The 107,750-nt window shown below is 43.4% G+C and overlaps 1 protein-coding gene across 3 annotated transcripts; it reads right to left on the reverse strand.

Moving 5' to 3' along the window:
* Nucleotides 1–33,797: 33,797 nt before the first annotated feature.
* On the reverse strand, nucleotides 33,798–100,111 carry QPCT (glutaminyl-peptide cyclotransferase). 3 transcript variants are annotated; one of them, XM_053461261.1, is made up of 7 exons: nucleotides 99,916–100,111; nucleotides 91,122–91,268; nucleotides 52,198–52,476; nucleotides 40,550–40,717; nucleotides 39,245–39,344; nucleotides 34,959–35,075; nucleotides 33,798–34,183 (listed from the first exon to the last, which is right to left on the reverse strand). In XM_053461261.1, the coding sequence occupies exons 1-7, from the start codon at nucleotides 100,045–100,047 to the stop codon at nucleotides 34,038–34,040; spliced, it is 1,089 nt and encodes a 362-aa protein (XP_053317236.1). In that variant the 5' UTR covers nucleotides 100,048–100,111; the 3' UTR covers nucleotides 33,798–34,037. The 3 variants fall into 3 exon arrangements, with proteins under 3 accessions (XP_053317236.1, XP_053317238.1, XP_053317237.1); XM_053461263.1 differs by having other exon boundaries at nucleotides 99,912–100,110; XM_053461262.1 differs by having other exon boundaries at nucleotides 40,550–40,714; nucleotides 99,916–100,109.
* Nucleotides 100,112–107,750: the final 7,639 nt, after the last annotated feature.

Genomic DNA, 107,750 nt, shown 5'->3' on the forward strand with positions numbered 1-107,750 from the left:
CCAGTCTCAGAGGGCGAACTTTTGTTCTTGTACGTTTCTGTTAATGAACAGGTCACTGAAGAGCTCTTTATGTTGGCCCTGCATATATTTAAATAACTTTAATCCCCTCTAAGACGCCATTTTTCCAATGTATATAATTTTAACTTTTTTTTAGTCTCTCTTTATAACTAGTATCTTCCTATCCCCTTTTGTAGCCCCCCCCTTGCAGTTTTTCTAGTTCCATAATGTCCTTTTTAAGGACCGGTGCCCAGAATTGTACCGCATATTCAAGGTGAGGTTTTAACATTGACCTGTAAAGAGGCAAGATGATATCCTCCTCCCATGGATCAATACCTCGTTTTATGCATGCCAAGACCTTATTGGCCCTTGCGGCTGCTTGCTGGCATTGTGCACTGTTGTCAAGTATGTTGTCTACCATTATTCCTAAATCCTTCTCATTGGTAGTTTTCCCCAAGGGTATACCATTCATAGTATAGGTTGCATTTTTATTATTTTTACTGTAATGCATAACTTTGCATTTATATATGTTAAACCTCATCTGCCACTTGCATGCCCAGTCCCCAACTCTGTCTAAATCCTCCTGCAAAGAAGAAACATCAAGATCAGTCTCAATCAGTCTATTGTAAGATATCCATACTGTTGTAAATAGTGATCTATAGTATTTGTTTAGGTGGTCATCATCTGCCTTCCTCTTGAGCATGATATATCTGGTATAGACCAAATGTTCTTTAGAAAAGGTCAATTTATATGAACAACTTTTTAATATTAAGATTTTATCATGCCTGACATTGTCTTCATGCTATTCCCACAGCTATCATAGATTTATGCCAGGGCTTAGCTTTCAAAAATGCTGGGAGATAGAGGTGGGATCATCACTGGTTAGGTGCAACATGTTAAAAGGTTGATTAACACAAAGCAAATTACCAGAGACTGGTAGTAACCTGACCTAGACCTAGAAAATGCAAAACGCATGTTGAAAGAAGGGAGTTCTAGTTAATGGCAAGTGGCTAATAGCTTGACTTAATTGGCATCACAGAAATGAGGATTGTAACTGAACAATAACTTTGTGGCAAAATACATGTTTTAGGAGGGACAAAACAAATTGGAAAGGGGCGTGTATTATGACATAGTTAGATTACATAGATAGACTGAAAAAAGCCTACCCATGCGACCATCAATTTCAGTCTTTCCCATTATTATGTTTTAAGGAAAATAAATTCCAAGGTAGGGAATTTGCCACTTACCTAATACTAGGCCTGCACTAGGTAAGGAATTCTCTTTCCTTCTTGGTAGCACAGGTGACAGCATCAAGGAGGGTTGGAAAGAACTCTGTGCCCAAACACGGACAAGGAACAATTGACAATGACAACAATGACAATCAGTTGACAATGATTAATGACTGGAAAAAGTCTGAAAGATATAACAATACCAAACCAATACAGATGGCACAAGGCCGAACTATTGCTGACTTGGATTGAGTTTTCAGCCTAAGAGCATATATAGGCTTTTCTTATGGCTAAAATGGTACAGCAAATATCGTGTTACGGAGAAGGAGATTAACAGACTAGGAATTCGATCTTGCCAAATAAAGTTGAGGCATTCTCCCCGACGACTACTATTATCATTTGTTCACAGTTACAGGGTTCCTAATTGTATTGGTCTAAAACGAACATTTGCAACAAGTATCATTAGGCCATGCACTTAAGTATTGAAAACTATGACACTTGTCTGATCAAGTTTTGCAATAAATGTTTCCCACGTTTTAAAGAAATGTTTGGTCTGTATATTTTTTGCAAAGTTGGTTCTAAAATATGATGTCATGCAGAGCCTATGTTGGGCTAACACAGAGGTTTGGCATTGGAAGGGTTAACCTCGCCAGATGTCTTCTACAACCAACAGCTCACCCTCTTAACCCACACAGACTGACCAACACCTTGTACGTATCAGAGCTCTGCCTCTGTGAATTTAGGGGTCACCCCAAATTCCATATCATAGGGGAGTTACCACATATGGTCACTGAGGCCGAACGTGAGTGAATTTATGGCAGAGCTCTGGAATGTACACTGTGTTGGCCTGTCTGTGTGGCTTAAGAGGGCAAGCTGTTGGCTGTCTTCTATGCTGGGTTTGGGTCATCTTGGGATCTGCCAATCTTAACAGATGTATGTTAAGATGTAGTTTGATATGTGTGTGATACTAAGGGCTAGGCCTGTGACTTTTCTCTGTGATACTGGAGGGGCGGAACATCTCACCAGGGGATAAAATTAACTGGTTTTTTTTGGGGGGGGATCAGAGAACCTCTCTTTTATAAAGCAAGGTTGTATTAAACTACTGGCATTATATCTGAAGCAGATAGGACTACAACAGTGGTGACGAGGATGGGATTTACAAAGGCCCTACTCAGCCTGAACTAGAAAATAACAAGGGGTATTGTAATCATTACACACTGTCATCCACAGATCATGGCACTGATAGGCACATTATGTGAGTTTGATGGAGAGCAAACCTGGAGTTCCTGGACTGAAAGATTAGAACATTACTTCAATGCAAACACCATACCACCTGAAAGGCAGGTAGCTGTATTCCTGACAGTGGTGGGAGTTAAAAACATATGACACTGTAAGAGACCTGTTTCCTGAGAAACCAGCAAGCAAAACACTAGTGGATTTACTAAAATTACTAGAGGATCATCTCCAGCCAAAACCTCTGGAAATTGCAGAAATATTTCGCTTTTATCAGCGGCAGCAGCAATCCAGGGAAGATATTAAGGCCTATGTGGTAGCCATTCGCAAACTGGCCTCCATCTGTTCATTTGGGGAGTACCTACCCATAGCTCTTAGGGACAAGTTTGTCTTGAGACTGAATAGTGAAACCATTCAAAAGAAACTTCTGACTGAACAAGGACTCACCCTTCCAATCATGGAAATGGCTATCAGGGATACTGAGGCATGAAACCACCATGTTCACAAAGAAGGAGTGAAAGAGGAGGTTTTCAGAGCAGCAGTTACTTCTGCTACAACCAACTGGAAATACAGATATCCACCCCAAACCAAATCAGCTTGCTACCGGTGTGGCAATACAGACCACGACTCCAAAACCTGTCGATTTAAAGGACCAACCTTGTTACCACTGCAGAAAAATGGGCCACCTCAGACGGGTCTGCCATAGTAAGAACGTAAGGGAAAAACAACCGCGGTACACCAAGAACACGTACGGAGTTGAGAAACCTACCTCTTCATCTGAATCAGACAACGATTACACAGATTAAATATACATCGCCTACACTCGTCAAACCCTGCAATGACTGTAGAAGTAACCATTGAAGGAAAGACATTGCAAATGGATGTTGATAGAGGAGCTGCGGTTTCAGTCATCACACAAAGACACTGGAGACAACTACATATTCAGGCAACTATCCACCCAACCCCAATCAAGCTGCAGACATAATACATGCAAGTACCCACTTGGTTGTGCAAAGGTACAGGTATCTTACAAGGGTCAGACAAAGAGACTGCCATGGACATGGAGGACCACCTCTCTTCGGTAGAGACTGAATTGCTCATCTGGGAATGCCAGACATCATCAAGAACCCTTGCAACACCATTACAGTCCCATCAACACAGAATGATGGATTGGTGAATCCTTGAAAAAGCGTTTCCTGAGGATTTTGAAGACCAATTGGGAAAAATAAAAAATGACTGTGTGAAGCTCAAGCTGAAACCAGATACCCATCCTAGATTCTTCAAGGCCCGGACAGTACCAGTTGCCCTTCTGTAACATTTCACCCTCCGCAGCCTGGTATACACACAACCTGATGCTGCTCATTTCCGTCAGCATCCACTAGTGGCCGCCCTTGTCACTCTGAAGCACTCAGAGTGATTATCAAGTTCAGCTGCACTCAGACCTGATTGCCATGTCCAGGTGCACCTTGTTTCCTAGTTAACACAGCCTTTATAAACCTGCCCAGCCCTTCAGTGTAGGCATTGACATTGACGTTTTAGGACTGCCTGTTTGGTTCCTGATCTGCTCCTGTTTGGTTCCTGATCTGCTCCTGTTTGGTTCCTGATCTGCTCCTGTTTGGTTCCTGATCTGCTCCTGTTTGGTTCCTGATCTGCTCCTGTTTGGTTCCTGATCTGCTCCTGTTTGGTTCCTGATCTGTTCCTGAGTTACGGCCAGCGACCCACAGGTGGGCTCCACAGCTGAGTGCCCTGCAAGTGGGATATCTGCCGTGTGCCCCATCCAGAGGGCTTCTAGTCGTGTGTGCCCCATCCAGAGGGCTTCTATTCATGTGTGCCCCATCCAGAGGGCTTCTATTCGTGTGTGCCCCATCCACAGGCCTTCTAGCCGTGTGTGCCCCATACAGAGGGCTTCTAGTCGCGTGTGCCCCATACAGAGGGCTTCTAGTCGCGTGTGCCCCATCCAGAGGGCTTCTAGTCGCGTGTGCCCCATCCAGAGGGCTTCTAGTCGCGTGTGCCCCATCCAGAGGGCTTCTAGTCGCGTGTGCCCCATCCAGAGGGCTTCTAGTCGCGTGTGCCCCATCCAGAGGGCTTCTAGTCGCGTGTGCCCCATCCAGAGGGCTTCTAGTCGCGTGTGCCCCATCCAGAGGGCTTCTAGTCGCGTGTGCCCCATCCAGAGGGCTTCTAGCCGCGTGTGCCCCATCCAGAGGGCTTCTAGCCGCGTGTGCCCCATCCAGAGGGCTTCTAGCCGCGTGTGCCCCATCCAGAGGGCTTCTAGCCGCGTGTGCCCCATCCAGAGGGCTTCTAGCCGCGTGTGCCCCATCCAGAGGGCTTCTAGCCGCGTGTGCCCCATCCAGAGGGCTTCTAGCCGCGTGTGCCCCATCCAGAGGGCTTCTAGCCGCGTGTGCCCCATCCAGAGGGCTTCTAGCCCCATCCTGTGCCTGTCTGTACCAACCCCAAGCCATCATGCATCGTGGGATACAGACAGAGCCCCTCGTATCCCCTGCACCTGGGCTCCTATCAGACCGGATAACCCGGTCTGTGACACCTTCGAGCAGGAGTGGAAGCTGAACTCATCCGGGTAGAAGAACAGGGCATCATTTCCAAAGTAGAGCACAGTGAATGGGCATCACCTATTGTGCCAGTAAAGAAATCAAATGGGGACTTGCGCATCCGTGGGGATTTTCGCATGGTACTGAATGGTCAACTGGATGTAGACCAGTATCCTCTACCCAGAGTAGATGGCATCTTCGCCTCACTTGCTGGGGGACAGAAGTTCACTAAGATTGATCTCTGACAAGCCTACCTACAGTTTGAGGTCCACCCCTCTTCCCGGAAATACCTCACCATTAACATGCACAAGGGCTTGTACAAATACAACTGTATGGTGTTTGGCATAGCATCTGCACCAGCCATCTGGCATAGGAAGATGGATACAATCTTAGCAGATATTCCTTTCACACAGTGTCTCTTAGATGACATGCTTATCACTGGTCATACCAGGACCAAGAACACAAGCAGAACATAGAGCGTGTTTTACAAAGACTTCAGGACCATAGTCTTAAGGTGAACTTAACAAAATGCAAATTTATGGTACCACAATTGGAGTTTTGTGGCCACCTAGTAGATGCTGAGGGTATACACACCACTGAAGCCAAGGTTGACGCTCTAGTCAAAGCGCCAGCCCCAGCAAATGTCCAACAACTAAGATCATACTGTGGCCTACTCAACTACTATAATAAGTTTCTTCCAGACCTGGCATACACCTTGTTCCCACTGCATAAACTTCTAATGGGATTGGTCAGCAGAATGTCAACAGGCTTTTGAGTTCTCTAAACATAAACTATTGGCCTCACGTATGTTTGCACACTATGACATCCACAAGCCTCTCACTTTGGCTTGCGACGCCTCACCTTATGGTCTGGGTGTGGTACTTTCCCACCTCCTACCAGATGGTTCTGAGAAACCAGTGGCATTCGCCTCGAGATCTTTGACAAAGACAGAAAGCAACTATGCCCAAATTGATAAAGAAGCACTTGCGTTGATATGGGCAATTTGAAAGTTTCACCTTTACCTCTATGGAAGATAGTTCACTATATTAAGGGATCATAAACCTCTACTTCAGAGAGATCTTTAGCCCAGACAAAAGAAATCTTCAACTGCAGCCCGTCTGCAACGCTATGCCCTGTTCTTGGGTGCATATAGCTACCGTATACAGTATCGAAGCTATGATGTAAATGCCAAAGTGGATGCAATGTCCCGGCTGATAGAAATGCTTCCAAACTCTTCTCCCTCTGTCAAGGTTTGTGGGTACACCACCACACACCTCCTGACTTCTGGAGAGAAAGCAGCCCATTCGATGAAGGATACTGTTCTGAAAACAGTGTTTTCCTTTACACAAACAGGCTGGCCAGTGACTATAACAGAGGATTATGAACCTTACTACCAGAAGCAGAAGGAATTGACTGTGAATGACACTTGTGTCTTATGGGAAGAACGAGTGATCATTCCAAAAACCCTACAGAGACATATCTTGGACTTGCTACATGATGGTCATCCTGGTACCACACGGATGAAACAGAACGCACGAGGCAATGTGTGGTGGCCTTGCATAGATGCCGATATCACAGCCTATGTCAATGCTTGTATAGGATGTGCACAAACTGCCAGAGACCCACCACGAGGATGTATTCAGCCCTGGACTTGGCCCACGGTTCCTTGGTTTTGCCTTCATCTGGATTTTGCAGGTCCAATAAAAGGGCAAACCTTCCTGGTTATAATTGATGCCCACTCGAAATGGCCCGAGGTGTTTCCAATAACCCAGCCAACTGCATATGCTACAATTGTCATATTATTGCATCTCTTTGCCATGTTTGGATACCCTAGAGAGATTGTCACAGATAATGGGGCCCAATTCACAAGCCATGAATTTAAGAGTTTTGTTAATGTTCATAACATCAAGCACAAGTTAACCGCGCCTTACCACCCAGCGACCAATTGCCAAGCGGAACAGTTTGTACAGACTTACTTTCAAGAACTACTTTAAGGCCACAGTGGCTTCAACTAGCCAAGGGTCCCTATCTCCTCAGAAGTTAGACTCTTTTCTTTTCGCTTACAGAACAACACCGCATGCTACTACTGGTACAACACCAGCCAGTTGCTTTTAGGCAGACGGCCATGGACTTCTTTTGACATGCTTTATCCTATGACCATGTATTGCACTCCCAGGAGAAAATGGTCATGTCCAAAGAGTCTCCCATTTTTGAAGTCCACCAAGCGGTCTGGACACGATCTTATGGATCTTCCAACACTTAGTGGCTTCCCCCCACCATTGTGGAATCTTTAGGACCCAAGATGTGCACAGTCCGTCTGGAAGATAGTTCTGTTACCAGACGACATGTAGACTGATTAAGGTCCCGTTCCCGGTTACCCGAACCCTTGAATCCCAAACTTCCCGATTTCAAATCCAGTGAGAATGGCATTTGGGTTGGCTCTGAAAACTTGAATTCACCTTCTGGGGTGGCCTGTGATTCTGGTTCTGAGATTCCTCATGGTTCTGAGGTTCCCACCTTGGGCCGTCCCCAGCACCACCGCCACGCTCCTGACCGCTTACAACTAACACTTCCATCTCGGTTTTTAATGTACCTACACTAATCTTATCTTACCCTTATCTTATTGAAATTGGCCTTTTTAAAATTATGTTTTAGTATTTCCCATGTGCAATTTATTTTTTGAGTTTATTTCAAAAGACACCATATTGTAATCACTATTACCCAAGTGCTCCCCCACTTGAATGTTTGACAGTAGATCAACATTGTTTGTTATAACAAGATCCAGACAAGTATCATTTCTAGTTGGTGCTTGTACCACTTGTGACATGAAGGTGTCATTTAACAAGTTCAAAGACCTGAATCCCCTTGCAGAACTACTAGTCCCTCTATCTCCAATAATTAATGTGTTATCCAGATGTGCAGCTTTCTCAATTTGCTCTAACAGCTGTTCTTCCTCATCAGTATTAACATAAGGTGGTTTATAACATATCCCAACCAGTAGTTGATTTCCTTTTTTTGCCCCAAGCTGATATCTACCCATAAAGCTTCCACATTTTCCTTGTCACATTCAAGTTGCTTAATATTAGACTTTAGCTCATTGTAAACATACATGCATACACCATCACCCTTCTTTCTTTTTCTATCCTTCCTAAATAACGTGTAACCATTTAAGTTGACTGCCCAGTCATGCATCTCATCCCACCATGTTTCCGTTGTATGTCATATTGCTTAATGTATGCTATTGCCCCTAGTTCCCCCGCTTTGTTATTTAGGCTCCTTGCATATATTTAATATGATTATGAGTCTCTTGTACTTTATGTGAATGTTTATTATACATACCTCCTCTGTTCTGATCTTGCCCCTCTCATTTTCTGTGCTATCTACCTTTTCAAGAATTCTGCCCCCCCACCACAACTGGTTTAAAATCCCCTCCAACCTTCTAGCACAGCAGACCCTCTTCCATTTAGGTGGAATCCTAAAGCGCAAAATCACCACCCAGCCTTGTCTACCTTAACAATATTTAATTGCTAGACACTTTTTCTTGCGTCAGCCCATCCCATGTTGTACCATATGCTGTAATGGTTCCTTAAAATTAGCCAGAAGGGGCTCTCTGTCCTTACTAACCCGTTTCAGATAATAAAGGACCAATGTGTTTTACCTTTAACTTTACATACATTTACATACTTAAAAAAAATTGTGGGATTAGTTTTACTCTCCTTGGCAATTTGTTTCTCATTCTCCAGTTTAGCCATTTTAATCGCCTTTTTGCAGGCTTTGTTGGCATCTTTGTATGGCATAAATTATACTGCCGATCCCTTGCTTTTATAATGCTTAAATGCCATTTGTTTATTTCTTATTTCTTGTTTTACCTTCCTGGTAAGCCACATTGGTTTTGATTTTCTTCATTTGTTTCCCATAGGTATATATTGGGATGTGTCATTTTGCAATGTGTGCTTAAAGGTATTCCATTTGTCCTCTATGTTTAGTCCAGAGAATAATCCATCCCAGTCTATACATTCCGTAGTTGACCTTAGCCAGTCAAAGCTTACCCTTCTGAAATTGAGTGTTTTGGTAGAGTAATTGCCCATTTGCTTTTTGGAATTAATCTTAAAAAATAATGAACAACTTTGCCCAAGATTCTGCACTCTCTGTATACCATAGGAATTATATTTCATACTCCAATTGGTACAGCATGGTAAAGAATCCAAATGGTCACTATTCCCCAAGTGTTCTCTTACTTTGATGTTTGAGATAAGTTCATCATTGTTAATTATTAACAGATGCAGACAGGCCTCTACTAACTGTGACATAAATTGATCATTAAGGAGGTTCAGAAACATGCTGTCCTTAATGGAACTAGTACACTATTCCAATCTATATCTGGGTAATTAAAATCTCCTATGATTAAAACTTAATTCCTATTTGTAACTTTTTTAATTTGAAATAGCAGTTGATCCTCCCCTTCATTGCTAATGTTTGGTGGCTTGAAGCATACACCTACAAGTAGTGTGTGACTCTTTTTACTATCTAGGCTAATCTCCACCAACAGTGTCTCCACATTACTACTGTCATCATTTCTTAATACTGGGCTTTAGTTTAGGATTTGCATATAAACAAATCCCTCCCCCCTTTTTATTTACTCTGTCCCTTCTAAAAGTGACTAACCTTGTAAATTAACTGAGCAGTCGTGCGTATCATCCCACCACGTTTCACTGATACCGATCAAAATCATTCTGTTCATTACTTATCAATATTTTCAGCTCACCCATTTTGTTTGCAAAGCTTCTCGCATTTGCTAAAAGACATTTATGGTTACTACCCATTTTCGGTTCACCGGTTGACAAATAGTTCATGACTGCAGGTTTTGTACTATGTAGCTTCGTATTGTCTATGCTAACCCCATCACTGCTCTCACCCCCTTTTTCCATAGCTATACCCCTTCCCAGTTTACTCTAGCTAACACTTAATTTCTATCTTTATCCTCCACCCTAGAACCTAGTTTAAAAGATCTTTGATTCCTCTAGCCATCCTCTCCCCTAGCACTGCAGCCCCCTCTTCATTGAGGTGCAGTCCATCCCTGCTGCAAAACCCAAATCCCTCTTTCTTACACCACACTCTTAGCCATGCATTGATCTCCCTAAGACGTAGCATGTGGTACCAGTAATATTCCAGAGAATATTACCTTGGAGGTCCTTTCCCTATGTTTCTGACCTAGTGCCCTAAAATCATTTTTAACTTTGTCGTTAGTTGTGTACTAGTTGTGTGCGTAGTGTGTACTAGGTTCGCTGGATCATCTCCAGCCCTCCCCCAAATCTGTCTACCCGCTCCACAAAATGTCGAACTCGAGCCCCCAGGAGACAGCATACTGTTCGACATTCAGGGTCCTGGCGACAGATTACCCTATCAACTTTCCTTATAATTGACTCCCTTACCACCAGCACCTGTCTAGCCTTCCTTGCCTTATGGCTCCCCACTATGCCTGGCTGCTGGGAGAGTCAGCCTGCCCTAGAAATCCTTCCTCTGAGCTGGTCTCCCCACAAACGGGCAAGCATGTTGGGGTGATCTAGCCCAGAAAAAGGCTCCCTAGCTCTCTGACCACTGCTGCCCCTTACACAACTAACTCAGCTATCTGCCCTCGAGACCTCTTCTACCCCATCTCCACCCACTTATACTGGCCCCAACCAATGCTTGCTCCGTAAACAGTAAGCTCCTCTCCATGTTGTCTATGTCCCTCAGTTTTGCCAGTTGCCTCTTTAGATCTAGTATAGTACATTCCAAAGTTGCTACCTGCTCACACTTGCCCCCCTGGGGACCTTGCTCAAAGAGCACATACATGTTGCAGGACATGCACTAAGTGGCATTATCCAACATGCTCACAACACGCTCACACCCAATATGTAAAAATATATTCATATGTAATTACAAGGATTTATACTGTAGCCTCCTTCTTTGCTTGTAACTCGTCACTTAGGAGATGTCAGTAAGATTTGCCCCATCTCAAGATTCGCCAGTTTGTCCAACCAAACACCACACAAACACAGTGCTCCCCCTTGCAATACAGATAAAAAAACTCTCCTTCTTTGCCTGTAACTCCTCACTTAGAGATTGCTTGTACATATTATACACTTAACACAATAATAAAAAAACACAGTTTAAATTGGATAACAAATGACTATAGCTTTATTAAATGGTATAAGAGGCATAACAAACATTAACCATTTAAATTAACACACAATTAAATATAACCCTTCCTTTAGCCAGCTAATGATGTTTTTGGCCCCTTCCAAACAACAGTAACAGTAACCATTGTAAGCCGTTAATATAAATATCATTACCAATATCCGATGAACCAATATGAGATGAACGCCAGCTCTAAAATACTCACCAGTGCATCCACATGCCTAAAGCTAAAAACCCCTAGCTTAGGAAGGAATTTTTCCATCGCTCTATTAACCTTCCTTCTCACCCTTTTAAGGTTTAAGACCTTTTTCTTTGCACCAAAGCCAGCGTGGAACACTTTCTAAAAATATTAACAAAGTATCAGGGAACTTGTTTTTGATCTGAATAATTTTTTTTTTAAAACAAAACATTAACTGTAACGATTTAAGAGAACCAATGTCATTACCCCCAACATGTAAGACAATAACATCTAGAAAAGGAAAAACCAAACAACTATCATTTAAAACTTTTTTTAAAATTTGCAATTTTTAAGCCATGATTCCTTTCCAATATAATTCAACATCTTCCTCGCAAGCTCCTAGGTTTGTACCGTAAGGGCGCACGCTCTTTTGAATGCCCAGAACACATAAGAATGACCCAGGATCCAAATGCAAACTGCCTTATCTATAAAAGAAAGATATAATTAGATAACATATAACTCATAGTAACTCCGGCCTAACATAGCATTTAAAGCAGTTGGACTTCCATCTACCCACTCTTTTAATTAATTCAGACGCGAAGCCTAACTCAGCTGCTACCATTGCTGCAACTGTTAGGAAAGAATGAGATATAAATGTATCTTTCTCCAGGCCCAAACATTTCAGACATTTCTTAAGTATAGCATTGAATTGATACTTAACATGAGAATGCATGTTCCCTAAGGCTCTGTTATCCAGATATAGGTGTAAATTTAACACTGGACAAAACATAATTGATCGGGTTAATGTGAATCCACACGCTTTTACCTTCTTTATCAGTTTTAGAACTGATTACAAATTAATAATTTTCCATCACTGAAATCTATCGTATTTTCCGGCGTATAAGACGACTTTTTAACCCATGAAAATCAAAAGTCGGGGGTCGTCTTATACGCCGGGTACTGAAACTTACCGAGCCGGAGAATCACGATTCCCCACGAAGCCACGTATCTCTAGGGGAGGGGCGAGCGGAGAAGCCCCCTCCCCTGGGACGGTCTTCAGGGCCACGCCAAGGTAGGTGTAAGATCGTGATCTCCCCAACTAGCCCTGATCAGTGGGCGCCCGATGAGCAGGGCCGGTTGGGGAGATCACGACCTCCCTCTAACTAGCCCAACATTAGGAAGCTCGAGGTCTGGAAAGGGGTGTAAGTGCAGTGTATGTGTATATATGTGTGTGTAAGGTCAGTGTATGTGTAAGAGCAGTGTAGGTATTTGTGTGTTTGTAATCTGGTGTGTGTGTGTATATATATATACCGTATTGGCTCGAATATAGGCCGCACTTTTTTCCCCCACTTTAAGTTTTTAAAGTGGGGGTGCGGCCTATATTCGGGCTCTAGCGCCCGACGCCGGGCAGGCCAGCGGGGTTAAGATACAGATCCCCCGCAGCGGTGCAGGGGATCTGCATCCTACTGTCTGATACTCAGACAGCCTCCCCTGCCAGCACTTCCCACGGGGGGGGGGGGTGCCGGCACGGGAGGTTATCTAAGCGTTTTACCTCTGCCCACCCCCGACTTACCGGAGCAGACTCCCGGCTGTCTTGCGGGGCCGGCGGGAGACATTTACGCAATACGCCCATGCAACTTCCGGTACCGGAAGTTGCATACGCGTATTGCGTAGATGTCCCTCGCCGGCCCCGCAAGACACCCGGGAGTCTGCTCCGGTAAGTCGAGGAGGGGGGGGCAGAGGAGGACAGCGGCAGCGTATCGCGGGGAGGGAGGACAGCGGCAGCGTATCGCGGGGAGGGAGGACAGCGGCAGCGTATCGCGGGGAGGGAGGACAGCGGCAGCGTATCGCGGGGAGGGAGGACAGCGGCAGCGTATCGCGGGGAGGGAGGACAGCGGCAGCGTATCTCGGGGAGGGAGGACAGTGGCAGCATATCTCGGGGGGGGGGACAGAGTGGCAGCATGTTTTTTTTGGTGCTTTTTTAAAGAAAAAAAACTTTTGTCTTTAAAAAAGCACCAAACTTTTAGGGTGCGGCCTATATACGGGGGCGGCCTATATCCGAGCCAATACGGTATATATATATATATATGTGTGTGTGTGTGTGTGTAAAGGCAGGGGTGTGTAGTGAGGGCAGTGTATAAATTTGTATGTATGGACAGGCGTATGTTAGTATGTGTAGTGTGACAGGGAACAGGGCATGGTGGTTGATCACATATATATTTCTCACAAAATACTGCAGTGCAATGTATTTGATAACCCCAGGGAGAATGTTTTGTTACCGACAAAATAATGGTAATTCTGTAGTTACGTTTGGGTCCCTGGGGTGGAGCATTTGGAGAGAAGGGAGGGCCAGTGCTCCACTCCACAGTTTACTTGCAGCAGGTGATTAAGGCAGTCCAGGAGTTCTGGTTATCCCAGATAGTTACTCACCTGTTACCAATGAGCAGCAGGGGGCTGCTACAAAAAGGAGCCCTGTGAGTTATTCAGGAGAGAAAGCCACAAGCAGTGAGTGAGACTGCATTTCTCTCCAAAAAGAATCTACTGAACGCTTCCTAAAGCAAAAAGGTCTGTGCTAAATGTTTTTGTTGGTAGCGGGTAAACCGTCCAACGATAGTTAGTTGCTGTTTGTCAGTAAGTGCTAAGAGAGCAAGGTTTTTCTATTTGTTTGTTTTATTTATGTTTGTTTACAGACCTTGTACGTATGTATATGTCTGTGAATGGGCAGTGTATGTGTATGGACAGGTGTGTATGTGTATATGTGTGTTTGTAAGCTGGTGTATATGTGTGTAAAGGAAGGGTTTTTTTTTTGTATTTAAGTTTATTATACAAAACTGATTATGATAAAACAGACATCAACCTGTTTTAGCAGGAAAACAAAGATCGGTAATATTGGTACAGATAGACGATAAGCAGTACTGCTACGCAGCGCAGGGCAATACACGTTACAGTACGACTTCAGTTTACGGAAAGCTCAGTAGAAGCAGTGTACAATTACATTCCCAGACGTGGCACATATGGTTAGCACTTAAGTGGAACATAACCTGGGGAAATGGAGGGGGGCGAGGAGAGTGGGGCTAGTCTTCAGCCTCTAGACTGTCCTTGAGAGAGTAGTCTCTCAGCAGGCTGTGGATAAGCCTGTGGCTGTGTGTGACCTGCTCCCTCCTCAGCACCAGGCGGTTCCTGGCAAACCATAAAGCGTCCTTAACGCAGCACATGAGGCGCCAAGCATCCTCAATGGCGCTCTCCGTGTGTGTTCCTGGGAAAAGTCCGTAAAGTACCGAATGGTAGGACAGGTACTTTCTCTCGATAGAGTCCTTGAGATCCAGCTCCAGGGCTCTGAACAAGGCCTGTGCATACGGGCACTGCCAGAACAAGTGGAGGGAAGTCTCCTCCTCCACAATGCACTGTGGGCAGTGTCTATATCTGCACAGCCCCCTGGCATGCATAAATGTCCTTAGGGGGAGGCCTCCCTGAATGGCCATCCATGCAATGTCTTTATGCCTGTTGGTTAGCCTGCTCGACGACACGTTAGCCCAGACAGTCTTGGCTGTGGCGTCGGGGAGCCCTGGGATGTTCTAGATAGTGTCTTTGGCTCTGATGAGCTTGTGGATCACACGGGGTAACCACAAGTCTGGTTTAACTCCCTCCAGTTGGTGCTCCCTTACAAATTTGCCCACGTCCGAGTAGAACCAGGGCATGGTCCAGTTGTAAGGGACGGAGCTGTCCCACTTTTCCCACTTGAGCTGCCTCCACAGGGGCAGCAGGAAGAAGCGAGACACGGAGTTTTCAGCAGAGCCTTTCACTACGTCTCTGAGAGTTCTGCGCACGCAGTTGCACACAAAGAAGGTCCTCAGCATGGTGGGGATGTCAGGCACTCCTTTGCCTCCCTTGCCGGGTTCCTTGTACATCACTGCGCGCTTTACTCTGTCCATTTTGGAGCCCCAGATGAAGTGGAAAACTGCTCGGTTGATGGCTCGGTGAATGGTGACCAGCAGGGGCCACGCCTGAGCCACGTACTGCAGCACGGGAAGAATCTCGTTGCGCAGAACCAGCACTTTCCCTTCGATGGTTAGGTCTCTGAGGCTCCACAGCCCAAATTTCTGCTTTAACTTGTTGAGTCTCTCCTCCCAGCTTTTCAGGGCCGCGCTGTCTCTGCAGAACCAGACTCGAAGGATCTTTAGGAAGTCGGTTTTGACAGGAAACGGGATCGGCTCAGAAGTCAGGTCCCACTGCCCGAACAGCATGGTCTCCGACATCCCACAGTTGACCTTTGCGCCTGAAGCTCGGCTGAAGTCCTCGCACGTCTGGACGAGCGCTCTCACTGACCGGCGATCCGCGCAGAAGATGGTCACGTCGTCCATGTAGAGCGAGCACTTTATCTCTTGTCTCTGCCCGGCGCGGTGATCCCTCTGATCTCTGGATTCCGTCTGATGCACTCGGCGAAGAGCTCTATACAACAGACAAAAAGAAGAGGTGAGAGAGGGCAGCCTTGTCTGACCCCAGAGAGGACCGGGAAGGGGTCAGTCTTCCAGCCGTTCACCAGCACCGAGCTGCGGATATCAAGGTACATCAGGTTAGCGTAAGAGCAGAACATCTCCCCCAGCCCAAACCTCCGCATTACCTGACCCATAAAACCATGAGACAGTCGATCAAATGCCTTCTCTTGGTCTAGGGTGACCAGAGCGGCACGGACGTTGCGGTCCTTGATGTAGTAGATCGTGTCCCTGATGAGGGCCAGGCTGTCCGCGATCTGGCGCCCTGGGATGCCGCAGGTCTGGTCGGGGTGGACGATCTGCCCGATGACTTTCTTCAACCTCGTGGCTAGCACCTTGGCGAGGATCTTGTAGTCCACGTTCACGAGAGAGATGGGACGCCAATTTTTCAGGTCGCATCTCTCCCCCTTCCGCTTATACAGGATCGTGATCATTCCCTCTCTCAGCGTGGGGGGCATCCTGCCCTCCACCACCATCTCCTCGTACAGGTCGAGGAGGTCCGGGCCGATGAGGTCCCACAGCGTTGTGTACAACTCGGCTGGGAGACCGTCACTGCCCGGTGTCCTGCCCTTCCTGAAGGATTTGGCGGCAGAGTGCAGCTCCTCCAGCGTCAAGGGGGCGTCCATGGCTGCACGACCTCCGGGTCTGTGTCTTTGGGGGTGTAGAGATCTCGGTAGTAGTCGACGACCACTTTCTGGACCTCCTCCTTCCCCTGTCGTACCACACCTTCGCTGTCTCTCATTTCCGTCAGGGGCGTGTGGGCGGAGTGGAGCTTCCTGAAAAAGAAAGAGTTACATTTCTCACCCTTCTCCAGGTTCTCCACCTTAGAACGGAAGACGATTTGCTTGGATTCCTCCTCAAAGTGCCTTTTCAGGCCCTCCTTGGTCTCCTCCAGCTCCTCGTCCACGTCCCATCCGCACTGTTGGAGGTCCAACAGGAACTGCAGCTTGCGTTGCAGCCGTCTGAATTTCCTCTTCCTCTCACACGCCTGGAGTCTTCCTTTAGCCTGAAAGAAAGAGCGCAGCTTTACTTTAGTAAACTCCCACCACTGGGCTACAGTGGGGAACAGATACTTGGTACTGACACAATCAGAATATACATTACGCAGCTCATCCACGATTTCCTGCCTCTCTAACAGGGCACAGTTCAGCTTGGGAGGAAACCCTTTGCCCAGGGCACACTGGAGCCGAACAGCCCTGTGGTCTGAGAAGTAGTAGGGCACCATGGAGCACTGCTGATGCTCTATCGCTCGAGAGGTGAACACAAAGTCTATCCGGGAACGCACAGAGCCATCTGGCCGGCTCCAAGAATAGTTCACGGAGCCGGTCCCGATGGAGCCTCCTTTAAGGATGCCTCTGTGACAATCTCTCTGAGCAGTTTCGAAGTCACGTCCAGGTTTGTTGCGTGGGTGGAAGTGCGCCCTCCTTCCTCGATCGGGCAGTTGAAGCCCCGCCCATCACTATGGCCCTGGTGGTGGTCAGCTGGGTCCGCAGGTTCTGGAGTAGCTCCAGGCGTTGCTTCTTCTCCGGGGAGGCGTACACGGTGATGAGCCTGACAGGCTCCCCCGCCCAGGATCCGACAACGACCAGAAGTCTGCCGCAGACCATCTCCTGGACAGCGTCCACCGTGAAGTTGCCTCCTCGAATCAGGATAGCAACCCCCGCCGACTTGCAGCCGTTCCCGCCGGACCAAAAGGACGGGCCGTGAGACCATTCCCTGCATAGATGGCGATAAGAACGAGAGAAGGGTAAAGCACATTCCTGCAACATATATACATCACACTGCTGGGAAGAAAGGAAGGTTAGTAAACCGCGCCTCCGGAACTGGTCCTTCATGCTCCTCACATTAATGGAGAAAATAGAAATTGACGCCATTAGTTGGGAGTAAAATGAAGGTCAGCTCAAACAGAGGCACTAGTTACCGCCTCCTCCCCCTGGTGGGGGAGGATCTTCCCCGCCGTGGTCGATGGGGTTCACGGGGGTCCAGACAGCCTCGTCTAGCAGCTGTTCCAGGAGGGAGACCTGGTTGTCGATGTCCAGCTGGTTGAGCATCAGACCCTCGGTCTCGGTGGCTGGCTCATCTGACGGGGTCAGGTCCTGGACCATCTTTTCGAGCGTGTCGTCGTTGTCATTAGCGGGCTCGGGAGGAGAGGGAGAGGGAACGGTGGGGGCTGGTGGTGGCGCCCTCTTCTGGACAGAGATCCTGGTGGGGCTCGTCTCAGTCTCGCTGTCCTCGTCCTCCTCCTCCTTCTTGCCGCTATGTTTGCGTTTTCTGGCTCTGGCTCCTTTTGGCGGCATCTCCAGGGGGTTGTCTGCAGCGGAAACAAGAGGGGGGGAAAGGGTCGGGGTCTGCAGCAGCTAGGGACGGGGTTAGAGCTGCTGCAGAGAGGGGGAGGAGTGGGGGGAGGGAGAAGGGGGTGAAGCAGGGAGGGTCGGAGGCAGCACAAGGGAGGGATGGCGCTGCCTCGGGGGGGGAGCCTTGACAGCGGGCAGGGCCACGACAGTCTTGGCAGGGAGGGGAGCTGCTTTCTTACCTTTCCTGGGTGCCGCTTTCGGGGTTGCCGGAGAGGGTGTCTGCGGTGCCGACGCCTTGGCTTGAGCCTTGGTCAGGGCCGACGAGGGGACCTTGGCCGGGGCCTTGGCTGCTGCTACCGCTGCGTATGACCTTGATCTTTTGGGGCAATCCTTGTAGATGTGGTCGGGATCGCCGCACAGGTTACGGGTCTTCTTTCGTGGACAGTCTTTGGTCTCGTGCCCCACCACTCTGCAGTGCCTGCAGGATTTCTGTTGGCATTCCTCTGCCTTGTGACCCAGTTGGCTGCATCGTCTGCAGGTTGTGGGCTGACTAGGGTAGAAAAGCATGCCTGTAGAATTTCCCAGGGCGAAGCTCTGCGGGAGGTGTTGGAGCCCGTCCGGCGAGGTGGAGTCTGCCTTCAGACGGATCACGAGGGACCATCTTCCTGTCCAGAAGCCGTACTGGTTGAGGATCTTGGTCGGTTCTTTAACGATGTGGCAGTATCTTCCCAGAAAAGTTGCCACGTCTTTTCCTGGGGTGTGGGGGTTCCGCATCGAGACCGTCACGGGTCTCTCCTCCCTGTGGATGGGGCTGTTTCCGGGAGAGGACCTGATCCGGTTTCGCCGACCTGAAGGCTTCCCAGAACCTTTTGCAGACCACCGCTGAAATGAACGTTATGTAGAACATTCCCTTCAAAAACGACTGGACGTTCAGGGTCTCTGCTGGGCTGAAGCCTGCTCCCTCGTGCACTACCTTCTTGCTGAAGGTGTCCACATCCATGTCAGGGGTGCGGCCCTCCACTTCCTTTAACTTTAGGACCACCGTCTGCCTCATCCAGGTCTCCAAGGGAGGTGGGCTCCCTGGGGTCGCTGCAGGCTGGACTCGGCTTCCGGTGGCCTGGCTGGGTCGTTGGGCTTCAGAGGTCTTGGTTGCCATGTTCACTCCTCGTCGGGTCTGGCTGGGAAAGCGTAGAGAACTGGAAAAGAGAAGAGGGAGAGATTAAAAGCACAGGGGGGAAGGCAGGGGAAGGCACTAAAAAGGCCAAAAAGAGGGGCAGGGGAGGCACTAAAAAAGGCCAAAAAGAGGGGCAGGGGAAAGGCACTAAAAAAGGCCAAAAAGAGGGGCAGGGGAAAGGCACTAAAAAAGGCCAAAAAGAGGGGCAGGGGAAGGCACTAAAAAAGGCCAAAAAGCCAAAAAGAGGGGCAGGGGAGGCACTAAAAAGGCCAAAAAGCGGGGCAGGGGAAGGCACTAAAAAAGGCCAAAAAGAGGGGCAGGGGAGGGCACTAAAAAAGGCCAAAAAGAGGGGCAGGGGAGGGCACAAAAAAAGGCCAAATAGAGGGGCAGGGGAAGACACTAAAAAAGGCCAAAAAGAGGGTCAGGGGAGGGCACTAAAAAAGGCCAAAAAGAGGGGCAGGGGCGGGCACTAAAAAAGGCCAAAAAGAGGGGCAGGGGAAGGCACTAAAAAGGCCAAAAAAGAAGGGCAGGGGAGGCACTAAAAAAGGCCAAAAAGAGGGGCAGGGGAAGGCACTAAAAAAGGCCAAAAAGAGGGAAAAGGCACTAAAAAAGGCCAAAAGTAGGGGAGAAGGCCGTCTCAGGTAGAGGGGGAGTCTTTCCCAGCACCCAAAGGTAGACCGTGCGCTCAAGCCTCACGAGTGTTAGGATTTCTCCAGCATGCATCCACTCGGTGCTGGGGAGTCCACAACGGGTTTCCTAGGGTCTGCAGGCCCGGAGGCCGAGGAGCGAACGCAACCGTGACCGAATCTCGTTTCGTTCAGAAAGGCATCAGTTAGAACCCCAATAGCAGCATGTCTACATAAGTAGAAAGGCCGAGGTCCAACAACAACCAATCGTCACGAACCTCAGGCAAGACACTTGATCTTAGCCAAAAGGCCGAGAAGCGAGTGTAAAGGAAGGGTTGTGTGAGGGCAGTGTATGTCTATACATGTTAGGGAGAGCTGACCCACCCAATCCAAGCAGGCTTTGTATACAACAACCAGCCAATCACCGGTAAGGTACATCGCTTGCCGTGATTGGCTGGTTGTTGTATGCTGGGTAGAGGGGTAGTCTTATACAGCGAGTATAGCCCAAACTCTATATTTTAACTGGAAAAGTTGGGGGTCATCTTATACGCCCAGTCGTCTTATACGCCGGAAAATCCGGTACATCCTCAATTTCAAGCTCTGATGGCCTGTGAATGTGCTACCAACTCACCCAATCTTGGCGTGGCAAAAAATGCTAACAGGAATGCTGTTTTGAATAACAGGAAATCATAGAAATCATAATGCCTTTATTAACTGCCGAAAAGATACTGGTTTTCAAATATCTCTGACCTTTGTACACCTAGCATAACCTTTCAATAATTGTTTTTTAATAAAATTGTTCAGCGCCGGCTTAATACAAAAATGTAGTTAATTTCCTCATTTCTTGAAGCATAAAACATGTAGCTGCTTTAAAATTCATACATACTCTATAGTTACCAAAGTGGCCTTAGTCCACTCATGCCAACAGCAATTCATTTAACAATGTACAATTCCCACACGTAAGATGGCACTTGAACTGGCTCTTTCTCTGCATTTGGTGCCACCTTGACCACTGCAAGCGAGAAATAGCATCAGCTATGCAGTTAATTTTTCCTTCAATATGAATTGCCTTGAGCCAAATATTATTGCATAAACATCCAGTGAAGGAAAAAATAATTAGATTTTATGGTAGGTTGATTTGAACAGTGAGAGACAGAATAACAACTAAAAAATCCAGAATAACGCATTTCAAATAAATTATAAATTGATTTGCATTTTACTCAGTGAAATTAGTATTTGACCCCTTTGCAAAACATGACTTAGTACTTGGTGGCAAAACCCTTGTTGGCAATCACAGAGGTCAGACGATTCTGGTAGTTGGCCACCAGGTTTGCACACATCTCAGGAGTGATTTTGTCTCCTCTTTTGCTCCTCCTCTCCAAGTCATTAAGGTTTCGAGGCTGACGTTTGGCAACTCGAACCTTCAGCTCCTTCCACAGATTTTCTATGGAATTAAGGTCTGGAGACTGGCTTGGCCACTCCAGGCCTTGTCCGTGTGTTTTGGGTCATTGTCATGCTGGAATACCCATCCATGACCCATTTTCAATGCCCTGGCTGAGGGCCCTGACCCAAGATCTGACGTACATGGCCCCATCCATCGTCCCTTTGATGCCGTGAAGTTGTCCTGTCCCCTTAGCAGAAAAACACCCCCAAAGCATAATGTTTCTACCTCCATGTTTGACAGTGGTGATGGCGTTCTTAGGGTCATAGGCAACATTCCACCTCCTCCAAACACATCGAGTTGAGTTGATGCCAAATAGCTTGTGTAACGGAACCCTCCATCACTGGGACCACTGGAGAGGCCTGACTGCTAGCCTCCTCCCTATTGGCTATGGGCCCTGGGTTTGTAAAGGCTTCTGTGGCTACCCCCAGCAATATCATACCCATCACTGGCTGGGGGGTTTATCTCCGGCAGACAGCCAGGATCTGCAACCAGGGAGTGACTGCCATTGTCTTAATTTAATATCAGACCCCCACCCCCACCCCATGGTGCATAATTATGTTGTGTAAATCAGTCCCCCCCCCATTGTATTGTTAATCCCGTTACTGGCCCTGTTGTCTCTGGGAGGCAGATTAAGGGGGCGGTTTGTGTCCCAATATCTTGTTTTATGTAAATATGTGTTTTGCTGAATATATCCAGTCCTGTGTGTGAGAAATAAATCAGTCTTCGTTTGGTTTTACCCTACACTGAGTCTCGGCGAGTGACTGGGGAACCGGGGAAAGTGTGTTGTCCCAGGCTAAGGGAGCACAAGACAGCGGAGGTAGCTGGTCGGACTAGCCAGCTCTGTGACAGCTTGATTTTGGTCTCATTTTACAACAACACTTTCACCCAGTTCTCCTCTGAATCATTCAGATGTTCATTGGCAAACTTCAGACGGGTCTGTATATGTGCTTTCTTGAGCAGGGGGACCTTGTGGGCGCTGCAGGATTTCAGGACGGTGTTGTGTCTTACCAATTGTTTTCTTAGTGACTATGGTCCTAGCTGCCTTGAGATCGTTGACAAGATCCTCCCGTGTAGTTCTGGGCCGATTCCTCACCGTTATCATGATCATTGAAACTCCACAAGGTGAGATCTTGCATGTAGCCCCAGACCGAGGGATATTGACAATTATTTTGTATTTCTTCCATTTGTGAATAATCGTACCAACTGTTGTCACCTTCTCCCCAAGCTGCTTGGCGATGGTCTTGTAGCCCATTCTAGCCTTGGGTAGGTCCCTTACATCCTTGGACAGCTCTTTGGTCATGGCCATGGTGGAGAGTTTGGAATCTGAATGATTGATTGCTTCTGTGGACAGACATCTTTTATACAGGTAATAAACTGAGATTAGGAGCACTCCCTTTAAGAGATTGATCCTAATCTCAGCTCGTTACCTGTATAAAAGACACCTGGGAGCCAAACATCTTGCTGATTGATAGTGGATTAAATACTTATTTCACCGAGTAAAATGCAAATCAATTTATAATTTATTTGAAATGCGTTATTCTGGATTTTTGTTGTAACTTTCTGGGCACCCTTCACCTTCAGCAGCATGCCCTTAAATTTTGCTATCTTGTCATAAGGGAACCTACATTCCTACATTATAGAACCAATACCCGTTTTAACCCCTTCATGAATATTGACAAACCGTGGGCACATCACGTGAAAATCTAATTAGTAAATTAATGTAAAAAAATAATTAAAAAAATGGTAACATTTCAAAATAATTTTCCGTCAAGGGAACCTTCCAGTTCCAAAAAATGTTTTTAAATAAGGTCAAAAAAATAAAATATATATATTTATAATTTTATTTATTGAAAATATAATGCAATTTACAGAAAATGTGTAATATGTGGCAATCCTATAAATCCTATAAACCAAGAGGAGAGCCGAAGTATATGTAAACAAATCATAAATAACATTTGGTTTACAACGTTTGGTTTACCTGGTTGTTGCTACCTGTACAATGTCCGTCCTAAGAGAATTTCGAGTGTTTAGAGTCCATCGTATATGTCAGGCCTGGGGCTGCATAAAAAATATTTTTAGGAGCAAGTTAAAATACTGGCATGTTAAATGCCCATGGGGTGTCTACTTTTTAAAAAAAAAAAAAAAAAGAATGTTTTGATGGGGTTAATTGAATTGGCCAGGTTCAACAATGTCCCAATTAATACACGGAGAAGGATGACCACGTCTAGTTTCCAATTCGAAAAATGCACACATCCCAAATGTGGCTTTTGAGCCAACACGACAAACCCATGCATGTACTCAGGAGATGTTACTGAAAACATATTGGGGTGTTGTGTGACAGTGGCATATGCCAGGAGTTATAGATTTATACCTACAGTACAATATGTGTGTGAAAATACACACAAAAAAATACTACTACTAACTATGACAAAGGCTGGTGGTGGAATTAGTGCATGGAAAGAGTTAAAATACCAGCATTTGAAATACCCTCGGGTGTCTAGTTTTCAAAAACATATGGTTTTATTGGGCACACTGAATTGGCTGGGCTCACAGATGTACCAAATAGGGCAGGGGCGTCCAACATGTGGCCTGCGGGCCAAATGCGACCCGCGAGACCTCGAGGTGCGGCCCGCGTAAGATCGGCAGCCAGGGCAACCGATCTTACGCGAGCCGCACCTCAAGCCCTGCTACTTACTTGTGGGAGGGTCTTCTGGACTGCATAGAGGAAGCGGAGTTCACGTGACATCCTACTTCCTCTGTGCTTTAGCAGAGAAGGCAGAGGGAGGCCGCGCCCCCTGCTGAAGTCTGTAAGCGGCATCGAGGAGCTGCAGTGCAGGTAAGGGGGTGGGGAGGGTGTTTGAATGAGTGTGTGTGTGATTGAGGGAATGAATCTGTGAATGAATGATTATATGAATAAATGAGTGTGTGTGTGTGTGATAGCATGGATGTGTAAGTGCTGGAACCTAGGCATGATGGGACTGTGATTGCTGTTAGCAATCACACTCCTATCATGCCAATTTAGCCAGTACATGCTGAAACCTGGCCAGGTGCCCCCCTTGTGTATTGATGCTGCCAGCTGTATGGGGTCTGCACTTACAGCCACCCTGTACCAGCATGTACTGGCTGACTTGGCATGATAGGAGTGTGATTGCTAACAGCAATCACAGTCCCATAATGCCTAGGTTCCAGTATTTACTGGATGGATGTGTAAGTGCTGGAACCTAGGCATGATGGGACTGTGATTGCTGTTAGCAATCACACTCCTATCATGCCAAGTCAGCCAGTACATGCTGAAACCTGGCTAGCTGCCCCCCTTGTGTATTGATGCTGCCAGCAGTATGGGGTCTGCACATCACTTACAGCCACCCTGTACCAGCGTGTATTGGCTGACTTGGCATGATAGGAGTGTGATTGCTAACAGCAATCACAGTCCCATCATGCCTAGGTTCCAGCATTTACTGGATGGATGTGTAAGTGCTGGAACCTAGGCATGATGGGACTGTGACTACTGTTAGCAATCACACTCCTATCATGCCAAGTCAGCCAGTACATGCTGAAACCTAGCTAGCTGCCCCCCTTGTGTAGTGATGCTGCCAGCAGTATGGGGTCTGCACACCACTTACAGCCACCCTGTACCAGCATGTACTGGCTGACTTGGCATGATAGGAGTGTGATTGCTAACAGCAATCACAGCGAGCACAGTCCCATCATGCCTAGGTACCAGCATTTACTGGTTGCCTGGGTTGCCAGCATTTACTGGTTGTCAAGTCATATTGCTAATTTTGTCCAGTTGTGTGTTACCTACTTTTATTAAAAATGTGAGTTTTTATTATTATTTTTAAAGGTGGGGGTCATTTTCGGGTTTTGGCTAAGTGAACCCTGAATGTTTTGCTCCAGAATTTTCATTTTAGTTCATCCCTAGAATAAATCTAGGGAATCCTGAATTTGTAGTCGCAAAACTTTCTAGGCCCAGAAATCAGTGAGAGGAAGAGTAAAGGTTTTGTGTCATTTTACTTTATTTTAATCTGCATATTTTATTTAAGGCCATATTTTTTGTCACAGTGAAAAATGAGTGCGGCCCGCGCACGTATACGATTCTGATCAAGTGGCCCACTGCAGAAAAAACTTGGACACCCCTGAAATAGGGCATGGGCTCACCAAATAAAGTTCATCATTGAAAAATGCACATGTCCCAAATGAGGCCCTTTTGCCCCCAAACAACCAGGCAAACCCATGCATGGGTAGTATCACTGCACTCAGGAGATGTTACTGAACACATGTTGTGGTGTTGTGTGACAGTGGCATATACCAGGAGCTATAAATTCATACATGAAGGAAAATGTGTGGGGGAAAAAACACAAAAAAATTACTACCACAAAGTTTGACACAGACTGGCAGTAGAATTAGTGTATGTAAAGAGTTAAAATACTAACATTTTAAATACCCTGGGGTGTCTAGTCTTCAAAAATATATGGTTTGATGGGGTAAATTGCATTGGCCGGCTTCGAAGATACCCGAAATAGCACATGGGGAGGTACTTTTTTCACCATATTTTATACTTTATTGTAAATGATATGATACAATCAAAATAATGACATCTAAAAAAGCCCCTCTTGTCCTGAAAAAAACAATACATAACTTGTGTGGGTTCAGTAAACAGGATAGAAGAAAATTACCGATAAACACAAGCACCACAGGAATGTTAAAACGTTTTTTGTCACGAAGGGTACAAAAAATAAAATCATTGTCACGAAGTGGTTAAACTTTAAAATCCATTCAAGAAAACAAGCAAACATTTCAAAATAAAAGCACGATTGTGAACAACCCATAGGGAAACATTTGTCAAAATAAAATTTACCATTTAATTGAAAACCTAGGGTATTAAGGTTGTCAGAGATCAGAGTTCCCCTCACCGGGGAATTCTCTCTGACAGCCGGGGAAGGTCTGCGCGATGGACGCAGATAACCCCCGCTGCTAACCGCACCTCCTTCCGGCTGCAGCGGAAGTTGCCTACGCGAATCGCATAGACGCTGCCCGGACAACACACCGGGAGTCAGAAGCACCGGTAAGTTTTTTTTTTTTTGTTTGTTTTTTTTGGGGGGGGTTAATGGGGGGCATAAGGCATTTCTGGAGGCAGAGTGTTCTATGAAATGCCTTTTAACCCCCTTAATGCCACGCACACACAAAAGGCATATCATGGGGCACAGTGGCATATAGGGTTAAAAGGCATATCATGGGGCACAGTGGCATATAGGGGGTATAGGGCATTTCTGGGGCAGATGTGCATAACTGGGGGGGCAGGTTGGAAAATAGCTTTTATTAAAAAAATAGTTTACATGAATTATCATTTACTGGTAAAACTTTTTTCCTATAGGGTCGTCTTATATTCAGGCTTTTTCTTTTTTTTTCATAAATTAATATTCAGATTTGGGGGGTCGTCTTATAATCAGGGTCGTCTTATAATCGAGCAAATACGGTATATATATATATATATATATATATATATATATATATAATTGCTAACAGTCACAATCCTGGAACCTGGGCATAATAGGACATAACCTGAGATTACAGCCTCCCTATGCCATGCTATACACCCCACACAATTATACATCCATGCTATCACACACATTCACAAACATTTGTTTATTCATTCATATACTCATATTCATGTAATGTCTGGCATAGTATACCTTTTCTCTGACACTGTCAGTTTTCATCTTTGTTCTTCCTCTTGGCTCCTCTTCTTCTTCTGTGTCCTTCCGGGGCAGTGAGCACGGGAGGTGGTGGTCACGGCTTCAGTGTTGTGCGCCGGGATATGACATCAAACAGACCTCCCGCTCCCTTGATCATCTTTAAGCCGGTTTGAGGGAGATATTTGATCTCCCCAACTGAGCCTGCTCCTTTAGCGGAGGACATTACTGTCCGTCTCCGGAGGGATGTCGGCATGGTGGCACCCCCATGATGAGCAGCACCCAGGGTGGACTGCCCCCCCCCCAGGTACGCTACTGGCTGGAACACTTGCAGGGGCATTTGGGGCAGCGATTTTTGCCGCTCCCCTTAAATGTCCTCTCATATGTTTTGACCATGTGCCTTGTCACCCACTGGTGGTTATGATTGCCAGCATTGCCAACTTTGGTGCTAGGATCTGATATCCAGCAGGTTTCAGCCAGAAGTCAGGGAACTGTCGTTTTTACCATCCTCCCCACAGTCTACAACAGTGACCCCCTACCGGGCTGTGGTGGGCTGAGTGCAAATACTGAGCCGTGTGCAAAAGAGGACCTGATGGAGAACTGTGTGTGGTTTGTTGTGTCTATTGTATGTAATTTACCCCCTTGTACTGTTTAAATATTAGTGTGCTTCCAAATAAATTGAGTCCTATTTTTACCTCAACATGAGTGCTGTCTGATGCTTGAGGTGGGCTGCTATGATACTTTATTGTCCTTTTCAGGACAATAGCCACACTGTGTAGCTAAGCTTCAACTAGCCACAGTGCCAGTTCAGCTCCGATCCAGCAGTGTCCCCCCTTCTCTCTACAACGCTGGTTCTATGTGTCGCTGAAGGGGTTAATTGCTGGTGTCCCGGCAGGAGGAAGCAACATTTGGTGGGACTACCCAGCGGCAGCTACAGAGCGTCCCATCACAGGTGGGGTGACCTGCCTTGGGTGCAACTCATCAGGCAGGCTGTTTCGCAGCAGAGGTGGCACAGGCAGGCTGCTTCAGGGGCAGAGGTGGTACAGGCAGGGGTTTTCAGGGGTAGAAATGGGACAGGCAGGCTGTTTCAGGGGCAGTGATGACACAGGCAGGTTGTTTTAGGGGCAGAGGCCTACCACCATCAATGTCTGGCTTAGCGTATAGTGATAGAGGTAATGCTGCACTACTGTCAATGTCTTGCTCAGTGTATAGTGATGGGAGTTACGCTGTACCACCATCAATGTCTGGCTCAAAATACTGTCATAGGAGTTTTTCTGTAGCAAATCTTTTTAGTAAATGTTATTTATTTTAACGTATTTAATTTATTCATGTTAATTTTGAATTTTTTTTTTTACTCTTTACAAAATTTGTGAAACAAATATTCTTGCCAACATTATTTTTTTTTTTTTGTGGGGAGGGGGGTGCCACATACAGAATCTGCTTGGATGACAATTACTCTAGGTACATCCCTGGGTGACATGGTAACTGTTTGGAAGATCTTCACTTATTATTACTGGCTTTGTTACATTTTGTCTCATAGGCAACATTTTTGTATAATACAATAATGCTCTCTGATGACCTGTTCATTAATACGACTGTGCAAGACAAGGTGTAATTTATTCATACAGGAATTTTCACTTAAATGAGTGAAAAGGGGTTATACGAGTAAGAAAAATAAAGATGTGGAATTCACTACCTGGAGACATTAGATGATGGGCCTTTCCTGAGCCTACTAAATAGGTAGGTAGTGTAAATTTATATGTGTGTATATAACTGGTGTGTGTGTGTAAGTGACTGTTTAGAAGAATGTGTAAATGCATGTGAATGCAGTGGTGTAGGGTCAAAACTGCAACAGGGCCTGTCTGGGTGACCCCTACGAACACTTGTTCCTGTCTCCTCTCGTCGGTTCAATTGTTCTGCAATGGACCTTCTGACCTGGACCTCTCAGTCTGAGTCAGAAGGGCCCTTTCTAAACAATTTTGAACTGACAAGGGGAGAGAGGAACATAGTGGGTCATGTGGTGAAACTGAGGCTGTGAGGTCTGTTGTTGCAGTGTGTGTGGGCGGTATGCATGTCTGTGTACAAGTGTAGGTGAGCATGAATGTCCATGTGTAAGTGTATGTGAGATATATTATAATATTGTTTTTTAATTAACAAAAAACATGTAAGCAGTAAACAAAAGACATGTTACATCCATTCAAATGCTTTATTCTTGCAGTGTGACAAGAACATGCTAACAAGGAAATTCAGTAACCAGAATACTGCAATATCTAGAGAACATCACCATATTGGTTTTAACTGCCAAGGTACCAAGGATCAGAAAAGAGACAGGAATACTAGTTAACACACCTTTATTGGGAAATAATAAGCCAAATCAGAATCCAAAAGCATAAACCTAAGACGAGCCAAGGTCAGGAACCAGAACAGGTAGTCATACAAGACAAGATCAGGAATGGAATGGTACTTGTAGTCAGGAACAGGCGGGAGTCAGTATACAGGAATCAGAAACATCAGCCAGGCAAGAATCAATACAATAACCAGAAAGTCTGCTGATCAGGTGTGATACCACGAAAGGGCAATGAGCAACTGACTCAGCTTAGCAATTATAGCGGCAGCCTAAACAAAGAGGAGGGGTTAGCTGGGTTCAGAGGCTATAAAGGGAAGTGGGTGTTGCCTAACAAACAGAAACCATGAGGCAAGCATTGCAGCTAGGCCACAACCCTGACAATACCCTCATCTTAAATGTTGGCTTTCACTCTAATTACAAGCAACCCCCAAGTCCATTGAGACAGTCGTACAACCATTTTATGGTTTCAGAAACCACATCGAATACATAATATCTGAAATAAAATGTGTTTGTCATTAAACAACATGGCATTTCCGTGAGTGTTTAAAGTGCCCTATTGTGTGATGTTATGACTGAAACCGAGTAGACAAGATAGGTAAACATTGATGGATTGCACCTAAATGCAAGAGGATGCAATGTGCTTGGGGAGAGAATGGCTAGACAGTTGGAGGAGATTTTAAACTAGGAATGGGGGGGGGATAAATACTGGGCTAGACAGTATAGAAAGGGAAGGCGATTTACTTAGTAACCAGGTGGGTGGATCTGGGGGCTTGGTCTACACAGATAATAGGGAGAAGCATATATTTTGTGTCCCCCCCCCCAAACAAGGACAGAAAGCGACTGCAGCATCAGTGAGGAGGATATAGAGTCGGTTTGGGTTACAGTACAATTTGGCAAAAGTAAAGTAACTCGCGTAGGTGTGATTTATAGACCCCCAGGACAAGTACAAGAACTAGATAATCTACTAGTGGAGGAAATAGCTAAAATGACAGTGAAGGGGGATGTTATAATTATGGGTGACTTTAATCTCCCTGATGTGAACTGGAAAACGAAAGCAGCAGGTTTTACCCGGAGTGTGGATATTCTACACTCCATCCTGGGATTATCTTTAAAACAAGTAGTTGAGCAACCAACTCGTAAGGAGGCCATATTGGATTTAGTGTTCACAAATGGAGATTTGTTAGATATTTCTGTAGGTGAAAGTTTGGGATCTAGTGACCATCTATCTGTGTGGTTTAATATACGAACAGTGACTGAGTCATACCACACAAAAACAAAAGTTTTAGATTTTAAAAAAGCTGAGTTTTCCTAAATGAGAACATGTGTAGAGGAGTCATTATCAGACTGGGGCAATTTAAATGGAGTCCAGGAGAAATGGGATTATTTAAAAGTTGTATTATTGAAGATAACAGAAAATTGTATTAGGCTGGTCAGTAAGAGTAAAAAATTAAAGAAAACACTGTGGTACTCTGCAGAAGGGGCCAAAATCGTAAAAGACAAGAAGTCAGCCTTTAGTAGATACAAAAATACCCAAAGTGAGGAAGATAGACGGATCTATAAAATTAGGCAGGATGAAGCAAAGAAAGTTATAAGAGCTGCAAAATCACATGCAGAAGTCAGTAAAAAATGGAGATAAAACATTTTTTAGATATATAAATGAAAAAAGTATTAGTTCCATTAAAATCAAAAGGAATGTATGTAGAAGAGGATAACGGTCTAGCTGACTGCCTTAATGAATATTTCTGTTCAGTTTTTACAAAGAAAATAAGGGGAATGGGACCTCAATTAGGAAAAAATACTCATTTGAAATATGTGAGTTTATCGAGGCGGAGGTTCTACTTCAGTTGTCTAAGGTAAAGACAAATAAGTCGATGGGGCCTGACAGGATACACCCCAAGTTATTAAAAGAGCTTGGGGGTGTACTAGCAAAACCGTTAACTGATTTATTTAACGAATCATTGGTAACGGGAGTTGTCCCAGGGGATTGGAAAGTAGCGAATGTTGTGCCCATTCACAAAAAAGGCAGTATGGAGGAGTCGGGCAACTACAGGCCAGTTAGTCTTACATCTGTAGTGGGGAAATTAATGGAAACAATATTAAAGGAAAGGATTGTTGAACATCTGAAGTGACATGGGTTTCAAGATCAAAAACAACATGGGTTTACCTCAGGAAGATCATGCCAAACGAATCTTATTCATTTTTTTGATTGGGTGACTAAAGTAATTGATCAAGGTGGTGCTGTAGACATTGCGTATCTGGATTTCAGTAAGGCCTTTGACACTGTGTCACATAGAAGACTTATAAATAAACTGCAATCTCTGAATTTAGATCCCAATGTTGTTGAATGGATTAAGGAGTGGCTGAGTGACAGACAACAGAGGGTTGTAGTCAATGGCGTATATTCAGAACAAGGTCTTGTAACCTGTGGGATACCTCAGGGATCTGTACTTGGACCCATTCTCTTTAATATTTTTATTAGTCATATTGCAGATGGTCTTGATTGTGCTGATATGACAAAAATTTACAACAGGTTGATGTTCCTGGAGGAAGAAACCAAATGGCAAATGATTTAGGTAAACTAGAAAAACGGTCAGAGTGGTGGCAACTAGCATTTAATGTGGATAAATGCAAAGTAATGCATCTAGGGCATAAAAACCCAAGGGCAGAGTATAGAATATTTGATACTGTCCTAACCTCAATGTGTGAGGAAAGGGATTTAGGGGTAATTATTTCTCAGGATTTAAAGGTAGGTAGACAATGCAGTAGAGCAGCAGGTAATGCTAGCAGAATGCTTGGTTGTATAGGGGGAGAGGTATTAGCAGTAGAAAAAGGGAAATGCTCATGCCGTACAGATCACTGGTGAGACCTCACTTGGAGTATTGTGTACAGTACAGGAGACCGTATCTCCAGAAAGATATAGATATGTTGGAGAAAGTTCAGAGAAGGGCTACTAAAAATGGTTTATGGATTACAGAATAAACCTTACCAGGACAGGTTAAAGGATCTTAACCTATATAGCCTGGAAGAAAGACCTGACGGGGGGGGGGGGTAGGGGGGTAAGATACAAACATTTAAATACTTAAAGGGAATCAACAAGATAAAAGAAGAGAGTTTATTTAAAAGGAGAAATACTACCCCAACAAGAGGACATAGTCATAAGCTAGAGGGGCAAAGGTTTAATGGTAACATCAGAAAATATTACGGAGAAGGTAGTGGACACATGGAATAGCCTTCCATCAGAAGTGGTAGATGTTAATACAGTAAAGGCATTTAAGCAAGCATGGGATAGGCATAAGGCCAAGCTAGATATAGGATAAGGGCAGGTACTAAAGGAAAGTACTCAGAGGTTGGGTAGACTGGATGGGTGTCACTTTCTATGTTTCTATATTTAACTATTGTCTGACTGTGGGTCACGGTGGTGACAGGAACCACTGCATCAACCCCTAGGTGAGTTGGGCGTCTACTAGATTTGTGCATTCTAAATCATCGGAATTGCAAATTTACAGAATTTTGGTAAATTCTGTGATTTGTAGGAAGCCCCCAATACAAGGATAGACTCCCCCACACGAATCAGACGAAAACTAAGCAAAAAGATGTGATTTTTTGTCTAAAATTCGTGGACCCACATTCACTCACACTCTCTCTCTCATGCTTTCTAAATGTTTACCTACCATCTCTGTGGACCACTTCTGCATCTTCTTCTTAACCCCTTAAGGACAATGGGCGGTCCCTAAACCCATTGAAAACAATGCATTTTGAGCCTGTACATGTACGGGCTTTGTCATTAAAGGGTTAATCTTCTATCTTCTCCCTTCGCTTTAATCTACTATCTTTTATCTGCGTCCATATCTCTGCAGACATAACCTGGAGGAAACTTCCACCAAATTGGAGACATCCTCTCCCCTATCCATCGTTGAGGACGTCAATGACAGCACGGTCGTGCCCTAATTTAAACTCGGGGCAATATGGTGGAAGATCAGGGCAATACCAGGGTATCGGGGAAAGGACCGCAAGTGCTGCCATATTGCCATAGTTCAAGTTAGGGCAAAATTTCCCCCAGTACGCAGAGGTACAGACAATGATAGAAGATTGCAGATTAAAGATAAAAGGAAGGTGAAGATGATGCAGAGGTGGTTGCTGGAAGTGGTTAGCACAGAGGGTAGGGAAACATTTAGAGAGTGTAAGAGAGAGAGAGAGAGAAGGAGAATGAGAGTGTGAGTTTCTATGATGAAACCTCTTTCACCTGGCAGGAAGGAAAGCCAAGCAACTGCTTGTACATGGGAAGTGTGTTTAACAGGCCAAATGCCTGATACTGCTAATTTAAATTACTATTCAACTGATAAACGCTTAATAAAATAAACAATGAAATTGAAAATGTACCCTTTATTTTTTTCTGTAGCTTGAGATAGCTATGTTAGTCCAGTAGAATAGTGTAAAAGAAATTGGTATAGGATTATGAAATGTCCAATAAAAACATATTTCACGATGCAATACTATTTTTTTGTATATACTCAGGAAATTACAATTGCTTTGTGGGCCAATATAAACAACCAAATGTTACAAGTGGGAAATGTTCTATAATTAAACCAATGGTGAGTACAAACTATATTTTGAGATATTCTACTACAAACACTTGAATCATTTTGCTGATGTTTTCAATAGTATCAGGATGAAGATTTTTTTCATTGTCTTCCATTGTGTGCCAAACATTTGGAAACGGAGAAGGAATAAGGTGGAGAACTGGAACACCTATATAAAACAAAAAAAATTTATATGGTGAAAAATCTATGATCTATATACTTTAGCCCCCAAAAACTATTTAACATTAAATCAGTGCAAATGTGGTACAGTAATCACTCCCTTTACAACTGTCTAGAAGCAAGACTGCATGATCTGTTTAAATGGTACAAGAGGTACTTTAGTCATTTGATTAATAAATAATAAATAATGGCCACATAAAGATGAAAGTTTTGTCCCCTTTCGCATTAACTCCAGTTATGTCTTTTTTTTATATAGCATGACTCTTTCTACCTCATTGTGGAAATATATATTTGCACTTTTATATTCCAACTAAAATTTTGAAGTCTGCAGGAAGGCTGAACTGCTTCATTAAACAACTACATATCATCCAAAAATAGTCACTTACTGAGATTTACACATCTCTCAATAAACACAACTAGCTGCCTTCACCACTTACATAATTAGTTGAATAGAATCATCTGTAAAATTGAAGTGTCAAAATTATGTTATAAACCATATGTTTCTGAAATGCAAATCAGACATGATGATCAATGAATTCAGAGAAAGGAGAATCAACCATATATTTATACCATATAAAGGCAACAAGGTCTAGAAATGGTTAAGTAGAAAGTACAAAATATAATTATATTATACTCTTATCTAGAAAAGAGGTGGTATCCCATCACCTCCCATCACAGCTGGCTTCCCTCCTTATAATCTACTTAATTTGATACATGCTGGACGCTAATGTCAGAGAGTAAATGTTAATATATGTATGTCTTACCTCTTTGTAAGAACGGTACATGATCATCATCAACTGGCCGTGCACGCAAACTACTTTGAAAATACTTGACATCAGGAGAATGATTTTTTAGTAAATTTAAACTGTGAAGTCTTTTTTCTAAAAACAAAGCAAACAAACAGATTGCTATTACAATAAATTCAAACAGAGAGCTTTTTAAAATAACTCCTATTATGAGACAGCAAATTCTGATACAATATAGATGCATAATAGCATTTTGTGAACACAGTCATCTATTTAACCTTGGAGAAATAGCAGGTAAATAACACATGCTGATCTTTAACCCCTTAAGGACCGGGCTCATTTTTCGGTTTGTACCCTGTGGGACCGAAGCTGTTTTGACACTTTTGTGGTGCTTATGTTCAGCTGTAATTTTCTCCTCACCCATTTAGTGTACCCACATAAGTTATATATTGTTTTTTTTCAGGACAAGATGGGCTTTCTTCAGATATCATCTTATTTACTATAAAAAAAAATAAAAAAAACATGGTGAAAAATTAAAAAAAAACACATTTTATGACTTTTATTTGAAAAATCTTTTACTCACCTAAAAAAGCAAGTAAAAAAACTAGCTCAATAGATTCTACTACTTGTCCTGAGTTTAGAAATACCCAATGTTTTTATGTTTTTTTGCTGTTTTTTGTAAGTTATAGGGCAATAAGTACAAGCAGCGTTTTATGATTTCCAAATCTTTTTTAACAAATCTGGTCAGTCTGCCTCCATCTCCTCTTTGGAATATCCTGGTATATGTCACTGTCAAACAACACCCCAATATGTGTTCAGGAACATCTCCTGAGTACAGCGATACCCCACATGCATGGGTTTGTCAGATTGTTTGGCTGGTAAAAGGCTACTTTTGGGGCATGCGTAATCCAGGTGGTTATTTGGTCATTCTGCCTCCATCTCCTCTTTGGAATATCTTTGAAGCGGGTTAACTCAATTTAACCAATTCAAACCATATATTTTTGAAAACTAGACACCCCAGGGTATTCCAAATGCTGTTATTTTAACCCTTTCCATGCACCAATTATAGAACTACACTTTGTCAAACTTTGTAATAGTAATTTTTTTTATTTTTTTTTTGTACTTTAGTTATAGATATACAGGTTCTGGTATATGTCACTGTCAAACAACACCCCAATATGTGTTCAGGAACATCTCCTGAGTGCAGTGATACCCGACATGCATGGATTTGTAATGCATGGATTTAAAATGCCACATTTGGGAAGTGCGCTTTTTTTCTCCATTTTGGTCAGTCTGTACCTATGCCCTATCTTTGAGCTCGGCCACTCCAATTTACCCCATCAGCCATTTTTTTATATATATTAGACTCCCCTTGCGTATTTGAAGTGCTTTTATTTTAACTCTTTGTTGAGATTTTTGAGAAATTTTAGCACTTGCTCAAAATAATTTTTTAATACTTTTTTTTATTTATTTTTTATATTTTTTTACACATTTTGCTGGTACTGGATGGTTCATCTAGTGACATCACTACATAATTATTTTTAAATGTTAGCACTTTTTTTTCCATTTTTTTTTTTTTTTTTTTATATTTTACTAATCACATTGTGATTAGAAAGCTGGGCTCCATTGACTTGCATGGTTGAATGTAGTACCTGTATTCAACCTGCAAGTGGAGCCAGAGTTCTCTAGAGGGTCTGGAGACCATCTAGCAAACTCTTTCATCTTTATTGTTTTTTTTTCCCGGGCGCCGCCATCTTGCTGATGGTGAAGATCACCGGTAGCGGCGGCTGTGACCGCTCTCCGGAGCGGTCACAGCCCACCCAGAGGTAAGTGTTTGGTGTCGCTGGATGCCTCTTGATCGAGGCATTCCAGCGACACCATTTAAGTTTAGGAAGCGATCGTTGATCGCCTCCTAAACGCTTTTAAAACGGGCGTCCGCCGCCATACAATGTATGGCGGCTGTTGACGCCCCGGGGAGGGGCCAGACATGGCCCCCGATGCCGATCTCGGCCTTGCTGAATGCCTCGACATCGAGGCATTACAGTAACGCTGTTTAAGCGAAGAAAGTGATCGTTGATCACTTTCTAAGCTTATTTAACTTTTTGACGGTTCAGGACCGTCAAAGGTCATTTAGTGACCTGTATGTCATGACGGTCCTGAACCGGCAAAGGTCGCGAAGGGGTTAACATCAGTTCCCTCACTTCTAAATATATTTTTTAAAAGGTAGAATTTAAACACATAAACTAATTCAATACAACAATAAGCATCCCAAATTAAACAAATAATTCCTGAACTATATGGTTTGGGTGGGATTGCAAGTTGTGGGAACTAATGCAAACAGTAGGGAGTAAAATAAAATACAGCTTTTTATTTGCCATTCTGACTAGATGTTACATAGTAACAGTCTATTCAATCTATCCAACGTATCCTTAACCCTGTAAGTGCTGGAGGCAATTTCCACGGGATGCTAGGATACTTTCACATCCCTTTGCTTAGTCACAAATCCTGGGAAAAGTTTAAATTTTATCCATGGAAAGCGTGTTTTTTTCCATCAGAGGTTCATCTTTTTATTGTTAGATGACTTAACGTGAATTTTGCATTGTAGTACATGATATGAAGTCTTACATACCAAAAAACAAAATGACCCCCACAAACGATGTACTCCCTAAAAGTGCACCCCCTGTGGATTTTAAAGAACTCCTTTCTAGACAGCCTACAGCAATAACAAATCTTCCAAGAACTTTTTTTCTTAGCTTTTTTACATTTCAGGATGAATCCTTGGCTAACCCAAACAAGAAAGAAAGAAACTAAATATCAGATTGGTACTTTTAATATAGTGTGCACTTTCATTCTTGTTTGTGTGCATACATTGGTCATGTCAACAGCACATAAAAATCACAGTTCATATGCTTTTAAGGGTGTGTTGCCCTTTCTGTATCTTTTGTGTAGATTTGTAGGTCCTGACCAAACCTTAGGGGTTAAACAGAGAGGGTTTTAAATAGCACGTGAAGTCTCACTAATTCAGAGAGCCCCACGGCAAATAGAGAAAGTGGCAGATGCAGATTGCTACTGCAAAAATGCTTAGATGAAAAAGTTAAATTTTATTCATTGGAACAAAACAGTGATCACAATATTCTTCACAATATTCTTGTAAGAAACTTTTTGTTCTAGCACTGCATCATCCAATGAATACCTCATCCGAGATACATTATTAATTATTTTTTTTTTTTTAAATTGCACACAGTTCATGGTGCAAAGTGGTCTGCCAGTATGTTTATGTAAAAGGTCCTCTTTTAAAGGGGAAGGACTGTGAAACCAACAGGAATTGTGTGATTGATGGGGTTAACGCTGCACGGTCGCTCTCATGGGGACCCAATCAACAAACAACCCTCCATCCCTGAAGCTGCCTGTGGCAGCTGAAAATGCGATCGTTGGTTTACCTGCAATTGCATTTTTGAGCCTACATGTGGCTTGGGGTGGCTGTGCTAGTCTGCCCAGACACCTGGGCAGACAACAGCAGTGCCCTCGCAATCACCAATATTGTGGTGACGTGGGGGCATTTTTTTTGGATGAATTACTGGGTACGTCACAGAACCGTTGAGCCCACTTGAGCATGGCATACCTGGTATGTCACCAGATGCTAAGGGGTTAAACACCTGCCCAAAATTTTGTACAATAGTTTGAGGAAGGCACATTCCTTATCCACATGACTGTGTCCCGGAGTACAAAGCAAGATACATAAATACATGGTTTGATGAGTTTTGTGTAGAGGAATTCCAAGTGGCCTGCACAGAGCCCTGACCTTATCCTCACAGAACACATCTGGGATACATTGTAATCTAATTATACACAAGGTTGACAGAGAGGAGGATCCAGGTCCCCTGCATCGCTGTGGGGGATCTGGATCTTAGTCTTGTAGTCAGACCTCTATAAGACGAGGGGTGTTTTTCAGAGCATTTGCTCTGAAAAAACCTTGTCTTATATTAGAGCAAATACAGTACTAATGGAAAAAGGATATACTGTATTTGCTCGATCATAAGACGTGTTTTTTTCAGAGCAAATGCCCCTCATCTTATATTCAAGGTGGTCTTATAATCAGACCTCAAATAGTCTGACTACAAGACTAAGATCCCCCGCAGCTGTCTGGCAGCCAGTGGAAATCAACCTCTGCTGCTGTTAACACTTCTGCCGGGGCTTCTATGACAACCTCGAATATTTGCTCTGAAAAAAACCTGGTCTTACAATCGAGCAAATACGGTACTAATCACTCCCTATTAAACATATAAAAACAAAGTATATCTTACCAATACTTTGAAGTTTCTTGTGCCATCTGTGGGTATTTTTAAAATAACTTGGAAAAATTGGGTTTGCTGCTCCAATCAAATCAAGTAGAACAAACAAATCCTAGAGAAGGAAATACATTTACAATTGATTTAAAACAATATCTGCATTCCTTTCATACACACTTAGATAAAAAAAAAAAAAAAAAGCTAAACCATTCTTTCAAACTTTTCAGATTTACATTGTTTAAATGAAAGCAGACAAGACAAAACAAAATTAGATACATTTCCCTGTATTAATTATGCAGCCTTCAGTCACATCAAACTTATGAACAGACACCCAAAACTAAACTGTTTTCTACATTGTACCACCATGTAAAATATGATGGAGGTTTATAAATATATTCATTATATAACTTATGCTTTATTAATAAACAAGCATTGCTATTATTGCTCGGTTAATCCACACTTATAATTTATAGTAGCTGCTGGTTAACATAGTAAACACAACCTCTAGAACCTTGTAGCTCTTCTGGACTGCCGCACGTCTGCTACCATGTTTTCAGATCTCATTTGCACTCTGCTTCTTTACCAATTCATTTTGGCTGGCCATCCATATAGCCTCATCAAGTGTCATTTTTTTTCAGCTCCAAACTCACAAAACTCTGCTAATTTGTAAAGCCTGTGATTCCACAGATTCACCTATACACTGGGTGCGCTTGTAAACAGGCTCTCTCATGAATCACATTCCGCCTGGGCACAAAATGGGCACTGAGCTTATTCATGACTATATCAAAGTCCTGTTCTTCATCATCCCGAATGTAAAGATATTATACACTGGCTCCACATCTTTCCTCATAGAATATAAAAGAGAATTAAGTTGTACTTCACCAATCTCCTTGCCCAGTTTGGATACAATCCTGAAGCATGCAAACCGCTGTTGCCAGGTAGGCCATGCTGCAGGCTAGGTGAAGTCAAATGGCTCAGGTGGAGTGAGGTGCACAGGTGAGTACTTCTGACACCATGTCATGAAACAGATACAACACTGGGCTGCTTTCAACACTTGTTTGATGCAGAGGTTAACTGGAGGGCAGACATAAACTGCGTCCTGCTTGAGTCCTGTCTTTGAGGACTGCCCTCCCCGGGCTGCCCCCTACTTTGATATCACTCAGGCACTCATCACTCTACCTAACAAAATGAGATCCCTGTGCTAGAGACTGTTGCCTCCTGCCTGGCTCATTAAACCTAATTACAAGGTCCCAAATGTTGTACTCTTATAAATTTGTATGTATCTTAAATGAAATGTATAAGGTAAGCCAATATACTTACAATTCCATCAAGCTGATTTGTGTCTTTGGCACCGGGTGGGTGAGGAGTATTTTCCATTTTTTGTGCTAAATGCTGTGATCCATAGAGGGAATCATATGGTGACCATCGATAAAACGCTTCCTCGCCATCAAAGAAAATCAGCTTTAGTGAAAGATCTGTGTTTTTCTGCTGAAAAAAACAAAAAATAATCTTTATGTTAAGAAATTGCCTGAATTTACTTTTAGGTACAAAAAATATTTATCATTGAACCTTGTTTGTAATTGAATTCTGGAAATCGATGTTAAGGATTTAATTAATAGATTATATCTTTAAGATATTTCATCACTGGGAATTTCAATTTTTAAGGAAACCGCTAATTCATTGCGTCTCCCAAGTAAGTCATTTAGATGATAAGTCCTCACAAATCCCTTTATTATTTTTCCCATCCTAATATCCTTTTTTCCTAAAAGCTCATAATGCTTAATGGTTATGGGCATATGAAGGCGCTCTACAGACCAGAAAGTAGCAATGATAAGTATATAAACATGGGTTAATGAAGCAACCAACATTAATTGTTTTTACTGGTTACAAGGGTAAACCCTTGAATCGTTTTGCCAGGCTTCTTGCTGCACCTATAACTAAAGGACTTTGGTTATGTAATTGTAGAAGGTGTGTGTCTTGGGAATTGCTTATTATTTTTTTGCTAAGAGATGCTGTCAGACTCCATGTTTTATGTGCTGCCATAGTATGCATACGGTTCTTTGTATGTATTTATCTTAGTTTATATTAGTTTCTGGTATTTAACCTGCTGTACCCTGTGCCACGCTGTGTAGCAAAGCTTTGGATAGCCACCGTGCCAACGCTGCTCCGGTGCAGCGACGTCCCCCCTTCTATCTACAATGCTGGTTCTGCCTGGCTCTGAAGGGGTTAATTGTTGGTGTCCCTGTAGGAGGAAGCAACGTTTGGCGGGAGTACCCAGTCGGGGTACAGGTCGGTCCCGTCACAAGGGCACGCATATACAATAAAACCCTTATTTCTTCAGAATGAGAAATCAGATATTAAAGTACATTTTGTCACATTCGCTAGCACCAAGGGCACTCACTGCAGTAGTTCTTCTGCCTAGAGAACCGCCAGGTAACTCAGGACTTAGACGATCCCACAGTGAGGAGGCCGCCCTGCTGGCAGAAAAAGGTAGGTACTGAGCTGAAGCAGCGAGGCGCAGCAAGAAGCAGGTAAGTAGAACAGGATAGCCGAGTCCTTGCACAACGCGGATAGTCAGAGCAGCCAGGGTTCTGCTACACTATGCAGGTAGTCGGACGAGCCAAGGGTCAGGTACACGATGCAGGAAGTCAGACAAGCCAAGGGTCAGGTACACGATGCAGGAAGTCAGACGAGCCAAGGGTCAGGTACACCATGCAGGTAGTCAGACGAGCCAGGGGTCAGGTATACTAAACGGGTAGTCAGACGAGCCAAGGGTCAGGTACACCATGCAGGTGTCAGGTATACTAAGCGGGTAGTCAGACGAGCCAGGGGTCAGGTATACTAAGTGGGTAGTCAGACGAGCCGGGTCGGTAAACAGGAGTCACAGGCAGAGGTACAGAATCAGCAGGCAAGGGGTAGTCAGGCAAACGAAGGGTCAAAAAGTAGTGCAGCAACAACTAACTCAGACAACGTAAATGGACCACAACAGAGTGACTGTGAAGAGTACTACCGGATTTTAAAATCCGTTGCCACTCAAAAGCCACACCCTCAACTTGCATCAGGGGCGTGCCCTTAAACGTCCCTCTGACCCACGGCTCCAGCTGTGGGAAATAGCTGCACCCCAGTGGATCTTCTGGAGACTGGCAAACCGGTAAGTAACCTCCTCTGGGGATTCCTGAGTCCGAGATATAATGACACATTTCTTCTTCATGTAGAAAAAGAAAAATACAAAAAAGGATACCAATATGGTATTGTATTTTTTATATATAATTGCTATCATGAATTACCATATTTGCTTGTAATCGAGGTCGTCTTCTAATCAGACCTCAAATGAGGTCTGACTATGAGACTAAGATCCAGATCCCCCGCAGCGCTGCAAGGGACCTGGATCCTCCTGTCTGGTAACCTCAGCTGCTGCCGGCACTTACACCGAGCTTCTATCACCGAGCGCCGGCGAAAGTGCTGGCAGCAGCCGAGGTTGCATACGCGCATAACTTCCTACTGCCGGGATAGCCCAAAGCAGAGCCCGAGGCATTTCTGGGGGCAGAGTGGCAAGTCTGGGGGCAGATGTGCATAACTGGGGTCAGGTTGGTAAATAAAAGGAAATAAAAACAAAAAAAATACCGTATTTGCTCGATTATAAGACGACCCTGATTATAAGACGACCCCCCAAAATCTGAATATTAACTTAGGAAAAAAAGAAAAAGCCTGAATATAAGACGACCCTAAAGGAAAAAAGTTTTACCAGTAAATGTTAATTCATGTAAACTATTTTTTTTAATAAAAGCTATGATTGAGAAAAATATTTTTTTTTTTTGTTTTTATTTCTTGTATTTTCCAACCTGTCCCCCAGTTACGCACATCTGCCCCCAGGCTTGCCACACCAATATGGCACTGTGGCCCATGATATGCCTTTTAACCCTCTATATGCCACTGTGCCCCTTGGTATGCCTTTTGACCCCCTATGTGCCACTCTGCCTCCAGAAATGCCTTATACCCCTATATCCCATTCTGGCATTTAGGGGGTTAAAATGCATATTATGGGGCAGAGTGGCATATAGGGAGGTATAAGGCATTCCAGGAGGCAGAGTGGCATTAAGGGAGTTAAAAGGCATTATATAGAGCACTCTGCCTCCAGAAATGCCTTATACCCCTATATGCCACTCTGGCATTTAGGGGGTTAAAAGGCATATTATGGGGCAGAGTGGCATATAGGGAGGTATAAGGCATATCAGGAGGCAGAGTGCACTATTAAATGCCCCCTTAACGCCACTCTGCCTCCTGAAATGCCTTATACCTCCCTATATGCCACTCTGCCCCATAATATGCCTTTTAACCCCCTAAGTGCCAGAGTGGCATATAGGGGTGTAAGGCATTCCAGAAATGCCCTACACACACACACACACACACACACACACACACACACACACACACACACACACACACACACACACACACACACACCTTACTTACCGGTGCTTCCAATTTCCTGCTGTATTGCCGGGGCAGCGGGTTGACGTCTCATTCCGCGGCAGCCGGAAGGAGGTGGAGTTGGCAGCGGGGGTTTGTATGCGTCCGTCGCCAATACCTTCCCCGGCTGTCAGAGATCAGGAACTCTGGAACTCTGATAGTCGGGGAAGGTATTTGCGACGGACGCATACAAACCCCCGCTGCCAACTTCACCTCCGGAAGCACCGGTAAGTGTGGGGGGGGGGCGACGACAGGAGGATCCAGGTCCCCTGCAGCGGTGCGGGGGATCTGGATCTTAGTCTCCTAATCAGACCTCTATTTGAGGTCTGATTAGAAGACGACCCCGATTGTAAGACGAGGGGTATTTTTCAGAGCATTTGCTCTGAAAAAAACCTCGTCTTATAATCGAGCAAATACGGTAGTTTACACGAATTAATATTTACTAGTCAGTGAGCAGGGGAGGAGAGGAGATACTGCGATGTGTCTGCTCGACACTGGATCGCGGGAGCGGGTAAGAAGTAGGTTTATGACAGGTTTCTGTATCTCCTTCCGTGACGTGGATCTGCTGTGTTTTCATAATCTTTGCCTCGTTCAACGGTGGTCTCTGCAACGCTCAATAACAAGGTTCAGTAGGATTGATTAGTGGGCTTTTCACTGTGTCTCCACTTCACGGATTACGGATATTCCCGCTGAGGGTAGTGCCTAAAAAGAAGGTGAGCAAGTTCTGTTTAATCGATCCCGACCTATGTGCTGTGCCCTATACCTTGTTTAATACGGCAGCTCATTGGGTCCTTAGTTTCTTGGGTATCTTGGGTAGTTTTTTTAGTGTCCTGTTTTCTGAGGTTGTCTAAGGTGTCTCTGCGGCAGGTCCAGTCTTTGGTCAGCAAACTCAATTTTGCATGCAGGGTCCTTCCTATGGAGCACGTTTTTTCTCGAAGGTTGTCCTTGGCTATGGCGAGGGTTAAGGCACTGCACTGTTTTCTCCATTTGACCAGGTGTTTGAAGGAGGACCTGCGGGTGTGGGCCTTTTTCCTGAAGGATTATAATGTGAAGTCCTTATTGTTGGGGTTCCCTGTCGCGAATAAGGACACTGAGTTGTGGACTGATGCTTTGGGCTGCATGGGTTTTGGGCCTATTTTCAAGGATATTAGTGCATCGGGAGTTGGCCACCCTGGGCTTAACTGCTCTAGTGGCGGTTGAGATTTGGAGGGAGGGCTTGGTTCTTTTTTGGTGCGATAATTTGGCTGGTGGTTCAGGCAATGAACAACCTTACTTCTTGTTATGTGCCTGTACTTTGGTTGCTGTGCTGCCTTGTGCTCTGGTGTTTGCAGCTTAATCCGAGTTTCAGATAACAGCATTGCTAATTCTCTCTCTCGTTTTCAATGGGAACGGTTTTTCCAGTTGGCTCCGATGAGGTTGGCATCCAGTTTCCCATGTGGATGTGGCAGCTGGGAGAGCTCCATGGACCTGCTCCATAGACTTACATGGGCGTTACAGTGTGCGTCATCGGCGAGTAGGAGGAGCAATCGGATATCCCAGCAGGGTCCTGTCCTACGAAGATCTTCCGGTGAGATCAGCAATGATGTGACCCGGAAGGGAATGCCGGATAGCACGGATCTCCCACTTGTGCCGGCAGTCGTTACAAGCGATCGGGCAACAGAAAGCCTGGCTTCTGCTGACGAGGGAGAGCCCAGACTGTCAAACAACAGCCTTATCTCCTATGTGGCGGCAGGGATGTGTCCCTTTACAAACACGTGTTCTGACATGTTTGTACCACGTGCTTATCACGTGTTAATGTTATTTTAAAAAAAATGATTATTGTTTGTGTCACGGTGCAGAAGGCGAAGCGGACTGCGCGGTGGCCAAAATTATCCAAAGTTGACTTTAATTCAATATTCCAAGTATTATCTTGTTCATGTTACATAGTTACATAGTACATAAGGTTGAAAAATGACCTAAATCCATGAAGTTCAACCCTTCTGTCACAGGAGCCTCCGTGCCATGGGCTCCTGGAGGGGACTGAGTTCCAGCTTCCTTCCTACAGACTATGGGCCCTAGTAAGGAATGCCAGGTTATCCAAATCGTAAGAGACTCTAAAGACTGTGGAGCTCAGAACAGATTTGGGGTTCCTGCATTTTGGGACTGACGGTTCCCAGAGTCACCCTACCCCTCAGTTAATGTCATCCAGTGACACAAAGCCCTTTTGTGTGTTATTAATAAAAATGTATTTTATTATTGCCTTATTTCCTAACTGTTTACACACAGCACACTAAGGTATGGGAGATAATCTAATCAAGACAATGTGTATTCCTTATTTTAGTGGTGTCTGTGTCCTTTTGTATTGTTAATCCCTTTACTGTCCCTGTTGTCTCTGGGATGCAGATTAAGGGGGGCCGGTTTGTATCCCAGTATCTTGTTTTATGTTAATGTGTGTTTTGCTCGATATATCCAGCCGTCTGTGTCTAAAATAAATCAGTTCTCCTCTTGTTGTACCTAAAGACTAGTCTCACCTGGTTATTTGGGTACTGGATAGCGATATCCCTTTACTTTGCTTGGGGATATCGCCTACGGATTGCGGTGGTTTGTCGTCCTAGCGGGAGAAGTTGTCTCTTGGCGCAGAGGGACAACCTGAGGTCCCTGGTCGGTCCGTCAAACTGTCTACCTAACCTTCCTACTCTTAATCCAAAAGAAGGTAAAAAAACACTAATTAAGCTACTTGGAATTCTGCCATCGGGGGGGGGGGGAATTCCTTCTCGACTCCAAAAGACAATCTGATTTCTCCTTGGATCAAAAAGCACTAAAATATTAATTCTATTTATAGCCCTGTATGCCATGCCTTTCTAAAAAAAAATATATCCAGATCCCTTTTGAAGGCAACTAATATATTTGATAACACAACCTCCCTTGGCAGTGAATTCCATACCTTTATTGTCCTTACTTTAAAGTATCCCTCCCTTTGCAGTCTATGAAATCTCCGCTCTTCCAGTCTCAGAGGGTCACCTCTTGTTCTTTGTACATTTCTGTTAATGAACAGGTCACTGAAGAGCTCTTTATATTAGCCCTTCATATATTTATATAATGTTATCATATCCCCTCTAAGACCCCGTTTATTCTAGTGTATATAATTTTAATTTTTTTAGTCTCTCTTCATAACTGGTATCTCCCAATCCCCTTATTAGTTTTGTTGCCCTACTTTGCACTTTTTCTAATTCCATAATGTCCTTTTTAATAGTTGTCTATTGTGACAGAACCCTCCATCTCTGGAGCCACTGGAGAGGCCTGACAGCCAGCCTCCTCCCTACCGACTATATGCTCTGACTTTGTAAAGATTTCTGTATCTACCCCCAGCAGTATCTCATCCCATCATTTGCTTGTCTCTGGAAGGTAGATTAAGGGGACGGTTTGTATCTCAATATCTTGTTTTATGTTAATGTGTGTTTTGCTGGCTATAACCAGCCCAGTTTGTCTAAAATAAAGTAGTCTTTGTTTTGGTTATACCCTACACTGAGTCTCGGTTAGTGACTGGGAAACCAGGGAAAGAGTGTGTTGTCCCAGACTAAGGGAGCAGCTCCGTGACATCTATGAAGCCCCAAATTCTTGCAGGTGGTATAGCTGCCCATTCATCATGCCAACTTGCCTCCAGGTCATGCAGAGTCTTTGGTTGTCTTGTATGAACCACATGTTTGAGATCTTCCCAGAGTGGCTCAATTATATTAAGGTCATGGAGACTGTGATGGCCACTCCAGAACCTTTACCTTTTTCTGCTGTAACCACTGGAGGGTGAACTTGGCCTTGTGTTTAGGGTCATTGTCGTGCTGGAAAGTCCAAGAGTCTCTCATGAGCAGCCCTCTCCAAACATAGCACTTATGGTTGTGAATATGAAGCTCTATTTTGGTCTTGCCACTCCAAATTACAGTGTGCCAGAAGCTATGAGGCATGTCAAGGTGTTGTCGGGCATATTGTAACCAGGCTTTTTATGGCATTGAAATTTAGATGGGGCGCAGGTACATATAAAAGGGAAAAAATAATAATACAATATAGTGTAGATGATTTGTTCAATGTGAAGCTTAAGTGATATAATGCACTCACAAATTGAAGAAGTGAATCCAACCCATCAATAGGACTGTAAATAATCTTTGATATTCTTCTTGAGAAAATCTAAAAAACAAACTTCAATGGTGCAGTATTCCAAAATCAAATATAGAAAAATGGAAAAAAATGCACTCACAATTGTATATGCACTACAAGTGCATATATAGGCGTTGAAAGTCCACCAAAATGTGGGGTATATCGAACTCCAATTGAAAATCGACGCGTTTCACCCGTAGGCTTCTTCAGGAAAATCAATTGAAGCATATGTCCATAAAAATTCAATGTAAAATCAGCAGTCCGTAAGTATTTTCGTCTTCTTCATCTGTTCCTTTATATCCACTTCCGCATATCGCCGTTTGTTGACCTTTCCCCTTTGGTGTCATCACGTTTTTTCGATGTTGTCATGACGTTTGTCTGTCTTCTTGTTCATTAATAAAGTTTATACAGAGCAAAAAACCTTTTCGCCTGTATCCGGGAAGATCTTTGAACTCCATTTATAGGTCGCGGGTGGACTCGGTCTCGGGGAAATAATGAATACATTAAAAGCGGACTAAAAGGATATAACGGAAGAAACGAAGGCCGAAATGGAAGAAAAACCGGAGAAAGAACGAAGAGAGAACGGAGAGAGAACAAGCGTGCCCGCCCTATATGTTAATTATGTATGTATTATGCCGTACGATTGAGGTATATGCAAATCAAAACTGAAAATAATGTGACTGATAATATCTTTTACCGGGAAAAGTGTATTATTTTAATTAAATCAAAAACAATATATTGTTTCTGCTTCATATTAAATAAGAATATATATATTTATTGCGTAAGTGATTCTCATATGTGTGTGTTGTATTATATTCCTTAACATACACGTCACACAAAGGAATATAATACAACACACACATATGAGAATCACTTACGCAATAAATATATATATTCTTATTTAATATGAAGCAGAAACAATATATTGTTTTTGATTTAATTAAAATAATACACTTTTCCCGGTAAAAGATATTATCAGTCACATTATTTTCAGTTTTGATTTGCATATACCTCAATCGTACGGCATAATACATACATAATTAACATATAGGGCGGGCACGCTTGTTCTCTCTCCGTTCTCTCTTCGTTCTTTCTCCGGTTTTTCTTCCATTTCGGCCTTCGTTTCTTCCGTTATATCCTTTTAGTCCGCTTTTAATGTATTCATTATTTCCCCGAGACCGAGTCCACCCGCGACCTATAAATGGAGTTCAAAGATCTTCCCGGATACAGGCGAAAAGGTTTTTTGCTCTGTATAAACTTTATTAATGAACAAGAAGACAGACAAACGTCATGACAACATCGAAAAAACGTGATGACACCAAAGGGGAAAGGTCAACAAACGGCGATATGCGGAAGTGGATATAAAGGAACAGATGAAGAAGACGAAAATACTTACGGACTGCTGATTTTACATTGAATTTTTATGGACATATGCTTCAATTGATTTTCCTGAAGAAGCCTACGGGTGAAACGCGTCGATTTTCAATTGGAGTTCGATATACCCCACATTTTGGTGGACTTTCAACGCCTATATATGCACTTGTAGTGCATATACAATTGTGAGTGCATTTTTTTCCATTTTTCTATATTTGATTTTGGAATACTGCACCATTGAAGTTTGTTTTTTAGATTTTCTCAAGAAGAATATCAAAGATTATTTACAGTCCTATTGATGGGTTGGATTCACTTCTTCAATTTGTGAGTGCATTATATCACTTAAGCTTCACATTGAACAAATCATCTACACTATATTGTATTATTATTTTTTCCCTTTTATATGTACCTGCGCCCCATCTAAATTTCGTTGGTTTTATATTTTAACACTTGGAGGAGAGTGTTGTTTGGGTGCTGCGGTCCAAATCAGGGAAGTATTACTTTTATTTTACTGTTCACTATAAGAGCACGTAATTTTGGTTTTATTGTTCACGGTGTTATTTTTTTATGGCATTGGCACAGTAAAGGCTCCTTTCTGTCAACTCGAGCAAGTATCATACTGTGCTCCTTGAAACAACCACTTTTTCCAGAGCAGCATGTATTTCTCCTGGGGTTACCTGTGGGTTGTTCTTTGGTATCCAAAGATACCCATATTTTCCGCTTCTTAATACGTGATTGACAGTAGTGACTGACATTTTCAAGGCTTTGAATACCTTTTTATATCCTTTCCATCTTTATAAAGTTCCACTACCTTGTTACACAGATCTTTTGACAATTCTGTTCTGCTTCCCGTGACTTAGTATCTAGCCTGCTCAGTGCATCCACGTGAGAGCTACCAAACTCATTTACTATTTATACACAGAAACTAATTTCACTATAAAAAAGCCACAGGTGTGGGAAATTAACCCCTAATTGCCATTTTAACCCGTGTGTGTCACCTTGTGTGTCTGTAACAAGGCCAAACATTTAAAGTATGTAAACTCTTGGTCAGGGACAGAGTGATCAATAAGCAGGGCTCCTTTGCTCTGTATTGCTGATCTTAGTACCTGTGATCAGCCAGCAGGATGGGCTCATCAGCGGTCACATGAGGGTCTGGGTAGACTCTCTTGGGACTTTTTTATTGTCAATATTGTTGCCGGTTGGGTGTTCTCAATTACTCAGGTGCACATACCAAAGCATGTACTAGTATGTCCTCGGTCATCTAGGGCCTGTTTTATAAGACCTAAAGGGTCACCTAAGGGTCAATATAGCCCCAGCAGTTTCCATAGCACTGTTACACTAGGGAACACTGACAATACTTAACAGACAATTTAATATAACATCAACAGACAATATAACAGTGACACAGAAGTAGAAGATGGCTCTTCTCTTGCAGGTTTACAATTATTAGGTGGTTGCTGGGGTGGGGGTGAGAGAGTAGGACTGCTTGGAAGGGGTGAGTTGATTGTAGTGACTATGGTAAGAGTCTGCTGTAATGGTCTGTTCATGGTTTCATGAGATGGATATAGGTCTGCTGTCCATACCTGCCTCAAAGTGTGTCTCCAGAGAACAATTAAAATTGTAGTTCTGTATCTTTTTCCCTCTACTGTTCTTTTTCCTAAGTTAAAGTATAAAATTGTATTGGTTGTGTTCCTCAACTTCGCAGTGAATTTATATCGTAAAATATGAAAGCCTGTAACATAACAGTGTGCACGGCACCCAAGTGGCAGGGAGCGGAGGAGATAGGGGCGCCGAGCAGTTGCTCATGGAAAGGTTTTCAGCAACCGCTCAGCGTCCCTCTGTATCCTCTGATCCCTGCCGCCGCCCTCCTCGACGCTGCACTGACTGCGTTAGTGGGAGCGCAAAGCCTCCATCTCGGTTAGAGTGCCGTCACCTTCATGCTGGACGGCAAAATATGACGTCATCTCCCGAGGTTTACTTTGGCACAGTGCAATATTGAAATAAAGAGGAGCACGCAGGGGAGAGATAATAAGAGGAGAAAGAAAGCCACCTTTCTTTCTCCTCTTATTATCTCTCCCCTGTGTGCAACCTGATGTGATATTGGGAGTTATGTTGTACCATAGTCAGTGTCTGGCTCGGTATATAGTGATAGGAGTTAGGGTGTATCACCGTCAATGCCTGGCACAGTATATAGCAATGGGAGATATGCCATACCACCGTCTATGTCTAGCTTGCTATAATGATTAGAGATACCCCCTCAGTGTATGGATCACTATATAATGACAGGAGTTATACTGTTGTGGTTGTGGTAATGGAAGTTGTGGTATACCACTCTCAGGCCATATATATATGGCCGTTATACTGTACCACTGTAAGGCTCAGTACAAATTGATGAGTTATGCTGTACCACCCTCAGGAAGAAATGCTACAACTTCAACATGCCCCTCCTCCCGCAGTCTGGGCACAAGCCGCAGCACAACAGAGGCACTGAACATGTGCATCATTCTTTGCCCTTGCCTGCCACATTGCTGAAACACCAGGGAAGTAACAATTTTGCATACAGCTGGCCTTGCATGCCCCCATTACGATACCCCCACTGCAAGGACACCCCAACTCTGGTAAGCAGCTGCAGGAATGTTATGCCTATAGTAGAAAAAGCTATGCTTTGCTCAATCCCAAGCTTTTGAAGCAGTCTATATGGTCTGTCATCAGATACCGTCCCATATTCTGTACAGATGTAAATATAAAAGTACAATGAAAATGTATCAATCTTCAACCCAATATGACTTTTACGTATCTCCAAAAGCAACACTAAAAAGTATGCAAAAGTAAAAGTAGGTTAAAAAAATGTATAGCTAATTTTTTAATTGCTTGTGTATAAGAAGCCATTAATGTGGAGCTCCCATGTTGAAAGTCAACCGTGATTTGAATCTTTTTTTTTTTTTTTAAAGAATATCCGTTAGAAAAAAATTAATTAAAAAGGAAATGAAACAAACCTTTAATTGTTGTAAACGATGGTCTAGGACTCGTGCTACTTCTAAAATCATCGCACACGGAACAGCAGAGTCAGTTGCACCTATAAACACTTTGCGATCCCATTGCGGACTGAAGTATTTTGAATCATAATGGCAAGCAAGAACCAAATGACGCTCTGCAGTAGGATTAAGAGTACTGATAATGTTGGAGAATGTCACATATCCATAAGGAGTTAGACTTTCAAAAGAATCTTCCTCTATCAACCATCCCGTCAGTCTTTGTAAACGTTGCTTTATGTGCTGTTGAGGAAAATAAATAAATAAATAAAAATATATATTGGTATTATTGCTCAAACAAATGTGCACAAATAAATCCATGATAAATGTGAGGCTCTAACACAACAAAAATCCATTGTCTGAACACCATGAAAGCACCTCCATATAAATACAAGTTTTTTTGAGCGCCCATACCAGTGCCAGGCGCATACCCCACTTCCCAGGGCAGTCGCTTCTGGCTGATATAGGCTACTAGGTGCTCGTGGCCATAGTCCCCAACCTGGCTCAGAGCTGCTCTCAACCCAAACATGGAGGCATCTCTGGGTTGAGAGTCAGTCCTGTAGATCTGAGCCAGTCCAACACCACTGTGTTCCTTCCAGGTATCACTGTAGATCATAATGTCATCCAGCTATGCGCGGGCACTGTCCTGGAGCCCATCGAGGAGCTGATCCACCATCAGCTGGAAGGTTGCCGGGCATTCTTCATCCCAAAGGGCATAATCTTAGACTGGTATAAGCCTTATGGGGTGATGAATGCCAACTCCAGCGGAATCTGCCAGTAACCCTTGCAGAGATCTATGGTTGCAAGAAAGTTACCCCAGACAATGCCATCTAATAGTTCATGTACTCGGGGCATAGGGTAAGAGTTAGTCCTGGCCCAATTATTAGCTTTGTAGTAGTCCACACAGAAACCGATCTTACCGTCCCACTTTGGTACAAGTACTACTGGGTAAGCCAAGACAAGTAGTCTAACTAAAAAGCCACAGTCGATCGCTTTCTAAGCTCGTTCATCCCCATGATGTGCAAGGCACGTTGTCCGTTGTCATGAACTTTGTGATTTTCTGTGGTTTCAAAACAGCTTAAAAAAGCTCCATGGTGGCAGGCCTGCAGGTCTCATCAAGCTGTGGTAGACTGATGTCTTCACTTGAACGGACACTATAAGTGTCACATATAGGGTCAATGTCTGAGGCACATAGCATGTCATCGGACACTGACAGAAAAAGTGTATGCCAACTCGGTGTATACAGTTTAGCCATTTATTGTTTTTACCAGTTGATATAAAAGGTTCCATAAGCAGAATATATCTCAGATGGTACAATAATCATCTTCCATACAGTGCAAAAAGAGTCATCTTAGAGGCGATTATTCCCCTTTCCTGCGAATAGTGTGTGGAGGTAGCATGCAGACTATGTCAGACACCCTAGGGAGCAGTATAACATAATTATATGAAAAATATAAATTACAGTCATTATAGGTGTAGAAGGACTTAAAGTGATCTGACCTAACCAAACAATATTTGGCCAGTTCAATTCACATGCACACAAAAAGGAAAGAGACTTATTGAAGTGCAAATGTAGCCCCCGAAGCCCACATCAAAGGACAACTGTAAGTCATGAATTACATTGTCTGTATAGTCTGTTTGTAAATAGTGTGTGATAGTGTTAGCATTGTCTTTTAATTTGTTCATCCATAGGATTGTACATTGTATAGTGTTAGTATTGTCTTTTGATGTTGTATCCCTAGGATTGTATCTATATGATTGTAAATTGTATGTATTGTCTTTTGAGATTAGTTTATCTATAGCAGGCATGTCCAAACTTTTTTCGAAGAGTGCCAGATTTGATGAAGTGAACATGTGCGAGGGCCGACCATTTTGCCTGACATTTTCTGAACCATTAAAATGAAATGCAAATTAACTATTTTATGCAAAGTTTATTGAAAACGGCATACCACATCTATCCCTTTCTCACTCTCCTTTTTCAGCAACCGCTCGGCACCCCTTGGGCCCCACTGACTGGCAGAACTCCAGGGCCCGGTCGCTGTCGCGACCCCGGTAGTTCCGCCACTGCCTATAATTTCTTCATCAGATGCCCTTGTGGCTGTGTGTGCCGGCGCAGGGAGAAGGAAAGCCCAAATCTAGCGACGTCCGAGATCGCAAGATTTGGGCTTTCCTTCTCCCTGCGCCGGCACACACAGCCACAAGGGCATCTGATGAAGAAATTGTGTAGGGGAGGGCAGGGGCGTACCTAGAGTATTTGGCACCCGGGGCGGATCCTGTATGTGGCACCCCCCACACACACACACACTTTAAAACTACCTGGCCAAAACTGAATATGACCCCCCACACACACCATAAAAAAAATCTAACACTTTTATTTAAAGTGAGTAACACACTAAAATAGGACAAAACAATTAAATAACAATATATATATATATATATATATATATATATATATATATAATTGTTAACAGCAATCACATTCCTATCATGCCCAGGCATACCCAGATTCCAGGAGGCACTCGCAGACTTGGCATGATAGGAGTATGATTGCCTTATCTACCCCTTCTCGCTCCCTTCTGCCCTATCTACCCCTTCTCACTCCCTTCTCCCTATCTACCCCTCCTAACTATCTACCCTCTCCCTCTTTGAAGTTCACTTACCTTTCAGGAGTCCTGCAGTGGGGGTGCAAGGCCTCTGTCTCCCAGCTCTGCCACTGTATGGAACAGTATAGAGTGATGGGAGTTATGATGTACTTTTAGAGCATAATTATATAATGAAAAATACATTGGAAATGGTACAGCATAACACCCATCACTCTCACACACTTACCAATCCACACGCATACCATTCCACACGCATACCAATCCACACGCATACCAATCCACACGCATACACCAATCCACACACACATACCAATCCACACACACATACCAATCCACACACATACACCAATCCACACACATACACCAATCCACACACATACACCAATCCACACACATACACCAATCCACACACATACACCAATCCACACACACACACCAATCCACACGCATACCAATCCACACGCATACCAATCCACACGCATACCAATCCACACGCATACCAATCCACACACACCAATCCACACATACACCAATCCACGCATACACCAATCCACACACATACACCAATCCACACACATACACCAATCCACACACACATACCAATCCACACACATACACCAATCCACACACATACACCAATCCACACACATACCAATCCACACACATACCAATCCACACACATACACCAATCCACACACATACACCAATCCACACACATACACCAATCCACACACACACACCAATCCACACGCATACCAATCCACACGCATACCAATCCACACGCATACCAATCCACACGCATACCAATCCACACACACCAATCCACACATACACCAATCCACACACATACACCAATCCACACACATACACCAATCCACACACACATACCAATCCACACACATACACCAATCCACACACATACACCAATCCACACACATACCAATCCACACACATACCAATCCACACACATACACCAATCCACACACATACACCAATCCACACACATACACCAATCCACACACATACACCAATCCACTCTCACTGTATGCTTTCCTACCTTTCCTCTTTTCTCCTTACAGCTCCTTTTCCTGCTCTTCGCTCCTCTTCTTCTTCAGTTCTTCTGTCTTCTTCCGAGGGCACGGGGTTCAGAGGGCACGGACAGCGGTGGGCGCGGCTTCAGTGTTGTGCGGATCGCAAGGGAGCAGTATCGGAGGTCTTTCCCGGACATCCGGCTCCCTTGAGTGATTTTAAGCCGGATGTCCGGTAAATACCTCCGATACTGCTCCCTTGCGATCCGCGCGGCAACAGCTGTTGTGCGCCGGGGTTTGTTGTCAGAGCCCGGCGCACAACACTGAAGCCGCGCCCACCGCTGTGTGGCTGTGTGTGCCGGCGCAGGGAGAAGGAAAGCCCAGATCTCGCGCTTTCCTTCTCCCTGCGCCGGCTGATGACGCCAAGTCCCGTGGCTCACTTGGGGGCCGCATCAGTCCGGAACGCGGGCCGCAATTGGCCCGCGGGCCGGACTTTGGACATGCCTGATCTATAGGATTGTAAATTGTATGTTGTGTAATAGTGTAAGCATTGTCTTTTGATATTAGTTAACCAATAGTAATGTACCTTTGATCCCACCCTATAAGAACTCCTTGTATGTCATTAGTTGTTACAATCTTTCCATCCTTGCTGCAGTTAGTTACAATCTTTCCATTATATTGTTGCAGTCACAAGTACAACTTCATTCCCAATGTAACCCTGTGTGTGTTAGCCTTTCATAGGCTTCATTACAGCATTAAACCCTCCATTTTCCTATCAAAGAAGCATTTTCTTCTAATTATTCGAGCTACGTGGAGTTATTAACCCCTAGACGAAGGTGTGTCGGCACCTGGAATCCCATTTTCCCAAATATATCCCATTTCCGACATAGTGTACCTATGTAAACTATATATTGTTTTTAGATATATAGATAGAGGGCTTTCTTTTGATACTATATAGTTAGATAATTAGCTGAAAATTTAGGATGAGAAATATGAGAAACAAATTTTAGTAAAACTAGCGAAAATTAGGGGGAAAAAAACTTTTTTTTTTTTAATATATTTTCCCCTCTGAATCCTCACAAAATTAGGTAAAGTGACGGAAAATCCCCTCCTAATTTATCAATTCAGGTGTCCTGATTTCAGAAACCTCATTTATATAGAATTTCCATACTTTCCCAGCACTTATAGGAACATACTATAAAGGTGTGCATTATTTTTTTACAAAGCCGTAGAATTTTATACATTAGATATGATGGGATTGAAACTCTAATTTTAAACAAATAAACCAAAAATACCCATAAAAGTATATATTTCTGTAAAGCAACCCAAACTATCTTATCAGGAATATTTGGGCACTCTTTATGCAGCTATATGGCCACAGAAATTATTTCCTGCACCAACACTTCTGTGTTGATTAAATTTCATTGCACAGGGTATATGTTACAGCAGAAAAACCCAGCCAAAATTGTTTAGCTGCATCTCCTCATTATGGAAATACCCCACACTCATAGTTTTTTTTCTAGAGGGCCATATCCATCCCTTACATATAGAACCCTATAGGGTAGTATTTCTCATACTTATGGCTTAACGGGTTTGGGGGTTGTTAACAGGGGCAGGGAGTTATACCTTTTAGATGTTGTGCTAGGGCAATGGGATGTAAGGGTTTTTTCTTTTTTTATATTATCTTTTTTATAATTTTCTTTGTATTTTTTATTTGTTGTATTTTTTTATTAATTTCTTCACTTTTATCACTGCAGTACTGTTAGAGGTCCACTTAGCTCACTTTATTGTTTTTTTTTTATTTATTGTATTTTTGTGTTTTATTTTAAAAAAAAATCACTAACACAACCGTTTCTTTTTGTTTATTTTTTCAGCTTGTGAAAAGAGAAACATGTCAAACTTTGTGGTAGTACTGTCATACAACATACCAATATGTGTTGAGCAACATCTCCTGAGTATAGTGATAGCACCTATGCATAAGGTTTGTCAGGTTGTTTGCATGCGCAATTCAGTTTCTCAACTTGGAAGTTTGACATGTTGAAAATTCTGCATCATGTCCTATTTGGGACATCATTGAAGCCGGCCAATCCAATTCACCCCATCAAACCATATACGTTTTAAAACTAGGCACCCTGGGATATTTCAAACACCCTTTCCAGGCACTGAGCCTACGACCAACCATAGTCAAATATTTTTTTGTGTTTTTCCCCCCACACACATTGTACTTTTAGTATGAATTCACCGCCCCTGGAATATATCAAACAACACACCAATAAGTGTTCAGCAACATCACCCGAGTACAGTGATAGTCTCCATGCATGGGTTTGTTGGGTTGTTTGGTTACTAAAAGGCCACATTTGGGACGTGTGCATTTTTCAAGTTGGAAATCTGACATCTCATGCAATTTCACCCAGCTCAGGGAGATTAGCAAACGGTGTATGTAAAAAGCATAGCCAAAGATCCATCTGATGATAATTCCCATTCATTGTCATTAAAGAAAGACGTAGGGAGCAACAAGTTGATTGCGTGTTTCATCAAAGCCGCCATGCTTTAAAACAATGGGATTGGCAGGTTTAGCCCCATCTGCATGTGACACTGTTAGAGACGCACCAGGCTAATTCTTGCTTATCTAACCACTCCTTCTGGGCATTAGCCGTGTGACAAATAATGTGGCCCCTAACAACTGCTTTTGCCATTTCCCAGAATAACGAATGGTCATCAACATGTTCTGTTTTGTCATCTATGAAATTGTCTCAAAAACCATCTGACTTGGTGACATAGGGAACAGCCAGTGTCTAGTGTACTGAATGTTCCAGTGCAACACTAAAGTCACAGGAGCGTGGTCAGAAATTTGTGTTGGGATATAAGGAAATAGTCTTTGTGGGAAAAGGAACCATGAACTCCAGAGACAAAATCTGATGTTTATTTACCCAGGGGTTCATCACCCTCCATGGATCTACTAAACTAAAATTAGCCTTCATCATTGCCACCTCTTCCTGAAACTGTACAGCGGGGCTGTGACGGGAATGTCCTGTACCCCCACTGGGTACACCTGCCAGATTATGCTTTTTTCTGCCCATAGCCACCAGGAATACAGAACTTCGGCATCAAGGGCCATGTCTGGCCCCTCCCCGGGGCGTCAACATCCGCCAAAGTTTAGGAGGCGATCGTTGAACTTCAATGGTGTCGCTGAAATGTCTCGATAACGAGGCATTCAGCAACACCAAATACGCACCCCAGGACAAGTTATTTTGCCACTCGCAAGATGGTGGCGCGTCCACAGTCTCTTGTTGGAAATATGTTATCCAACCCAGGGGTCCACAATATATAAATGGAAATGCAGCCTCCAGGCGCCTCTCAAGTGAGGCTCCCGTGACACTTCTACCCCCCAAAATATAGACTAACCAAGCACCAGATCTCCAGCTGATTGGTTCCTGCGTTAGTCAAGCAGATGTTCCCACAGGTCCAGGGCTTGTACGGCTGCTGGGGAGCAATGTCATTCCCTCCAACTGTCGCTGGGGAGGGAGGACAGGTTCCTCCGATGCCGGAATTGGGGTCTGCCGGTGGGGAGATGGACCAGCTATCCCCATTTCCGGTCACGTAATCGCGGGAGCTTGCTTTCGCATCTGTGACGTCACTGAAGCCAGGAGGCTGCCCATACTTGCCGGTTTTGATAGTTTCCGGACACCTGAATCTCAGACGGTTTACCTTGTTTTCTGCCTGCTGATTTTGTCCTGCTGTACCCGATATTTGCTGGTCTACTCAGCCAGCTTTTTCTCCTGTGTCCAGCTGTGCCAGTTTCTGCCCCTGGGATCCTCTCATCTCACCGTAACAGGCGACGGGCCATCTGCAACATTTTCCGGTTGCTCCCACTGCCGCTGGTGAGGAAGGGGGGCTGCCCCTGCTGGGGAGTTTTTCTTTTTTCCCTAAATTGATAATCACATTTTGAGGGATTGTCTTATAATTGAGCAAATACGGTACATCTCTCTTCTCTGGAGAAGACTATACACGTTACCCTATACCAAAGAGAAATTTCCTCTGTGTTGAATGACCTTGATGCTGAAAAGGCCTTTGGACATTGTCAATGGGACCTTGTGTCATGCCAAGGCATTAATTGGTCTGTCCGGGTCTCTGGCAAGAAAAGTGTTAAGCCCAATATGTACCGATTATAAGACGACCCCCCCAAAATTTGAATATTAATTTAGGAAAAAAATAAAAAGCCTGAATATAAGACTACCCTATAAGAAAAAAGCTTTACAAGTAAATATTAATTCACATGTAAACTATTTTTCATATTTAATAAAAACTGTGATTGAGAAAAATGCATTTTTTGTTTTTATTTCCTTTTATTTGCCAACCTGCCCCCAGTTGTGCACATCTGCCCCCAGATATGCCTTATACCTCCTTATATGCCACTCTACCCCCCAAAAAATTGCCTCATACCCCCCTATATACCACTCTGCTGCCAAATATGCCTTATACCCCCTATATGCAACTCTGCTTCCCAGACATGCCTCTAGACCCCCTATATGCCACTCTGCCTCCAAGATATTCCTTTTAGCCCCCTATATGCCACTCTGCCTCATGTCTGATGAATGTAAACTTTTCACTAGTGATCCAGACAGGTATGAGGAGTGTGCCACAAGCTGTCCAGACCAAGCTCTGGTTCTCCAAGGTAACACTCTGGGGGTCTGGCCTCTTTGAAACAACTGTTGGTTATCTTTATTACATGGATCTTGGGAAATACCAAAGATAACTTCTAATATACAAGAACTTTAACATCCGAAGTTCCTGCAAATATACATAGACTAGTAATTGTATGTTGGGATTTCTTGTGTTTCTCCCATTTTATTTTATGGACTGTTTTGCCAATTTGTAACCTTTATTTCTGTATGCCATTTTTTCCTAGATTTTTGGTACACAGCACTAGGAAAACTTTGTTTGGGTTAAGTGTTCAATTAGCTTTGGTATTTGTTTTGTAATATAAACTCACTACTTTGAAGAAAGCTATAAAGGTAGAACACCTTCAAAAAGGGGTTTATTATATATTTCTCATTATCATCAACATGGCTTGACATGGCTTGGGACTATAAAAAAAGCGAAACATCTTGGATTGTATAAAATAAAAAAACTTGAAATGTAATGATACTGACCAATTTCTTTGCTTTTGGGTCAATCCAGTATACTTTAAATGTAACCAATATAATTGTTTGGATCTGGTGATAACAAACAATGTTGATCTTGTATACAAGAAACAAAAACTGTCTGCGCTTCTTACCATAATAAAGTTGGCAACAAATATATAAACATAATATAAATGAGAGGTTTTGGTTATATGAATTGGCCAAAGCATAATTAAGCTCACCCGCCACGTCAAGGCACACTCTCAATAGGGTGAGAACCTACTCTCACCTCCTACATAGTGGGCACACGAAGCAGTTTATACTGCTACCAAAACCTTATTAATGTGTTGGGGGAGGTGCAATTAAACCTCCTCCCTATTAACCCCTGGACAGCAAGCTGCAACCAGACTGATGAGGAGCCAACAACCTCAAATATGTGCAAACAGGGAAAAGAAAAAATGTCGGTGCGCTAAGCTAGTCACAGGCTCAAATAATACAAATGTATAATACAAGGCCTAATGTTGATCTTGTGTCTAACATTCAAGTGGGGGAGCACTTGGGTAATAGTGATCACAATATGGTCTCTTTTGAAATAAACTCAAAAGTGTGGATTGGTAAATGTAAAAAGGAAGGCATGATTGACAACCAACTGTATGCCAATGAAGTGTAATGGTGTTATGATGCAGAGATCCAATGGGCAAAGCCTCTCTATACAAGACCTTCAAATGGTCTGAAACATTAATGGAGATTCTTCTCTGCAGAGCACATGGCAAATCAGTTAGGACATATGGTCACCTTCCACTCCCTCCCCCAGTGCAATGTCCTTTCCCTTTTCTATCACCTTGGTCTCTAAGGGTCACTGGAGAAGATAGGTTACCAGGGGAGTGTCCAGCAGAAGGAGGACTTATTGTGTTTATAAAGTCCTGCCAACTCTCTCTCTCTCTCTCTCTCTCTCTCTCTCTCTCTGAGTCTGCGTGGAGATGATCACATGGGAGTGGTAATTGTATCACGTGTTTACAGGCTTATCCTGCTGTTTCTTTGTTATTTCCATTCAATCAATGAATAGTTAGTTTGGTAACAGCATATACTAACTTATAGTAATTTGTATATGTATTGTTAATTTGTTTAGCCTCTCTTAATAAATATTGTTAATTGCAGAAAACAAGGAGTGTGGACTCTGACTTTACACTCGATAGTGGTTATTGATAGCATAACAGTGTATATATATATATATATTCATACAGTAAATGTTATTCAATAATTACAGTAAGATTCATAAAATACAAACACGTTTTTATATTTATAACATTTGGCGAGCCAGGTAATTATTTTTTACCACATTTTGCTCACTTGCAAGGGGGGACAATCCAGTTTTCTCCAGATACAAGTGAGCTAAAAGGGACAAAATAACCGAACCGATTTTGTTTTATTTGCTGAAAGCGTTTTCTGCAATACGTCTCGGGCCAAGACGTGAGAGATCCTAAGAGGCAACCAGAGTGAGACGCAATTAGTAAGCCGGACATCATTTCTGGAGGATCGCGTTTTATCCAGACCGAGGATTCAAAGTGGGGTGCACACCATTTGATTGCCTGCAGTCTGAAGACACAAGTCGTGTGAGTAAATTATAATTTGTTTTTTGATATATCAGAATGGAAATTGTAGCACAGTATGCAGAAGCTAGCACTTTTGACCCATTAATGATGGAAAATGAAAATGAATTTAAACAAATGCATAGCTTGTGGTTGCAATGTGAGAAAGAGAATTGCAGAGTAGACAATAAGAAGTGGTGCCTGAATAAAGATAGACTGAAAATCCAGAACTGTATGAAGTTGCTGAAGTTATTGAGGAATCAGTTGAACCGTATACTTGTGGGGCACACTCCTGTGGCCTCCATAATAAACAACACAAGTAAATATAGTGATTGTCCAACCTGTGGATTAAATGGAGATTATGTAAACACATTAGAGGACAATTACGAAGCGAGAGGAGAGTTGATATCATCCCTTAGGACATGTTTAGCCACGCAAACCCCAGTTGCTGTATGCAGCCAGGGGGAAACATGTGCAGAAGAAGAAGAGGCACAAAGTATTGTAGAGAGTGAGAACCCAGGAACAAACATAGGAAACCGTATACTGGATGAGCTAGATAATGGTGGTATCCCTGTATTAACCCCTCGTGTAACAAAGCCAGCAATACCGCATTTTATGGACCCTTTATCTGTTTCACCTAGTGTTAAAAGCAGGACATCTGCCACCCTGCAAACTGCTAAAATTCTACAGCAGCAGGATAGAGATAAGGTGATGAAACAGCTGATGAAGTTAAAGCCCCTCTTTCCCCCATATGACTGCAAAACAGATGTCCTTTCAAACATGTCTAATTACGAATCAGCAGTTAAACAATATATGCTCTCTCCTAAAGAGGCATGTATGATGCTTAAAATGTGGGCCCCAAGCAGCATTGCATGTAGATTTAATCCACCCATAAATGGTCCTATTAATCGAGACCGAGATTGGTTTAAAGATGATAAATGGGCTACAGAGGGAGACAGACTTAGAGCTGTCTCCAAATTTGTAACAGGAGACAGAGATTTAGATAGTCATTCACTTGCTGAGATGAAGGTGAATTTACAAGATGATCCGTGGGTTTTTGCTTCCAAATTTGAGCAAGTCTATCGGCTAACCCACCGCATTCCACCAGATCAAACCCCTCCTGATCTACTGCAATACCTAGTAAAAAAATTCACTTACTTAGACCCTGGAGTGCAAATGATGGCCGAGGAAAAACATACTTTGGAAGGGGTATTGACCATCATAGGGAAGGCCAGGCAGAATTTAATGAGGAAAGGAGTCATAGGACAGCGTAAGGTTGCGATTGTAACTACCAATGAATGGAAGCAATCTCTACCTGAGATTCCCTTCAGAGGTATTTGTTATTATTGCAATAAACATGGTCATAGACAGAAAGAATGTAGGAAGGCCAAGAGAGACCAAAGGGTGACTGAGGGATGGCATGTTAGTCCATCCCCCTCTTGGTCTGTCAAAGAAAGTGATCAAAGAGGATCTGTAAAGATGAAAAGAAATAACAGTCCTGAAAAGGCAGGTCAGGAACATCATTCTAACCCTCTGCCTAGGACCAATCTGTATGGTCCGGCGCGGGAGGCTCTGAGAATGATGGCAGTACAAGGAGCGGTTACTAATGACCACAAACTGAAACCAGGGGATGAGGCTCCTCTAATTTTATTTTCAGATTGACTAGCACTGGACGATATGGTTCCTATTTGTAAAACATTAAGGGACCATTCCGGACGTCCATACGTGCATGGTATTATGGCAGGACATCACACTAAGATTCTGATTGATACAGGAGCTTCAGTGACATTAACCGATCTACCATTAAGTCCTCCTTCTGGGGCGAAAAAGACATTTCTTGTAGGACTTGGTGGTTCCCAGTCTCAGGCATTTCTTATTCCACAAGTGACCTTGACTTTAAGTGCTCAGTGGAGTAAGGAAATACTGATCTGGCAAAGTAAGAACACTGAAGGTACCATACTGGGTGCAGATGTAATGAGAACAGAAGGAATGCTGGTAGACCTTTCCAATAATGTTTTGTGGAGAGATATGCAAAACCTGTGTTCTCTATTAGGAATACAGCAGAGATTTCATATACCATATAATCCCCAGTCATCTGGTATAGTGGAAAGAATGAATCATACTCTGTCCAGGTTATCTAAAATGCTGGTACAATATGGCAAATCATGGGTTAACCATCTCCCAGCAGTACTCATGGCTATCAGAGCTACACCCTCTAATGCCACTAGGTGCTCTCCATATGAATTAATGACAGGGAGAAAAATGGCACTAGGCCATCCAGGTGAACCACAACTTTCAACTCCACTGAGAGAATCTGTGACTAGAGACCAGTATCTCTCCCAAATTCAAGAGCAATTAAACTCATTGCTTCACTTTGCTGCCTCCAATATGGCCCCAACAGATTGTAAAATTTTATCCACACCTCAAACTCTGTTTGAGAAGGGGGGATTGGTAATGATTAAAAATTTTCAGAAAAATTCTCCCTGGGATGCAAACTGGGAAGGGCCCTATGTAATTCGAGATACACTGGGCACAACAGTTCTACATGTACAGAGGTCTAACCCCAAAAAGGCCAGAAGGCAGCCTGGATATAAGTGGGTGCATGTAGATCAGTGTAAATTATATAAAGGGACTTGTGCTCCAGATACAGAGTTAACTGCTAAGGATTGATGCTTCTGCTTGATCTTTTTAGGTGCCCGAAGTATGACAACGTGAAATAATATTCTAAAAAGAATGAAGCTCAACATCTTTCCGGTCATGTTGCATTTCCTTAAACAATTCAGGACATGTGAATCCGATAATAATTCCCTATTGGAACTGAATGCAACTCCATCCACTCAGCAACATAATGGAAGTTATACAGATACCAAAAATGAATCTTCCAATACTTGAACTTAACACAAACTCATTTGACCAACATCCTGAAGGCAATTATACTAGAAACAGCTCTTGGACTGACCTAGGCATCACTCTGCCCTCTCGAGACCGCAGAGGGAATTACGCCAATGGAATAGAAGGATGGACTAAAATATGGAGTGGTGACAATGTATATGATATGTGTTTATATGTAATACTCAGTGGGGGTGGGGGTGTTGTTGAAATTTTTGGGGAAATAATAAATAATAATATTTTGGGATTTTGGGTAGATAACCAGGGCAATTAAGATGATTGGGAATGTAAATGGTCAGATTAGGGAAAATCTACTGTAGTTTATGTGGTAGGGATGTAAAATTGACTGGTTAGTGTCTACACATTTAAAATTTCTACACATTTTCAAAATTGTTCCAGAATTACCTGTACTATGGAAAGAGCTTCAATAAGGTGGGCAGAAAGGGGTAAAAGTAGATATAGAAGAGGGGTTGTGGACACAGTTCTGGGAGGTGTAGGAACTGGGTTGGGTTAGTGAATGCAGTAGACATAGCCAGTATGACAGCAGCACTACAGTTGTTAACTGACACTCCTAGTACAACTTGGTGGCAAAAGTTAGCTAATACTTTCTCTAATCAACATGGGGTACTGCTCTGGGGAACCTATTCATACATCCATTTATTATCGTATTGTGTGTTTTTGTAGTATGTATTGTTATTCAAGTTTGTATGTGTTGTTACCTGAAGTCATTGATTGCCAGAGTATATCACCTCCATTATGGAATGCAAATGGAAAGAACTCTGTGAATAGCGGGCTGGGCATGCATACATTGTAGATACACTGCGAGGTACGCTATCCCTCTTGTCTCCAGTGGGTTTTATAGAGTCCAGGAGTCTCATCCACTTCATTGTCAAAAGGAGGGATGTAAAAAGGAAGGCATGATTGACAACCAACTGTATGCCAATGAAGTGTAATGGTGTTATGATGCAGAGATCCAATGGGCAAAGCCTCTCTATACAAGACCTTCAAATGGTCTGAAACATTAATGGAGATTCTTCTCTGCAGAGCACATGGCAAATCAGTTAGGACATATGGTCACCTTCCACTCCCTCCCCCAGTGCAATGTCCTTTCCCTTTTCTATCACCTTGGTCTCTAAGGGTCACTGGAGAAGATAGGTTACCAGGGGAGTGTCCAGCAGAAGGAGGACTTATTGTGTTTATAAAGTCCTGCCAACTCTCTCTCTCTCTCTCTCTCTCTCTCTCTCTCTGAGTCTGCGTGGAGATGATCACATGGGAGTGGTAATTGTATCACGTGTTTACAGGCTTATCCTGCTGTTTCTTTGTTATTTCCATTCAATCAATGAATAGTTAGTTTGGTAACAGCATATACTAACTTATAGTAATTTGTAGGGCTGCAACTAACGATTATTTTAATAATCGATTAATCGGCCGATTATTTTTTCGATTAATCGATTAATCGGATAAAAAAAACAATATGCAAATTTTTCGTTTATTTAAAAGAATTTAATGAACTGGATGTTAAAAAACAACTTAAAATTTACATTAACATTCTTATTTTGTTATGATGTAATAAAAAACAATATTTTCAAAGTACAAGAACCCAAACACAATATTTATGAAACAAAATAACCCCAAACATTCTGAAAAGAGGTGGACTATTACTGTTCAAGAAACTTTGCCCCAGCACTTTGCACTTTGCACCCAGAACTTTGCACCCAGCACTTTGCACCCAGCACTTTGCACCCAGCCCTGGCACTTTGCCCCAGCCCTGGCACTTTGCATCCAGCACTTTGCACCCAGCATTCAGCACTTTGCACCAGCACTTTGCACTTTGCACCCAGCCCTGGCACTTTGCACCCAGCACTTTGCACCCAGCCCTGGCACTTTGCACCCAGCACTTTGCACTGTGCCCCTGCACCCAGTCTCTAACTCTGCCCTGCACCCAGCCCTGCCCCCACATTCTGCCCTGCCCCCACACTCACACTCTGCCCTGCACCCACTCTGCCCTGCACCCACACTCACACCCTGCCCTGCATCCCCACCCCCACTCTGCCCTGCACCCAGTCTCCCACTCTGCTCTGCACCCACACTCACACCCTGCATCCCCACCCCCACTCTGCCCTGCACCCAGTCTCCTGCCCTGCACCCCCCACCCCCACTCTGCCCTGCACCCCCACCCCCACTCTGCCCTGCACCCCCACCCCCACTCTGCCCTGCACCCACACTCACGAACCGCTCTGTGCGAATGGAGCCACTCGCACAGAGCGAACCGCTCTGTGCGAATGGAGCCACTCGCACAGAGCGAACCGCTCTGTGCGAATGGAGCCACTCGCACAGAGCGAACCGCTCTGTGCGAATGGAGCCACTCGCACAGAGCGAACCGCTCTGTGCGAATGGAGCCACTCGCACAGAGCGAACCGCTCTGTGCGAATGGAGCCACTCGCACAGAGCGAACCGCTCTGTGCGAATGGAGCCACTCGCACAGAGCGAACCGTGGCTCTGTGCGATCTGTGCACATAGACATGAAGAATACTTACCTCCGGAACGCGTCACATCCGTCACGTAGCTAAAAGAAGGCGGAGACTGCAGAGCGTGTAGCAGAAGCGGGGAACGCTCGCGGAGGTAAGTAAAAGGAGCCGAGTGCTCCAACAACGAATTGATCACTCGATTAATCGATAACGGAAATCGTTATCGATGATTTCCGTTATCGATTATTATCGATTTTATCGATTCGTTGTTTCAGCTCTAGTAATTTGTATATGTATTGTTAATTTGTTTAGCCTCTCTTAATAAATATTGTTAATTGCAGAAAACAAGGAGTGTGGACTCTGACTTTACACTCGATAGTGGTTATTGATAGCATAACAGTGTATATATATATATATATTCATACAGTAAATGTTATTCAATAATTACAGTAAGATTCATAAAATACAAACACGTTTTTATATTTATAACAGTAAATATGGATTAATAAGTATGGATTGGTAAATGTGTGGGGAATACTAAAACGTATAATTTTAAGAAGGCCAATTTTAATAAGATAAGGGCAGCTTTACAACTTATTGACTGGCAAAAACTCTTCAGGGATAAAAATACTGAGGAAAAATGGAATATTTTCAAACAAATATAAGCAGGGTACACTTCTCAGTATGTACCACTAGGAAACAAATATAAAAGAAACAAATTGAAACCGATGTGGCTTAGTGGGGACGTTAAGCAGAAAATTAAAAATAAGAAAATGGCTTTTACAGCATTTAAATCAGACGAATCAGAGGCATCCTATATAAGATATAAGCCAATATAGCATGCAAAAGGGTGATTAGATGGGCTAAACTAGAAAATGAGAGGGTGATTGCCAAAGAGAGCAAAACTAACCCCAAAACATTCTTTAAGTACATAAATTCTAAAAAAAAAAAAAAAAAAAAAAAATGAAAACGTAGGTTCATTAAAAACAGAGAGGGGAGTGTTGGTTAAGGAGGACCAGGAAAAAGCAGAAACTTTAAATGACTATTTCCCCTCAGTATATATTAAGGAGGAACCTATGGCAATGGATATACATAGGACCACTGAGAATAATTTTCAGTCAAACTGTGAGGGGATGGCTCAGGACAAGGTGCTGCAGCAACTAAAGAAAATTAATGTTAACAAAGCTCCGGGGCCTGACGGTATTCACCCACGAGTACTTAAGGAGCTGAGTCAGGAAATAAGTGAACCTCTGTTTCTAATCTTTCGGGATTCTTTTCTTTCAGGAATTGTACCAGAGGATTGGAGGAAGGCAGATGTGGTTCCTATTTTCAAAAAGGGTTCAAACTCTGTGCCCGGAAATTATAGACCTGTGAGCTTAACTTCCGTGCCTGGGAAAGTATTTGAAGGGCTGTTTAGGGATAATATTCAAGAATTCCTTGGGAAGAACAGTATTATTAGCAAAAATCAGCATGGTTTTATGAAGCATAGGTCCTGTCAAACTAATTTAATTGCATTCTATGAAGAAGTAAGTAGAAGTGTCGATCAGGGTGTTGCAGTGGATGTAATCTACTAGGATTTTGCCAAGGCGTTTGACACGGTTCCACACAATAGGTTAGTATTCAAACTGAAAGAAATTGGTCTAGATGTAATTTCTTGTTCTTGGGTAGAACATTGGCTTAGAGATAGAGAACAGAGAGTTATTATAAATGGTAAATTTTCAAGCTGGTCAAAAGTGGTAAGTGGTGTCCCTCAGGGTTGGGTTCTGTTCTGGGACCAATTTTATTCAACATATTTATAAATGACCTGGCAGTAGGCATTGAAAGTCATGTTTCTGTGTTTGCAGATGACACTAAACTAGGTAAAGTTATACAGGGCGAGCAGGATATTACTGTGCTGCAGAGGGACCTAGATAGACTGGGGGACTGGGCACACAAATGGCAGATGAAATTCAATGTAGACAAATGTAAAGTTATGCACTTCGGGGTAGCGAATGCACAAGCAACCTACACCCTAAACGGTGGTGAATTAGGGGTAATGACAAATGAGAAGGATTTGGGAACTGTTATAGACAACAAACTAGGCAACAATGTGCAATGTCAGTCTGCGGTTGCTAAGGCCAGTAAGGTATTGTCATGTATAAAAAGGGGCATCAAGTCGCGGGACAAAGATATAATTTTGCCTCTGTATAAATCAATGGTAAGGCCGCACCTTGAATATGCTGTGCAATTTTGGGCACCTATTCTAAAGAAGGATATCATAGCACTAGAAAGGGTGCAGAGGTGGGCTACAAAATTAATAAAAGGAATGGAGCACTAGTTATGAAGAACGGTTAACTAATTTAAATCTGTTTAGTTAAGAAAAACGTCGCCTCGGAGGGGATATGATAGCATTATATAAATATATTCGGGGCCAATACAAACCATTGTGTGGAAATCTGTTCATAAACAGGACTATGCATAGGACACGTGGTCATGCGTTCAGACTGGAAGAAAGGAGATTTAGACTAAAGCAGAGGAAAGGGTTTTTTGCAGTAAGGACAATAAGGATGTGGAATTCTCTGCCTGCAGAGGTAGTTTTATCGGAGTCTGTACAGACATTTAAACTGCAACTGGATGGATACCTGGAAAAGCATAACATTCAGGCATATAATCTTTAATTATGGGGAAACAGCTTATTGATCCAAGGAGACATCTGACTGCCATTTTGGGGTCAAGAACGAATTTTTTTCCCTGGTTAGTGCAAAATTGGAAAGAGCATTCTTTTGGATCAACAGATATAGGAAAGGCTGAACTTGGTGGACGCATGTCTTTTTTCAGCCTATGTAACTGTCACTGTAACGCTGGAGTATTAAGGAAGATCGTCCCCGCAGAAGTTCTTCAGCCCAAACTGCTGCTACTGAGAGCGAAGATCCCGGCAGCAGCAGCCCAGGACTTAGATGATCCCAACAGTGGACAACCTCCCACCAGCTGGAGATACTGAGCGGCAGCAGCGGCAAGGCGCAGTACGAGACAGGAACACAATACGGGTAGTCAGCCAGGCCAGGAGTCAGATTCACAGAGCGGGTAGTCAGCCAAGCCAGGGGTCCGATACACAATACGGGTACTTAGCCAAGCCAGGGGTCCGATACACAATACGGGTAGTCAGCCAAGCCAGGGGTCCGATACACAGAGCGGGTAGTCAGTCGAGCCAGGAGTCAAAACCAGGAATCACAGGCGAAGGTACAAAATCATAGCGCAAAAGGGGAGTCAGGCGAGCCAGAGGTCAAAACACAATACTGTAAACACGAGCAGAATACTATGGACTTGAGACCACAACAGGGTGCTTGTGAAAGGCACAGCCAGCTTTTTAAAACTGGCGCCAAACACAAGCCCCTCCCGGACCTGAACAAAGACCACGCCTCCAGCCGTCAATCAATCCCCAGACGAGCGCGAGCCTGGGAGGCGGACCGACGACCGGAGGACGGGTAAGTACTGAGGCTCCGGGAACCGTTGTTCTCCCGGGAACCGCGGACAACCCTCCACCCGCTACTATCCCTAGTGCGGCGGTACGGAGGGCCGCCCGCCTTCCCGAACGGCCGGCGTTCGAGAAGCGCGGCCGGTTCTCCTACTGGCGGCGTCCAGAGCCGCCAGGACGGAGACACTCCCGGCGGCGTCCGGAGCCGCCGGGACGGTGACAGTAACTATGTAACAATAATGAATGGCATCCTGAAGGTCATGTATAAATTAAAAAAAATTTCAACAGCCGGTCTACCCCTATTGATGCTCTGCCAATGTATATAGAGAACTTAAGTGTAGGAAGGTGTAAGGTCACTTCTCAATTCTAATACTATTGGATCTCTCTGCTGCTTTTGATACAGTTGATTACCACCTTCTTCTTGACTCACTTGCTTCTACAGACATTCGAGATACAGCTCTCTCCTGGATCTCCTCATATCTGTTTAACCATTCCTTCTCTGTCAGCTTCTCTGGCAAGACATCACCCCTTACACTTTTGGTTGGCGTCCCCCAAGGTTCAGTCCTTGGCCCTCTGCTGTTCTCTCTTTATACTTCATATCTTGGCAAACTAATGAACTCATTGGCCTCCAATATCATCTATATGCAGACCCAAATCTACCTGTCTTTTCCTGATCTCTCTCAGTCTCCCAGGCCCCGTATTACTAACTGCTTGTCTGCTATTTCTTCATGGATACCACAATGCTACCTGAAACTTAAGCTTTCTAAAACTGAACTCATTATCTTCCCTCCTTCCATCTCCACTCTACTACCTGAATTCTCTATCACCATTAACAACACAACTATCTCTCCTACTAACCAGGCCTGATGTCTTGGGTTCATCCTTGACTCAAACCTCTCCTTCATCCCTCACATGCAGTCTCTCGCTAGATCCTGCCCTTGCACCTAAAAAACACCTCTTGCTTCCGCACATTCCTCAACCAAGAATCCACAAAAACCCGGGTTCATTCACTTATTTCCTGTCTTGAATACTTTAACACTCTTGTGGTTGGCATTACACTGTCTCAACTCTCTCCTCTGCAGTCTGTCCTAAATGCTGCTGCAAGGCTTATCTTCCCTGCACGCCGCTCCTCTTCTGCTTCCCCACTCTGTGAAATCCTCCACTGGCTCCCTATTACCGTATTTGCTCGATTATAAGACGACCCTGATTATAAGACGACCCCCCAAAATCAAAATATTAATTTAGGAAAAAAACAAAAAGCCTGAATATAAGACTACCCTATAGGAAAAAAGTTTTACTAGTAAATATTAATTAATGTAAACTAATTTTCATATTTAATAAAAGCTATGATTGAGAAAAATATATTTTTTGTTTCCTTTTATTTGCCAACCTGCCCCCCAGTTATGCACATCTGCCCCCAGAAATGCCTTATACCCCCCTATTTGCCACTCTGCCCCATGATGTGCCTTTTAACCCTCTATATGCCAATCTGCCTCCAGAAATGTCTTATACCCTCCTATAAAAGGCATATCATGGGGCTGAGTGGCATATAGGGGGTTAAAATGCATTTCTGGAGATATATATATATATATACTGCTAACAGCAATCACACTCGTATCAAGCCAAGGCAGCCAGTACATGCTGGAACCTGGGGATGTTAGAAGTGTGATTACAGCCTCCCTATATGCCTTTTATAGGAGGGTATAAGACATTTCTGGAGGCAGATTGGCATATAGAGGGTTAAAAGGCACATCATGGGGCAGAGTGGCAAATAGGGGGGTATAAGGCATTTCTGGGGGCAGAGTGGCAAGCCTGGGGGCAGATGTGCATAACTGGGGGGCAGGTTGGCAAATAAAAGGAAACAAAAAATATATTTTTCTCAATCATAGCTTTTATTAAATATGAAAATTAGTTTACATGAATTAATATTTACTAGTAAAACTTTTTTCCTATAGGGTAGTCTTATATTCAGGCTTTTTGTTTTTTTCCTAAATTAATATTTTGATCACACACACACTCATTCACAAACATTTAAATACTCATTCATTCCATTAATCACACATACACACACACACTCAAACCCCCCACCCCCTTACCTGAACTGCAGATCTCCCACACGCAGACTTCTGCAGGGGCCCGGCTGTGCGAGCAACTTCTCTGGCCCCGCCCCCAGAGGAAGGAGGGGGGAGGTAGAGTTATGTGAGGACTGTGCTAGCTTCCTGTTTCCTGCTGCTAATAGCAGAGACGCTGCTCGCGATCAAAGCCCGGTAAGCAGCACGGCCCCAGCAGAATGAGGTCTGATTAGAAGACGACCTCGATTATAAGACGAGGGGTTTTTTTCAGAGCATTTGCTCTGGAAAAAACCTCGTCTTATAATCGAGCAAATACGGTACCTTTAGAATTCAATTTAAAATCGTGGTACTAACACATAAGGCCATCCATACATTTCTGCCCTCATAACCAAATACTACCCACTCGATCTTCCCATGGGCTAAGACTCTCCTCCTCACTTATCACTTCTTCCTTTTTCCCGTCTACAAGATTTCATATCTCTGGAATCTCCTTCCACCGAACCTTCAGAATTCACCCTCCCTCCCAACATTCAAGAAACATCTCAAAACGCACTTCACAGAAGCATACCATCTTAGCTGCTAGAACTTCCCTGTCACTGATATAACCCCACACTACCTCGCCCCCCTTCTCTGTGCCTTATGTATGTCCTCACCCCATTCCCTAAAGAGTGTAAGCATGCGAGCAGGGCCCTCTCTACCTAATGTTTTGGTTTCTCTTAATCTGTCAATTTTTGTCTTGTCATACCTTTTGAATATATATGTATTGTTTTAAGCGCTACGTAAATTGTTGACGCTATATAAATAAAAGATAATAATAATTATAATAATTAATAAACAGGACCTAAAACCTGATCTGACTTATTTAGAGAAAACCAGTTTAGATCTTCTGAGAGTTATTATACTCAATCCACCTTCCAACTCTACTTGTACCTTATTAGATACTCTCATGATTAACTCATGGAATATAGTTGTAAGGACTTACCTGCCTCTCCGGCCCCGCTCCATGGCTGCTCCCACGACGCTTCCTCAGGCGGCTTCCCGGGCAGCGAGTACCACCGCTACCCGGTCGGCGTCTTCACCGCATGGCCGACCACGCGGTAAACGGGTACCAAAGTTAATATTGCACGTTACATTTGTAACATGCTTTTATAACCTTGGCTGACCTCTTAATGCAGGACACGCCTCCTCCTCTCCCTATTTAAACCCGGAATTCCTCTTCTGGATCACCCTTGGTTGGTGTATTTTGCTATTTGCTTGTGCATTGCTTGTGACTACTGCTCCGGTTTGACTTGGCTTGTTGACCTCGTTCCTGTCTTCTGATTCGGCTCCTGATTCCTGCTCACCTGGTATTGATTCGGCTTGTTGACCTCGTCTCTGGATTCTGATTTGGCTTATCCTGATTACCTGTCTGACCCGGTTGGTTCTCTGACTTTCTGGTTCCTGTTTGGCCTGGCTACCTCCGCCATCTGGGGTCCTGCCTCATCATACCATTACAGTACCAAGGGTCACCATGGACCCCGCGGAGATTGGCCAGAAGATGTCTACCTGTGAAGCCCGTATTGAAAGTCTGGATCATCACATGGACCAGTTTGCTCAGGCTTTGCAAACCCTCCTGGCGAGGACTGATCCAGCACGTGGTCCTCCTCCTGTGCCCGCTGCTGCACCTGTTGCTGTTCCACCGCCTGCTGACCCAGGTCTTCATACCCTCCGTTTACCTCCTCCTCCCAGATATGGAGGAGATCCTGCTACCTGTCGTGGATTCCTCAATCAGTGCTCCATTCACTTCGAGATGTCTCCCTACTTGTTTCCTTCCGACAGAGCTCGTGTGGGGTATGTCATCTCTCTACTCACTGACAGGGCTCTGGCCTGGGCAACTCCTCTTTGGGAACGCAACTCTCCAGTGGTCAACAATTATAATGACTTTGTAACCACTTTCCGTCAAGTGTTTGACAGGCCAGGTCGCGGCCATATTGCCTCGTCAAGTCTCTTCTCATTGCGTCAGGGTACACGCAGTTTATCGGACTATGCCATTGAATTCCGTACCCTGGCTGCAGAAGTGGCATGGAACAACGACGCCTTGGTTGCTGCCTTCACTAATGGCCTGTCTGACCGCCTGAAAGATGAAGTAGCAGCCCGAGACCTGCCCACGGACTTGGAAGAACTCATCGCCTACATTGGCCACATTGATCTACGCCTCCGGGAACGCCAGGTACAGCGAGATCGCCAAAGAAGGGGTCCAGTGCGTTTTGCGCCACGTCTCGCTGCTTCTGACTCTGCTTCTCTTCCGCCTGAAGAGCCCATGCAGATCGGCTCCACACATCTCTCCGAGGAGGAGAGAACCCTCCGGCGCCAACAGGACCTCTGTATGTACTGTGGCAAACAAGGTCATTACGTGCGCTCCTGCCCCGTGAAGCCGAGAAATCTACAGGGCCTAAGGAGGATTGGGGAGTCTCCTCTAGGCCTTCCTGCTGTTTTTCCCCACGACCGGACATCGCGTATGTTTGTGCCTGCTGCTCTCACTGTCCAGGAGAGAACCATTCTAGCCCCAGCCCTTATTGACTCTGGGGCCGCCGGAAACTTTATCGACCGCGACTTCTGCAAGCTCCACAACATTCCCTTGCAGGAGAAAGCCTCTCCAGTTTTTGTGGAGGCAATCGACGGGCGGCCTCTCCTACCTGCAGCGGTGACCCATGACACTACACCGCTTCGTCTCCAAATAGGGGTTCTCCATAAAGAGACTGTGGTTCTACACGTAATATCTTCTCCGGCTGCTCCCATAGTGTTGGGCTACCCTTGGCTACAGCTACACAACCCAGACATCAATTGGTCCACCCGTGAGATCACCTCCTGGCGGTGTACCACTTGCGTTTCACCTCAACCCTGTGTATTGAAGGTTGCCTCCTTAGGTACCACCATCTTACCTCCACAATATCAGACCTTTGCTGATGTATTCGACAAAAAGGAAGCTGACTCCTTGCCCCCGCACCGTCCTTACGATTGTCCCATCGACCTGCTTCCTGGCACCGTACCCCCACGGGGTAGGGTGTATCCGTTATCCCCGGCTGAAACCGAAGCTATGGAGACCTATATCCGTGAAAATCTCCTAAAAGGCTTTATCCGCCGCTCCACGTCTCCCGCCGGCGCGGGATTTTTCTTTGTTTCCAAGAAGGATGGAGGTCTACGTCCGTGCATCGACTATCGAGGTCTTAATCGAATCACCATAAAAAACACTTACCCTTTGCCACTCATCTCTGAGTTGTTTGACCGTCTAAAAGGCTCAAAAGTTTTCACGAAATTAGATCTACGGGGTGCGTACAACCTCATTCGTATCCGTCAGAACGACGAGTGGAAGACAGCTTTTAACACCCGCTCTGGTCACTACGAATATACAGTAATGCCATTCGGGCTCTGTAACGCCCCGGCTGTTTTTCAGGACTTTGTAAATGACTGTTTTCGGGATTATCTGCACCAATTCGTTGTCATCTACCTTGATGACATTCTAATCCATTCACCTGACCTGCTTTCACATCGAACTCACGTAAAGAAGGTCCTGACACGTCTTCGTGAAAACCGGTTGTACGCAAAACTAGAGAAATGTGAATTTGAAGTCAACCGTGTATCCTTCTTAGGTTACGTCATTAGCGGTACAGGGTTCGAGATGGATCCTGACAAGCTCCAGTCCATTCTGCAATGGCCTCAACCACAGGGACTTAAAGCCCTACAGAGATTTCTCGGCTTTGCCAATTATTATCGCCGATTCATCCGGGACTTTTCCAAAGTGGTAGCTCCTTTGACCGATCTCACCAAGAAGGGAGCTGACTGCCATAACTGGCCTACCGCTGCAGTCCAAGCGTTCCATACACTAAAGACCCTGTTTGTGTCCGCTCCGATCCTCATACATCCTGATGTATCTCAACCCTTCGTAATCGAAGTAGATGCTTCGGAAATCGGGGCCGGAGCAGTATTGTCCCAACGCAAAACGTACGAAGGGCCTCTACACCCCTGTGGCTTCTTCTCTAAACGATTCTCTCCTGCAGAGAGGAACTATGACATAGGCAATCGTGAACTACTGGCAGTGATTCTCGCCCTTTCTGAATGGCGTCATCTTCTGGAGGGCTCCCGTATTCCTGTAACCATCCTCACGGATCACAAGAACCTCCAGTATATTGGCGACGCCAAGCGACTAACGCCTCGACAAGCACGATGGTCCCTTTTCTTATCCCGCTTCAATTACATAATCTCCTATCGTCCGGGGTCCAAGAATACCAAGGCCGATGCTTTATCACGTATGTTCTGTACTGCCTCTGAGGGGAAACCTGACCCGGAACCCATCGTACCCACTAACCGTATCATCTCTGCTGTCACTCTTGCCGTTTCCTCTCCCCTTCTGCAACGAATTCAAGCCAGTCAACCCACTGCTCCAGCCCAGACCCCTTCTGACAAGTTGTTCGTGCCCCCTGTATACCGTGAGAAGATACTCCAGTTGCACCACACCACAAAGTTTGCGGGCCACCTTGGTCTCCGGCGCACCTGTCAGGCTCTGGGCCGTAGTTTTTGGTGGCCCTCCTGGAGAAAGGACGTTGCAGACTTCCTTAAATCTTGCCACACTTGTGCTACGACCAAGACCCCCAGGACTCCCCCTTCCGGTCTGCTATTGCCCCTTCCAGTACCCAGTCGTCCCTGGACCCACATCGCCATGGACTTCATAGTGGAGCTACCTTCCTCTCATCGCTACACCACTATACTTACTGTTGTTGACCGATTCTCCAGGATGGTTCATTTCGTGCCTCTCGTCAAATTACCGACAGCTAAGGAGCTTGCAGTCATCTTCATCAGAGACGTTGTACGACTCCACGGCCTTCCCCAGGTGATTGTCTCCGATCGTGGAGTCCAGTTTGTTTCCCGTTTCTGGAGAGCCTTCTGCAAAGCTGTGGGTATCACCCTTTCCTTTTCCACGGCTTATCACCCCCAAACCAATGGAGCGGCTGAACGATCCAATCAACGCCTTGAGCAGTATTTGCGGGCTTTCATTAATGACAACCAGAACGATTGGGCTGACCTTCTTCCACTCGCGGAGTTCGCCCTAAACAATGCGGTACAAGGCTCTACCCAGCATACACCTTTTTACAGTGTCTATGGTTTCCACCCGACTGTACTTCCTGCGGTATCCCCTGATTCGAGTGTTCCTGCGTTGGATGATCATCTTAAGCGGCTAACTTCAGTTTGGTCCTCTGTCCGTTCTGCGTCCATTGCTGCCTCTCAGGATCAAAAGAAGTACTATGATCGCAGACGGTTACCAGCCCCCACTTACATGCCCGGGGACAAAGTCTGGCTATCAACCCGACATATACGCCTACGTACTCCCTCCAAAAAATTGGCTCCTTGCTTTATTGGACCTTATTCCGTCCGCCGTCGTATCAACCCTGTTACCTATGAACTGGACTTGCCTCGCAACCTCCGTATTCCTCGTACATTTCACGTTTCCCTCCTGAAGCCGGTGATATTTAACCGTTTTTCCCGGACGCTGGCCAGTCCTGGTCCTGTTTCAGTCTCCTCCATGGATGATTATGAGATCCGTTCCATCCTGGATTCACGCTTCTTCCGGGGTACCCTCCAATACCTTGTACACTGGAAGGGATACGGACCGGAGGAAAGAGCCTGGGTGCCCGCCTCTGAAGTCCACGCTCCTCGTCTGGTTCGTCAGTTTCATGTCAGGTACCCCCGGAAACCCAGTGGGGGTCCTGGTCGCCCTTTGGGCGGCTCTCGAGGGGGGGGTACTGTAAGGACTTACCTGCCTCTCCGGCCCCGCTCCATGGCTGCTCCCACGACGCTTCCTCAGGCGGCTTCCCGGGCAGCGAGTACCACCGCTACCCGGTCGGCGTCTTCACCGCATGGCCGACCACGCGGTAAACGGGTACCAAAGTTAATATTGCACGTTACATTTGTAACATGCTTTTATAACCTTGGCTGACCTCTTAATGCAGGACACGCCTCCTCCTCTCCCTATTTAAACCCGGAATTCCTCTTCTGGATCACCCTTGGTTGGTGTATTTTGCTATTTGCTTGTGCATTGCTTGTGACTACTGCTCCGGTTTGACTTGGCTTGTTGACCTCGTTCCTGTCTTCTGATTCGGCTCCTGATTCCTGCTCACCTGGTATTGATTCGGCTTGTTGACCTCGTCTCTGGATTCTGATTTGGCTTATCCTGATTACCTGTCTGACCCGGTTGGTTCTCTGACTTTCTGGTTCCTGTTTGGCCTGGCTACCTCCGCCATCTGGGGTCCTGCCTCATCATACCATTACAATAGTCATACCTGGGAACTTCTGGGCTCCGGCTACCCGGAGCCTTCCCTTGCGGGACGCGGCCAGGGCCGCACACTGATTAAGTTGGTTTGACAAGATCTTCTTGTAGTAAACCTGTGCTGTTTCTGATCAAGCAAACTATTTACTTCCAGATATTTAACAATTTCAACAATCCTTTAGCATGGTTTCCATTAGTTTGCCAACTACCGATCTGAGGCTTACTGGTCTATAGTTGGCAGAGTCTTCCCTACTACCTTTTTTACGCAGTGGTACTATGGTTGCCAACTTCCAGTCTTCTGGAACTATTCCCATCATTAGTGACTGGTTAACTAGATCTGCTAGTAGTTTTGCCAGGACACATAGAAACATAGAAAGTGACGGCAGATAAGAACCATTAGGCCCATCCAGTCTGTCCAACCTCTGAGTACTTTCCTTAGTACCTGGCCTAATCCTATATATAGCTTGGCCTTATGCCTATCCCATGCTTGCTTAAATGTCTTTACTGTATTGACATCTACCACTTCTGCTGGAAGCCTATTCAATGTGTCCACTACCCTTTCCGTAAAGTAATATTTCCTGATGTTACCTTTAAACCTTTGCCCCTCTAGCTTATGACTGTGCCCTCTTGTTGTGGTAGTATTTCTCCTTTTAAATAAACGCTCTTCCATGAACCATTTTAGTAGCCCTCTCTGAACTTTATCCAACATATCTATACCCTTCTGGAGATACGGTCTCCAGTACTGTACACAATACTTCAAGTGAGGTCTCACCAGTGATCTGTACAACGGCATGAGCACTTCCCTCTTTCTACTAATAATACATCTCCCTATACAACCATACATTCTGCTAGCATTTCTGCTCTACTGCAGATTGATCCTAAATCTGGAAAACAACAACAAGTTTTGAAGTGTAACCTTACACTGGACATGAAAACAGACTGGTTTAGCTGCATGTTTTGGTTTATTCCTGCAGCCTGTGTGCTTTCTTTTATTTGTTACTTCTTTTTTTTAGGTCTACAATCAGTAGCATACCTAGCGGAGGGCAAGCGGTCTGCACCGGTGCCTCTCATCAGGGGGGTGCCAACTTGCCGGCACCAGGCACCCCTCCAGAGATGGACAGTGATGTCCACCGCTGGAGGAGCAGGCTCGGTTAAGGAGATCAAGGATCTCCCCTTAACCGGCAACATCCCGGCGCACAACACTGAAGCCGCGCCCACCGCCGTCCGTGCCCTCTGAACCGGAAGGAGACCGAAGAAGAGCGAAAAGGAGGTGACTACTGTAACGAGAAAAGTGAAAGAGGAAAGGTAGGAAAGCATTCAGTAAGATTGACAGTGAGAGTGGATTAGTATGTGTGGATTGGTAACAGGGCCGGACTGGGAATAAAAAGCAGCCCTGGAAACATTTGGAGACCAGCCCCATGCAGTTTCTCTCGCGGTCGCGCTCTTATACCCACACGCACCCCTTATACATACCCGAGTCACACTAATTGCCATACAAATAACTATAAAACATTATTTGTATTAAAATGCCAGAAAGCAAAAGTGTTAAAAGGCCCTAATAAATTAAATACATTAGACATAATGGAATAAAAATATTTGCTACTGCAAACATTTTTAGATGAAAAAGTTCAATTTTATTCAGTGGAAAAAAACAGTGATCACATTATTCTTCACGATATTCTTGTAAGAAACTTTTGGCTATTAATACCACCACAACTGTTCTAGCGCTGCATCATCCAATGAATACCTCAGCCCAGAAACATTATTAATTTTTTTTTTAAAACGCACACAGTTCATGGTGCAAAGTGGTCTGCCAGTGTGTTTATGTAAAAGGTCCTCTCTTAAGGGGAAAGACTGTGAAACCAACGGGAATAACGAAATTAGTCCTTACAACTAAATTGGGTTTCACTCTGAAGATCCCAACCACGATTCAAGTTTCTGCAATTAATCCTTTGTGATAAAATATGCAGATTAAAATAAGAGTAAATAACACAATAACATAAATGCAGGAGGGCGTTTTATCTCTGGATAAGTAAACATTAAATAAATTAATTTATTACTACAGTAAGTACAGTGCACACCGACACTCAGTCACACACACACACACCAGGACAGCCTCTGCCACACTGAAGCATGTATGTTCTACACTGCTTTGTCACAAAAGGGGTGGGACGAAGACCATTGGGCGGCGCGTTGCGTGCACACCAGCCACTTTAATTTCAGTAGTGGTCGGTGGAGGCGGACTGACGGCCGCGCAATGGCCGCTTTGAATCTTGCTCTTACGTTGCAGCCGCACGGTGTATTTCCAACACTTACGGCCGCTTTGAATGTTGGCCGACCAGGCGGGCCGGCCCACCGGGAAATTTCCCGGTATCCCGGTGGGCCAGTCCGGCCCTGATTGTAAGTGTGGATTGGTAAATATGGATTAGTAAGTATGGATTGGTAAATGTGTGAGAGTGATGGGTATTGTGTTATTATGCTGTACCATTTCCAATATTTTTCATTATATAATTTGCTCTGAAAAAAACCTTGTCTTATAATCGAACAAATACGGTAATAACCCCTAAATCCCTTTCCTCGGACGTCGAAGTTAGGATAGTATCAAATATTCTATACTCTGTCCTTGGGTTTTTATACCCTAGATGCATTACTTTGCATTCATCCACATTAACTGCCAGTTGCCAAAGGTCTAACCATTTTTCCAGTTTACCTAAATCATTTGCCATTTGGCTTCTCCCTCCAGGAACATCAACACTGTTGCACAGTTTTGTGTCATCAGCAAATAGACATACCTTTCCATCAAGACCTTCTGCAATATCACTAATAAAAATATTAAAGAGGATGGGTCCAAGTACATATCCCTGAGGTACCCCACTGGTAACAAGACGTTGCTCTGCATATACGCCATTGACTACAACCCTCTGTTTTCTGTCATTCAGCCACTCCCTAATCCATTCAAAAACATTGGGATCTAAACTCAGGGATTGCAGTTTATTTATAAGTATGAGATAAACCCATGTTGTTTTTGATCTTGAAACCCAAGCGAGTTCAGATGTTCAACAATCCTGTCCTTTAACATTGTTTACATTCATTTCCTACACTACAGATGTAAGACTTACTGGCCTGTAGTTGCCCGAATCTTCCCTACTGCCTTTTTTGTGAATGGGCACAACATTCGCTAATTTCCAATCGACTGGGACGACTCCAGTTACCAATGATTCGTTAAATAAATCGGTTAATGGTTTTGCTAGTACACCAGCAAGCTCTTTTAATAACTTGGGGTGTATCCTATCAGGCCCCATCGACTTATGTGTCTTTACCTTAGACAACTGAAGTAGAACCTACGCCTCGATAAACTCCCATTTCCTCATTTTCATTTGTAAAAACGGAATGGAAATATTAATTGAGGCAGCCAGCTAGACCTTTATCCTCTTCTACATACATTCCTTCTTTTGTTTTTAATCTAACTAAGCCATGTTTTACTTTCCTTTCCTCATTTATATATCTAAAAAGGTTTTATCTCCCTTTTTTACTGACAGGGCAATTTTTTACTTTTACTGAGCAGCCTAATGCAATTTTCTGTTGTTATCTTCAATAGGACTGCAACAACTAATCGATAATAATAGATAATGAAAATCGTTGCCAACGAATTTCATTATCGATTAGTTGAATCGATTTTTATCGATTATAAAATGAGGGGTTTTTCAGAGCAAATGCTCTGGAAAAAACAGATTATAAAATGAGGGGTATAAGTGTGACTCACAGGAGCAGTTCCTACTTACCAGTCCCTCCCTGCAGTCACTGCCGATTGGCCGGCCCACTTCCTTCTTCCAGTCCCTCCCTGCAGTCACTGCCGATTGGCTGCAAGGAGGGACAGGGAGAAAGAAAGGGGCGGGGCCAATCAGCAGTGACTGCAGGGAAGGACAGGGAGAAAGAAAGGGGCGGGGGCAACATGTCAATTTGCCCCGCACATTTCCTATAGCTTCCACATGGCTCAAGAAGTCATCTGTGAGTAAAAAATTTATATTTGGGCTGCTGAAAGTTAGGGGCAGTTATAGTTAATGGGGTGTTTAGGGTTAATTTAGGGGCAGTTATAGTTAATGCGGTGTTTAGGGTTAATTTAGGGGTTAGTTGTGATTGATGGGGTCTTCAGGGTTAATATAGGGGCAGTTGTGGTTGATGGGGTGTTTAGGGTTAATTTAGGGGTTAGTTGTGATTGATGGGGTCTTCAGGGTTAATATAGGGGCAGTTGTGGTTGATGGGGTGTTTAGGGTTAATTTAGGGGCAGTTGTGGTTGATGGGGTCTTTAGGGTTAATTTAGGGGCAGTTATGGTTAATGGGGTCTTCTCTTCAGGGTTAATTTAATGCTGAGGACTGAGGGTTAATTTAATTAATTTAATAAGGTTAACTTAAGGTGCAGTTAGAGGTAAAGGGGGGCAAACTGAGGGGAATCTAAATCCTGGGGGCAGTGAAGATTAACCCTGTATTTATTTATAAAAGTATTGTGTCTGTAAATGAGTCGGCAAATCTATGAGGGCACTATGGCATATCAGGGGGTATACGGCATACCTTGGGAGGATGGAGTGACATATCTGGGGGTATAAGGCATATAGGGTATATAAGGCATATGTGGGGAGGGCAGTGTGGCATGTTTGGGGGTATGTGGCATATCTGGGAGGCAGTGTGGCAAGCCTGGGCTCAAATGTGCATAACTGGGAAATAATTGGGAAATAAAAACAAGCAATGCATTTTTATCAAAGTTTTTTATTCTGCTGTTTGTTTTTAACATCCTACGTTACGTTATTAAATTATTTTAAACAAATAAAACTTTTTTTTTTTATCTGATTAATCGAAAAAATAATTGGCCAACTAATCGATTATGAAAATAATCGATAGTTGCAGCCCTAATCTTCAATAATACAACTTTTAAATAATCCCATTTCTCCTGAACTCCATTTAAATTGCCCCAGTCTGATAATGACTCCTCTACACCTCGAAGCTCTTTAATAATTTTGGGTGTATCCCATCACGTCCTACGGATTTGTCTGTTTTTACCTCTGTCTGTAAGCACAGCTGTGTCACATGCCACCCCATGTCTCTTGGTTAACAAGTGTCCCTCATCGTCATCTACTGTGTGTATAAAATAACATTTATTTAAGCATTCAGCTAGCTCTTTGTCATCATTTACATAATTACCTTAATTTGTCTTAATTTTAATTAATCCTGGTTTATGTTCTCTCACTTTATATATATATATAAAAAAGGTTTCATCACCCTTTTTTGTTTCTCCTTAGTGTGCTCATTTGTGCATCTAATAATGCGCTTTGCCTCCCTAGATTTAGCTTTGTATTTGCTCCCATCTTCCTCATTTTGTGTCTGTTTATATTTCTTAAAAGCCCTTCTGTCATGTTCCTGGCCGCACGGGTACCCAACGTAGGGGTTACTCACCCATCCCTGTCACCTCGGGATCCTCATCATGGCGCAGGAACACAGTGTTAGCCTGCATCCTCGGACTCACGTAGTTTGTGCGGTCTGCTCGGCATGCACCTCCTTCGCGATGCACAGCGAATGCCCCGAGAGGCAGGGCCAGGGGCTCAGAAGGGGGTAGGATAGCTGGCCACGTCAGAAAGCGGGAAAGGCTTCCCCCCCCTCTCTGCCTATACTAAGGAACCAAAGAGGGAGGGGCTGGAATCCAAGTGGGAGGCTCCCACTCGCAAACAGACTATTTAAGCCCTCCTCTCTCCACTCTCATTGCTTGAATGTTTTGCAAGCTACAGAGTGTTCTCCCTGAGTGCTCTCATGCTTATCCCTTCTCCTTTCCATTTCGTATTGTATTCTCCAGCTTTTGACTCTCGGCTCGATTCCTGGTTTCCCATGCTCGTCTATTGCCCTCACCTCGGCTTGTCCACTACTCTCTATTTGTCTGCTGCCTGCCTCAACCCTTTTTTGACTTTTTGATTACGATATCTGCCTTATCCCTTGCTGTACCGTGTCATTGGTGAATACCATCTCCCCGCCAAGTGCTCCCAACTTGAACCCTCACACTTTTATTTAAAGCTAATATATTTTACATTTTGTTGGGTGGATGTCAGTCTGGTCTAAGAAAATTGCGCTAAGAGATCCTTATTTGGAAATTTGAGTTGAGGGGGTTGAAATCAACTCACATTACCTGATTCAACAAACTTTTAAGAACTCTTTATCTGGGAAATCTACCAACTCCCACTACATCACCTTTACTAGTCTCACTCATAGTCAACATGTGTGTCTAGTAATAGTTAAACAATGCTTACCTTGTGATACAGCTGCTTTGTTGGCCCACTTCCTTCTAGGAGGACTGCACTTACACAATAACCTCTCTTTCAGTGCACTGTTTAAGTGTATTTTTTTCTAGTGGTATATAGCGTAGAAGTATCGAAGAAGAGCAGCAGTCCTGGTAGAACAGTTTTAGAGTCAGTATTGATCCCAGTTATGTGGTTATTTGATATTACATAATAGGCCTACCTGATCTAGGCTGTAGGAAACCAGAATCCATAGTGCAGATATAACCACTGTTCAAGGTGTGGTTCAGGAGTGAAACCAACCCACGCAGGCAAAGGTGGAGGACACAGAAGAGAGGGAGTAAAAAATCCAGAAACAGCAACAGAACGGAACCATCAGAAGGCAAAGTCAAGAGCAAGCCAAGTCAGAAGCCAGAATAAGCAGTGCATGCAGGGTCAGACAGTAGTGAAGTAGACTTGGCAGGCCAGTGATACATGGTAGGATGATCCAAACTGGGAAGGGTAAAAGGCAGGAAAAGCTAGTAAAGCAGGAATTTAATTTAAGGAACAGAAGTACAGAAAACATTTAAGTTGCGCTAAAAAAACCCCCCCAAAACTGAGCACCATCCTACAGATGTCAGAGAAAGTTGCGTGATAGGTGGAGTTAAAAGGCTATGGCTTATTTGAGACTCTCCAGTTCACATAGGGGCGGTACATTCTACACATCTCATGCTCATAGCCCTTGCCAGAGAAGAGGACTCTCTGCTACTCTCTGCAGCTGCCACTGTAACATCGACTGGCACCAATGAACCACCACAAAAGGGAGAGCTGTCACCCTTGGAGTGCCACCAGAAGAACCATCTGATTCCAAGGTGCGGCAGTTTCTCTGTGAACACTCTGCAGAGGTAAGCACTGAAATCCTTACTGGGACTTGTCATCTTATGGTGTAAATTATGATGCACTATATTGAATTTTGTGCATAAGCAGGGAGGAACAAATAACGTGGCAAACCAAAAAGTCACACACAGCCAACATATAGGCTTGCAATTACACAGACCACATCTCCTTAGATGGAAGAGCAAGTGTGTGATTAAGACTCCTGATCCCAGCAGGTAAGGCCATGATATTTCCCTTTTGCATAGCACACACAAGCCTTTGTTGTAGATACCCTAATGCAGCTATACAGATTAAAAAGTATGTAACCATGATGTTAGATACAAACTATTAACTGCATAAAACTTATGCAGAGACAATTTTGAAATTAAATAAATAGTGTATAGGATGTTAAGCACAAGTCAATACAAAATGGTGAACATCAGCCTAAATGCTCAGCATAAATGTATAATATATTGGCTAGTTCATGTAAAAATATGAATGAACCATGTACAATATAAATGAGGGATGGCGACAATACCAAACCTGATAAAATAAACATACCAATAATATAAATATGTCTATTTTGTACAGCGGTTTAAAATCAGACTGTAACCAAATGCTTTAATATTTACATTTAATAGCTAATAGTTATGTGTGGATTTTAAGTATACAACTGAACATGACTTTATCGCCACATAAAGCGTTATGTTTTATGAATTTTGTAACACCTATTTTTTGAATGGTCTCAATATAGCAATTTATCCATTCACATGTGAAACTGTAATGTAGTTTAAAGCCCAAAATGCAGGATAGATACTAGTAGCAAGAGAGATCAGGGGTCAGCCAGAGAGATATCACTATAGAATAGCAATCCATGTTCAGGGACGTCTGCGAGACAACAATATGGAAAGGCAGACCAAGGTCAGAGGCCACCAAGGAGCAAACAATGAGTCCTAGGTCAGAGCAAACAAGGCAAGTAACAATCCAGGTTGAATACCAAAATAATAGCAAAGAAAAAAATTGTTAGGTACTGAGACAACTGAACACTAAGCAGCGAGTAGGAGAAGCTGCTGCTTTTTAAATGTTTGATTTTCTGTTTGTGATGTGTGTGATTTTCTTCTGGATTCTGACTATTTTTTTCCTCACTGGTCATCCCTCACGCTCCGGGATATGGAGTGCCTTATATTTGTGATAAATAGATTACACTTGTACATGGATTATACTCGTATGTGGGACAAATGATAAATCGGAAATATTTTTTCTTACATATTTCTTTTTTTATGTTTGTGCTGTACAATTTTTATTTCTACATGGGTCACACTTGTATATGTGGCAATATTGTTCTGTTCTTATGGGTTAGGAATGTTTTGGTTTTTGATAGATTATTTGAGGATTGCAAAATAAATTACTGCGAGTGGCGGCACTTATTTTTGGTACTTATTTTACTTGTTTTATGTTGACACTGTTTCAATTTACCTTGTTTGGTTGACTGTGATTGCCCTGCAATCTCGGTAGGCGTGACTTGTGTATTACACAGCCTCTTGGCCAATTAGTACTCATCCCTTCCTTCCACCCCCCCCATTTTTTTCTCTCTCTCTCACTCCTCGCTTGCTTCCACCATACTACCTTTTCTTGCATTTTGTGTCTCCTTACTCTATTGCTCCCTGTCTCTCCCCTCATTCTACTATGACGTCTCCTCCGCACGCTGCAGCCCTCACTTTGCTCTCCATTAACGCTCATGGATTTAATATACCTGAGAAGCGTTCAAATCTGCTTATAGAAGTAAGGCGGGAGAGGGTTGATGTAGCCTTTGTACAAAAGACCCATTTCCGCAATCACCAATCACCCACGTGCTTCTTTAACTATAACCCAACAGCAAAAACTAAAGGTGTGGCCGTTCTTATCTCAAAATATTGACCTTTTGAAGAATTGGATGTTTGTGCGGACCCGGATGGGAGATATGTACTATTGAAAGGGCTTATTGTGAACCAGAAATATACCTTGGCTAATCTATCTACCCAATAGGGGGCAACATCTCATACTCAGAACGGTTCTGACTAAGCTGCAAGCCTTTCGAGGTGGAATCCTGGTATTGGGCGGGGATTTGAATGAAGCTCTGCATCCCGCTCTAGACACCTCTGAAGCAGACAGGACTATAACATCCCTCTACTGCGTCAAGCTCATATTGGCCTAACTACATGGTCAGACCATGCCCCAGTGACCCTGTCTCTAGACTCGCCCCCCTCTGATGAATCTAGATAATGAATCTATATTAGCTGATGCGCTGGATGGAGTGGACACGGCCCAGACTCTGACCAATTATTTTAAGGAGAATCTAACAGCAGACATTCCACATCTCACGGTGCGGGATGCTCATACAAGTGTAATAAGGGGCCACTTTATATTAATTTACTCACAACGTAGGAGGGCGGAGGTGGAGAAAATCAGCTCCTTGTGTGACCGTATAGCGGTAGCAGAACAGGCCCACAAAACTTCCGCCTCTGGGGATGACCTGCAGCAGTTCATGTCACTGAGGGAACTGGCGGCCATTCTAAATTGTAAAATGGACAAGACTTATATAAGATCCAAGGCATTATTCCATGAACATGCCAATAACCCGGGAAAATACCTGGCAATGGCTCTCAGCCAATCCTGGAAATTTACCTATACCCCCAAAGTTCGCTCTGCCGCTGGCCAAGCGTGTCTCCTTCATTCCGATATTTCCCGCAGTTTCCTCCTGCCTCTATAATCTCAACCCCCCTTCCGCCTCGCCCAATAGAGATGCGAGACTGGTGGACTAAATGAAGAGGACGGTACGCGGGGGACTTTCTGCTGAGGAGGCGGTGGCTCTTGTTGTCTCTATGACCCTCCCAGAGCTGTTGTTGGCTATTTAGTTGTTCCGAGACGGGCTGCCTAAAATATTATTCAAATTTCAAGGAATTGTTGGGTCCACATTTTGTGGAAGCCTCTAACTCCATTTTAGGCAGTAATCAAATCCATACTCATACTCTGTCTGGCTCGATCACTCTTATGCCCAAGGACAGTAAGGAGCCAGAAAATTGCAGTAGTTAGAGACCTATGTCGCTCCTTAGCTCTGACCTAAAGTTATTCGCAAAAATCCTCGCCAATCGTATTAAGCCATTCATGCCCACACTGATCCAACCTGACCAGATGGGGTTTGTCCCAGGACGGGAAGCCTGTGACAGTATGATCCGAGTCCTCAATTTGATGCACTTTTCAGTATCTTAAACTAGATCCGCCAGGGGGCCCCTTGTCAACCTTGCTGTTTGTGCTTTCGTTGGAGCCGTTGCTACAGGCCATTAGGCTGAACGCAGACAATAAGGGGGCTAAGCGTGGGGAACGGCTCATCGCAAGGTTCTAAGGTATGCTGAGGATCTCCTGTTTGCCATCACACACCCTCGAATCTCCTTACCGGTCATCTTGAAGGAGATCACTGAATATGGAGCACTCTCGAATTTTAAAATATGTCTGAAATCCTTGACATCAATATGCCCTTGACAGACCGTAGTCAGCTAGCTACTTCTTTCCCTTTCGACTTAAGTGGTCGAGACTGACGGTCTCCTGGATGGGTAGAGTTAACACCATTAAGATGAATATCATGCCTTGTCTCATATCTATTTCAAACCCTCCCTATTCTGGTTCCACCCTCCTTGTTAACTTCCACCCGATCTGCTTTTTTACAGTTTCTGTGGAGCCCCAGCCGCACATTAAATTTAATATGATGATCCTTCCCAAATCTAAGGGAGGCCTTGCTCTGCCCTGCCCACGCACATACTATAGAGCGTGTCACTTCCAGACACATTCTTTGGCTGAAAAGGATAGTTTCCAAAAATGGATTCAGAGGGGAGCAGAGAGAGCTAGGAAAGGAGGCCTTAAATTAGAGGAATGGACAGAGCTGTTGGAGTAAGCTATGGGCCCCATAGCTAGTATTTTACTGTGATTTAATGGCAGTGTGAATCTGGTGCGCGTGCCTGTAGCTTTAGCCTGCACGGAGCCTACCGAGGTAAATGGGGGATATTCGGGAGAGGCACTGCATGTCTGGGCCTGATGGGTGTCGCCTTACAGAAACACTGTACCCAAAAATTCCAGCTTTATCTAACAAAAGGTACTTTTTTTTTATCTGCATTACCATTTTTATAACTTGGTTAAAGTGTTTGTAAATTCCTCTAGAAAAAAAATATATGATATATAATTCTGATTTACTTACTTGACGCACTACAAAATTCCCTAGTGATCCAGAAACTCTTTCAATGAGCATAGGTTGCAAGTCCATTTTCCACATTTGAGAAACATCAGCCTGGGATACAATTTGACGGATGTCAGCTGCACTCAAAACTCGAGAGCGGGGATAATTCTAAACATAAAAAAATATATAAATATTAAGAGATCAATACTAGCAACTGCATCAGATCAGGGAATTATACACCAGAAAATTAAAAAGCCCCAATAACTTAACGCGTCTCTATAATTGAGTATGTCATGGACTATGTCTGTAACCTTATTATTATTATTATCTTTTATTTATATAACGCCAACAATTTACGCAGCGCTTATCCCTGGTAATACAGTAGCAGGAACTTAATATTTGAGCCAGTATCTCTTTCTCTTTACATTTCTTCCTTCATCTTTTGTTTTAAAAAAAGTTTCTTGTGTTGTTCTCTGGTCACTTTACCTTATTACATTTTGAATTTATATCCGGTGGTGGTAACACAGGTAACCACCTTTTTATACAAAAATTGTTTAATTAAAAAAAAAAACATACATTTATTGACATCTGTCATTCAGAGGTATATAATGTCTTAAGTATGTTATACTATTTGTAATGCATAACCCATCAAACCCCAAGGTAGATCCGCTAAACCCACTTTTAGGACAAGACCGAGAATTCTTGTATTAGTTTCTTTATATATAAAGCATCCCTAACCAAACTGGTACTAGCGCAAATATTGGTTGTTCGTCTAAAATGGGTCTGTAAAAGAAAAAAATATATTCAAAAGCTTATTCCCATTTAAAAAAAGGACATGCCTATATTTCCTTTCCACCATCAAATTAGAAATCTCTTCAAATAATTATATAAACATATACAAACACGATAGTCTGTTTACTGAAGCATGAGTGCTTGCGAGTAGGCAATAATGTGAGTTTACAAAAGTAAAAACGATAGGTAAAAGCATACATACGCTACAACACTCTATGGGAATCCCACAATAACAATAGTATAAACAAAGGTAATGGTGGTGCGACCCACCATCAGTGAGTGGAGTGTAAAATAAGGACTCACCCTTGTAATATTCTTTGGAGTCAATACAACTGACTCCAATCTATGTCACCTAGTGTGATATAGGAATCACACACCCATATATATCTGGAATGTGGATACCTGCAATGGATAAAACCCTTCATAGAGCAGTACAGCACCGATATTTAGTAGCATAAACAGAAAAAAGTTGCCAAAATGGGCTCTCACCTTGCCAGGCTCCAGGTGTAAACAGCACTGTCCTGACTTAGGGCAGCACTCCCCCTTTAGGGTGAACAGTTTGGACAGCAAAGTAGTGGATGGGGTAAGGGAGTATAAAATGCACAACTTGTACCCTTAAGATATATTTAATATTCATATACAACGTGAATATATTATTAAAACTCCGTGCTAAAATTAATACTCAAGTGTCCTCTCCCCAGTCACCGCATTTTGCCCGTGGGCTTCCTCAAGTCGGTACCCACGGGCTATATCACACTAGGCGACATAGATTGGAGCCAGTCGTATTGACTCCAAAGAATATTCTTTAAACCCTACAAGGGTGAGTCCTTATTTTACCCTCCACTCACTGATGGTGGGCCGCACCACCATTACCTTTGTTTATAATAACGTGAGTTTGCAGCAGCAAACAAGTCAGATTTGCTAATTTGTAACGTAAAACACAGATTAGCACTCACAATATAATAAAACACTAACATACAGTTGAAAGCAAGAGATACCAGTGTATGCAAGTTTATAAAAACAAGTACATTCTTGTAAGTTGCAACTTTCGCCCTTCCTTGCTACCTGGGCCAGGTTGTTTTTTTTTTATTTTTTTGTACCCTTAGTGACTGACGCAGTTTTAATTTGCTCACATTTTTGCATGCTCACATTTTATATTGTTATATATTGGGGCCTTTTTTTAAGAACAAGAAGGGCTTTCTTCAGATTATATCATCTAATTTTCTATTTAAAAAAAAAATCTAAAAAAAGTTAATGGGGTTTTTTTAAACCTCCCTTTTCACTTTTATTTGAAAAATATTTTACTCATCTACAAAAGCTAAGGAAAACACCTGTGAAACTACTACTAATCCTGAGTTTAGAAATACCCAATGTTTGTTTAAGCCAATAAGTACAAATACCGTGTTGCTATTTTATTTTTATTGCCAGATCTAGTAATCCTGTCCCCATGTCCTATTTGGGAAATCTTTGAAGCCGACCAATTCAACTTATCCCCTTTAAACTATATATTATTTATTTAAAACAATTGACACCCCTAAGTATTTCAAATGCTGGCATTTTCCCATGTACTAATTCTACTACCACCCTTTGTTTTTTATCACACAAATTGTACAGCTCCTGGCACTTCAAATTGTACAGCTCCTGGCACTTCAAATCAATACCCCAATATATGTTCAGCAACATCTCCTGAGCGCAGTGATACCCCACATGCATGGGTTTGTTAGGTTGTTCGAGGACTAAAAGTCCCTTTTTGAGAGGTGTGCATTTTTCAAATTGGAGATTTGACATGTCAAAAAGTCTGCCCACATATCCTATATATCTTTGAAGCCGGCCAATACAATTTACCCCATCAAACCAGATATTTTTGAAAACTAGACACCGCAAGGTATTTGAAATGCTGGTATTTTAACCCTTTCCATGCACTAATTTTACCACCAGCCTTTTTCAAACTTTATGGTAGTAAATTTTTTTTTTATTTTTTTCACACACGTACTTCAGGTATAAATTTACCGCTCCTGGTTTATGTCTGTGTCAAACAACACCCCAATATGTGTTCAGTAACATCTCCTGAGCACAGTGATACCCCACATGCATGGGGTTCTTGGGTTATTTGGGAGGTAAAAGGCCACATTTCGTTGCCATTTAGACATCTGATCCTACTGCCCCCATGTCCCATATTTGGGACATCTTTGAACCAGGCCAATTAAATTTTTTAAAACTAGACACCCTATGGGCATTTATAATGCCAATATTTTAACGCTTTCCATGCGGGAATTTTTGTGAAGATAAAGATTTGTAGGACTTGCTCTTCAAAAACTTTTTTTTTTTGGTGACAGTGGGGATTTTTACACGTTACCATATTTTTTTTTTTACAATTTTTTAAAAAAATTTTTTCTAATCACACTGATTAGTGAGCTGGGCTCCATTGACCTTGCATGGTTGGATGCAGTACCTGCATTCAACCTGCAGGGAGGAGCTTGAGCGTTCTTAAGAGGGTCTGGATTGTACGTTAAGGAGCCCGTTTTTAATATGGACACATTTAAAGGATAAAAGCTTTTCATGGACACTTGAATATGGGTACTATTTAGAGATCTTTATTTCGTTTTTCTTTTTTTTTAACCCCTTCAATCCCTATGGACGCAGCAGTGCGTCCAAAAAACGCATTCCAAGAATCCCCTATGGACGTACCGGTCCAGCCCTTCTTGCAGCGTCAGGGACACATCCCTGCCGCTGCACGGGAGATCAGGCTATCCTTTGACAGCCTGGACTCCCCCCTGAGAGCAGAAGCCGGCATACCCTGGGCATATGTATATATGTTCCATCCGCCTGACCGAATCTCCAACAAACTTTTGAGGTATTTGGGTACATTTTTGCAACTCTGGTTGAAACTAGATACCATTTATTCAGAATCTTGAGCTGGGTTTCAAGCAGAGAGAGATCGTGAATCCTGGGGGACAGTCTATTAAAAGCTTTTTACCAATCTTTTGGTGAAATCGTAGTATTTTGCTCTCTCCCATCGTGCTATAAATAACCTATTGGTTTTTTCTCCCTCTTTTGTTCTTAGATATTCTATACATTTGGAATACAGCTTTACTGGATGGTTTAAATTAAAGATTTGCGCTAATTTTTGAGTCTCTCCTTCTTGTGTACAATTTTTTATTCGCAAATAATTACAGATAGGTTCGTTAAGTGATATCTTTTAATTATTTTCGGGAAGGGGATTATTTGTCCCCGAGACATAATATCGGCGATTATTATTATTCCCGCTGATTTCCATTGATTGAGGGAAAGATTCTCTATATTATCTTCCAGAGATTGAATCTTTAATGAGTCTAAAAGCCTGTCCTTAACGCTTATTTTTTTTTTTTTGATATTCATCCATTCTGAAATGATATTCTCTAAAATTCTATTTTTACCATGAAGCTGGGCTAAGTTATCTATCTTTCAGAGACCAAATAAAACAGTTAAACCAAGCTTCTTTAGATTGTTCCTGATATGTTCTAACTATGTGGAATAAAACGCTAGCTTCGTATAGTTGTTTTATCAAGGGGAAACCCATTCCCCTTCTCTAGTATGGGCTCCTATCAACTTAGCATTAATTCTAGGAACCTTTCCTTTCCAAACAAAATTTAGGAAGCTGGTATGTATCATTTCCAACCAGCTTTGCGGAAATTTTAGTGGGAGCATCCTGAATAGGTAAATCCATTTTGGGATTAAGTATGCTCTTAAGGCATTTACTCAGCCCCACCAAGAGAGATTTACTTTCCGCCATTCTCTTAGAGATTCATTAGAGGATCTTAGGAGGTGTAAAAAGTTCTTCTCCACTATATCCTCGGTTTTCTCTGGGATGAGAATTCCGAGGTATTCAAGTTTGTAAGTCTTTAAAGTTAGTGAAAAAGACTCCTGGAGCCTCCTCAGTTTTATTTAGGTTTAATTTATAGTTAGAAACTTTACTAAAGTTTTTACCTCTTGTAAAAAGTGGGTCATATAAGTCAGTGGGTTCGAAAGGGAAATAATCACATCATCCGCGTACATTAATATCTTATAATCCTTTTTACCTACATTAAGACCTGTTATATCGCTATTATTCCTCACTTTTTTGGCAAATGGTTCCAAAGAAAGGATATACAGTATGGGTGAGAGACTATTAAGAAACCGCATAGGGTTAACAAAATTGAATTCTAATTAAGAATCGACAAGTGCACTTCAAAGAGTCCTACTTGATACACCCAATATAGCTGACTATATAAAGAGGATGGAGAGGAGGGATCAACATGCATCTGAGGAAGCACATTAGCGTCATGCCCACCTGGAAGTAGCACGGACTAAACAGATGGAGCTTTTAACGACCATTATCTATGTGAGTATAGTTTTCTGTTTTTTAATAAATTGATATTCTTGCTTTTAAAACATCTCTTCCATTTGATTCCTGTATATCCTGAGCTGATGCTCATGAAGAAGCTGTCACAAAAACAAATGGAACCCTTTTATTAGAGGTTGTGGATACCACAATCAGCGGAGATCACATCGAACTTTCTGTTACTTTAACAAACGTTTTTCAGTTTGAACAGACTGGGTTGTTAAATTCATTTGTCTCACAGAAGACATCATCCACAATTTGAATTTAAGTATATGTTTTTTTATGTTTCAATTACACTTTATTCACATTAGTGTTACATTGAAACAATAGATATATTCATTTTACTGAAGATTGCACAGCTTTTCATTTATTTACTTTTATGATATATTTGTTATAAATTATTGAGCGCTGCACAATGGAAGACTGGAAGAATGTTGCCTGGTCTGATGAGTCGCGATTACAGCTGCAACATACAGATGGCAGGGTCAGGCTTTGGTGTAAACAACATGAAAGCATGGATCCATCCTGCCTTTTATCAACCGTTCAGGCCGGTGGTGGTATAATGGTGCGGGGGACATTTTCTTGGCACACTTCGTACGAGAGATTTTTCGGCTCCATGGATTGCCAGAGTCTATAGTATCTGATTGTGGTTCCCGGTTTACCTGGCATTTCTGGAGAGCCTTCTGCAAACAGCTCCACATACAGCGATCCTTGTCCACGGCATTTCATCCACAGAGTAATGGTCAGACGGAACGTACCAATCAGACTCTAGAGCAGTATTTGCATTGTTTCACAAGATGATTAGGACTGGCCGAATTCGCCGAATTGGGACTAGCCGAATTCGCATATAACAACCACTTTCATTGATCCATTGATCCTTCTATGCCAACTACGTGTTTCATCCCTCCATGCTTCCGGGTTCTCCTTTGCAGTGCGCAGTTCCCTCGGTCTCTGAACACATCGGCAACCTCAACAAGACATAAAAGATGTTACGAGAGGGTCTGGTTGTCCACTAAACACCTACGACTCACATGTCCCACAAAGAAACTAGGGACAAGATATATCGGCCCTCTCCGTATGTCCCGTAACATATCCCCTCTAGTAGTGGAACTCAATCTACCAAGCAACATGTACCAAGAGTCCAGAGGCCTCTCCTCAGGAGGGGGTACTGTTGGGGTCCACAGCTAAGACCCCGACGAAGCAACTCATCTGAATACCCGGCACCCGCGAGGGCCGGGCCACTGCTGCCCCTGCTTCCTCTCCTGCTCTGTCTACAGTCTGTTCTGGGCACTCGTGCCCCCACCTCCACTTAACCCTTCCAGTGCTGGAATGGCGGGGAACGCGCTCTGATGACCCCGTACACAGAGGCGGGGCGACATCTAGTGGTGGATTTATAAACCAGCACTGAGTACAGATATTGTGCCTTATTGAGGTTCCCTCTGCTTATTGCTGTTTTGGATTGATCTTGTTGCTGACCTCGGATTCCCTTTGGACTTTGCTGACTTCTATTATCCTGACCCTGGCTATTGTTATCCGGACTTGCCTGATCTCGCCAACCCTGACCCTTGGCTTCATACCTTGGCTTCATATACCTTACCATGACTCGCATATGTTCCTGGACCTCGCTGTATGTGGCGCATCTGCCCCAACTACTACTACTTGGCTGTGGTATTCCTGCATACTGGGTTTCTCATCCCTAACCCTCAGAACCCTCACAGTATGCAAGAGAGGCTTTTTTTTATCAAATACAATGGATGCCTTCAAAAAAGTCCAAATCTTCACAAACATTAAAAATACTAGGATTAACTAGCCCATGGGGTGTCTAGTTAAAAAAAAAATAATAAAGATGTATGATTTGATGGGGTAAATGGAATTGGCCAGGTTCAAAGATGTCCCAACAATAGGACATGGCCACAGACTGACCAGATGTCCAAATTCCCAAAAATGCACACCTCACAAAGGTGGCCTTTTACCTCCCAGATAACCCAACAAACCCATGCACTGGCATATCACTGTACTCGGGAGATGTTGCTGAACACATATTAGGGTGTTTGACAGTAACATATACCAGGACCTGTAAAATCATACCTAAAGCAGGATGGCCACAAGTCAAAATTCCAATTTGAAAAATGCACACTTCCCAAATCTGGCCTTTTATCACCCAAATAACCCAACAAACCCATGCATGGCTGGTATCACAGTACTCAGATGTTGTTTAACACATATTGGGGTGTTTGGCAGGAGCTGTAAATTCATACCTAAATGAGAATGTGTGTAGATGAAAAGGGAAAAATATACTACTGCAAAGTTTGACAGAGGCTGGTAGTAAATTAGTGCATGGAAGGAGTTAAAATACTAGCATTTAAAATACCGTAGGGTGTCTACTTTTGAAACATATATGAGGGGGGTAAATTGAAGCGGCCACATTGAAAGATGCCCTAAATAGGACATGGGTCAGTATGACCAGATTTAAGGAAAAAGGGTTTTGAAATAGCAATATGCTCCATGTACTTATTGCCTTATAACGTGCAAAACAAACATTGGGTATTTCTGAACTCAGAACAAATACTATAATCTATTTAGCAAGGGTTTTTTCCATTAGCTTTTGTAGATGAGTAAAATCATTTTCCACTAAAAATCAGAAAAAAAAAATGTTCACCATATTTGTAGAGTAAATTATATGATACAATCAAAATAATGGTATCTGAAGAAAGCCCTTCTTGTTCTGAAAAAATAAATAAATAACTTGTGTGGGTTTAGTAAATGAGAAAGAAGAAAATTACAGCTAAATATGAGTATGAGCTCTACAGAAACCGTTGCGAAGGGTACAAAAAAATTAAATCAGCCATTGTGACAATGAGGTTATTAACGCAATTTGAGTAATTAAAGTACCTTATTAGTATTGCCATAAAAGGTCACAGTTCAACATGGTGTTTGACCAAGGAAAACGATCACAACTGACAATTTCCAAGTCTGCAGATAAAGGACGTTTCTCAAAACAAAATTAGATAAAACCAGGTTTTTGACATTATTAGTCTAAATTACTGTATGCAGCATTGTGTTTCATGCTCGTGGAGATTTTGTTCCCTTGGACGTCCCTTAGATACATTATATTTAGTACATGATATTTAGCAAAATACATACTTACCCCATTGTTTTTATTTAGTATGGCTCCTAAATCATAAAACCCATTTATGCTGGGCCTATTATTATGTATGTGATATATATAGTACCATCATAATCCCTATTTATGAAAACCACCTGGCCACCCGTACACAAAGTATTTTCATAATTTCGCATACTTTATTTCACAGAAACAGCATCACTAAATAGACAATGCAACTGGGTTTAGTTCTGTGCACATGGTAAAACTGGGGGGAATTTAATGCTACACAAGATCTACAGTACAAACAGAATATTTCCACTACTGTCCGTTCACATTTAAATACATATTGTCCCTAGCGCGTTTTAATTTATATATAAATCATAACCTCAAAAAATTGGAAGAAGAAAAAAAACCAAAGTGCCATGAATGAATAAGACGCCTTGTACATATTATATTATACGATGCATTTATATATCATTCAAAGCGTTCAGAAGATATCCACATATGAGCATATATGTATATAAAAAAACAATTTTCGCAAACCCAACCGCACCTACTTTCTCAGAACGCCCCTGTGAATCATCATCCTGCTCAATGACTTGCCCTGAAGTCAACAGGTAAAATAAAACAGTAGCAATAGTGCCGCTTTTTATCCTGTTCGCCATGGCTCTCGGATCCGTCCGCTTCATCAGACAACACAGCCTCCAGGTTTCAGGGAACTTCCTCCCTGTGTAACCGCGTCTTGCAACTCATTCGTATAACGGGGAGGGGGTGAGGTAGGCAGAACAACAAGTGGGAGATCCAATCGAGGAGCAAGATGCTATAAATAGATACAGCAGAGACGTGAGAGGCGCGCGAAGTAGGGGTAATAAATGTTTTCGGGTGCAAATGATAGCTGGTGCTAAAATATGCAGTTTAAATTTAAGATTTATAAACCTTTTCTCTTGTTTATAATTAGCACGAGCGGCGCATTTTCTAGTTTAATAATTGAAATGTCTAACATTTTGCAGTTACTGTAATTGTTCTGAGAAGTCTAACGATGGGGGGGGGGGCACAGCGTTCCATATTCAGAAGCGGGATTATTCCGTTAGTTTCCATGGTGATAGTTCAGCACGGAATTGCGAATGATAAAACTTTAGAATCTAATCAGACGGGTTTATTACCCATGCATGTGGTATGGGAGTAAAATGTTTTATAGGGAACATACGGTAGATCCCAGAAAATGTAGATCTTAGCTTAAAATGAATCGGTTTTTCTCACGGCTCTTAGTGTCAGGGGGAGGGGCACATTTTTTCCTCTTGGGAAACCAGGCCAATTTTTGGTAGTTTTGTTATAGAGACCACTCACATTAACAGTTTGCTTAAAAATATCAGCCATATCACTTAGAAAATTTAAATAATGGAAAATGATATATTGTTATTCAGAGACGCATACTCTCTCAGACCAATCACTGGTGCAGAAATTCAATTACATAACTAGTAAGGCCTGCCCTCTCACAGTATATCCATACATCATGGGTTGCCTCAAAAAATCCTGTATTAAATGTATGCTGTAATAGACCTTGTTTTTATTACTGTGTTGGCTACTTGGTACCATAAAATGTCCCGATGAGCCAATTCACTAGGATAAAAATAAACCGCACTGATATAACACAATATAACAAAAATATGACCCGTAAACTAGATTTAATTTTCAAAGAAGTAGCTCAGAAAGAACAAAAAAAGTAACAAAAACATTTTGAAAAAGAAAACAATATCCCATTGATACTAAGTTACAACGGAGCCAGAAGAAAGGTGCAAAAATTATAAATAAGCACTGCCACATTTTAGAGAAAGATGCAAGTTTAAAGGGAATTATATCAGAACATCCTAAAATAGTTTTTAGGGGGGCACTGAAAATTAAAGATAAACTAGTGAGGAGCTATTTAAAATAAGAACCAAAGAATATAAATAATTTTCTCCAAACGACAGGTTTCTTTGCTTGTGTGATGTGTCTAGCATGTAGGAGTATCAACAAAGTGGAAAAAAAAAGTAAAAGCGTTTGTATCCTATACAGATAAAAAACAGTATACCATAAAACAAATCACGTGCTATACAAGTCTGTGTGGACTACAATATGTAGGGAGAACCTCTAGACTTCTACATGTGAGAGTAGAGGAACATATCAGAGCAAATGCTCTGAAAAATACCCCTCGTCTTCTAATCAGACCTCAATTGTCCAACTCGGATACCCGTTGCTCTTGGGGCCACGTCTTATAATCGAGGTCGTCTTATAATGAGACCTCAAATGAGGTCTGAATATGAGACTAAGATCTAAGCTGCAGGGGACCTGGATCCTCCTGTCTGGTAACCTCAGCTGCTGCCGGTACTTACACTGGGCGTCGGCAGCAGCGGGGGTTGTCTGCGTTCATCGAGCGAACGTTCGCTGGCTAGCAGAGAGGAGAATTCCTCGCAGTGCCGGCGAACATCCGCTCGATGAACGCAGAAATCCCCCGCTACTGCTTGTACTTCGGCCATAGCTTCTGTGACGCAGCACAGGTGTCACATGACCTTCCGGTGCTCATAGAAGTTCCGTCGGAACACCCAATGTCCCCACCAGACTCCAGGGATTCAGAAGCACTGGTAAGTCGAGGGTGTTGTATGGGTGGCATAAGTCTTTTCTGGAGGCAGAGTGCCCCGCGATATGCTTTTTAACCCCCCTGTATGCCACTCTACCTCCGGAAATGCCCTTTAACCCCCTTAATGCCACTCTGCCTCCAGAAATGCCTTATACCCCCTTATATGCCACTCTGTCCCATAATATGCCTTAACCCCCTATATGCCAGAGTGGCATATAGGGGTAAAAGGCATTTCTGGAGGAAGAGTGGCATACAGGGAGTTAAAAGGCATTTCTGGAGGCAGAGTGACATAAATGGGGTATAAGGCATTTCTGGAGGCAGAGTGGCATATAGGGGGTTGAAGGCATATCAGGGAGGCAGAGTGCCATATGGGGGGTATAAGGCATATCAGGGAGGCAGAATGGGAAGCCTGGGGGCAGATGTGCATAACTGGGGGGCAGGTTGGCAAATAAAAGGAAATTGCTTTTTATTAAATATAAAAAATAGTTTACATGTTTAAATATTAATTAATATTCAGATTTTGGGGGGTCGTCTTATGATCGAGCAACTATGGTACATACTATTCAAAAAAGGTATGATAAGCACAGTGTGTCAATCCATTTCACTGAACATAACAGTGAGCCCAAAATGAAATGGGTTTATAAATTTAAAGACCCTAAGACCATATGGACTAAATAATGATTTTGAGCTTTGTAATTTTCTGTAACATCAACTAAGAGAAATTAAATAACTACAAATATCACTGATACTTTTAATAGAAATATACACAGTAAACAAGTCTATTCGTAATAATTTTACTTTAACTATATGTAATAACCTAGAAGAACAACATGGGGTTAACATTTATTAAAGTAAAATCATGCAATTGAAATAAAAAAGAGAAATGAAACAATCAAGTAAACATCTTTTGTTTACACTACTAATATAGATATTCAATATCTCAATTTATCCTAGAAACTTGAATTATAATAGGTCTGACTATAAGACCAAGATCCAGATCCCCCGCAGCGCTACAATTTACTGTTGCTTGTAACTCCCCGGTGTGTAGCCGGGGCAGCGTGTAGACGTATACGCGATTCGCGTAGACAATTTCTGCTGCAGCCGGAAGGAGGTGCGGTTAGCAGCGGTGGTTGTCTGCGTCCATCGCGCAGACCGTCCCCGGCTGTCAGAGATCAGAGTTCCCTGCACCGGTGTCTCTGGGTACTGCTGCACTTCCTTCTAACAAGACACCAGCGGTAAACCCTTTCAGCGCTGGACAACACTAGCGGTGGCGAGAGGAAGCAGGACAGCAATCTAATGAGCCATGCTGTTACTGCCCCTTCTCCTGTAAGTTCACTCAGCCACTGGGGAGTGATACCACCTGCATCGCCTCCTTGGTGCCTCTGATGCCTGCTGCACCATCTCCCAGGCCCTCACTCAGCCGCTGGGGAGTGATGCTGCCTGCATCCCGTCCCTGGTGCTCCTGCTGACGCTGGGGAGATGGGCAATCTGCCCTGTCTCCTGAGCGACGAGGACAAAGGTCAGCGGCACTCTGCCCTTATGCCAGTGCTTTAGCCAGGGGTGCAGGAACGGATGGTGTGAAGCAGTCACAGTCGCTGGGCCACAAACAGAAGTGGGCAAAGACCAGTGATACTTTGCTCTGATGCCAGTGCTTCTGTCGGACTGTAATATCTTCTGGCTCTGGGGCAGTCCGCCAGAAGCAGTCAAGCAGCTCTCAGAATGCCCTTTACAGCTGCCATTCTTTCATGACTAGATAGTCCAGATCAGGTCTCGGCTTCTTCGAGACCGAGCATAGCCTCTCTGTATTCCCTAATGTCCTGCAGATCAGAGTCCCCTTCCCTGCTGAATTCAAAGAAATCAGTGAAGCTCTCCCACAACAATCCTGGACTGTGAAAACCAGCAGGATTTACAGATGCCTTCAGAATTGCCTTCATTCTTCATGTCATACTTTCTACAAGGTGCTGGAAACATTCCTCAGAGATTTTGGTCCATATGGACACGATGGCATTGCGCTGTTGCTGCAGATTTGTCGGCTGCACATCCATGAGGTGAATCTCCCATTCTACTTCATCCCAAAGGTGCTCTATTGGATTGAGATCTGGTGACTGTAGAGGCCTTTAGAGCACAGTGAACTCATTGTCACGTTCAAGAAACCAGTTTGAGATGATGTGAGCTTTGTGACATGGAAGGGTTAGCCTAGCCAGATGTGTTGTAAAACCACTTAGACTGACGAACAACTTATACATACCAGAGTTCTGCCATAAATTCACTCAGGTTCAGCCTCAGTGACCATTAGTTGTAACTCCGCTAATATATGGTATGATATGGAATTTAGGGTGATCTTCTATGCTGGGTTTGGATCATCGGCTTAAAACATAACTTGGTAAAAGTAGTGTATTACCAGTCTGGAATGGTTTTTGTGGTGGCGAGTGACCAAAGGGCTGGTATTGTTAACCCTTGCCCACCCTATGTGTCCGGTTGTCCGACAGCTAGGCTGATGCTCAATTGTGTGCCAAGGAAATGTCCCCAACACCATTACAACACCACCAGCCTGAACCATGGACACAAAGCAGGATGGATTCATGCTTTCATGTTGACCCAGCCATCTGAATGCTGTAGCTGGAATTAAGACTCATCAGACTAGGCAACGTTCTTCCAGCCTTCCATTGTTCAATTTTGGTAAACCTGTGCGAATTGTAGCCTCAGTTTCCTGTTCTTAGCTGACAGGAGTGGCACCCTGTCTTCTGTTGCTGTAGCCCATTTGCTTCAAGGTTCGACGTGTTCATTCAGAGATGGTATTCTGCATAACTTTGTTGTAACGAGTGGTTATTTGAGTTACTGTTGCCTTTCCTTCATCTCCAACCAATCTGCCCATTCTCCTCTGACCTCTGACCTCAACAAGGCATTTTCATTCACACAACTGCCGCTCGCTGGATATTTTCTCTTTTTTGGACCATTCTCTGTAAACCCTAGAGATGGCTGTGCGTAAAAAAAAACTGAAATTGGTTTTAATGCGTCTACATGTTTAAATGCATTGAGTTGCTGCCATATGATTGGCTGATTAGCTATTTACGTTAACAAGCAATTGAACAGGTGTACTTAATAAAGTGGCCATTGAGCATATAATCTGTTGCCTCAGGTATTGCTCTGTAGGCAGAGCAGTGGTGTAGCATGACAGGATACCCCGACTGGGTACTCCCACCAAGCTGTGCTTCCTTCTGCCGAGACACCAGCAGTTAACCCTTTCAGTGCTGGATGAGACTAGCGCTGCTGACAGCTATCTAATGGAGCCGTGCTGGCACTGTGGCTAGCCGGAGCTTAGCTACAGAGTGCTAATAAGTTGTCACACCAGCCCACCCCAATCATCAGACTAATGTTGAGGTGGAAAACAAACTCCTTTTTGTGGAACAAGCTATTTATAGACACAAGCATAATTTGCATATGGCCAGCAATGCCCATCCGACAAAGAGGCACTATTTCGGAGTGATCCAAAAACGTCCAGAGTTCCATAGCCGCTGCTGGCTAAACCCAGGTCTTAAAAATGGGTAATAAAACCAGGGTTCCCAAATGAGCTCCCCTCTCCGTAACCACCTCTGAGTTTTGCCTACTACAAGCATACTGTAAACCCAAAAGAGTGACAACAACAGGTGTCTGCACTGACACAGTTCAAATTGTCAGCAGGCATCGTCACGGTTCCGTGGATTTGTGGCTAGGTCCCGGTCAGCCGCATGGAGCTTTTCCGCCCATGTGAAGCCCCATAGCCGGCTAGTTCGTGGGAGTCTGTTTAGGGCAGACCAGATGGGGTTCTCCCAGAGGAGCTCCCTGTCCTGTACAAGCGACTATTGACCTGTAGTTTGACAGGCCTATTTCATTGTTACCTATCCTACCTAAGGCCTTGGAGAAATCTGCCTATGAGCAACTGTGCAAGTGCTAACTTGCGGTCTAACTTTCTAACCTCTCTTCAATCTGGGTTTTGTCCTAACCACTCCATGGCTACTTCCCTCTTAAAAGTGATCAATGATATCCAGAGTGACATGGAGAGACGTAAACTTACTGGAACAGTTTTTCTAGACTTTGCAAAGGCCTTTGATAGGGTTGATCTTCTGCTGAACAAACTAAATTGTTCCTTTGTAACTGACAGAACTCAATATGTGTCTTTTGAGTGTGGAGTGCCTTAAGGGCTCTGCCCCTTCTCGAGCCCCTGCTGTTCTCGCTATTTAGAAATGATCTAGCCTCTTTGGTGCACTCTAGCTACTGTGAATATGTATGCTGACTATACCATCATTTACATGAGCAGGAAAAAACTGTCATAAGTAGAATCCGTGGTAAAAGATCACTTTTCTAAGTTTTAAAAGTGGATAACTAGCAACAAACTATTCCTCAACATTGAAAAGACTGTGTCCATGTTTGGGACAAAAGCTGAATTGCATAAAATAAACAATCCAAGTCGAGCTATAATCTGACCCAGGTCAACTCCTTGGTATGTGGATAGATCCCAGCTTGTTTTTTTGGTCTTTATATTGACAAGATATCAAAGTGTTCATAGGATTGGCCCTCTATACTGAACAAATCTAGTATTGATCACCATCTAAGCAAACAAGTTGTAAAATAAATCTTAATACCGGTCTTAGACTATGGGGACGTGGTCTATTGCTCTATTAGACTGAGATCTGGTGACTGTGGAAGCCATTTGTGTACAGTGAACTCATTGTCATGTTTAAGAAACCAGCTTGAGACAATGTGAGCTTTGTGATATGGTGCAACATTTTTTTTAACCAAACTCATTTAGGGTAGTTATATAAAATAGAATGGAAATTTGTATTTTTTTACATTTTTATATACTTAACACTTGTCCTCACCCACAATGCAAAGTTTACCTTGACGACTATCAATGAAAAGCTGAACTTTTACTGGAAAAAAAAAAGTTTTACTTTTCTCTGCCACAAGGATCAGACATGCACATATGCGCTCCTGGTGACATCACGTCCGGATATCTCAACTGCAAGACCCAGGAACATTTAAAAGGTAACCTCACTCTCTCTTTGTCTAGTATTCTATTCTCTGCTGCACTTTAGTATTGTATACCTTGACTGCCCCTGACCTCGGATTTGCTCCTTTGCTGGTTACTTCCGATCTCGGATTGCATTATCGTTTTGCTGTTTCTTTGGTGTGTTTGACCTTATCCTCAGTTTACGGGAAGTTTATTCCTAGTGCATATGGTGTGTTCCCTGGTTACTGGGCTCCCATTTTTATTTAACTTCAATACAACAGCATATCTCTATGGCCTAGGAGAAAGTGTATGCTGTTTGCATGGACTTGTCGCTGCTATAAACTAATATTTGTGGCTATTTTTTACGTGTTTTATCTATTAATTATATTTTTATGGTAATTGAGTGATTTTGTAAAGAAGGGGTTAATGGACTCAATTAATCAAGTGATCGGTAGAGAAGAGGTTAATGGCTCTATAAATGGGAAGACTGGAGGTGGAGAGACTATGCACCTGAGGAAGCCGATTGGTGAAACGCGTTGTGCTGAATACGCCCATTGAGGAAGTGGACACAGAGGACTCCTGTGAGAACCAAGCTGTTACTGCTACAACACAGCATTATTCTGGTCCTTTCCACGGGAGCGTTAAAGTATTCTTATATGTAAGATACTACCTTTTTTATTTATATTAACGCTACTACTTTTTTTTTAACTCTTTCTCCTCCGGTCTTTTCTGGTACACCGGTACAAAGAAGAAACTCCATTCCCCAGAAGGGGCTCTATGGGCTT

This window comes from Spea bombifrons, chromosome 3, assembly GCF_027358695.1.
Source record: "Spea bombifrons isolate aSpeBom1 chromosome 3, aSpeBom1.2.pri, whole genome shotgun sequence".
Classification (NCBI taxonomy): domain Eukaryota; kingdom Metazoa; phylum Chordata; class Amphibia; order Anura; family Pelobatidae; genus Spea; species Spea bombifrons.

Bases quoted from the DNA above. Each gene is read 5' to 3' on its own strand.
- QPCT (XM_053461261.1), bottom strand. From the start codon at position 100,047: ATGAAGCGGACGGATCCGAGAGCCATGGCGAACAGGATAAAAAGCGGC. The intron at 39,345-40,549 runs GTAAGTATATTG...TTCCTTCTCTAG, and splicing joins CAAATCAGCTTGATGGAATT to GATTTGTTTGTTCTACTTGA. The intron at 34,184-34,958 runs GTAAGACATACA...TGTTTTATATAG, and splicing joins TGTACCGTTCTTACAAAGAG to GTGTTCCAGTTCTCCACCTT.